Genomic DNA, 144,179 nt, shown 5'->3' with positions numbered 1-144,179 from the left:
GAAGAAGTCCACTTGAATCTGTTGTGACTGAGTCTTCCCTTATTCTGTAACTATAACCCATTATTCCCAGAGTCATTACAGAAGTTAAAGGGTTTAAAACATTTGCAGAATTCCACCATTTACCATCCATTAGACCCCGGTTGACAGAAGGCATGGACCAAAGTTCTGTTCTTTACAAGAATTACCATGTAAATAAATAAATTCTAACTATGAATAAACAATATGACTGTCCACAGATATCTCTACTAGTTAAAACTGTAACCTACTCATAAAATCCCCATTTACACACATATGTAGCTATTCTCAATACATTAACACTTTCAGCCCAGAAATCAGCCAAGAGAATTTTTTTTAACCTGCCTCCAGTGCCAATATATTCTTTCTTAAATATGGAGACTAAACTGTATCCTGTACTCCAGGTGCAGCTCACCAACATCCTGTTCAGTTACAACAAGATTTCACTATGTTTAAACCACAACCCCTAGCAATGAAGGCAAAATTTACATTTGCCTTTTAATTAGTTGCTGTCCCTAGATGCTAACATTTTGTATTTCATGCACATATTCCATCCATGCTACATATTTTTACAGTTTCTCTCCATTTAAATAATAGTATGCCTTTTGGTTCTTCTTACTAACATGTATGATATCACACTTCCCTTTGTTAAACTCCATATGCCAGGTTTTTGCCCACTCACTTAACCTATCTAAACCCCTTCCAGATTCTGTGGGTCTTCATCACAATATGCCCTCCCACGTATTTTTATACTTACAGCAAATTTGGATGCTTTATACTCTGCCCCTCATCCTTCCTCCAATTCACTGCTTTAGATAGTAAATGATTGAGGTCCTAGGACTGATTTTTGTGAGGGTAATCCACTAGTTATATCTTTCCAACCTGAACATGACCCATTTAGCTGAACTCTCTGATTTCTATGTTAAGCAAACCTCAATTCATGCTAATACATTAAACCAAATATCATGACCTCCTTTCTTGGCCAATCATCTTTTAAATGGTGACTTTTCAAATCCCATATGGAAATCAAAATACATCACATCTCCAGCTGTATATTGTATATTGATGGTTCATTTCTTTTTAAGGAGAGAGGTGTAATGATGCTAGGCTTTAAGAAGTGAATTTTAATTTTTTTTGAAGAGAGATTTTAAGGCAGGGCGGACAAACTACCTCGTGAAGGCTCATAAAGTAAACAGCGTTGGATGCCCTGGGTTTTTTTTAAGTTGGAACAATAGAAACAGCCTGGATAGGTGTGGCCTACTCTCACAGAACAGGATTTTTAGCTTTGAGATTCAGCAGCAGTTGCTATTGGAGTCCCAATGGGGTTGAAAGCTGCAGTAAGTGTTTTCTGGCTGTAACCCTCTCTGAGTTTTTGCTTGATATTCTTACTCTTCCATGGATTACATGTGAGATCATCTCTTTCTGACTTTGCCTTTCTGTCATGGGATGTGTTTATGGCATGTTACTATATTGGGGCAGTTAATTAGTAATAGTTACTGTAACTATTATTTTGTTTAGCTTTCCAATAGAGTTAAGGTATTCTAAGTTCTTCTTTCTTTGGTTGTATTTTAACTACCGCGTTTAAATACATTGTGTTTCGGTTAATGTCGAGTAGTTTGACCAGTCACATTTCATCTGGAACACAGCACTTCACATTTGCCTTCAAAATAAGAAAATGTTAGGGTCCAGGCTACCTTCTTCAAATGTTTTGAGGGGATCTGGTCTAGTTCATAACACCTCGTTTCATCAGACTAATTGCTGATGCTGACTTTCGCTGGGTACAGTTCCTAAAGGTGCTGACTTGCACGGTGTTACAACTCACGTCATCTGTCTCTACATTCTGTACATTTAACTATCAGGTTTAATTATGCATAGGGAATAATCCTCTTTACACACCTCTTTATCTCTCTAATCGTTTCTTCACTATTTTTCTTTTCTTTATATAAATGATTGTATTTTGATTTGGAAATATATCACCATTCCTTCACTTCCACTGGGTCGAAGTCCTGGCATTCCCTCCCAATGGGCACACTGGATCTACCTACAGAATGTGGACTGCCATGATTCAAAAAAGCAGCTCACCACCATCTTCTCAGCGATGGGCAATAAATGCTGGCCTGGCAGCGACGTCCATGCCCACGGTTGAATATATAAAAATTCTTTCAGGATCTGAGACTGTTTTCACCTCTTCATTTTAACAGAAAATCCCTTTTAAAGGCAGAGTAAGTGAAAATGGAATGTTTACTCAACAATTTTCTGGAATCACTCAGGGAACAGAGTATCCTCTCCTTGCGATGGAGGTTTCAGTTAAATATTGACTGTGCCAGACAGGAAGTGCTGTTGCATAGAATGTGATCTGAACCAGTCTAATAAACAATTCCAGGAAAAAACCCTGAACACCCTCAAAATCTCCTTGCTCATGTCTACCCTTGTACAATCACTAATGGCATATATAGCACAGGTACAGGCCAGTCAGTTCCTGTTTGGTCCATGCCAGTTCATCTTTCCACACATTGTACTTTACCCTTTCACCTTAACCTTCTGTCCCTTTCTGTCTCAATTGTTTATCCAGTTTGGGCTTAAAGGTATTCATGCTATTCATCTCCAAGGGATCTTGGTTCATAAGGCATATGTTCAAAGTAGCAGGTTATATAAAACTTGAGGGTATTGCAAATCATGAAAAGGTCAATGTAGAACTTGAAATAGACCATGACAAGTTGGTAGAGGAGGCATTAGGTGGCAGATGAAGTTCAATGTACATAAACGTGAGGTGATGCATTTGGTAGAACATGGAGAAGCAATATAAAATAAAGGGTACAACTCTAAACAGGATGCAGGAGCAGAGAATCTAGGGTGCATATGCAGATAAGTAATTCCATCTGGTACAACAGATGGAGACAGCAGTGTATAAAGCACACAACAGTTTAAAGGACATGTCTTTTTTCATCTTCCTGCATTTTTATTGAGGACTAAAATGGGAAAACAAGGCTTTTGAAAAACAAGGATTGTGGGATGGACTTCTGCACTTTTTAAAAGCGAGTTACTGACACACATTGTAGATACCATTTATATTATTATTTGCTCAGCAGTGGAAGAGGTGGAATTGCAAAAGAATTGCATCTCGGGGTGCTGGGACCCTTGTTGTTTGTTATGTCTCATAATGACTTGGTAGAAGATGTGATTGGTAAGCTTGCAGATGACACAGAATGTGTCTGGTGCTGTTGATAGTGATGGTCTCAGGCTCTGAAATTGTTCAGCTGGTAAATTGGGCAGAGCAATGTCAAATGCAATTTATTCCTGATTAGTGTGAGGTGACGCATTTTGGGGGGTCTAATAAAGGGAAGAATATACAGAGTGAATGCCCCTAGAGAGTACTGAGGAACACATGGACCTGGGTGTACAAATCCATAGATGCCTGAGGGTGTCAGCACAGTTAGTCACAGTGATGAAGAAAGCATATGGGACACTTGCCTTCACCAGCTGGGGAACTGAATATCAGAGCAAGGAAGACTTGTTGCAACTTTATTGAGCATTGGTTCGACGACAGATGGAATACTCTGCGCAATTCTGGTCACCACAGAAGGACGTGATTACACTGGAGAAGGTATAGAGGAATTTCACCAGGGTGTTTTCTGGGATGGAAAGTTTCAGTTATGAGGTGAAACTGGATAGGCTGTTTTTTTCTCCCCCAGGAGCAGAGGTTGAGGGGAGGATCTGGTTAAGGTATGCAAAATTATGAGAGGCATTGACAGGGTAGATTGTGAGAATCTCCTCCCATGGCAGCTGTGTCAAAGACCAGAGGGCACAAGCTTAAGGTGAGGATCGAGCAGTTTAGCGGATATCTGAGAAAATATTGTTTCACTCAGAGAGTGGCAGAAATATGAAATGTGCTGCCCGAGAAGGTGGTGGAAGCAGGTACTTTTGTAACTTTAAGAAGCATCTGATAAGCATTTAAAATGACATGGCACAGTAAGCTATGGTAAAAACAATGACTGCAGATGCTGAAAACCAAATACTGGATTAGTGGTGCTGGAAGAGCACAGCAGTTCAGGCAGCATCCAACGAGCAGCGAAATCGACGTTTCGGGCAAAAGCCCTTCCTGATGAAGGGCTTTTGCCCGAAACGTCGATTTCGCTGCTCGTTGGATGCTGCCTGAACTGCTGTGCTCTTCCAGCACCACTAATACAGTAAGCTATGGACCAAGTGCAGATCAACAGGATTAGTACAGTTTGATTTTTGTTGGTCGGCATAGACACGGTGAGCTGAACGGCCTGTTTCTATGCTGTATGACTCTATAAGTTAATCTTCAAAATTTTTAAGAAGGCACAGAAATAAAAAGACACAGTCTCAATAAATATTACATGTGATATCTTCCATGTGCCTATAGAAAACTTTTGGAATCTCATTTGTGTTGACTGTCAAACCCTTTTCCATAATGGCTCTGTTTCTTTTATATACGTTTTCACCTCTCCTCTGTCCCATCTGCTTGGTTCTGAATTGAATTTTATCCCTGACATCTGTATGAGCATACTTTTTGTTCATTATCCTAATTCCTATCTCCTCTTACATATGAAAATCTCTAGATTTCTTTGAACGATCTTTCCTTTTTGAGGGGATATATCTTGATTATAACCAAACCATATCTTCTTTGTAGATAGCTCATTGTTCCAGTCAAGTTTTCCAGTCAATCTGTTGTTCCAAGTCCAACCGGATTCATTCCTCCCATTGACCAATCAGGTTGTACTTTCTACCTGTCATCACCTATCCCCACCTCACCACCCTGCCCCCCCATCCCCCTTTTATCTGCAGCTCCCCCTACACCCACCCCCAGTCCTGAAGAAGGGTCACACCTGAAAAGTTGACTTCTCCACCTCCTGATGCTGCCTGGCTTGCTGTGTTCTTCCAACCTCCTGCTTGTCTATCTTTGGTTCCAGTCTGTCTGGTCCAGCCTTGTTCTTGTTCCATTGTAGCTGACTCTCCTCCTGTCGATTTGCTTTCTCTGGATTGTCTCTTGTGCTTTTCTACCATCACCCTTTATAAAACAATGATCACTGTCCCCTTACTGTTCCCCACTGTCTCCAGATCTCCCTGGCCAACTTCAATCTCAAGAAGAAATTCTCCTGAACACTACAAAGGAACCCTTGCCCTCTTTGCCCTTTACAGTACCACTAATCCCTGTCTCTATTTAGTTAATTAAAGTTATAACTACTCTCTGTTTGCGCCTCTCTATGATTTCCTTGCAGATTTGTTCCTGTATGTTCTAATCACTAGTTTGTGGCCTATGGACTACATTGTAATTGTACTCTTCATATTTCTTAGTTCTAGCCAAATCAATTTTGTCCTTGAACCATCTAAAAAAACCTCTTATTGAAGTACTGCCACCTGTTTCACATTTTCCTTTCTTTCCTGAACACTCTGTAACCAGGGATATTTAACACCCAGTCCTGTCCTTCCTAACACCAGGTCTTTGTTACCACCACAATATTATAATCCCACATGGCAATCTACACCCTGTAATTCACCAGTCTCAATTAGTAAACCTCAGGCATTCATGTACATACTGTGGAACCTTTATTCAGAATGTTTTAACTTCTCCCTTGCTCCAAGTCCATTTATTAGCTTAGCCTTCTCTATTCTTAGTTTAGAGCAGAGTGGTGCTGGAAAAGCACAGCAGATCAGGCAGCATCCAAGGAGCAGGAAAATCGATGTTTCGGGCAAAAGCCCTTCATCAGGAATAGAGGCAGGAAGCCTCCAGGGTCTATTCTTATGTCTTATGTCTCTATTTCTATGTTATTGGTCTCTCCAGTATTTTGTACACCCTGGTATTATTCTGTAATATTCTCTCCTGGTTACTGCAGGATTATTTAAAGCCACCACCAGCAAAACATCCTTCAGAGAAATTAGTCTCTGCTCTGTTCAGATTCACCCTGTCCAGCTTGTACGTCTCACTGAGAGGTAATCCCAGTGTCTCAAGAATCTAAATCCTTCCCTCTTGCACCCTCTTTCTAATCAAAGCCATCTGCTTTACCCTCAAAGGACTCCTGCCCAACCTGCCTGGTTCTCTTGGAGTGTTTGGCAATCACTGATTCACTTTCTGCCTCTATCTTATTGTGTGCCCACCTCTCTGAATGTGTTATTAACATAATTCTCCTATCCAGAGATGCATGACAGTGACTCCAGCCATTGCTCTAGTTCTGAAAGCCAGAGCTCTACCTTCTGCAGCTGGTGACACTTCCTGTACATGTTCATTTAATTCACAAAGATTGGTGCTTCACATGACTGAGCTACCCTGCCATAACTTCATTTAGTTACTTCTGTACAATCTTAGCAAGGAGGTTACGCTAAACTTATTCAAGACATTAGGTGGAACAAGTCAGCTTGAGTCTTGTGTACAGTTGCCATAATTCTGTCCTCTCATTGAAGAGACAACTAGTGATGAAGTTAACCTGAGGGTTACCATGCCTCAGGCAAGGGGTGAGGCTAAGATAGTAGGATCCTCGTGATTAACTCAGCCAGAAACAAGAATTGAACCCACGCTTTTGGTATCACATTGCATCACAAACCAACTGTTCAGCCATCCGAGCTAAGCACTATGAATGCCATATACAGTTTAAGGCACTACACTATTGGAAAGATGTCAACGTATTGGAGAGAGGTCAGAAAAGGTTTACAAAATTGATTTCAGGGATGAGAAATTTCAGCTGGAATGATAGATTGAAGAATTTGAAACTGTTTTCCTCGGAGTGGAGAAGGGTAAGAGGAGATTTGAAAGAAGATTTCAAAATCATGAGAAATCTCACACAGTAGACAGGGAGAAACTGAGCCCACTCAGGAAATGATCAAGAATAAGTGGGCACAGATTTAAAATAATTTACAAAAGCACCAGAGATGGTGTAATAAAAAGTGTGTCATTGGGTCTCAAATGCACTGGATTTGCAGTTTTCAAGAGTGCATTATTTGAATAGAAACAATGTACTGTGTTACAGAGAAAAGGCAGGAAAATGGCATAAATTAGAACATTCACTCAGATAGTCAGAAGATGTACAATGGACTGAATAGCCTCCTTCTGCACCATAATAATCTTGTAAATCTTTGATTCTGTAACCACTCCCTGTGGGACAAACTCCACACTCTCACAATTTTCTGGGTAAAGAACTTCCTCCGAAATTTCCTGTTGGATTTATGAATGGCTATCTGACATTTATGCCTCCTATTTCTGGTTTCTCACACAAGTGGAAACATCTTCTCCATGCTTCCCTCCTATCAAGGTCAGCCTGAGTCTTCTCTTTTTGAGTTTTCACTGGTGCTCTATCTACTCGTGAGACTGGCTGTCCCTTGATCCTATTATACAAGAATTGAAGGAGGCCATGCAGCCCGTCGGCTCTGTTACATAGGAAGAGGAGGTCATTCAGCTAATTAGTTCTGTTGCACAGGAACAAGCGGAAGCCCCTTCAACCCCTTTGATGTTTTAACACAGGAACAGGAGGAGGCCATTTAGTTTCTCTGGAGGTTATTGAAGGGTTTGGGGTTCAAGGTTTGAGAGACCATGGAATAGAGTAATCTGAGGTGTGGAGAAGCTTTGCTGGGTCCAAATGTGACTGCTCCAATGGTAGGCCTTTCCTACCATCAATTAAGTTAGCCTTTTGAAGAATGGCCTCCCTGATAGGCAGTTTGATGCCAGCCCTGCTGTGAGGTGGGGGAAACAGGCAGACCACCCGCTGGATTTAAAGACCCCTCCACCATCAAATCATTCAGTGACAAAGCATTAAACCCAGCTCCTGATAAATCTGTGTAGGACCCCAACCAACCAGTGTCTCTTTTCTGAGGTATGGCTCCCAGAATAGAACAAATATTCCTGGTGGCATGCAATTCAGCACAACTGAAAAATCAGCTTTGTAAACTCCAGCCTTTTCTCATAAAGGCCAACAACTGATTAAGTTTTTAAATTATGTTTTATCTCTGTAAACCTGCCTTTAGAGATTCGGTATTGGATTTATAAAGCTGACTGCTCCTCCACAGCTCCTCACTTCTCACCATGTCAAAGGGGTTCTCCCAACAGGAATGTGTGGCATGGTGGCTCAGTGGTTAGCACTGCTGCCTCACAGTGCCAGGATCCTGGTTCGATTCCAGCCTGGGGCGACTGTCTATGTGGAGTTTGCACATTCTCCCCATGTCTGCGTGGGTTTCCTCCCAGGTGCTCCGGTTTCCTCCCACAGTCCAAAGGTGTGCAGGTCAGGTGAATTGGCTATGCTAAATTGTCAATTGTTCAGGTATATGTGAGTTAGGTGCATTAATCAGAGGTGCATAATAGGGTGGGAAAATGGGTCTGGGTGGGTAACTCTTCAGAGGGTCGGTGTGAACCTGTTGGGCCAAAGGGCCTGTTTCCACACTGTAGGGATTCTATGAGCAGATTTGACTGGAGATTAACCCAAACTGTTTACACCACATTGGCTCCAAAACTCTGTTGGCACAGATGGTCACAGAACTAAGTCCAAATCTGATATTGGAAGCAACTCGCCACATTGTGTGTGAGTTCCTTGTTAATACAAAGCAGGTGAAAATTTATAAGGTTAAATAAGGCTTTGGATGCTGCGTTCCAAAAAAATGCGCGGTGAAGTAGCTTTTGAACCTTTTTGTAGCTTTTAGCTCTCAGAACGTGACAGCAGAATTGCCGACTCCAAGTGGATTTATCCATCATCCCTCTTGCAACAGCTGATCTCGCACTCGCAGCATTGGCCAATTAGTTGCTCAATGTGCCCACTCTTAAACTGCTGCATTGTTGCTTTTGGTCAATTGATAACCTGTCCTGATGAAGCTTTACTCTCAAATGGGAAGCTTGCAGACACTTTGTTATCTGACTGGATGATGCTACAACTGTACAAGGCACCAGTGAGAACACTCTTGAAGTATCGCATGTGGTATTAGTCCCCTCTCTTGTGGAGGGGGTTGTAGTTGCATTGGAGGCAGCTCAGAGAAAATTCGCTTTATCGATTCCAGAGTTGAAGAGTTTGTCTTATGAATTGAGACATTCAGGCCTATAATCTCTGGAGTTTAATAGAATGAGAGTGAAATAACTCCACAGAGGCCTGTAACCCATCACCATGTCACCCTTCACTTACACATGGAGAGACCTTGACACTGATCCAGCTCTCTCAGAGCCAGCACACAGAGTGAACAGAACCTCTGATACGCCTGTTTTTAAAAATTTTTTGTTATTTTTTATTTTTTTGGGTCAGGCAGCAGTGGCGGTGCTGGCGAGGTTCAGGCTCCAGTAGTAGGAGCAGGCCCAAGCTGTAGCAGCAGCAGCAGCAAGCAGTGATAGTAGTAGTTGCCTGTGCAGCTGAGCACAGCTTCAAATAAGCAAAGAAAAGCCAGAAAATGAACAATCACAATCACCAATAAAGAAGAAACAAAACCTTCAAACTAAACTCACCAACAGAATCAGTCTCTTCTTCCCATTAATACAGGGGGGGACAAAAGAGTAGAGCTCTTCACTCACACTGATCCACAGAACAAAGACAATTTACAGCTCAGGAACAGGCCCTTCGGCCCTCCTAGCCTGAGCCAATCCAAATCTACTGTCTAAACCTGTCACCCAATTCCTAAGCATCTGCATCCCTCTGCTCACCATCTACTCATGCATCTGTCCAGATGCATCTTATATGAATCTACCGTGCCTGCCTCTGCCACCTCTGCTGGCAACGCGTTCCAGACGACCATCACCCTCTCTGTGTAGTACTTGCCATGTGTGTCCTCCTTAAACTTTTCACCTCTCACCTTGAAAGCGTGACCTCTCGTTATTGAATCCTTCACCCTGGGAAAAAGCTTAACTCTATCCACCCTGTCTATATCCTTCATGATTTTGTAAACCTCAGTCAGGTTTCCCCTCAATTTCCATTTTTCTAATGAAAATAAACCTAACCTACTCAAACTTTCTTCATAGCTGGCACCTTTCATACAGAAAACATCCTTGTAAACCTTCTCTGCACCCTCTCCAAAGCGTCCACATCCTTTTGGTAATGTGGTGACCAGAACTGTACACAGTATTCTAAATGTGGCTGAACCAAAGTCTTGTACAATTTTAATATACCTGCCAGCTCTTATACTCAATACCCCGTCCAATGAAGGCAAGCATACTATATGCCTTCTTGACCACTCTATCCACCTGTGCAGCAACTTTCGGGGTACAATGGACTTACACTCTCAGATCTCTCTGCTCATCAACATTTCCCAAGGCTCTTCCATTCATTGTATAATTTGCTCTGGAATTAGACTTGCCTAAATGCATCACCTCACATTTGTCTGGATTGAACTCCATCTGCCACTTTTCCGCCCAACTCTCCAGCCTATCTACATTCTCCTGTATTCTTTGACAGGAGCTTATGCCTTCTGCTACTCCACCAATCTTCATGTCATCTGCAAACTTGCTGATCATACCGACAGTGCCCTCTTCCAGATCATTTATGTATATCACAAACAACAGTGGCTCCAGCACTGATCCCTGTGGAACACCACTGGTCACCCTTCTCCATTTCGAGAAACTCCCTTTAACTACTACTCTCTGTTGCTCAACCAGTTCGTTATTCACCTAGCTAGGACACCCTGCACCCCATGTGACTTCACTTTCTCCATTAGTCTACTAGGGGAACTTTATCAAATACCTTACTAAAGTCCATGTATATGACATCAACAGCCCTTCCTTCATCTATCAACTTGATCACTTCCTCAAAGGACTCCATTAAGTCGGTAAGGCACAATCTCCCACGCACAAAACCAAGTTGCCTATCACTGATAAGCCCATTCTTTTCTAAATATAAATAGATCCTATCCCTCAGTATACTCTCCAGCAAATTTTCCCACCACTGACATCAGGATTACTGGTCTGTAGTTGCCTGGACTATCCTCAGAGGCAACTCTCAGAGTGAACAGGAGCTCTCACACTCCTTTTTTTAATTTTTATTTCTTACCCCCCACACTACCACCTAACTGCAGTAGTGCTTATATTTTCCCCAGCACCCATGTTGTGTGTGTGTGCAGGTGTAGGACACAGTGAAGACCAACAAGTGTACAAATCTTTATTCATTTCACATCACCAGGAAGAAAGTGTCAAGTAGTGCCCTTCATCTCAAAGGGCAATGCTGTGTGATCAAAATGTGACGGAGAGGACAGGGGTTAAGTCAAAATAGCATGAGAGGGGGGGGAAAAATAATACACTCCACTCCCTGCAGCACCCACCTCTCCCTGAACAGCTCAAGGGTGTTAGTGGAACACTTTTTTAATATATATTCCTTTGTTTTATACCCCTACACTACCGTCTAACTGCGGAGGCACCTGTTTATTTTTTTTTAAATGTTTTCTCATTTTTTAAAACGAATTCTTTATTCAGTTTCTACCACCAGGAAGAAAGGAAACACCCGAGTGGCCAATGACAGGCAGTGTCCTTCACATCAAAGGCAGTGCTGTGTGATCAAACAGTAAAGGGGAGGGCATGGATTAAATCAAAATAGAGTGGAGGGGGAAATAATGCACTCCACTCCCTGCGGCGCCCACCTCTCCCTGAACAACTCCAGGGTGTTGGTGGACACCACATGCTCCTTCTCCAAGGACACCCGGGCTCTAACGTAACCACGGAAGAGGGGCAGGCAGTCGGCCCTAACGACCCCCTCCACGGCCCGCTGCCTGGACCTGTTGATGGCCAGTTTGGCCAGGCCCAGGAGCAGACCCACGAGGTGGTCTTCGGACCTGCCATCCCTCCTCCGTACCGGGTGCCCGAAGATCAGGAGCGTGGGACTGGAGTGCAACCAAAAGCAGAGGAAGTTTTTCAGAAAATCAAAAAGGGAGTGCAAACGCCCACACCCAATATATACATGGTCCACGGACTCCACAGCGCCACAGAACAAGCAGTTGGGCTGGGAGTCCGTGAACCACCGCAATCTGCGGTTGCAGGGGACTGCTGCGTGCAGCACCCTCCACCCCAGATCCCCGAGAGAAAGGGGGAGGACTCCCGCGTAGAGAGCCCTCCAATGGGGATCCCCACCGCCCGGTGGCAAATGGGCACGCCAAGGCGTGTCTGGACAGTGGATGAGGGAGAAGAGGTGAACGGTGTGCAGCAGCCGTCTATACAGAGCCCTTCTTTTCACATTCTTGAATGAGACAAAATTTAAATTCCAGAGGCGGCTCAGGTTGTGGGGCACAAGCTCCCGCGGGAAGTACGGGACCTTGGGGCCAATGTAAAATTCCATCCAGGCCGGGGTGAGCGCGGACAGGATCCCACCGTACACATGAGCGTCCTCCAACTGGTGCACTACGTCTGGTCCGAGCACCGCCGTTTTAAGGCGTTGGATGGCGGTGGCCACGTACCGGACGTCTACCGCTGCCCTGCTCGCAGGACCGGGTCCGCATCGGGCTGACCGAGGCGTGACTCCAGGTCGAGCATCTCCCTCTCCAACTCCCTGATCCTGGATTTCCGCCTCTTGGTCGACCCCCTCGCGTACTCCTGACAGAAGACACAGATGTGAGCCTTGCCCACGTCCCACCATAGCCTCAGGGAGGGGAAGCTTCCCTGCTTCCTTCTCCAGCCAGCCCAGAAACGATGAAACGAGTCCCGGAACCGCTTGTCCTCCAGCAGCAGGTTGTTAAAGTGCCAGTACTAGGAGCCGAGCCTGGCACTGAACGGAAGGAGTTCCGCCCACACCAGGTGATGGCCCGTGCACGACACCTGCCGCGTGGAGGCCTTCGGAAAACAGGAGGCGTACGCACGTGAAACGTACAGGCGGTCGATTCTGGATGCTCCAACCCCTGGCCTCACGAAGGTGAAGGCGATGGAGTCGGGATGGAGATTCCGCCAATCGTCCACCAGGTCAAAGGACTTGACCAAGTCACCCAGCCAGTGCGGGCACCGCTGTGGTCCCTGCCCTCGGACGCAATTAAAATCTCCCCCGAGGACGACGCACTGGTTCTCATCGATGGAACCGAGATGAGCGGACACTTCTTCAAAGAAGCTCGCTTGCCTCGGCCCGGCCAGGGGAGCGTATACGTTCACCAAGTGAAGCACCGCGACCCCCAGCCGAACCGTCAGGTGAAGCAAACGGCCTGGCACTGGCTCCCTGACCCCCAAGATCTCTGGCTGAAAATGTGGGGCCAACAGGATAGCCACCCCGCCAGATCTGCGGGTGAGGTGACTCATGTAGAACCACCCCCCCCCCCCGCCACTCCAGGAGCCAGGTGGCTTCGTCTCCTGGGGTAGTGTGGGTTTCTTGCAGGAAGCACACCGCATACCTCCCGTCCCGAAGGACCGAGAGGGTCTGGAATCTGCACTGTTACTCCCTGCTGCCGTTGATGTTAAGGCTGGCTATAGTTGTCTCCATGTCGGAAGCGTTGTGCAACCACCACCAGTACAGTTAAAAACCAATATGTACATTTACTGGGAGGACGAGGGAGGGGCACAGAAGTCCCTCGCCCTCACCAGGAGTGCCCCCAGGAAGTTCCTGACTCGCTTTCGCTCTTTGATGTTGAGCCCAGGCGCTTGGCGAGCAGCGTAGGCCGACCAGTAGCTCTTTCAAAAGAGCTCCAGCGGTCGAGCGCCAGTTGGGCTCTATCCCGGCGACCCCGAGTTTCCTCGACAAATTCCCAGAGTTCCTCGAGGAGGATGAGGGGGAGATTGGTGGGGGGCACCTGGGACTCAAATGTCGCTGCAGACAGAGTCCGCGTCATCCCCGGTGTCCGCCACCGATCCCGAACCCTCCGGGAGGTCGCCCTCGGTCATCGACCCCTCCCCCACCGAGAGGATGGGGGCTGGTCCGGCGCCAACTGGCCTCAAACCCCCAGCAACCCCACCCCCAGGGTCACTGGCGGTACCTTCCTCTGCGTACCCCGTCCCAGAATGCCCCGAGTTCGGGTCATCAGGCAGCAGAGGCTCGGGGCCCAGCTCCTCTTCCGACACCGGGACACCTGGCTCCTCGGGGAAAAGATCATCCCCCAGGGCCAAGGCCCCCAGAAAAACAGTCTGGGAGGGAGGAGCGAGGATAACACCTTCCTCCCCTCCACCACTCGGCGACCCAGTAAAGGGTCCTCTGTCGTCGCCCGCACTGCGGCCTTCGTGGTTGTTAAAGTTCCTCTCCCCCCCCCCAGGGGCCAGAGGGGTCAAGGCAGCAGGAGGCCCTGCTGTAGCCTCTGGGGGTTGTGGCAGGTCAGGTCTCGATGCGGGACAGTTGGGGGGCAGCGTTGGCTCGTCCCCTGGAGAGGGGCAGCACCGCCGGCAAGCTGCAGGAGTATCTCTCCCCTCCAAAGGCCAGCACCTCTGCTCTCGAGAGACAGGGGGGGAATTTATGGGCCTTTCCCTCCCCGCCCACCTGAGGCCCCTCCCCCCAGCCTTTCCCAGAATACGGTTGGCTGGGGGAAGGCAGGGGGCGTGGCCAAGGTGGGAAGGGTCAGCCATGTCACTTCTTGCCCCACCCCTTGTTTATCAGGTGACAGCTGCACCTATACTGGGGTAGCCGCTGCCTTAGGCTCGGCTGTCCCAACCCCTTGCTGCAGGCCTCGATGGACATGTTTGAGTGGGGATAGGCCTTTACCTCCAGGCATTTGGTCAGGTGCCTGAAGGGGGTTTGGGTTGCAGCCGGGGTTGGGACAGCCGAGCCTAAGGCAGTGGCTACCCCAGTATAGGTGCAGCTGGGCCCCGTGACCTTCGGGCTCGCCATACTCTGCTGCTGGGTGTTGGGTTAGGCATCTAGCAGCAGCAGTGGTGGAGGATGTGGGGAGAGTCCCAGTCAGTGATGGTGGAGACCGGCCTCAGGGGACAACAGCGGTGGAGGCAGGCCTCAGGCGAATCCCAGGTAGGCCCTCGGTCGCAGTGGTATGGGGCAGACCTGTTGGGGAGGGTTCCCAAGGCAAGTCCCAGGCAGCCCCGAAATTGAGTCCCAGGCAGCGGTGGTGGAGGCAGGCCCCAGGCGGCAGCAGTGGAAGCAGGCCTCTGGCAAGTCCTGGGAAGGCCCTTGGTCGCAGTAGTGGGGGGGCAGACCTGTTGGGGAGGGTCCCCCAAGGCAAGTCCCAGGCAGCCCCAAAATGGAGTCCCAGGCAGCAGCAGTGGAGGTGAGCCTCAGGCAACAGCAGCAGTGGTGGAGGTCCAGGGGAGGGGCCCCAAGGCAAGTCCCAGACAGCAGCAGTGAGGCAGGCCCCAAGCAGCAACAGGGACAGTCCCCTTCAAGGAGGAGAGTCCTTGCACGTACACACACGCACAGTCACACACTGATCCAATTTCTCAATATCAGCAAAACACCCAAGTGGCCAGTCACAACTCCAGGGTGTTGGTGGACACCACGTGCTCCTTCTCCAAGGACACCCGGGCTCTAACGTAACCACGGAAGAGGGGCAGGCAGTCGGCCCTAACGACCCCCTCCACGGCCCGCTGCCTGGACCTGTTGATGGCCAGTTTGGCCAGGCCCAGGAGCAGACCCACGAGGAGGTCCTCGGACCTGCCCTCCCTCCTCCGTACCGGGTGCCCGAAGATCAGGAGCGTGGGACTGAAGTGCAGCCAGAAACAGAGAAGGTTTTCAAGAAAATCAAAAAGGGAGTGCAAACGCCTGCACCCAATATATACATGGTCCACGGACTCCACAGCGCCACAGAACAAGCAGTTGGGCTGGGAGTCCGTGAACCATCGCAATCTGCGGTTGCAGGGGACTGCTGCATGCAGCACCCTCCACCCCAGATAACACTCCTGTTTATCCATGTCAGCTAGTGTTGACTGACTGGGCCAGTTTAACTGTCCCAATCAGGGAACTCCTATTCTATGAGGTCCACCTGACTGACCTCATTACAATCACTACAGAGAGGAGATCTTATTGAAGTATATAAGATGTTGAAAGGGGATTGACAAAGTAGACGTTGAGTAGATGTTTCCTCTTGTGGGTCAATCTAGAACAAGAGATTATAACTTTAGGATAAGGGGTAGCAGATTTAAATCACTGATAAGAAGAAATTACTTCTCTCAAAATGTCATGAATTTATGGAATTCACTACCCCAGAGTGTGGTGGATGCTGGGACATTAAGTAAATTTAAGGAGGAGACAGACAGATTTTAACATAGTCATGGTTGAAAGGGTATGGAGAGCAGGTAGGAAAGCAGAGTTCAGATAACAATGAGATCAGCCATGATCGAATTGAACAGTGGCAGGTTTGAGGGGCTGAATAGCCTACTACTGCTCCTAGTTCTTATGATCTTTCCTATCAGTCAAGCAGGCTCCCACCAACCCCAACCTTCAAGAATTAATAAGCAAAAATTAAATGTTAGCTAGGATGCAAATGTAATGATTTAAGCACTGCTAACAAGTCATTACAGACATTAGAAGAAATTGAGGCTAAACAAGGAAAATAGATAATCCACTTTGGATTTAGCCTTTTGTTTACATCTTGATTGAGGAATCTTTTGCTTGTCTGTGCTGAAAGTCACCTTCTATCAGAAAGAGTCCACAGGTACTAACGAACTCCCTTGCTCCAAGCCCTCACTCACTGTTCCTGCTTGCTGCTGGAAGCCCCATTATACAGATCAGATACTCCAATCCATTCTGTGAGAATCTTCTTATGTCAACCACACCAAAGTGACCAGAGTGAGTGAGCTGGAAAGGCTGAGAACCTCATTATTTTCTCCAAGCATTGGGACATCACTAAAATCCAGTCAATAATTCAGAAAATCTGAGGACAGACAGAGGATAAAGGTGGCCGTACATTAACCCAGAACAGGTGCTAGTGGATTAGGGACTGGTTTTAACCTCCACCTCATTATCCAGTAGATGCTGGTAGGGATTGGACTGAAGTCTCCAGGAATTGCAATTCAATCTCTGGGACACTGCTGTGTTCAACCCAGGAGAAACATCACAGGGAGACTGAAGAAGATTGTATTTCTTTTGGTCTTTTCTTTGAATATTGCTGTTTACCAGATATCGAAATATTGAATAAAAGTAAAATACTGCCTAATGCAGGAGATCTGACAAAGAAATGGGAAATAAAGGCTGTTTGGACAACAGTGAAGTATCATACAATTGGGGCATTAATCTTCTTCCTTTCTAATTGGCACAGGAAGGCAGTATGTCACAAAGATGGATGTGCAGCTGGCTGTTGGCTGGAATATGGGGTAAGTCATGTGAAACCTCCAGGAACACATTGAATCACAGTTGGCAAGACTAGGCATTCAGTTACACTAACTGCATAATTAATTCCTACAAAGTGACCAGATTGTGACAGTGTCTGAGCGTTCTTTCAGACACTGACCTGTCCTCTTGTAACATTTTAATCTGTTCAATCCATTCTCTTCCTTGGGACTGTCATAATTGTGGGATTAATTTGATTGTCTCACTATCTTTCTCCATGTCCTCTCTCTCTTGCTATCAGTCTCTGTCTCACTCAGTCTCTCTTTTTCAAATTCTCTCTCTCTCTCTTATCCCTCTCTCTGTCAGCCTTTCTCTCTTGGTTTCTTTCTCTCTGTTCCTCTTTCTATTCTCTAAGCTTCAAGCCTCTCTCTCTCTTTCTCTCTCTCTCTCACACACCTCCCCAGGTTCTCTACCTACAAAATATTTAAAGGGATAGACAGACTGGGGTCAGTCAAGGTGTTTCCCCTTTTTGGGGAATCTGGAAGCAGGGGGCACAATATAAAAACAACTTCGAGCTGAGATGAGAAGTTTTTTGTACTCAGACAGTGGTGAATTTTTGGAATTCTCTACCACAGAGGAGGTGAAAACTCAGTCTCGTAGAATGCTTCAGGAAGAGATCAGTAGATTTCTGATTACCAATGGTGTACAAGATTATAGCGATGGGGTGATTACAAGAAATTGAAGTGTTCAATCAGCCATGATCAAAGTGGATGGTAGGACAATCTTAATGGACTGAACGGCTTATGCCTGTTCTTATATTTCTACATTCTTTCTTGGTCTCCCTTTCTCTTTCACGCTCTCTTTCTCTCATTCTCTCTCCCTCAGTCTCTCATTCTCTTGGTCTCTCTCTGTCTTTTTCTCAGCTCCCATTTCTCACTCAATCAGTTTCTTGATTTCTCAATCTCTCGGTGTTTCTCTCTCAGTCTCATTTTCTCTTTCGGCCTTATTTACACTCTCTCTCACACACACACTCATTTTCTCAAACACTTTCTAATTTAGTTTCTCTCTTTCTCTCTCCCCCTCAAGTGTGAAAACCTCTTGCAAATTCTTGCTGGTTGCAATGGGTTGACTAAGGGGGAAGACTCGTTCTGTGAGAGGACTGCATTCATGAGGTCACCATTTCATGAGGTTTGGCAATTGCTAGAATCACTGCAGCTGCTGTCAATTCATGGAAAGGAGTTTACGTTTACACTTACTAAAATGTCAGCCTCATTCATTTTACTCTCAACCCTTTATTGCCATTCCTTCAGTGTCATTGGGTCAAAGTCCTGGAACTTCCACCTGAACAGCATTGTGGGTGTACCTACACCCAAGGAGGGAAGTGGTTAAAGAAGGCAACTGACCACCAACCTCTCAAGGGGCAGTTAGGGATGGGCAAGGAAGTGATGCTAAACCCTCATAAAACACTGGTTTTGCCTCAACTGGATTAATGCAACCAGTTCAGGCCTCTCACTTAAAGAAGACAGTGAAAGCATTAAAGAGGGTGTAAAAAGACTCAAGAATCTGAGGATAAGGAACTTCAATTACGAGGTTTGATTGGAGAAGCTGAACCTCTCCTTCTCAGAGAAGAGACAGTTGGTTGAGAGATTTGACTGAAGTATTTGAACTCAGTGGGAGCCTAAGCAGAGTTGTCAGAAGTAAACTGTTCCCATTGGTGAATGAGTGAAGAACAAGGGGGAACTGATTTTAGTAATTGGTAAAAGGAAGAAAATGCAACAGAAAAAAAATTAATTTACACAGATTGATTTTGGACTGGAACGCACTGCCTGTGAGTATAGAGGAAGTAGGTTTAATCAAGACTTTCAAAAGGGAACTAGAGAAAAATATTGCAGATTTAATATCAGGGGAGTGGAATGGAGGAAACTGATCTTTCAGAGAGCCAGCACAGACAGGATGGGCAGATTGGCCTCCTTCTGTGCTGTAACCATTCAATGAAGCTCTGATTCCATAAATGCACTTCTCTACAGGCTGGTATCACATTCCTGGAATCCAATGTCGTTCACAGCTACTGAGAGCACTGCAGAATTCCATCACTGATGGGAAGGTCAAATGACTACTCCTGTACTGAGCTGGTTTGGTATCAGGCAGGAGAGTGATGTGGGGATTATAACTGAGTTCATTGCCCACGGTTTCAAAGTCCTGGCTAAAACTTGGAATTGGTTACAATGAAACCCAAAATTAGCAGCCAGGCCGACACGAAAGCATGCCTATTGAGCATGTACAAGAGTTGGATCTGAGCACAGGTCTGTCTGTAAATACTTTGAGACATTCTCATGAGCATTTAAACTTGTAACTGCATTCTGTGCAAACCTAACAGGATGGGGAGCAAACTGGCAGGGTTTACAAAGTTTACATGTGGCTCATGAACATGTCCAAACAGGTGTGATCCCGTCCAAGGATTCCAGGGAAACATAAAAGGTAGATTCTCCTTCACAACATGTGATGACAATACGTTAAAACTCCTCAAAAAACTAGAACGGACCCAAGAAACTATCACACTAACAATTCCTCAGAAAACTCATCAGAGTCACTTGTGAACAGGCATAGCTCCCCTCCAGAAACTTCAGTTTGTTCTTGCAGAAACCTGGCGTGTTTACAAACATAGTATAAGGATCCCAATAAATTAGCAGCTCTCTTTATAAAATGTGGAATTCCCCACTTCTGACTTGCTCTTATAGCTCCTTTACTTAATGACCAGGCCAGTTCAGTTTCTGGTCAATGGTAACCCCCAGGATTTTGATAATCCCTTTGAATGTCAAGGCTGATTGTTAGCTTCTGTGTTGAAAGTCAGTTGTGTATAGCAGTGTGATGCTGCCCTCTCATGGAATCCCAGTGCACAAACTCCAGCACACACTCTGTTAATAAGGAAGCAACAGTTGACTTCTCACCATTGACTCGAATCTCAGCTGTCTTACTGGTGGCTGCAATCAGGATTTCGACAATCTGATGGGACAATGGGATTTTACAAAAGGACAATACTACAACATGCAGCAACAGATTTTTTTTTATAAGATCAAGAGATACAGAAACAGTGAGATGGATAAACAGAAAACCAATAAATACTGACAGCATCAGTGGAGAAAAAACAGAGGTAAAGTTTCAGGTCTGAGACCTATCATTAGAACTGAAAGCAGTGGGAAATTTGTAATCATACATTTCAGATTGCCAGTATCTGCAGTGTTTTGTGTTTGTTGCAGATAGATAAGTAAATATTATAGATACGTTTATAGAGATAGAATGGGAGAGTAACAGACAGAGATAAAAACATACGGGGTACCAACATTGAGTTTGGTGAAGCATTGAGTACAGAAACAGCCCATTCAGTCCAATGTGCCAATACCTAGGTCCCATATGAGCCTCAAATCAATCGTCTTTATCTCACCCAAATAGCTTAACCTTCTGTTCCTTTCTGGCTCTTTTATTTTTCCAGCTTCACCTTAGAACTGTCAGCAATATTGAATTTTTAACTCTATTTCCTTATTTTTTCCAACTTTGTGCCTAAGATTTTATACCCAGGTACTTTTGAGCCTAAGATGGTGCTGGGAATGGTGACAATGTACATTTTCACTGTACTCCTGTATCCCTGTACTTGTAAATGACAATAAAATCTAATTCTAATTCTAATCTAATTGTAATTCTAATTGCTGATGTTCTCCTCACTGTAACAGTGAGCTCCACACTCTCCTGGTTATGATGTTCATCCTGAATTCCCTATTGGATGACCGGCTTTTTTTGATGACCCCTTCATTCTGGCCTTGTCTCTATGTCTATCCTTACCCCACTTCAATGAATTAGCCCAAGGATGGGATTCAGTCAGGGAACGGGAGCAGAGCCAGCTATACCTGGCAACATTCCCAGCCCCAGGGGAGTTCTAACTTCCAAGCTCCAAGCATGCACTGATCTCAATCTTGAGGCTACTCAATATCTGTGCTTTCATAACCCTCTTTGGTCCAGAACTCCAAGGTCACCTTAGCTGAAAGTATTAATTCCAGATGTATTGATTAAATTCAAGTTCGTTCAGCCACTATCGTGGAATTTGAATCCATATCCCCAGACTACTTGTCTGGGTTTCCAGATTACTAGTTTATTGATATTACCACTAAAGCCCCATTTAATGGGCTCTATCCCATGAACATAGAACATAGAACAGTACAGGCCTTTCGGCCCTCAATGTTGAGTCGAAATTTTATCTTACACCAAGATCAAACTAACCTACATACCCCACATTTTACGATCAGCCATGTGTCTATCCAAGAGTTGCTTAAATGTCCCAATGTATCTGACTCTACTATCACTGCTGCCAGTGCATTCCAGGCACCCACCAAGTTCATCTCTGAAATAGATTGTCAAAAGAGCCCCCTGCTCTTGACATGCCAGTCAAAGTCTCTGTGGAGTTATCTCTCCCTACCAATTGCAAGCCCACCTTCACTGATCAATATAAGCAATGGGACTCCTATTATCCTAGTAGATTATATTTTGGCAACCTCATTATTATATTATTGCCCGAGCCACCCCTTCACCGCGCAAGTTCAATATTGAAATAGGGTGAAATCCTGCAGGATCAGGGTGACACTGATCTGATCATTTCTAGTTATACTCATGAATGGCCCGAAGGCAGTCACTCTTCATCTGAAAATTGCCCAGTCAATCTCACATTAGCCTGGAAAGCTAAGGTATCTCAAAACAGGTGAACCTAGCTATTTCACTCTGCTACTAAACACAAGCAACACAAGTGATGTCCATCACTAATAGGATACTGCCATCAAGCCAAAGGTGTGTTCTGCCCATTATTCAAGTTTGTAATGTGCTATATGAATTTCATTGCTAATGTGATGCGGTATGCACATCCCAAAGAGAGGCAGATCATATCAAAGAGCATGTTCATTTGGTCTTTGCAACAAGCAAAATACTGAATGCACACAGCCAATCTGTGCAATTTCACAACACAGTGTACAACATTAAAACTGACACCATGTTTGGCAACATCTGCTAAATAATCCTGAGTGTTTTACGAATTATGTTGACAGCCAGTTTAAGGGTGGCAAAGTGACTTAACTGTGTGTACTGGAAGTTGTATATATTAATACTCAGGACCCAGTTTTGGCCCCAGAAACAATGTGTACATATTGTTATGATCCCAGCTGATGTTACTACAGGACAAGTCACACTCAAATTGAAAACTGGCTTGATAGATCATATTTCTTTTGTATTTTAACAAGGTAATCTCTCACTGAAACACAAGCATGCAAAGTTGTCAATTCAGTTTTAACAATAAAACAAATTTATTATGCAAAACATGAAGCTCAAATAGAACAAAGTTAACCATTTTTAAGTTCATTTCGAGAGAAAGACGGCCTGGGGTGTATAGTACAACCTCGATTATCTGAAAGAGATAGGCAGAGAGTATTTTGTTTGAATAACTGATAGTTATGTTACACAAATCTAAAGGCTTTGAAAAATATTATTAAAATATAATCTTATTAATCCCAAAATCATCCTTTATATCATTCATACCAGTGAGAAATCTCTTCTTTGCATACCCTATTGGGCTTAAGTTAACTGTTTCTTTAATTCCCAGGCTTGAGAGTCTGATAGCCGCCTCCTCAAATCTTCATACAGCTGAGCTTATACTTTCTCAGCTTCAAATGATCACCTCAGAATTTTAATCAAGCACTTCTAGTCTGAAACTTTTATTAAACTCTTCACACTGAGGTGACTTATTTGTAGCAATTCTAAACTGTCTTCTCTCTTTTTCAGGAGCATGTGCTTTACGTATCCATCTTCAGCCAACAGCCCTGTAGAAACATCAAACTAAAACCAAGGTCTTTTTTTTTATCCCCCAAGTTGTGGGCATTTCCCTCATCAAAAGAAAAAAAAAAGTCAATCATGGATCTTCCAAACTGAAGCCAATATGTACATCTGTTTATTTTGTTCGCTCATAAAGTTCTCCATATAAACAAAAAACCATTACAGTACAGCCTTGATTATCTGAACATTAATTATCTGAATTTCAAATTATCCAAACAAGATCTCAAGGTCCTGTAAAAATGGCATTAGGCAACTCAACCTTCAGTTACCAGTTAAACAACATTATGGTGTGCACTACCAGATAACCGAGGCATGTTCGAATAACTGGCACTCATACATTACCGCTTGTTTATGATCAGATCAGTTATCTGAATGATCAGTTATCCGAATAAGCTAATTCAGTGTGCTGCATACATGATGTGGGAGGTCAGGGACACTGATGGTGTCTCTAGCTCCTATAGCTGTGGAACGTGTGTACACATTCAGCTTCTGAAGGACCATGTTGCAGCACTGAAGAAAGAACTAGATGATCTCAGGCTCATTCGAGAGAACGAGAATTTTCTGGACAGGACCTTCAGCAAGATCATTATACCGAGCATACCAGAAGAGAGAGAAGGGAGATGACAATGAGGAAGGAAGAGATGATTCAAGTACAAGAGACCCTGGGGGAAGTACCTCTCGTGAACAGGTTGAATCTTTTGGAAACTGTCGAGACAGATGACACTGCCAGTCCAAGAGGCGGACAGGTCTGGACTGAAAGGGGCTTCTGCGGCAACAGGTGGGATTTGAGGATGGTGGGTTGCCTTCCTGGTGTCAGGATCCAGGATGTCACCGATAGAGTACAGGGAATCCTCAAGGGTGAAGGTGAAGAGCCAGAGGGGGTGGTGCATGTCGGCACAAATGGCGTTGGGAAGAAGAGGAGGGGCATTCTACAGCGGGTCTTGAGAGAACTCGGAAGAAGGCTGAAAAGCAGGACTTCAGGGTGGACATCTCCAGTTTGCTTCCAGTTCCCTGGGCTGGAGAGGGCAGGAATAGGGAGATAATGGACTTGAATGTGTGGCTGAGGAACTGGTGCAGAAAGCAAGGATTTAAATTCTTCGATCACTGGGGTACGTTATGCGGTAAGGATAAATTATACAAGAGGGATGGGTTGCACATTAATGGGCAGGGCACCAGCATTCTGGCAGGCAGGTTTGCCACTGCAACACAGGTATTTTTAAACTAAGTAGTGGGGGGAGGGGACAAACTGGGAATTTAAGAAGAAAGTTAAAGGGAAAGTGAGAATAAGAGAAGTTAAGAAAGACAACAGAATCAACGGAGCAGAAAACTCAAGAAGGGATCATATTGTATGGTCAAGTGAAATAGGGATTGATAGGAAGGGTGAGGGGAGTACAAATTAAGAATATTATATATGAATGCGTGAAGCATAAGAAATAACGTGGATGAATTTCGGGCTCAGTTGGAAGTTGGCAGGTACAATGTCGTAGGGATAACTGAGACATGGCTTCAAGTGGACAGGGCCTGGGAAATGAATATTCAAGGCTATATGTGTTATCGAAAGGACAGACTGACAGGCAGAGGGGTTGGGGTAGCCCTGTTGGTGAGGAATGATATTCAGTCCCTTGCGAGGGGGGACACAGAATCAGGAGATGTAGAGTCAGTATGGATAGAGCTGAGAAATTCTAAGGGCAGAAAGATCCTAATGGGAGTTACCTACAGGCCCCCAAACAGTAGTCTGGATGTAGGGTGTAAGTTGAATAAGGAGTTGAAATTGGCCTTTGCAAAGGTATTAGTACAGTTGTTATGGGGAATTTCAGCATGCAGTTGGACTGGGAGAATCAGGATGGTACTGGACCCCAAGAAAGGGAGTGTGTGGAGTGTCTCCAAGATGGATTCTTAGAACAGCTTGTGCTGGAGCCTACCAGGGAGAAAGCGATTCTGGATCTGGTGTTGTGCAACGAATCGGATTTGATCAGGGACCTCGAAGTAAAGGAGCCATTAGGAGATAGTGACCATAATATTGTAAGTTTTAACTGCAATTTGAGAAGAAGATGGTAGAATCAGGAGTGTCAGTATTGCAGTTGAACAAAGGGAACTATGGAGCTATGAGAGAAAAGCTGGCCAAAGTTCAATGGTGCAATACCCTCGCAGGGTTGGCAGTGGAACAACAATGACAGGTATTTCTGGATATAATGCAGAAGGTGCAGGATCAGTTCATTTCAAAGAGGAAGAAAGATCCTAAGGGGAGGAAGGGGCAGCCATGGCTATCGAGGGAAGTTAAGGACTGCATAAAGAATAAAAGAGAAGAAGTATAAGATAGCAAAGATGACCAGGAAGCCAGAGGACTGGGACACTTTTAAAGCGCAACAGAGGATAACTAAAAAGGCAATACTCGGAGAAAAATGAGGTACAAAGGCAAACTAGCCAAAAATATAAAGGATGATAGTAAAAGCTTTTTTAGGTATGAGTAAAGAACAAAATAATTAAGACTAAAATTGGGCCCTTGAAGACAGAAACGGGTGAATTTATTATGGGGAGCAAGGAAATGGCAGAAGAGTTGAATAGGTACTTTGAATCTGTCTTCACTGGGGAAGACACCAGCAATCTCCCAGATGTAATAGTGGCTGAAGGACCTAGGGTAATGGATGAACTAAAGGGAATTTATATTCGGCAGCAAATGGTGTTGGATAGACTGTTAGGTCTAAAGGCTGATAAGTCCCTGGGACCTGATGGTCTGCATCCCAAGGTACTTAAGGGGGTGGCTCTAGAAATCGTGGACGCATTGGTACTCATTTTCCAATGTTCTATCAATTCAGGATCAGTTCCTGTGGATTGGAGGGTGGCTAATGTCCCACCTTTCATGAAGGGAGGGAGAGAGAAAACAGGGAACTATAGACCGATTAGCCTGACGTCAGTGGTGGGAAAGATGCTGGAATCAATTATAAAAGATGAAATTATGACTCATTTGGATAGCAGTAACAGCATCAATCAGAATCAGCATGGATTTACGAAGGGGAAATTCCTCCGCAATTTTTTGAGGATTCAACTATGAAGACGGACAAGGGAGAACCAGTGGACGTAGTGTACCTGGGCTTTCAGAAAGCCTTTGGTAAGGTCCCACATAGGAGATTAGTGAGCAAAATTAGGGCACCTGGTATTGGTGGCAAGGTTTTGACTTGGATTGAAAACTGGCTGGCTGACAGGAAGCAAAGAATAGTGATAAATGGGTCCCTTTCAGAATGGCAGAAGGTGACCAGTGGGGTACCACAAGGTTCGGTGCTGGGACTGCAGTTGTTTACAATATACATCAATGATATAGATGAAGACATTAAAAGTAATATTAGCAAATTTGCTGATGACACAAAGCTGGGTGGCAGGGTGAAATATGAGAAGGATGTTATGAGAATACAGGGTGACCTGGACAGGCTAGGTGAGTGGACAGATGCATGGCAGATGCAGTTTAATGTGGGTAAATGTGTGGTTATCCACTTTGGTGGCAAGAATAGGAAGGCAGGTTACTATCTAAATGGAGTCAAGTTAGGTAAAGGGGCAGTACAATGAGATCTAGGTGTTCTTGTACATCAGTCAATGAAAGCAAGCATGCAGGTACAGCAGGCAGTGAAGAAAGCTAATAGCATGCTGGCCTTCATAACAAGAGGAATTGAGTATAGGAGCAAAGACGAGCTTTTGCAGCTGTACAGGTCCCTGATGAGACCACACCAGGAGTACTGTGTGCAATTTTGGTCTCCAAATTTGAGGAAGGACATTCTGACTATTGAGGGAGTGCAGCGTAAGTTCACGTCTATTGTACTCCCCATTTGTCTCACTTGGATAATTGAGGTTGTACTGTACTCCCCAGGACATCTTTGTATTTCAATGGATTTAAAAAGAAATCTCCATGGTTACAAAATAATTAAAAGTTAATCATTTAACCCCTTCTCTTAGAAAATCCATATTCCACTAAATCAAATTTAAAAATCCTAACTAACAAAAAGATCATTTTAAAATACATATAAATCACTCACCCTACCTCACCACAACGGAAGTACAAGAGCACAACCTTCCTGAGAATTGGGTGAAATACTGATAAGTTTCTCATCCCCATTCTCCCACCTTCTTGATCCCCTTTTACAATCAAGAACCTATCTATCTCCGTCTTACACACGTAATGACCAGGCCTCCACAGCCTTCTGTGGAAGTGAATTTCATAGATTCACCACTCTCTGGCTGAAGAAGTTTCTTCTTATCTCCATTTTAAAAAGTCTTCCCTTTATTCTAAGGCTGTGCCCTCGGGTCCTAGTCTCTCCTACCAAGGGAAGCAGCATCCCAACATCCACTTTGTCCAGGCCATTCAGTATTCTGTAACTTTCAACAAGATTCTGCCTCGTCCTTCCAAACTCCATTGAATACAAACCCAGAGTCATGAAATGTTCCTCATATGTTAAGCATTTCATTCTCATGAATCTCCTCTCAACACACTTCAGGGCCAGTACATCCTTCCTGAGATATGGGGCCCAAAACTGTGCGCAATACACCAAATGTGGCCTGACCAAAGCTTTATAGAGCCTCAGAAGTACATCCCTGCTTTTATATTCAAGTCCTCTCAAAATATATGCCATCATTGCACTTGCCTTCCTAACTACTGAGCAAACCTGCAAGTTTACCTTGATAGAATCCTGGACTAGAACTCCCAAGTCTCTTTGCACTTCAGACTTCTGAATTTTCTCCCCATTTAGAAAATAATCCATGCCTCTATTCTTCCTACCAAAGTGCATGGACTCATACTCTCCCATGTTGTAATCCATCTGCCACTTCTTTGTCCACTCTCCTAGCCTTTCCAAATCCCCTTCTGCAACCTTCCTGCCTCTTCAATGTCCTTCTACCTATCTTTGTATCATCAGCAAACTTATCCAGAAGGTCCTCAGTTCCTTCATCTATAACGTTAATGTATGAAATGAAAAGTTGTGGTCCCAACACTGAGCCTTGCAGAACACCAGATGGCTAAGATTGATTAGATTCCCTATAGTGTGGAAACAGGCCTTTCAGCCCAACAAGTTCATACCAACTGTCCGACGAGTAACCCACCCAGACCCATTTCCCTCTGACTGATTCACCTAATACTATTGACAATTTAGCATGGCCAATTCACCTAATCTGCACATCTTTGGTCTGTGGGAGGAAACTGGAGCACCTGGAGGGAACCCATGCAGACACCGGGAGATTGTCTGTGTGGAGTTTGCACAGTCACCCAAGGCAGGAATTGAACTTGGGACCCTGGTGCTGTGAGGCAGCAATGTTAACCACTGACCCACTGTGCTGCCAGTGGCACAGGCCAAGGTGGCAACCTTGGATCAGGGTGGCAAAATTTGGTGCCATGGTGTCGTCTGCCAGTCCCAGGGCAAGAGATTGACTCTCCTTTGCACCATCCTATACTTAATCATTTCCCACTCTGTGATCACAAAATGGCCACCATAATCCCCCTATCTGCTGTGTCCATGACAAATGTCACAAACTACTCAGGGCAGATGAGACTCTCAGTGCTTGTTCCAGTGTGCAACAGCCTTTTAACGATGCCAGGAATGCTAGACCACTCAGGATATCCAAGCAGTGGTGAGTTCTTCTGGCTTCAGTGAGGAATGGAATCTGGCCAGCTTTGGACAAGTGGGGTCCCACAGGGACATGGTCGTGGTTAATGAGGTGAACTTGGACAATTGCATGAAAAAAACACTCACTTGGCTTAACAAAGAGTAACCCTCCTCAAACTCAACTGAAAGCTTGTCTCTTTCCATGTTGTATACCTCAATGGTGGTGGCAATGTCATAAAATGCCGTAAAAACACACCTGGTTTACTAATGCCCTTTAAGGAAAGAAACCTGCCATTCCTAATATGCTGCCTGCATGTGACTCACTAATGCAGTTGCCTTGAATATCACCTCAAAAGCAGTATCAAATGATGGCCTTGCTAGCGATGGAATTAAAGACGAAAAGAAATGTGTAACCCGCGTTTACTTTCTGCTAACTCCAACCAGGACTGGCCCAGGATTTGCAGGCCCCATAAAAGAATGCGCGAAGCGAAGCATTGTGTCAGTGTTCATTTTCAGGTTCTTCAAGTTGGTGACGCTGGTTGCTGTGGGTGGGGAGGTTGTACTGTGCTCGGAACACCTTCTGAGAACCGCCCTAGCGATGAACCAGGAAGCAGGTGAGAGAGTAAACAGGTGAGAAAGAGGGATATTGGGCTTCCTGAAAGGAATACTCCCTTTCTGCAGTCCAACAGACCACACTCACCCGGGGGGGCAGGGAGAAAGAGACTCACCTGGGGGGGAGAGAGAGACAGAGACCCGCCTGAGAGAAGGAGAACGAGACTTACCTGTGGGTGCTCACCTGTCTGCAGCCGGACGTGTTGCTCTGATCATTGGGTCCCCTTCTGTGTGTTGGTGATATTCCTGCCTGAGCTGCTCCCCCTTCACCTGCTCATTGCCGTGTGGGTGGTCTGCTCTCGGTCTCCCGATGGCAGCGTTCCAGGATCCGGGCCACTTCCAGGCGGTGGACCTGAGCAGCGAGACCGGTACCGGAGCTCAGCAGACCGCTGGGCTGGAGCAGACGGTGCTGACTGATGACAGAGAGGGAGCTGCAAGAGAAACCGAGGACAGGCTGGGCCATCAGGCTGAGAAAGACCAGGCAAGCCCAGATCCATCATCTCCTACACCCTTGGACTACAAACTCAGGAAGTTCTTCGTGCTCCGGGTAAATTACTGCCTCGTTACTCTTCTTGATCTACTCTTCCTGAGACACACCACTTCCTTTTCAACATTTGGGAATTTTGTGGGTCCTTAGCAAATCATAGTGGGCAAGAGGGAGAGACAGGTGGTTAAAGGCGGGCAGTATACTTAGATTTAGATTACTTACAGTGCGGAAACAGGCCCTTCGGCCCAACAAGTCCACACCAACCCGCTGAAGCACAACCCACCCATACCTCTACACTAACCCCTTCACCTAACACTACGGGCAATTTAGCATGGACAATTCACCTGACCTGCACATCTTTGGATTGTGGGAGGAAACCGGAGCACCCAGAGGAAACCCACGCAGACACGGGGAGAATGTGCAAACTCCACACAGTTAGTCACCTGAGCTGGGAATTGAACGCCGCTCTCTGGCGCTGTGAGGCAGCAGTGCTAACCACTGTGCCACCCACAAAATAGTTCTGAACTTTGTGGAATTTGGGAACTGGTCTGGACTGGGATCCCAATCTTTAGGTGTCCAGTCACAACTTTCATTTATATAGCGTCTTTAAAATGTCCTGAGATTCCTCACAGGAAAAGCTGTATTAGTGTGCATAAGGAAGCATGTTTTTGGAAAGTCCGAAAGCAGAAAGTGAGAGAAAGACAGACTGGAAGCTGTAGAGAGGGGATTTCAGAGTTTAGAGTTCAGGAAACTGAAGAGATAGTGGAGAATTTATTTTATTGCTGGGATGTCGGTATTGCTGGCTGGGCCAGCATTTATCACCCATCCCTGGTTGTCCTTTAGAAGGTGATAGTGAGCTGTCTTCTTGAATTGCTACAATCCAAGGAGCACCCACACTGCTATTCAGGAGGGAGTCTCAGGATTTTGAACCAGGAACACTGATGAAAAAAAATAATACTTATGCAAGTCCAGATGGTGAGAGACTTGGAGGGGAACTTACAGGTAGTGGCGTTCCCATGGATCTGCTACCCTTGTCCTTCCAAATGGTAGAGGTCATGGGTTTAGAAAGTGCTGTCTGAGAGTGGATTTCTGCAATGCACCTTAGATAGTTTACACACACTGCTGCTATTGAGTGTCAGTGGTGAAGGGATGAAATATTTGTGAATGTGGTGCCAATCACATAGGCCACTGTTAGTAAATCAGAGAGAGCTGAAGGGGCTAGAGTTGGAGGAACACAGAAATCTTGGGCTGTTGTAGAGCTGGAGAATGTTATGTAGGAAAGGGAGAGTGGGACTATGGGTGGGTTTGAAAACAGGTCTATTTATTGTCGTGAAAATGCTGCATTGACTAGAATAGACAAGAGATTAGGTGAGGCCTTTAAAAGTTTGTTGAATCTCTGTGATCTGTTTTTTTCAATTCTGTCCGGTTCTGAATTCACCCCTTCAAAATATGTAATGCACTGATAGAAGAGGAAACAAGTTCTCTGCATCTACCCTGTCAAATGCCTTAAGAATCATATATGTTTCAATGACATGTTCTTATATTCTCCTAAACTCCAGTGAATACAGACCCAATCTACTCAACCTCTTTTTCATAAGAAAATCCCTCCATACCCAGGATCAACCTAATGAAAAGTGTCTTGTTCTGACTCCAATGCCTGTATATCTTCCCTTAGACAAGAGGAACAAGTATTCTGGCTGAATTGAGTGGTCTGATTAGAATGTTGTATAGTTTTAATGAGATCCTGACTTTAGGAATCCATTTCCTTTGAAATAAAGGACACATTCCATTTGCATTCCTTATTATCCATTGAACCTGGATAGACAAGCGGGTGACTGGAAGAACACAGCAAGCCAGGCAGCATGAGGAGGTGGAGAAAAAAATGTTTGAGCTGTAACCCCCCCTTCTTCAGGACTGGGGATGGGGGTAAGGGGAGCTGCAGATAAAGGAAGGGGGGTGGGAGGGCTTTGGGTGGGGAGAGAGTCGGAATGGTGAGTTGGGGATAGGTGAACACAGGTAGAGGATACAACCTGGTTGGCTGATGGGAGGAATAAATCCGGCCGGTAGCTGGAAGGAAGGGTCGATCAGAGGAATGGGAGGGAGGAGGAGGGACTGGGAAGGGAGGTTATTTGAAATTGGAGAACTCAATGTAGAGTCGTCCGGGCTGTAGACTGCCCAGGTGGAAGATGAGTGGTGTTGTTCCTCCACTTTGTGATCTGATTCATTGTGGCAATGGAGGAGGCTGAGGAAGGTCATGTCGGAGAAGAAATGGAAGGGGAATTGAAATGGACAGTGACTGGGAGGTCAGATCAGCCACTGTGGGCCCAGCTGGGATGCTCGGTAAAACGTGCCCTTAGTTTACACCGAAATAGAGAAGACTTGTGCTCCATGCACACTGTCTTCCAAATCTCTCCGCGCGGCAGCTTTCTGCAGTCTTTCTTCATGTAAACAATATCCACTTCTTCTTTTCAGATAACCTTACATTTTCCAAATGATACTTCATCTGGCATGTTTTCATCCACTCGCCTAACCTGTTTTTATCCCCCTGTAGACACTATGCGACATCCTCAGCACTTGCCTTCCACAGACCTGATGGTAATTCATTCACTTTCATCATCTGCAGATGGAAGAGGGGTTTCAGTTCCTGTTGAGAAACTGGAGACAGTGGTATTGTTCTCCTGAAAAGTAGAAAAGATGAAAGGAGATTTAATCGAGCTGAAATACAAGAAGGTGTTTGGTTGAGTAAATAAGGAGAAACTGTCACAAGTGGTGGTAGCACACAGATAATTGGTAAAAGAACCAGAAGTGACAATGAGAAAAAAAAATTATCGACAGCAAGTTGTTATGATCTACAATGCACTCTTCTAAAGAGAAGCAGATTCAATAATAAATTGCATGAGGGAATTAGGGAAATATTTGACACGGAAAATATTTCAGAGCTGCAAGAAGCAAGCAAGGAGAGTGGGAATTACAGAGCACTGTGGCTTATTTCTTTATAAAAACACAATTGAAAAGCAGAGGAGTTATGTTAAACATATTTAGAGAATAATTAGACATTTGGAGTCATGCAGTGTTTTTTTTCCACTTTGTAAAAATGTTGCTGAAGCAGTGGAGAAGGTGTAAATATTTTAAAGGACAATATCTTGGGGAAGATTAAATCTGGATGGCTGAGGGGTGAACTGATACAGATCTTTAAACTACAGAAATGACTTGATAGGGAACATATAGAGAAATTGTTTACACTTTTGCAGTGCCTAAAACTAGAAGTCATTCATAAAAAGAGGGTTTCTATTCATGCAATCAGAAATCCAGGAAAACCTTCTTAATAGGGAGACTGGTGATGATGTGGGAATTGCTTCCACTGGGTGTGGTCAAGGTGAATCATGTCAATGTATTTATAGAGGAGCTAAACAAACAAATGAGGGTGGAAGATATAGAGATACAAACATATGAATATAAGGCCAATCAGCCCCTTCAGCTGGCTCTGCCTTTCAATAAGAACATGACTGAGCTGATTGTAGCCTCAAACTCATATACACTGATTATCTTTCATGCTTTTGCTTAACAGGAACCTATTTATGCCTGCCTTAAAAAATCTCCAGGGATTCTGCTTCCACCATCTTGTCAGGGAGGATTCCACAGACTCAGGATCCTCTCAGAGGAAACAAAAATTACTTCATCTGTTTTAAATGATTGACCTCTGATTTTTAAATAGTGACACCCAATCTAGTTCTAGAGTTACCCATAGGAGAAAACATTCTCACCACATCTACCATGTCATGATCCCTCAGGATTTTATATGTTTTAATCAGTCACCCCTTCGCCTTCTAAACTCTAGAGGATATAAGTCTAGCCTGTCCATTGTTTACTCATAAGACACTCCATCCATTCCAAATACTGGTCTGTAAACCCCAACTGCGATGCCTCCAATGCATTTACACCTTTCCCTAAATAAGGTGACCAGTATTATGCGTAGTAGTCCAGATGCAGTCTCACCTTACATGGTAAAGCTGAAGCATAACTCTCTACTTTAATATTCAATTCATCTCACTGAGTGCGGAGATCACCTCATTGTCAATTTGGGTATTTGGATTTAAAACTAGCCAGTAGAGCAGATATAGAGTCAGGACTCTGAACCAATTGCTGATTTCCTGACTGGACTTTTAAAACCTGGCCCCATTTCACTTTCATAAAGTTATTTTTATCCTGTCAAATTATTATATGGTTTTTCCAAGAGTATTGTTTCAACTTCTTTCATAAAGAGTTTCAGCATTTTCCTGATAATTGGCCTCTAGTTTTATTCTCTCTCTTTCTAAATAGTGGTGTTATATTTGCTAATTTTTAATCCACTGAGCCCATTCTACAGCCAGGGAATTCTGGAAGGTCAATACATGCACTAATGTCTGTAACTAACCAGCTCTTTTAAAAGATTAGGATATACAGCATTGTTTTAATTCCATTAATTTCTTCCATACCTTTTTTATTAACATAATTAACTTTCTCACACACCAGATCATTGCTTCCCATATTATTCTTTGTGTCTTTAACTGGAAAGACAGCCACAAACTATCTGCCATTTCCTATTTCTAGTTATAACTTTTCCTCCTTCTGCCTCTAATGGGCACAAGTTTGGTTTTGTAGCTGTCATCCTGTCAAACTATTCAATCTGTTGCTTCTTGATTTATTTTCTCATAGAGTCATACAGCATGGAAACAGACCCTTCGGTCCCTGCCAACCATGTTCCTAAACTAAACTAGTACCCACCTGGCCTGCACTTGGCTCATATCCATCTAAGCCTGTCCTATTCATGAACTTATCCAAATGTTTTTTAAACGTTGTAACTGTACCTGCATCTATCATTTTCTCTGGCAGTATATTCCTGTACAAACAACTCTCTGTGTAAAACAGTGGTCTTTTTAAAACTTTTCTCCTCTCACCTTAAAAATGTGCTTGGGAAAAGACCCTTGTCTTTCACCTCATGATGTTATAAATCTCTATAAGTCACCCCTCAACTTCCTATGCTACAGTGAAAGAAGTCTCAACCTATCCAGTTGATCTTTATAACTCACGCCTTCCATTCCTGGCAATATCCTTGTAAATCTTTTCTGGACCCTCTCCAATTTAATAATGTCCTTCCTATAGCATGGCGACAGAACTATACACAGTACTGTAGAAGTGGTCTCACCATTTTCCTGTACAACCTCAACATGACATCCCAACTCCTATACTCAATAAGTCTAAGCAATGAAGGCAAGTGTGCTAGCACCTTCCTAACCACCCTGTCCACATGTGACACAAATTTCAAAGAATTATGTACGTGAACCCCCAGATTTCTCTGTTCTACAACACTACCCAGGAAGCGAAAGTGAGGACTGCAGATGCTGGAGATCAGAGACAAGATTAGACTGGTGCTGGAAAAGCACAGCAGGTCAGGCAGCATCTGAGGAGCAGGAAAATCGATATTTCGGGCAGGAGTCCTTCATCAGGAATGATAAAGGCCTCCTGCCTGAAACGTCAATTTTCCTGCTCCTTGGCTGCTACCTGACCTGCTGTGCTTTTCCAGCACCACTCTGATCAACACTACCCAGGACCCTACCACTAATTGTATCAATCCTGTCCTTGTTTGTTTTACAAAAATACAACACCACGCATTTATCCAAATTAAACTCCATTTGCCACTCCACAGTCCATTGATCCAATTGATCAAGATCTATTTGTAATCCTAGATAACCTTCTTCACTATCCAGTATGCTATCAATTCTGGTGTCATCTGCAAACTTACTATCCATGTTTCCTAAATTCTCATCCAAATCGTTTGTATAAATCACAAAACAAAAGTGAACCCAGCACTGATCCCTGTGGAACACCTCTGGTCACATTTTGAACTTTCCATCTGTGTCAATATTTGCTTCTCCTTTGCTCATTTTTAATTTCTCATCCTCACAAACCCACTTTGCAGGTTTACTAAGCTTCTTGGTAACATTGCAGGACACCTTTTAATTTAATAACAATATTCTTTTGTTGGGTGTTGGCATCACTGTCTCAGCCTGGACTTATTTCCCATTCCTAATTGCCCCAAAGAATTGAAATTTGTCCTTAACTTCCCGCAGTAGCCATGAATTGGTTACTTTTTCTGTGGAGTTTTTATTTCTTAAAGGAACATCAATTCATTGAGCATTATGAAATATATCTTTAAGGGCATGCTGTTTTCAAAGGGGTACGTGAGCTCAGCTTGCTGGATGCCGTGTTTGTCGTGCCAACAGTGTGGGTTCAACTCCTGCACTGACTGCAGTTGCCATGATGGACTTTCCTTGTCAACCTCTCCCCTTGCCTGAAGCAGGGGCACCTCAGGTTAAGCCACCACCATTTGTCTCTTGATTTGAAGTTGAATCCTGAGTAAAGGTACAATTGGAACTCAGTGTTCATGTGAAGAATATTTATTGAGTCAAGGAGTGGAGCACTGTCAGAATCACAGTTACAGTCCAGATTCTGCGTGACTCTAAAACGTATTGGCAAATCTCATTTTAGCCTTTTTCTGTCCAAAGGAAACAGTCCCAAACTCTCCAATCTCTCCTCAAACTCAAGTTTCTCATCCCTAGAACTAGTGTATTCATGTCCTTCCTCTCTACATATCCTCAGAAGGGTACTGCCTGGTGTGCAGAAATGTAAATATTGAAACCTTGGTTTAATTTGATGTCAATGCGTAAAATAACAATAAAACAGAGGGAACAGAAACAGAAAGTTTAGAGATATTGAGTTGTTTAGATATATGATTAAGTAACACTGGGGAGCAACAGGAATATCTTACAAGACTGTGAAACTATGGAAATCATCAACAGAATTCGTGATTGATAGACTGTGTCGAATTTTAGGAAACAGAAGTTTGAAGAAGATGGGAATATTAGGGATTAAGGACTGTATGATTTTTAATTTTTTATTCACATGTACGACATAGGTGTCATTGCTGGCCAGCATTCATTGTCCGTTCCTTTTTGCCTTTGAGAAAGCAATGGTGTGCTGCCCCTTGAACAGCTTCATTTCATGTGCTGTAGGTAGACCTACAAGGTCCTGAGCGAGGGAGTTCTGGGATTTTGACCCCACAGTAGTGAAGAAATGATGATACATTTCCAAGTCAATGGTATTGGCTTGAAAGGCAACTTGCAAGAGGTTGTGTTCCCACGTATCTCCCATGTCTTTCTGGATGTGGTCAAGGGTTTCAAAGGTGCTAATTAATGTTCTTTGATTTGATTTATTATTTGCACATGCACCTAGGTACACTGAAACGTTTTGTTTTGTGTGCATTACAGGCAGATTATACCATACAAATTGCATGAAGGTAATAGAACAGAGCAAGGAATACAATATTATAGCTGCAGAGAAGGTGCACAGAGAGCGAGATAAACATCAAATTTAAAATATGAGTAGTCCATTCAGAAGTCGAAAAAAAGCAGGAAAGAATCTGTTCTTGAATATACTTGTATATGTGTTTTAGCTTTTGTATCTTCTGTCCAATGAAAGAGATTGGAAGAGATTATAACCAGGGTGGGAGGGGTCTATAATTATGTTGGCTGTCTTCCCAAGGCAGCGAGACATATATCAATGGGTGGAAGGTTGGTTTGCGCAATAGGCTGGGCTGTGTTCACAACTCTGTAGTTCTTCCGGTCCTGGGAAGGGCAGTTGTCATACCAAGCCTTGATGCATCCGGGTAGAATGCTTTCTATGGTACATCTGTAAAAATTGGTGACAGTTTTTATGGACATGCTGAATTTCCTTAGCCTTCTGAGGAACTGGAGGCATTGTTGTGCTAACTTGACTGTTGCATCAGTGAGAGTGGACCAGGACAGACTGTTGGTGATTATCACTCCTGTGATGAATGAGAAGATGGGATGAGGATAGTGTTCATGTGGTTGGGTCACTGAGTTAGCTACAATTGAATCACAGAAACACAAAATCGTTATAGTGCACATGTAAGCAATTTGGCCTATCGTGCCTGCAACAACACTTCAAATAAGAATCATTACCTAGTGCCAATATTTTACTTTTACCCCATACTCTTTCACACCATTCCTATCCAAATGGTCATCCAGTGCTAAATTGGAGTTGAGGGGTTCTGTTGGCCTGATTACTGCCTTGTGATTCCCACAGTGATGGTGATGTGTTGTGTGCAGTCTACACCACAAAATGCTCACTATTGAAATACCCCCCAACAATTACTGGGCAGTGAAATCTATATGGGTGTTAGGCCCTCTAGATTAACACTGTGCTTTCAGTTCATCCAAGCTTTTGGACAGAATCTTGTTGAGATGTTGGGTCTCTCATCTACTGGGTAGGGAGATGGGGAGAGAGCTACAGTGCCTCTTCCAGGGAAGATCTACAGAATGTCAAGCCAATGATGAGGCCACTAGAAGGTTTTCCCCTCAAATTAGATCCGAGAGACAGAAATCCCACTGAGTGAGAACTAACAACCAATTAGAGCCTGGAAACTCTTGTGTCAAAAGTGCCGTGGAGGAGGCTGTGGCTACTGCTGGACGTGTAGCCACAAAGTCCCAGAATTTCAGGTGACCCAGGGCATTGGCCTTCATTGCAAGAGAATTGGAGTTCAGAAGCAGACATGTCTTACTGTTGTCCTACAGGGCATTGGTAGATCACAGCTGGAGTATTGTGTGTGGTTTCGGTCTCCTGACCTAACAAAGGGTATACTTGCCATAGCAGAAGGGCAACAGAAGTTCACTAGGCTGATGCTGGGATCTGTCCTTTGGGGAGAGAATTGTTTGACTGGGCCTGTGTTCCCAAGAGTTCAGGAAGATGAGAGGGGATCTGATAGAAATGTATAAAGTTCTAACAGGGTTAAGCAGTCTAGGTGCAGAGAGGATGGTTTCTCTGTTTGAGGAATGTAGAACCAGGGGATATTGTGTCAGGATTAGGTGAGGTGGGAGTGGGGGCAATGGGGAAACCATTTAGGACTAAGACAAAGAAATGAAATCTTCACTCAAAGGGTAATGAACCTTTGAAATTCTGTTCTGTAAGAGGGCGTGAAGGCCAAGTCACTGAATATGTACAACTATGAGATAGATAAATATCTAGATTTTATAGGCATCAAGGAATATGGGTGAATGTGGTATTGAGATATAAGATCAGTCATAAAGACATACAGCTTGGAAACAGACCCTTCAGTCCAACTCATTTATGTCAACCAGCTTTCCCAAACTAAACTAGTCCCATTTGCCTGCGTTTGGCTCAGATCCTTCTAAACCTTTCTTATTCACGTACCCGTCTAATTGTCTTTAAAATGTTGTAACTGTACCTGCCTCTACCACTTCCTCTGGAAGCTCATTCCACATAGGAACCACCCTCTGTGTGAAAAGATTATCCCTCAGGTCCCTTTTAAATCTTTCTCCTCTCATCTTAAAATTATGCCCTCTAGTTTTGAACTCCCCTAACTCAGAGAAAAGATCTTTGCTGTTCACTTTACCTATGCCTCTCATGATTTTATAAATCTGTATAATGTTCTCTCAACTTCCTATACTTGGATGCTGCCTGAACTGCTGTGCTCTTCCAGCACCACTAATCCAGAATCCAATGAATAAAGACCCAGCCTACCCAGCCTCTCCTTATAACTCAAACCGTCCAGTCCCAGTAAGATCCTTGTAAACCTTTTCTGAACTCTCTCCAATTTAATAATATCTTTCCTATAGCAGGGCAGCTGGAATTGTACACAGTACTCCAAAAACGGCCTTACCAATATCCTGTACAATCGCAACATGACGTCTCAACTCCGATACTCAATGGTCCATGATCTTATTGAATGGTTGAGCAGGTTTGAAGGGCTGAATAGCCTACTATTACTCCTAGTTTCTATGTTTCTATTTAACAAATGTAAGCAATGTGGGCTTTAGGGGTTCTTGGATTGGGGGTTATAGGTGTCAGAAGCAAAGGTAAAGGGGCTGGCTTCAAGTGGCTATCCCCACCCAATGTCCAGACCTTCGATCCAGCATTGATTGCTATTGATCAAGGACTCTTGAGGAAACAAACTGGCTGCAGGGTGATATCTATTGGCAGTGGCACACAGTGACAGGCCTGTCTGCAGCTGGCTTAGTCTGAGGCCCTTAACAGGTCCTCAATTGGCCATGAGTCAGGTTATAGTGGCCTACCTGCCTAGAATGTAACTCTGACGAAGGTTAGAAGACCATGCTGGCTGCCACTCCTTTATTAAATGTCCTTCCCATCTCCAAGTTCACCATCTCCTTTGACTGGAAAATATCAGACCTCACTTCTGGCACTCTCCTGGGCTACTAGTCAAAGACCAGGAGCAGATAAGATATTGTACTGGACACAGTCATGGTGTGGAAAGACACCATTCAACCCATTGAGTCTGCACCAACCCTCTGAGAAGCATTCCACCCCAGGCCCAACCTCCCACCCTCTACCAGTAATCCTGCATTTCCCATAGCTAACTCACCTATCCTGCACATCCCTGGACACTACTGGACAACTTAGCATTGCCAATCCACCTAGCCTCACATCTTTGGACTGTGGGAGGAAATTGGAGCACCCGGAGGAAACCCACACAGACACCGGGAGAATGTGCAAATTGTCACATAGACAGCCACTCAAGGCTGGATTTGAAGCTGGGTCCCTGGCATTTGGAGGTAGCAGTACTAACCACTGTGCCATCCCTCAATCATTCATCAAAGACAGCCAAGACCCGGGAGAGATTAGTCACACATTTTATCTCGGCGAATAAAGGAGTTAGAATCAGACATGGAACATTCAGTCTAACAAGTCTTCAACTCTACTTTTCTGTCCCGTCTCCGTATCACTTGGTTCCTTGAAAGACCAAACATCTGTTCATCTTAAACTTAAACGGAGCATCCACAACACTGCAGGGTAAATAATTCCAAAAATTCAGAACCTCTGAGTGAAGAAATATCTCTTCATCTTGATCCTAAATGATCTGCCCCCAACCCCCATCCTCTTATCCTAGACAGTGACCTTGTGTTCTAGAACATTCAGGCAGCGGGGAGCAACCTCCTAGTGTCCACCCACTCGAGCCCCTTGTGTGTTTCAATGTAATCATTCTCCTGGTCTCCAAAGTATAAAGAATGTTTGTGGGATCTGCTGGTGTACCTACTAGTTGCTGTGAATGTCTGAGTGATATAAATGGCAATCATGCTCCAGGTATGTGAACAAGGACAGTAAATTTCAGCTGGCAGATACTCGTCCATGTGTACTTCCTTGGATGAATGGATTATTAATCTCAATTCTTATTTTAATGTCCCCACAGCCAGGAACATTTGACCAAGCATTGACAGATATCAAAGCACAGATTAATCAGCAAGAAGATGGAACTTTACAAAGTACCTGGCTTCTGACTGAGTAAGTGTGAATACTTCATCTCCCTCTTTGGAAATGCTTTATCTTGACAATTACAATTAGGAAGTCATTCTTAACAAAGCAATGCTGCTTTAATGGTGTGACAGGTAGATGTCAGAACTGTTTCGTCCTGACTCTGAGTGCATAGATTAAAAGTAATATGTGTTGTGTTTCTGGCTGGCCAGCACTTATTGCCTATCTCTTATTGCCCTAGCGAAGATGATACTGAGCTACCCTCTTGAACAACCGAAGAACAGTGGGGAGTAGGGACACTATCAGTGCTGGCAGGAAGGGAGATACAAGATTTTGACCCAGTGACACTGAAGGAGCGATTGCATATTTCCAAGTCAGAATGCTGCATGGTGGTGTTCCCATGTGTCTTCTGCCTTTGTCCTTTTCTATGGAAGTGGTTGTAGGTTTGGAAGGTGCTCTCTGAAAAGCTTGGGTGAACCTCTTCTGCAGTGCATCTTGTAGATGGTACACTGTGCTGCTACTGAGTGTCTGTGGTGGAGGGAGTGAAGGTTTGTGGATATGGGGCCAGTCAGTGAGCTGGGTGATGTCAAGTGTTTTTGAGCTGCACCATCCAGCCGTGTGGGGAGTATTCCATCTCCCAACCTGATGTGTGCCATGAAAATGGTGGACAGGCTTTAGGCAGTCAAGCTGTGAGGTACTTGCTGCAATATTCCTAGCATCTGAACTGCTCTTATATGGCTAGTCTAGTTCAGTTTCAGTTTTCAAAACCCCAGTATGTTGATAGTGGGGAATTCAGCGATGGCAATGCCATTGAATATCAAGGGGTGATGGTTAGATTCTCTGTTATTGGAGATGGCCCTTGTTTGGCATTTCTGTGGTATGAATAAGACTCGACATCTGTCAGTCAACACTTAGATATTAACCAGGTCTTGCTGTATTTAGACATGGACTGCTTCAGTATCTGAGGAGTAATGAATGGTGCAGATCATTGTAAAATTGTCAGCAAATGTCTTTACTTCTGACCTTATAATAGTAGAAATGTCATTGATGAAGCAGCTGAAGATGATTTGTTCTATGACGCTACCCTGAGGAATTCCTCCTGTGATGTCCTGGGATTCAGATTATTGACCTCCAACAACTACACTTTGTACTCACTACTATTAAAAGGTACTGTTACTTTGCGAATCCATATCCCACAGAGAATGAGCATGTGGGGATACATAGGTATTTTTCTAGTTGGCAATCAGTGGCTAGTGATGTGTTTCAGGGACAAGTGTTGCAAGCACAATTGTTTACAATTTACGTGGATGACTTAGAGGTGAGGACCAAGTGTAGTGTGTCAAAGATCGTAGATGACATATCTTAGTGAGAGTGGTAGAGCAAAGTGTGCAAAGGACATAAAATCTACAGAGAGATATGGATAGGTTAAGTGACTGGGCAAGGGTCTGGCAGATGGAGTACAATGTTGGTAAATGTGAGGTCATCCATTTTGATAGGAATAACAGTAAAATGGACTATTACTTAAACACTGAAAAATTGCATCAAGCTGCTGTGCAGAGGGAGCTGGATGTCTTTGTGCATGAATCACAAAAAGTTGATTTGCAGGTGCAGCAGGTAATAAAGGCAAATGGAATATTGTCCTTGATTGCATCACTGATGGAGTTCTAAAGCAGGTTATGCTGCAGCTATATAAGGTGCTGGTGTGACCAGGCCTTGAGTACTGTGCATACTTTTGATCTTCCTACTTGAGAATGAATGTACTAGCCCTGGAGGGGGTGCAGAGGAGATTCATTAGGTTGATTCCGAAGTAGACTGGAACTATACCCATTGGAATTTAGAAGAATGAGGGTGGAATCTCATAGAAATATACAAAATTATGAAGGGAATAGATAAGATAGAAGCAGGGAGGTTGTTTCCACTGACAGGTGAAGCTAGAACTAGAGGGCATAGCCTCAAAATAAGGGGGAGCAGACTTTGGACTGAGTTGAGGAGGAACTTCTTCACCCAAAGGGTTGTGAATCTGTGGAATTCCGTGCCTAATGAAGCAGTTGAGGCTACCTCGTTGAATTTTTTTAAGCAAAGGTAGACAGGTTTTTGAACAGGAAAGGAATTAAGGATTATGGTGAGCAGGCAGATAACTGAAGCTGAGACCTCAAAAAGATCAGCCATGATCTTATCGAATGGTGGAGCAGGCTCGAGGGGCTTACTCCTGCTCCCAGTTCTTAGATTCTTGTGCAACAAAACCAGTCACTCAAAGTAAACATGCAGGTACAGCAGGCGATGAAGAATACAAGTAGTTTGTTGGCCTTTATAATGAGAAGATTTTAGTACAGGAACAGAGACATTTTGCTGCAATTGTATAGGGCCTTGGTGAGACCACATGTAGAGCATTGTGTGGAAGGATATTCCAGCTATGGAGGGAGATCAATGAAGGTTTACCAGACTGATTCTTGGGATAATAGGACTGACATTTGAAGAGTTTCACTGAAATGTAGAAGAATGAAGGGGTGATATCATAGAAATCTACAAGACACTAACAGGAGTGGACAGGGTAAGTACAAAAGGATGACTGAAGCATCTAGAACCAGGCATCACGCTGTAAGGAAACAGGATAGGACACTTAGGACTGAGATAAGGATAAATTTCTTCACCCGGAGAGTGGTGGGCCTGTGGAATTCTCTGCCATAGATAGTGATTGGGACCAAAATATGTTTTCAAGCATAAGATAGACATAATTTTAGGACTAAAGGGATTGAAGGATATGATGCAAAAATGGGAACAGGGAACTATTAGCATAATCAGGCATGATCATGTTGAGTGATCTACTCCTGTACTATTTTCTATGTTTATGTTTCTAAGCCAGTGACAGTCTATGTGTGTGGAATCCATATCCGAAAGAGAATCAATATACTCAAGTGAGTGTCAATGTGTGTGGATCCTTGCCCCAGTGAAAGTCAGTATGTGTGGAATCTGTATGTCACTGAGAGTCGGTCTGTATGGAAACTCTACTCCAGTGAGAGTCAATATGTGTGGAATCTGTATCTGTCAGGATCAATGTGTGGAACCCATACCTCAGTGAGAGTCTCTGTTGATCCTCTGTTAAACGTACTCTAACATGTGTGTGTGTGTATGTATAATGTCTACCCCAGTGAGAGTCAGTCTCTTTGAAACATGTATCTCAATGAGAGTCAGTTTGTATAGATCCTGTTACCCAATGAGGGACAGAAGGTGTGGAACCTGCATGTCAATGAAATTCCATACGCTACTGAGACTAAGTGTGGAATCTGGAATCTGTACCCTAATGACACTAAGCATGTGTGAAACCCATACACGAGTGAACATCAGAATGTGTGGAACCTGAATCTCAGTGGGATTCTGTACTTACAAATCCGTATTCCAATGAGAATCACTGTGTGTGTGGAATAGTAAGGTCAGTGATTTAAAGAGAATTAGAGGAAGTACAACTAAAGTTGATATGACAACTGAAAGTAAAATTGTTTGCAAGTTGTTTGCAAATTGATTGCAGGTTGCCTGACTTTCTCTATTTCTGCAGGTTTAGAAACCTTTATCCTTAAATTGAACTGAACTCCTTGGAAATAAAAATATACAATGAAAATTATGTTCCTTAGTAACAAGAGTTTGGATTGTGTTTGGTTTACAATCTTCAATTAATTTATCATTGATTCTGATGTACAATTTGGATTGTGGTGTGTCTGACTGAAAACCTTTTTTTTATATGACTTCTCTTTTTCATTTCTGGGGATAGGCAGTCCATCAATGTTCACTGCAAACCCACTCACACCTTGACTGCACTTCCTCATATCCTACTTCCTGAAAGAATTCTCTTCTATTCCCCCAGTTTCTATCCATCTCGGTCACATCTGCTGCGATGAGGCTGCAAGGGAGATACACCAGAATGGTTCTGGGATGAGGGCTTTTAGTGACATGGTTAGATTGGAGGAGCTGGGAGTATTTTCCATGAAGCAAAAAAGATTGAGGGAGATTTGATCAAGAGGTGATGACAGCTTTAGATAAGGTAAAGGGAGAAGAGCTGTTCCGATTCACTCATGATTGAAGGACAGGGACTCAGGTAGGAATACTGGAAGAGGATGAAGCCATTTGGCCCATTGAGCCTACTCCATCATTCAATAAAATCATGGCTGATCTGGTTGTGCCTTCAACCCAACATATTTACCCAACCCCACCCATAACCCTTGACTCCATTGTCTATTAAAAATTACCTATTTCAAACTTGAGTAAATGCAATGAATGAATTTTCACTATCTTCTGGAGAAGAGAATGCCACAACCCCTCTTAGACAAGAAAGGTTTTCTCATGGCTGGTATGAAGCTTATTCATGAACTGTCCTGCTTAGGTTTAGCCCTCTCCCACAAGAGGAAACATCCTCCAGGTTTCCATCCTACCCCACCACCTCGGGATCTTGTGTGTTTCAATAAGATCATCACTCATTGTTCTAAATTCCAAAAGATACAAGGTCCAACTTGTTCAACCTTTCCCTGTGAGATAACCCTTCATCCAAGGAATGGGACATGCAAACCTTCTCAGAGCTGATTTTAATGCAATTATTATTTCTTTGAAATAAAACATCCAAACTCTCTACAGTGTGCCAGATGTCATCTCACAAATGCCCTCTATAGCTTCAGTAAAAGTCTCTTACTTCCTTATTCCACTCCACTTGCAATAAACAACAACATCCTGTTTGCCTTCCTACTCACTTGCTGCACCTACATACTAATACTTTGTAATTCATATACCTCAGAGTTCTGCAACCTCTTTCCATTTAAATAATATGCTGCTTTTCTATTCTTCCTATCAAATTGAACAACCTCATGTTTTGCCACATTATACTCCATCCGAGAAGTGTTTATCCACTCACTTAATCTGTCTGTATGCCTTTACAGCCTCTCCACCTCCTTTTCACAACTTCACTTCCAAACTATCCTTATGCTGATAGCAAATATAGCTCTCATACATTCAAATGATGGATATGACTTGAAAGTAGTTGAGGGCCCAGCACTGGTTCCTGTGGCTCTCCCCTAGTTACAGCTTGCTAACCTGATGTGAGGCTCTGAGTAAGCATACAGGGGAATATGCGACAGTGTTTTTTCTACAGCATGTGGTAATGAGCTAGAACTTGTTGCCCACATGGGGAATGGAAACAAAGACAATCAATGATTTCTAAAGGAAGTTGCAAAGGTACTTTAGGGAAATACAAGGAGAGCGAAGAGAACTGGGGCTAACAGCACTGCTATACAGAAGGCCTGCAGGGAGGCAGTGGGCTGAATGGCCTCTGTATATGTCATAACAACTGTCTGCCTCTATTGCTATCCAATCTCAGATCATCCCTTTTGTTTTTGCCTTGATTTTCAGAATCTCGTCCTTGTTTACAAATTCTTTCATAGCCTCACCCCTCCCAATCCCTGTAATCCCCAGCTCCACAATCTCGCTATCTCGGAGTTGCGTGATTCCTGGCCTCTTGAGAATCCTCAATTTTAATTGTTTCAGCATCAGCAGCTGTGGTCTTCAGCCACATGAGTCTTGAAATCTGGAGTTCCCTTTCTCACTTTCTGTCTTGCTGCCTTTAAGAAAGCTCCTTAAGACTATCTGTTTTGGTCATCTGCACAAATACTACCTACCGTATCTCAGTGTCCAATTCTGATTCATAACGCTCTTGTACAGTACCTTGAAACAGTATTATATTAAGGGGACTTTGTAAATATCAATTCCTTTTGCCCTCTCCTCATTTCCCTGCCTCTGTACTTGCTTAGACTCTGTTACATTTATGATTTTTTTTCCAATGCCAATGAAGATATTAGATCTGAAATGTCAACTCTGTATCTCTCTCCACAGACATTGGTTATTCCCACTTCATTGGCTTGTTTCTCAGGTTTCCAGTATCAGCAGGAACCTACCTTTGTAAGCCTGGTAGATTGGGCAGTGTGGGTTGCTGTATTCTGCGGGAGGTGCTGAAGTTGCCTTTTTGGTCTCATTGCAGAATCGATCATTGGAACAATGAGAAGGAACGGATTGTTCTGATTTGTGAGAAGACCCTGCTCATCTGCAAGTATGATTTCATGGTTCTCACGTATCAGTACTGTCGACGGGTGCCACTCAATTACATCGACAGAATCTATTATGGAGAATACTCTTTCCCTGAGCGATCCATCAGCAGGTACCAATTTTCCCCAGATCTTCTCTTACTTTTTCAGATCTTTTCTGACTATCTCCACAGTAAATGTCACATAATGTTTTCATTTCCATTTCCAAACAACTGGGGTAAGATTTGAACTGTTGCCTCTGAACGATTAGTCGATGCTGCCGGACACTATTTCAAAAACATGACCATTCCCACGCCTATCACCCCTCTGAGTGAGAGAGAGTGGTCTTCTTGTAAATACAAATTCCCGCCAAATCTCCTGCAAAATGAAAGAAGGAATTACTTTTATGTAGCTCCTTTCTCATCCTCAGGATGTCACATAGCCAATAGAGAGCCTTTGAAGTGTTCGAGCTGTCATAATGTAGGAATAGTAACAGCATTTATTTACAGCAAGCTACAACCAACATCACAAAGGAACAGATTGTTTTATTCCAAAGATATGAAAGGATAAAAATTAGTGAAGATAATGTTGGGAATTTCTATGATCTTTCAGTCCTGTTGTGGGAAGTCTTAAATCATCTAAGAGGGTCTTCGTTTAACACCACACCAGACAGACAGCACGACTTAGTGTGACGGTCCCTCAGTCCTGACCCTCTGACAGTGCAGCACTCCCTTAGTACAGACCCTCCAACAATGCAGCACTCCTTCAGTACTGACCCTCTGACAGTGAAACATTCCCTCAGTGCTGACCCTCTGACAATGAAACACTCCCTCAGTACGGACCCTCTGACAGTGAAACATTCCCTCAGTATTGACCCTTTGACAGTGCAGCACTCCCTCAGTACTGACCCTCTGACAATGAAACACTCCCTCAGTACGGACCCTCTGACAGTGAAACATTCCCTCAGTACGGACACTCTGACAGTGAAACATTCCCTCAGTACTGACCCTCTGACAGTGCAGCACTCCCTTAGTACTGACAGTACTGTGCCATCTGATGCCATGCATGAGAGGAATAATACCGTCCAGTCAAAAAAGTGCTAATACCAATTGAACTTGAGTGATATTTGTCCCCAGTTTGGAATATAATGAAGTTTATTTTGACTGCAATGTTACTATCAAGTTCGAAAATACTATGTCAGCAGAGGCAGTTTGCAGTAACTCCATGTCATTGAAACCTGTATCACTTGAGGGAAAAATACTTCCCATACTGTTCTGTGACTTTTCCACTGGGTCTTGGACCTTGGTTGTTCACTATAGGAACAGAAAGATTTGAAAAAATGCTAATCAAGCCTTTGCTACCTGAGAAGTTATTACATGCTAATTGTTTTCTGTCAATTCAGAAAATTTGATCAAAAATGTCTGTTTCTGAAGAGTTCTTGTTCTTTGCCCAGCCAGCTGGGGGCGCCATCGGCCAACTCTTAGAGCCTTGCTACTGTTTGTTTTATGTCTTCAGTGTGGTCATGAGGCAATGCGTCAATGGATAAGTCAGCACAGGGACCACCTATTTAACCCACAGTGAAGGATAGATGTCAGAAACATCTTGCACTGTGGAAGTGTAACCATAATTTGCAGCTTAACCCTGGCCTCACACCCCACTCCTCCATCTTTTCCCTCCACTCAGACTTTCTCTCTCTCTCTCTCTCTCTCTCTCTCTTTTTCTCTATCTCCCTCTCCCCCACCCCCACCCACTCCCCCATCTCTCTCTTTCCCACTGTCTTGCCATCATTGCAAATTGGTCCAGTCCATGTTGTATAATACCTTGAATGTGTGAAAGTTTTTAAATTGTTTTTATGGTTCTTCATGAGCAAACCCTGCTCTCTCTGTCGAACTCCAGTGTTAGTGTTTCTGGTTTTGTCTAAGTGCCAATTTTTAATTTGGTTCAGTGGACATTGTCAGAAAACCACTCCAGGTGTCCTGTTGTATTTCTTCACCTCCCACGCCCTCAGTCTGTCGAACTCCAGTCCAATGTAGCGTATCTGACCCACCCAAACTTACATCAGCAACTGATGATGAATTCCTAACAGTGACACTTTCCTAAAAATCCTCTGAATAGATTCAGTCAGGCATACTCAATACAAACCTTGTTTTTCTTTTGGCAAGAGAAACATGGAAGCAGGAAGGTGAAGAGAGAGAATGCAAGCATTTCTACTCCTTCAGATTCCCACACTGTCTCCAATTCAATCCAGGTACTTAAACAACACCCCCATCTTCTAACTCTCATCGTGTAATCCATGCTCCAATCCTAGTCCCATCTCCACCTTCTAACTTCTACACCCATTCTCCCCCACCAATGATTTTCCACCCCTCCCTTCAAATCCGATCCCTCCACGAATTTTTCATGCCATTTAATGTATATTGATCAAATTATGGGACCAAACCCATTGGGTATTAAGCAACAAGGAGATGTCGTAATGTTACTGGCCACAGGCTGGTGTTTATACTCAGTAATACATGGGCCAGAATAAATACCATGATTGACAGTTGTAGAAGTTAATTGGATTTGGAATCCACTTGGTTCGATTGTATTGTCTGCAGTTTCTGCAGGAGGTCCCAATCAGTCTGAATCCAACTGTACATTCAGATAAAAGGGGCTCCTGCACCTGGCTGGCTGGAATCGATGCAGTTGGAACTTCAGCTCAGTGAAGGCTGGGCTTGTGCAAGAGAGTGCTTGATGTGAATGCTGGCCCAGGAGGATGGGGATGGATCCTGGGTCTCCCCCTGAATAATGTAGTCCCTGGTATTGACAGCCACCTTCTCATCCCTAATCGTCCCAATCACCCAGACTCCCGACATTGCAGGGGTCACTGAGTCATGGAATTGTTACAATGCTAAAGGAGGCAGTTCAAGCCACCATATCAACTGCAGCTCTCCATATGAAAATCATGTGTCATTCTTGCACTATTCCATGCCCTTGTAGATTGTTCCTATTTAAATAATCGTTCAATGTTCTCATGAATGCCGTAATTGAACCCACCTCCACCACATGTCCAGGCATACCTTTACTTGGTATGTGAAACATTTTCTTTCTCACAATACTCTTGTTCCCTGTGCCCATCACTTTAAAATTATGCCGTCTGTTTCTTGTTCCTTTTATGAGTAGGAACACTTTCTCCATATCTATTCTGTCCAGCCAGCTCATGGTTTTGAAAATTTTGCTGAAATTTCCTCTCAGTCATCTTCTCTCCAAGGTGAACAGTCTCAACTTCCTCAATCTATCCTCATAGCTGAAGTTTCTCATTCCTGCAACCATCCTTTTAAATCACTTCAGCACTTATCCAATACATTCACATCTCTCCTATAATGTGACGCCCACAAATTGAACTGCAGTTGAGGTCTTCAGTATCACTTCCTTGCTTTTGTACTCAATCCCATTACCATAGAACCTCGATTATCCAAATGAGATGGGTGGAGAATATTTTGTTTGGATAACTGATCATTCGGATAATTGATCTGATCATAAACAAGTGATAATTTATGAATGTCGGTTATCTGAATTTTCTCGGTTATTTGGTAATGCACGCCATACTGCCGTTTAACTGATAACTGATCTATCGTAAAGTAAACAAGCTGTAATTTGAGTGGCAGTTATCGAACATTTCTCAGTTATGCTGAGATGCCCAATGCCATTTTTAGGGACACTGAGATCTTGTTCAGAGAACCCAAAATTCGGATAATTGATGTTCCGATAATCGAGGTTATACTGTATTATTAAAGCTGAGAACATCTTATGTTTTACAAGCTGCTTTTTCTACCTTTCCTGCTATTTTCAGTGACCTGCGCACATATACACTCAAGTCCTTCTTGCTCATGTACTCTCTCTAGTATTGCACCATCATCTTAATTGTTTTTCAACGTTTTTTCAATCAAAGTGCATCACCTCACGTTTCTCTGTATTAAACCACCATTTATCCACCCACTCCACCAACTGTTCAATGTTCTTTTAGAATACCACACTACTGTCCTCAGTATTTACTATTCTTCCAAGTTTCGTGACATCTGCAAACTTGGAAATTGTCCCCTGCATAGCAAGATTCAAACCATTATTATATATCAGGAAAAGGAATGATGACAATACTCACCCTTGGGGAGCTCTGCTACAAATTTTCTTTCAGCCCAACAAATATCCATTGACCATTACTCTCTGTTACCTATCACTCTGTATCCATATTGCTATTGTCCATTTTACACCATGATCTATAACCTTCCCCATAAGTCTCATGTGTGGCATTATATCAAGTGCCTTCCAGAAATCTATGTGTATTACATCAATAGTGTTTCCCTTGTTTGGTTCTTTTCCCGAAGTTGCACATACAAGATGCAATTCGCGCACACCACCTTCTGCAAACAGTTAAAGTTTATTAAAGCCTATACAAGCTAGGTGACCCCTTTGACCCTCTTCAGAGGTGTGTAAAGTCAAGTCAAGGAGGCCCCGAACAAAGAAAACACATCCCCTTTATACAGGGCAGTTGGTAATGCTCACAGATACGCTGACCACTCCTTCCCACGTGCCCATTCCCCCATAACTGCATGTTACCACGTGTACAATGGTAGATGAGATCATCCTCAGAAATTATGTAAATGCCCCAATCCTGGGGAATCATTATGCAAGCAATTTCCTGACTCATTTCCAAGACAGTTTAGGTGTGATATGTCCTAGTTTCGGGGGATGGCTATGAAAGCATTTCTGAATGGAAGGGGTTAAATGATAGTTTAATTTGATAATAGTAAGGGAGTAGTAGCAAATGACTGTCTAAATGGAGTGGGAGTCTTCTGCTTTCCTGCATGAATGTGGTCCCCACCCACCACCAGAATGTTCGGTCAGTGCAGTTTAACTCTTTAATAATACATTAATGTCGAAAGAGATAGTCCAATTCAACCTTTCAATATTACATTCTATCCTTTTATCATTCCATGATAACTCCCTCAATGACACTACCAGTTTTCAGTGGAATTTTCCTGCCAGTACTTAAGCACGTTATTGACACACAACATGCAATGATTATAACAACAGAAATTACTAGTCCATGCAGTAAATAGAATTTGCAGGATCCTTCTGTGTGGAAAAGATTCACCAGTAAAGTTCTTAGTGACTACTCCACCCCCTCCAAGTTGAGTGGAAATGAGTCAGTTATCCAAAATATCCTTCAGTAACGTCAACCCTGAAAACAAAATCCAGTCTGTCCTTCTGCATCACTCCATGGAGAAATCTGAATTCTTAGATCAGGATAGTTAACTACTGAACCAAGCTGACGAGACTTCCATCCTTCCAGAGATGCTTCAGGTGGAGGATACCAGCACATCTGATAATGCAGTGCAGCAGCTGGATGGGTGAATGCAGCATCCTTTGCTGCTTCTTCTCCCGGATTCTTGCTAAATGTAACAAAGCCAACTAGCTGTTGTGATGTTAGCTTGATCAGTGAGCCTTCATGTCCCTTAAATGATTGAAAGACAAGGTAAAGCTCATGTGGTTTAATGTCACAGGAAGGCCACTGACAAAAAGCATACAGAACCTCCTCTTCACCGTTGTTCACTTCTTCACTTTTCATGGTCATGACTGGGGAGCTAATTGAATCCATTGGATCAGGTTGTGGAAGGGAGGGCGGTGGTCTGAAGGTGTGCTTTACCTGTGAATGGAGAAACTCAAGAGATAATATTAGCTGTTGGAAGTATCTTTGCATTTCCTCTCTCATTCTTTCCTTGCCAAGGTGGTTATCAGTATGAAGACAGTTACACATTTAGCTACACTAAATTGTGTCTGCCTATTGCAACATTCTCAGTCATCTTGATGTCTGTTACTCTGTTCACAGTTTATGACATTATCAAGTTTTATATGATCCATAAACTTCTAAATTGTACTGCCTAAACAATTCAGTCAATTATAAACAACAATCAATAGGCCTGAAATCAAACCCTCAGGGGACCCCATTCAGGTTATTCAAAAATTATTTTCCTTTAACAAATTAATACTTGGCTAATGTGAAAGCTGTCAGGAGAAGTATTTCAAAAATCTGGAACAACAAAAAAACAAAGTGTTTTCTGTATTATAGCCAGTTATAGACAGTTTCAGTTCAGATTTAAATTTCAAATATGGATGGGAATCAAATGCAGAATATATTAAAGTATGTTCTCCAAATGAAACTTTCCAAATAAAACAGTCAGAATTCCAGTGGCAACTTTGGTAGAGATCAACACTTTTTAAATTTGCAATGTGAAGAGGACAAGTGAAATCTTAACAATAATTGAAAGAACTGAAACAGTTCAGCCTTAAGTTCTAATATTCTCTAAAATCTTGAAACTCTCCAACCAAGGGAAACAGCCTCCCTCCATCTAATCTGCTCAGCCCTGTTAGGGGTTTACATGTTTCAATCAGATTCCTTCTTATTCTTCTCAGCTCCAGTGAATACAGACTAGAAATGCCAGAGAGATGGAGTTGATTATCAATTCAGACATCATCTCATTGAATATTGGGGAAGACTTGATGTGTTGAAATGGCGTACTTCTGCTCCAGTGTCTTACAGTCTTATCATATCAGTTCTTATTCTTCTGCCATTTCTTTGCTCCCCATTATAAATTCTCTTGTTTCTAACCATAAGAGACCTACATTTGTATCTACTAATATTTTTCTCTTCACATTTTTATAAAAACTCTTTTAGTCAGTTGCCTGCAATTTTACTCAAATACTCTATTTTCCCATCTCAATCAAAGTCTTTGTCACTGCTTGCTGAATTTTTAAATGCTCCCAATCCTTAGGCTTGCAATTTTTTTCTGGCAATTTTCTATGTTTCTTCCTTGGATTGAATACTATCCCAAATTTATTTTGTGAGCCACATTTGAGCCAATTACTTTGTTTATTATTGTGCAGGAGTTAGTCATTGTTGTAATTCATGCATACAGTCTATAAATAGTAGCATTGCCTATACATTATCAACCGTTTCAGTAAGGTCCTCCAATCCATTCTTGCCAATTTGTATCTCATACCCTCATTATTCCCTTTATTTAGATTTAGGATCTTCATTTTAATTTGACTACTTCACTGTTAATGAAGAATTTTATCATATGATTGCTGTTTCCTAAGGAACCCTGCATAACAAGATTGCTAAATAATCCTCTCAAGTTGTACAATACCCAGATTAGAATATCATTTCTCTTGTTGGTTCCTCAATATATTAGTCTAAAAACCATCATGTACGCACTCCAGGAAATCTTTCTCCACAATATCATTGCTTTGTAAATTGATATTTAAATTAAATTAACCTTTGATTGCAGTTGCATCCTTTTTGCATGCATCTCTAATTTCTTCAATTTCTTAATTTCCTTACGTCTCCATTTCTGTTTGGGGGTTGTAGAAAATCCCACATAATGTTTTCTGCTCCTTATTGTTTCTAATCACCACTCATACAAGTTTCACATCATGATTTTCTGAGCCAATATCCCTTCTCAGGATTGCATTAATGTCAGTTTTTGCAAACAATGCTGCTCCAACTTATTTCCCTTTTAACATGTCCTCCGTAAATAATGAATACCCATGGGTGTTCAGTTCTCATCCTTGGTCATCCTGCAACCAAGAATGTAAGTACAACTAACTCATAACCATTTATATCTATTTGCACTGCTAATTCATCTACACTATTGCAAATGCTCTAAGCATTAAGACGCAATGTCTTTAGGTTTATCCTTATACCCCTATTAGTCACTTTAGCTTTATTTTGCATTCCAGCCCCATTTATTTTTCTTCCATGCATTTTTTCTGCCTTACAATTTTGCTTCTTGCTTTTCTGTTTTCTGAGTTTTATCCCTGTTTCTCCCTCCTCTGACCCTTTTATCTGTTTCCCATTCCCCCACCATTCTAGTTTAAACCCTCCCTGACAGAACTAACTAAGCCCCCCTTAACCTGAAGGCATTAGCCCTAGTCCTGCCCAGACGCAACTTGTCCTGCTCGTACTAGTCCCACATTCTCTAGAATCAGTCCCAATGTCTCAGGAATTAGAAACTCTTTTTTTTACACTATTTCTTCAGCCAAGTGTTTATTTGCTGTATGATATTATTTTTACACTCACTAGTATGAGGCACTGGTATTAATCCTGAGATTACTACCTCCTTTTCAACATGCATCCTAACTCCATATATTCTGTTTTGTAGGACCTCATCCTCCTTTGAAAACCTATGTGGCTGGTACTAATGTGTACGATGACCACTAGCTGTTAGCCTGCCTTATCAGAATGCTCTGCCACCATTCTGACTCCTCTTTGATCCATGCACCAGGGAGGCAACCTACCATCCTGAAGTTAAAAATCACGCAACACCAGGGTGTGATTTTTAACTGTGTACACCCTAGTCCAATACCAGCATTTACATATCATGACTACCATCCTGAAGTCATCTGTGGCCACAGGACTGCCTGTGTGTTCCACTTACTATTGAATCCCCTTTCACTATAGTGCCTGCTGGTCCTCCTCCTCCCCTCTTGTGTAGCAGTGCCACCCATGGTACCTTGGACCTCACTCTCAGTGCTATCCCCTGAGAAGTCGTTTCTTAACTGTTGCCAGGGGCACAGTCAAAAGGTCCTGCTGCACTATCTGCCTTGCATTACACTGCTTGGTTGTCCCCCATTCCCTGTCTGATTTGATTTGATTTATTTTTGTCTCATGTACCTAGATACAATGAAAAGTTTTGTTTTTCATGCAGTACAAGCAGATCATACCATACAAAGTGCATTAGGGGAATAGAGCAGACCGAAGACTACAATGTTACGGCTGCAGAAAAGGTGCACAGAGAGCGAGATCAATGTTAGACTTAAAATTTGATTGGTTCATTCAGAATTCTAATAACTGCGGTGTAGAAGCTGTTCTTGAATCTGTTGATATGTGTGTTTAAGCTTTTGTATCTTCTGCCTGACCTAAGAGGTTGGAAGAGAGTATAACCTGGGTGGGAGAGATCTATGATTGTGTTGATTGATTTACTGAAGCAGCAGAAAGTATAGATGGAGTCAGTGGATGGAAGGTTGGCTTGTGTGATTTACTGGGCTGTGTTCTCTGTAGTTTCTTATACTACGGATAGAGCAGTTGCCATACAAAGCTGTGATGCAGCTGAATGAATGCTTTCCATGGTGTATCTATAAAATCGGTAAGGTTCTTTACAGACATGCCGAATTTACTTCGTCTCCTGAGGAAATAGAGTCTTTGTTGTGCTTTCTTGACCGTAGCATCAACGTGAGTGGGCCAGGACAGATTGTTGGTGGTCATCACTCCCAGGAACTTGACCGTCTTGAGACCATCTCCACCTCTGCACCTTTGGTGTATATGGGGCCTTCCCTCCACCTTGCTTCCTGAAGTTAATGACCAGCTCTTTTGTTTATCCAGTATTGAGGGAGAGATTTTATCTTGATACCATGCCATCAAGCACTCTATTTCTTTCCTATATTCTGTCTCATCATTGTTTGAGATCTGCCCTCCAATGGAGTTGTCATCAGCAAACTTGTAAATGGAGTTAGGATGACATTTGGCCACACAGTCATGAATATATAGGGCAATAGTGAGGACTGCAGACGCTGGAAAGTCACAGTCGATAAAGTGTGGAAATGTAAAAAACACAGCAGGTTGAGCAGCATCATAGCAGGAGAGTCAATGCATAGGGAGTTTAGTAAAAGCCTGACTCTGCCTGTTCAGTCTCTACCTATGATATGGCCATCTCACTGTACATGGCAATCTCAGTATTGCAGATGCTCCATAGTAACAGCATTCACTGCTCCAGATCTGAAATATGGTTAGCCAATAGCTACAGCCAGACACATCTCCTCCATACATGGTCACCAGGCAAACTGGATAAGTCCATGGCTTCCCAATCACACAGGAGGGTGTGAGCTCTGCTGCCATCACTTAACCAGTTTAGGCTGTTAGCTACACTATTTATTTCACTCCCACTGCTATGCAGAGTCCTTATTTTAAGTATCCAGAGACCTTAATTTAAGTCTTATCTTTACTTCCTTTCATTACTTTCATTAGTTTACTAGATTGGCCTAACTTACTCAGTTAAATCCAAGTATAACAACTTGGCTATAAGTATATGCTTTTCTAATTTCCATCGATTTGTAGACAGTTCCTAACAGCAGTTTGTTACCAACCAATAAATTTATGGTTTGCTATTTGCCAAAATGCCTTGTTTTTCCACTCAGTTTGAAACTCAGTGGTAGCTGCTCCCTTCCTCCCACTACCTCTCTGACTCCCATGTTACCAGGACTCCAGTCTGCCTCGAGGAGCAGCCTCCAAGCAAATCCTTTCAGTCAAGATTGGACCGGATCCCCTGCAGTCTCCCTGTGATGTTGGTTTGAAATGATGTTGTGAGAGGCTGATTGAAGTCTGGACTAAACTGGAGAACAGGAATGGAGCTGTCTCATTGAAGGAAGATGCTGTAGACTGCATCACTGCTGATGTCTGAACCATGAGCTCAATCCATGTAAATAAGGAGTGGAAATGTTAATAGGAAAATTTAAGTTGGAAGAGGCTTGAGACGAGTTTGAACAAGTTGTGAGCACCAGGTGTTTGCAGCATTCAGTTCAGTGTTTCACTGATATTATCTGGCTGGCTCCAGACACCAAACAATTCCTGACACCTTCAGCTGCCTTCAAAAGAAATGGGAAGGAAACTTTTCCTGAGGAGCAAAAAAAATCACTTCATTACTGAAATACTAAATCTTTCAGAACTTATACCAGCTTTGAGTTTTCTTTAGTGACAACAGGAGGACATACGTTAACATAAGACCAAACAGTCTCATACACACACAGACATATACAGAGACACAGATACAGTGACACACAAACACTGACAGACAGTCTCACACACGCACACACACACATATAGGCATAGGCAATCACACATAATCATAGACACAGGCGCACATGGAAAAATACAATCACACAGAGACGGGCACAAAGTCACTCAGAAACGCTCACACACACGCACATCCTTGCCAGTTCGTGATATCTCTAGCTAGTGAACAGCCAATTTGCTTCACTTCCCATGATGTCAACAAACAGTTGGAAGCATTGGATACTGCAAAAGCTGTGGGCCCTGATAGCATTATAGAAATAATTTTGAAGGGGCGGCATGGTGGCTCAGCAGTTAGCACTGCTGCGTCGTAGTGCCAGGGACCCGGGTTCGATTCCCACCTCAGGTGACTGTCTGTCTGTGTAGAGTTTGCATATCCTCCCCCTGTCTGCAAGGGTTTCCTCTGGGTGCTCTGGTTTCCTCCCACAATCCAATGATGTGCTGGCCAGGTGAATTGGCCATGATAAATTGACCACAGTGTTAGGTGCATTAGTCATGGGAAAACATTGGGTGGGTTGCTCTTCAGAGAATCAGTGTGGACTTGTTGTACCAAAGGGCCTGTTTCCATACTGTAGGGAATCTAATACTTGTGCTCCAGGACTGGCCGGTCCCCTAGTCAAGCTGTTCCAGTACAGTGCTAACACTGACATCCATCCACCAACACAAAAAATTGTCCAAGTATTTTGGATGCACAAAAAGTAGAAAAAACCCAACTCAGTCAAGTACCACCCCATCAGTCTAAATCAATAATCAATAGAGTGATGGAAGGTATTACCAACAGTGCTATCAAGCAGCACCTGCTAAGCAATAACCTGATCATTAATGTTCAATTTGGGATCCACCAAATGCAATCAGTTCCTGACCTCATTACAACCTCGGTCCAAGCATAGACAGAGGAGGTGAATTCCAGACATGAGGTGGCAGTAACTGCTCTTGACATAAAAGTCACATTTGACCGAAAGTGACATCAAGGAGCTCTTGGAAAACTGGGAATCTTTTGGGAATCTGGGGAAAACTTTTCACAGATTGGGGTCATACCTGTCACAAATAAAAGATGGCTGTAATTGTTGGAGATCTGTTACCTCAGCTGAAGCACCTCTCTGCGGGAATTCCTCAGGGTAGTGTCCTAGGCCCAACCATCTTCAACTTCTTCATTAATGGCCTTTCCTTCTTCATAAGGTCAGAAGTGGAGATGTTTGTTGATGATTGCATAATGTTCAGCACCATTTGCCCCTCCTTCGATATTGAAGCAGTCCATGTTCAAATGCATCAAGATCTGGACAATATCCAGTTTAGGCTAACATTAACACCACACAAATATCACACAACGACCATCCCCAACAAGGGAAAATCTAACCATTGCTCCTTTATGTTCAATGTCATTACTGTCATTGAACACCTCACTATTAATATTCTGGGGGTCACTCCATTGAGCAGAAACTGATTTGGATTAAGCATATAAATGCTTTAGTTCCAAGTACAGGTCAGAGTTTACGAATTCCATTGTGAATAACTCACCTGCTGACTCCTCAAAGCCTGTCCATCATCTACAAGGGACAAATCAGGCGTGTGAGGAATACTCTCACTTACCTGGATGAGTGCAGCTCCAACAACGTTAAAGAAGCTTGAAGTCAAACAGGATAAAGCAGCCTGCTTGATTGGCTCCCTCTTAAATACCTTCAACATTCAATCCCTCTACCACTGATACACAGCAGCAATAGTGTGTCCCATCCTAACGTGAATCCCAGAAATGTATTAATGCTCCTTTGATAACACCTTCCAAATCCATGACAAGCACTATCTAAAAGAGCAACAGCAATGAATATATGGAACACTGCCATCTGCAAGTACCCTTCCAATCCTTACCATCCTGAATTGGAAATATAAGACCATAGAGGCAGAAATTAGGCCATTCAGCCCATTGAGTTTGTTCTGCCATTCAATCATGGCTGATAGGTTTTTCGACCTATTTTCCCATTTTCATCCCATAACCTTTGATCCACTTGGCAATCAAGAACTTGTCCATCTCTCTCTCTGTTTTAAATATACTCAATAATATTAATTACTTAATGTTTCACACACACATTTGACACCCCTCCCCACTCCAGCCTCTCACCCTCACAACGTGCAGACCTCCAGAGGAAAGGCTGAGGCACTTGGGGCTGTTCTCATTGGAGAAAAGAAGGTTTAGGGGAGATTTGATAGAGGTGTACAAGATGATTAGGGGTTTAGATAGGGTTGACAGTGAGAACCTTTTTCCGCGTATGGAGTCAGCTGTTACTAGGGGACACAGCTTTAAATTAAGGGGAGGTTGGTATAGGACAGATGTTAGGGGTAGATTCTTTACTCAGCGGGTTGTGAGTTCATGGAATGCCCTGCCAGTATCAGTGGTGGACTCTCCCTCTTTATGGTCATTCAAGCGGGCATTGGATAAGCATATGGAGGTTATTGGGCTAGTGTAGGTTAGGTAGGCTTCGGTCGGCGCAACATCGAGGGCCGAAGGGCCTGTACTGCGCTGTATTTTTCTATGTTCTATGTTCTATATTCCCTCTGCTCCAATCCCAACCTCACCATCAAACCAGCGGATAAAGGGGATGCAGTGGTAGTTTAGCGCACTGACCTCTTCACCGCTGAAGCCAGTCGCCAATGCGAAGACACCTCCTCCTACCGCCCCCTTGATCATGACCCCACCCCCCATCACCAAACCATCATCTCCCAGACCATACAGAACCTCATCACCTCAGGAGATCTCCCATCCACAGCTTCCATCCTCGTAGTCCAGGAACCCCACACTGCCCAATTCTACCTCCTTCCCAAGATCCACAAGCCTGACCACCCTGGCCAACCCATTGTATCAGCCTGCTCCTGCCCCACTGAACTCATATACACCTACCTTGACACTGTCGAACTCCCGTAGTCCAGGAACTCCCCACATACATTCGAGACACCACCCATGTCCTCCACCTCCTCCAAGACCTCCATTTCCCCGGCCCCCGATGCCTCATCTTCACCATGGACATCCAATCCCTCTACACCTCCATCCGCCAAGACCAGGGCCTCCAAGCCCTCGGTTTCTTCCTCTCCCGACGTCCCTAACAGTATCCTTCCATTGGCACTCTCATTCGTTTGGCTGAACTGGTTATCACCCGCAACAATTTCTCCTTCAAATCCTCTCACTTCCTCCAGACCAAAGGGGTAGCCATGGGCACCCGTATGGGCCCCAGCTATGCCTGTCTCTTTGTCGGCTATGTAGAGCAGTCCATCTTCCGGCACCACTCCCCAGCTCTTCCTCCGCTACATTGATGACCGCATCGGTGCCACCTCGTGCTCCCGCGAGGAGGTTGAGCAGTTCATCAACTTCATCAACACATTCCACCTTGACCTTAAATTCACCTGGACCATCTCTGACACCTCCCTCCCCTTCCTGGACCACTCCATCTCTATTAATGAAGACCGATTTGACACTGACATTTTTTTACAAACCTGACTCCCACAGCTACCTGGATTACACCTCTTCCCACCCTACCTCCTGCAAAAATGCCATCCCGTATTCTCAATTCTTCTGCCTCTGCTGTATCTGCTCCCAGGAGGACCAGTTCCACCACAGAACACACCAGATGTCCTCCTTCTTTAGAGACTGCAATTTCCCTTCCCACGTGGTTGAAAATGCCCTCCAACGCATCTCAATCACATCCCGCACCTCCGCCCTCAGACCCCACCCCTCCAACCGTAACAAGGGCCTGGTCCTCACTTTCCACCCTACCAACCTTCGCATTAACCGCATCATCCTCCGACACTTCTGCCGCCTCCAAACGGACCCCAGCACCAGGGATATATTTCCCTTCCCAGCCATATCCGCTTTCTGCAAAGACCTTTCCCTCCGTGACTACCTGGTCAGGTCTACGCCCCCCCCAACAACCCACCGTCCATTCCTGGCACCTTCCCCTGCCACCGCAGGAATTGCAAAACCTGGGCCCACACCTCCTCCCTCACCTCCATCCAAGGCCCTAAAGGAGCCTTCCACATTCATCAACGTTTCACCTGCGCATCCACCAATGTCATTTATTGTATTCGTTGCTGACGATGCAATCTTCTCTACACTGGGAGACTGGACGCCTCCTAGCAGAGCACTTCAGGGAACATCTCCAGGACACCCGCACCAATCAACCACACCGCCCTGTGGCCCAACATGTCAACTCCCCCTCCCACTCTGCTGAGGACATGCAAGTCGTGGACCTCCTCCATCGCTGCTCCCTCACCACCAGACGCCTGGAGGAAGAACACCTCATCTTCCGCCTCTGAACACTTCAACCCCAGGACATCAATGTGGACTTCACCAGTTTCCTCATTTCCCCTCCCCCCACCTCACCCCAGCTCCAACCTTCCAGCTCAGCACTGTCCTCATGACCTGTCTACCTGCCAATCTCCCTTCCCATCTATCCGCTTCACCCTCCTCTCTGACCTATCATCTCCATCCCACCCCCATTCACCTATTGTACTCTTTGCTACCTTCTCCCCAGCCCCCTCCTCCCTCCCATGTATCCCTCCACCCTGGGGGCTTCCTGCCTTTATTCCTGTTGAAGGGCTTTTGCCCGAAACGTCGATTTTCCTGCTCCTCAGATGCTGCCTGACCCGCTGTGCTTCTCCAGCACCACTCTAATCTAAACCCTGTTTTCCATACTTGTTCTTTTTGATTTTGGATATGAAGACACTCACAAATATTTTTAAAATATCTCTAAAACCTCCTTATTCATCAAACTACTTTTATCTGTATCTGTCTCTAATGTTTACTTGCACACCTCTCCTTTTACAAATGAATAAAAACTCACACAATCTGATTTTGTATTTTGGGTTAGATTTTGTTCACTTTTTTTTCTCTTTACTAATATCCTGCTTATCCTTTGGCAGTTTCTGAATTCTCGCGTTTACCTCTCTCGGTCCAGGCTGAATTGAACTTTTCTTTCAATCCAATAGTGTTGTTTTGATTTTTCTGTGAAGAACCTCTGCCTGATATCACTGCTGAACAGCCTGGCTTTGGATTTAAACATCTGGTCCCTCTCCACTGGAAGAAATCATTTCTATCAATTCTGTTGGATCCTTTAGTTGATGTAAAACCCTTGATTTGATCATCCCTTCACCGTTTGCACACAAGAGAAAACAAGTGAAGCCTTTGTAATAGAGCCTCATGATTAAATCTTTTCAGCCCCAGTATCTTTCATTGTTTTTATTCTTTCATAGAAAGTGGGAACCATGGCTAGGTGACAATTATTTTCATCTGCCCACTCCAGCAACTTGTCAATGACATGGAATCATAAAATCCCTGCAGTGTGCAAGCAGTTCAGTACATTGAGTCCACACCAACTCTCTGAAGAGCATCCCACCCAAACCCCTAGCTCCCCTACCCTATCCCTGTAACCCTGCATTTCCCATGGCTAAAATCTACCTCACCTGCACATCTTTGGACTGCGAAAAGAAACCAGAGCACCCAGATGAAAGCCATGCAGACATATTTTATTTGCTTTAACTTTTCTCAAAAGTCTGTTGTATGAAACAAGCACCTTTAAAAGTCATTGTTTACCACACCAGCAGAGTTACCCTCTTTTTGTTACCTCATCAAAACTCTCCAACGAGTTAGGTAAACATAATTTCCACATTGGAAATCCATTCCGATCTTCCAAATTAATTAACACTTCCCTCCACGTGACTAATAATTCTATCCCGAATAATTGTTTCTAGAGGTTTCTCCATCAAGTTAAACTGACTGGTCACTAATTGCTGAGCTTAATCTTACAATTTTTTTCTGAACGGGGCCTTGATATTACAATTCTTTTGTATTCAGTCATGTTGCCAGGGTTAAGGGAAGAATGAAAGATTGTAACTAGTGTCCCTGCAGTTTCCATTCTCACCTCCTCAAAATCATCTGGTCCTAGTACTGAACAATTAAAGTACTTCCTCCCTCTCAATTTTGAGCGTTTCTAGTGACTGGGATTCCTCCTTTGTCACAATGGCCTGGATAGCATCTACTGCCTTGGTAAAGTTAAATGCAAAATATTGATTTAATGTCTCAGCCATTCCTCTTGCCTGGATGTGTAAATCCCCCTTTTTCCTCCCTAGATGACTCTATTCCTTTTACTATTTATGTGCACATAAAGGATTTCCTTTAATATTAGTTGCTGGTCTATTATTAAGATAACTTTTTGCTTCTTTTATTTGCTTTCTCACCTCTCTCTCAAGTTTATGTATTCATCTAGGTTCTCAATTTTAATTTCTACCTGATCCCCTCCCATATGCACACTTTTCTTTCCTTTACCTTACTTTCTACCTCCTCTACCATTCAGCTTGCTCTGGATTTGTTTGCCATACCATTCCATTTTGAGGGAATAGACCTTGACTGGACCTGAACAAGGTGGCCCATTGTTTAGCCACCTATTTTCCCATCAGCCATGGATTCCAATGTGTCTGGCCCAGTCTGTTCTTGTAATATTGAAGTCTGCTCTCCACCAGTTAATTATTCTTACCCTGCATTGTCCTTAGTCTTTTTCTGTAACATCCTCCACCTTGTTATGCGATGATTGCTGTGCCCTAAATGGTTCTCCATTACAACTTGATCTACTTGGCCCACCTCATTTCTAAGAAAAAACCTTTCTTGTTGGATTGAATACATACTGCTGTAGAAGATTCTCCTGAATACAATCTAGAAATACTCGCCTTTCATTGGACATCACACTACCACTACCCTACTCTACTTGGGTATTAAATTCCCTTTTTCTAACTACCTTACAATGATAGTGTTGCTCTGTAACTTCTCTGCAAGTTTGTTACTCCCCTTACTAAGTGGTCCATAGACTGCAAAGGCATTGTAATTGCACCATTTTTTGTTCCTTAGATTTAGCCAAATATTAAAACAAGGAAGTAAAAAATGTAAGCAAAGAGGTTTTAAAGAGCTTCTTGACGATGGAGAACAGGCAAAGAAATGGTGGAGAAAATTCCAGAGGTTGGGGTACAGACAGCCAAATGCATGGCTGACAATAATAAGGCAACAAATGTGCACAGGACCAAAATTAGGGGAGCACAGAGTTATGGCGCATGAGTCACAAAATGTTAGAATGCAGTTAAAACACTTAATAAAGAAGAGTAATGGGATTTTTAAAACTTTATTATGACATAGACTGACCATAAAGTAAGGGCGTTACCTGCAGTTAAACAGGATATTGTTGAGTTTACATCTCAAAGTCCTGTGTGCAATTCTGGTGTCCTATGTTAAGGAATAATGAGGTCTTATGAGAGAGGTTCAGTCGGTTGGGACTGTACTCATTAGAGTTTGGAAGAATGAGAAGCGACCTTATTGAAACATGCAAGATTCTTAGGAGGCTTGACAGGGTAGATGCTGAGAGTTACTTCCCCTTGTGGGAGAGTCTTGGAAATGAGGGCATAAGCTCAGAGAAAGGGGTCACCCATTTAAGACAGAGGATTTTTTTTCTCTCATAAGGTTGTGAGATTTTGGCACACTCTGTCTGAAAAGGTGGTGGAGGCAGGGATTCTTGTTCAGCAGAGCTTATTGAGAGTAAATGGGAATTTGGAATTCAAATCAAAAACAGATCAGCAATGAAATTATTGAACAATGGAGCAGGCTCAAGGGGCTGAATAGTCTACGTCTGCACCTAATTTGTATGTTTGAATGAGTTCTTACAGTGTTGTAGTAATGGTGGAGGTTAGACATCTCAATCAATTGTCTTTTATGAAGAAAATGCAAAGCTCTTGCATTAGGGTTTTCATGATTATTGATCGTCTCAAAGTCCTTTACAGCCAAGGAAGTCCTTTTTGAAGTGTAATCACACTGTCATGTAAAAACACAGCAAACAACTTGCACAAAAAAGACTTCTGCAAATAACAGGTGATAATAATCAGATTATCTATTTTTTTGGTCACATCTGTTCAGAAATAAGTATTTGCCAGCAAATACCTCCCCGCTATTGAACATATTGTATGAAACACAAAACCTTTGACATTGCTGCATTGCCTAAGTACTATATTGGAATATCAATTGAGACTTTTGTGCTGAACCGTGGAGTGTCGCTTGAGCTAAAGGAGGGGGGAGTGACAGTGACATGGGCGAGGGACAAGGAAGGATTTGAGGAAGTGGTCAGAGGCTGTACAGGTCGCTTTGGCTGAATTTCATATCATCACTTCCCAAATCTAGGTGCAGCTCTTTCAAAGGATGAGCACTAACAATAACACACCGTTTTGTACAGAAATATCCTTTAAACAAGCACTCACTTGGTTTGAGGAAGTTACTATCTGAGTAGACAACATTATGCAATCTGTGGAGCAGTCCAATTCACTTCTTGGCCAACAGTAACATATCAGACCTTCTGAGCTAAGACCCGAACTGGTACTGATTGATCCTGCAGCACTGGAGTGGCCCAGGACTGTCTCTCCCTGTCTTCTTCTGCCCCAGATTGTAATCTGATTGCAATCGTGTTCAATGCAAATGACTCAAAATCATAGCTAGTGGTGAAAACAGGCAGAGAAAATATCACATTTCATTGAGAGAGAGAAATAATCATACTGAGACAGAGGGAGATGGTTACAAGACATAGATGGATAGGAGAAAGTGAGGACTGCAGATGCTGGAGATCAGAGTTGAGTAAAGCACAGCAGGTCATGGGCAGTATCTGAGAATCAACTTTTCATGGATAAGCCCTTCATCAGGAAAGATGGAGGGATGAAGAGAGAGCGACAGAGGCAGAGAGGTACAGAGAGGAGAAGGCATAAAGAGAGAGGGACAGAAATAGACTGGCTACGGTAGTAATGAAGTCAATTTATTCTTGAATAGTGAACCTGTGCCAGAGCTGTAAGTGGAATTTTCAAAGCACTCCTGTTAAAGGAAAGCTTGTCTGAACTGGCTGTTGGATCTAATCCCAACTTTTGGAACTTTGTGGTTTTGTTTGCTGGCTGTTAGAACAGTATAGAGAACAGAGAATTCCACCACCCTCAATGAGTAGCTACAGCTTATCACTGAGGCCCATTAACCCTCTGTGATCCAATGTGTAGATATTTACATGTGAAAACCCCTTGGAATATCAACACCTAAACTGCAACCCCCAGCACCCAACCAGGACCTTCAGATATTGACAAAAACCTGAAAACCCACCACAGACAGACTGTGAATATGAATACACTGTCCGAACTTTTATCCCAGGTGATGACGTCGTGATAACCTTTCCTTCAACAACGTAAACTATATTTAAATAGTGGTCCCATATGTTTCAGAGGAACTTCAGGACCAGGAAACTAAATGCAGAGCCACAAATAGCTGTTTAGAGTTGGGGGCACTCAGGAGAATGGAATTACAGGAACACAGAAAAAGGACAAAGTCAACAGATACATGGAACACCACCTCCTGAAGTTTCCCTCCAAGCCACTCACCATTCTGACTTGGAAATAGTTCTCTACTCCTTCACTGTCTCTGGGTTAAAATCCTGGAGCTCCACCCCTAATGGCATTGTGGGTGTTGGTAACCCCTGTAGTTCAAGAAAGTAGCTCACCACCACCACCACCTGAAGGAGCAACTAGGGGTGGGCAATTAACTCTGGCCCAGCCTGTAATTTCCATATCCCCTTACATCAACTATCACCATCCAATCCATCGGAATTGTTCCAGAGTCCACAGAATCTTCAAGAGTGATGACCATGTATCTACTGTTTGGAAGGGCCACTTCCTTAAGTACTCTGGAACGTAGATGATCAGGGCCTGGGAATTTTTTGTCCTTAAATTCCATCAATTTCCCCAACACTATAAGTCTACTAATGCTGATTTCCTTCTGTTCCTCTCTATCACTAGATCTTGAGCTCCCCATCATTTTTGGGATGTTTTTAATGCACCTTTTAGTGAAGATGGAATCAGAATATCATTTTAACTGGTTTGCAATCTCTTTGTTCCATGTTATAATTCCCCTTGTTTCCAGCTGTAAGGGAAATATATTTCTCTTCACTAGCTTTTTCCCTTCATATACCTATAGAAGTTTTCACAATCAGTTTGGATGTTGCCAAAGGCTTACGTCGAACTATTTTTTTCCCCACTTTTAATCGATCCTTTGTCTTCCTTTGCTGAAATCTAGTCTTTTCCAAACTCTCAGCTTTTCTAGTTTTTTGTTTAGATTAGATTCCCTACAGTGTGGAAACAGGCCATTTGGTGGAACAAGTCCACACCAACCCTCTGAAGAGTAACCAACCAGACCTATTCCCCTACATTTACCCCTGACTGATGCACCTAACCTATATATTTCTGAACACTATGGGCAATTTAGGATGGCCAATTCATCTGATCTGCACATCTTTGGATTGTGGGAGGAAGCCGGAGCACCCAGAGGATACCCACATAGAAACAGGGAGAATGTGCAAACTCCACACAGTCAGGTGACCCGAGGCTGAAATCGAACCCAGGTCCCTAGAATTGTGAGGCAGTAGTGCTAATCACTGAGCCACCAATGTTTGGTCAATTTGTATGCCCCTACCTTTGATCTAATGCTACTCTAGTTTCGCTTGTTAGTCATGGTTGGACTATCATTCATATTTAATTTTGTGCCAGAAAAGAATCAAAATTGTTGCAGTTCCTCCATGTTTTCTTTAAATGTTTCCCATTGCCTGTCCACTGACATTCCTTTGAGTAACGTTCCCCAGTTTATCATCGCCAGCTTGCACCTCACGCCATTGAGGTTTCCTTTATTTAGATTCAGGAGCCTCCTCAAAATCAATTCTGTCATTATCCATCTTAATGAAGAATTCTATTATATTGTGGTCATTATAAGGGGAGAGGAGTAAACAGTTAGCGGGAATGGAGCCGAGAGAGGGAGAACAGCAGTTGGGCAGATAAAAGAATGGGTAAAGATCAGCCTGGGAGAATCAATAGCTGTGAATGGGAGAATCTTGAGGCTGTTTTTGTTAGAGTGAAGAAGGTTGAGAGGTGATTAATTGAGACATATATGATAATCAGAGGGTTAGGAAGTTCTGGACAGTGAGAACCTTTTTTCTCGGCTGGTGATGGCTAGCACAAGGGGACATAGCTTTAAATTGAGGGGGGATAGATATAGGACAGGTATCAGAGGTAGTTTCTTTATTCAGAGAATAGTGGGGGCTTGGAACACACTGCCTACAACAGTAGTAGACTCACCAACCTTATGGGCATTTAAATGGTTGCTGGACAAACATATAGATGAAAATGGAATAGTGTAGGATAGATAGGCTCCAGATTGGTTTCACAGGTCGGCGCAACAGTGGGGGCCGAAGGGTCTGTACTGCACTGTATTGTTCTATGTTCTAATACAAAGGGGCAAATATTAGTGGTAGTCCACAGGGTTGAGAAAGTTTTAAAAACAAACAATGACAACCAAAAAAGTAACAAAGAGGGAGAAAAACTTTGAGGGCAAACTTGGAAGGTAACATCAGGACAGGCAGCAAGAGTTTCTTTACATGAAAAGGAAGAGAGAAGTCACAGTGAACATGGGCCCCTTAAAGGATGGGCTCAGGAAATAACAATGGACAACCAAGAAATGGCAGTGGGCTTGATTAGATACTTTGATTAGGTCAGTCTTCACAGTAGAAGAGACTAATAACATTCAAAAATTTCTAAATAATCAAGGGGAAAAAGGAGGAGAGAAAATAAATACAATCACTTTCACTAGAAAAAAATGGGGCTAAGTAAATCCCCTGGACCAAATGGGACCCATCCTCAGATATTGAAGGAAGTAGCTACAGAGATTGTAGATGTCCTTGTAGTTATTTTGCAGCAAACCTTAGATTCTGCAAAAGTCCTAGAGGTTTGGACTACAACTCATGTCAACACCTTTACTTAAAAATTGAAGGAGACGAAGGAAAGGTATCCGTCAGCCAGTTGCTGAATGTCTGTTATTGGGAAATGTTAAAGTCTAATATAAAGAATGTAATAGCATTTACAAATACATAGTATGATCAGGCACAGTCAACGTGGCTGCATGAAGGGGAAATCATGCCTGATAAATTTTGCTTGCGTCCTTTGTGTAAGTAACAAGCCAAATAAATAAATGGGAAACAGTAGATATGACATATTTGGATTGTTGGAAGGCATTTGATAAGGTGCCACATATAAGATTACTTCATAAGCTAAGCGCCCATGGCGTTGGAGATAATATGTTAGCATGACTAGAGATTTGGCTAGTTAATCAAAGACAGAGAGTTGGGATGGGAGGGCATTTTCAGGATGGCAACCTGAATCTCATGGAGTGCCACAAGGATCAGTACTGGGGATACAATTATTTGCAAAATATATTCATTATTTGGATAAAGAAAGTAAATGCACTAGAGCCAAATTTGCACATGACACAGAAATAGGTGGGAAGGTAACTGGTAAGGATGGCACAAAATGTCTGCAGAGAACTAGAGGCAAGTTATGTGAGTGGGCAAAAAAACGCGGCAGGTGGAACTGAATGTGGGAAAATGCGAGATTATACACATTGGCAAGAAGCGTAGAGAAAGTGCATATTATTTAAACAGAGAAAGACTGCAGAAAGCTACAGCACAAAGGGATTTGAGAGTTCTTGACTATGAATCCGAAAAAGCCTGCATCCAATTTCAATGGGAAATTGGAAAGGCAAATTGGCCTTTTATTTCAAAGGGAATTGCGTATAAAAGTAAGGACCTCTGCTAAAGCTAAATAAGGCTCTAATCAGACCCTAAATGGAATACCATGAAAACCTTTGGGCCCTTTATCTATGGAAATATATACTAGCATTGGAGGTACATTAAGTTGACACCTGATATCAAGAGACTGTTGAATGAGGAAAGGTTGAATAGATTGGGTATATATCCATTTGAATAAAGAAGAATGAGAGGTGATCTTATTGAAATACATAAGATTCTTTGAGGACTTGACACAGTAGAGGCAGAGAGGGTGTTTCCCCTTTTGGAGTGCCTAGCACCAGATGGCACAATCTTAGAATAAGGGCTCACACACTTCAAACAGAGATGAGAAGGTATTTCGTCTCTTAGAAGGTCATGAATCTGTGGAATTAATTACTATAGAGAACTGTTAAGGCTGGGTCATCTAAATATATTCCAGGCTGAGAAAGACAGATGTTTAATCAGTTAGGGAATCAAGGGATATGGGGAAAAGGCAAGAAGTGGAAATGAGGATTATCAGATCAGCCACAACCTCATTGAATGGTGGAACAGACTTAACAGACTGAATTGCCTACTTCTGCTCCTATGCTTTATGGTCTTTTTGTCTAACATACACCCAAACACCACAAGCCCTTGTATTGTGCTGTAATCTTTGTTGTGGCAAGTTATCACGTCTTCACGAAATTTAGGTACACAACACCTGCAGATTTTTCTTTATTCACATTGCTTTTTACTTCCTCAAATCACTCTAATAATCTAATCAAACATAATTTTCCTTTCACTAAACCATGTTGACTCTGCCTGATTGCATGGTGAATCTCTAAGTCTCTGCTGTAGCCTCATTAATAATAAATTCTCGAGCATTTTTCTCTCTCTGATAGATGCTATCTAATTGATCCATGGATTCTTGTTTTCCATCTCTTCCTGGCCTGAATTTAGGGATTACCTGTCAATCTGATGGGATCCTTCCAGAATGTAGAGAATTTTTGAAAAGTAAACTCAAAGCAGTCATTTCTTTTAAAACCTCAGGCTTAAGTTAATCAGGATGTAGGGTTTGGACAGTAATTGACTCTAATAATTTTATTGGCAGTTTTTCCTGGTGAATGTAATTATTTAATGTTATCATCCTTTTACCCCATGATTCAGAATTATTTTGTGAATGTTATGTGTACCCTCTATATTGAAGGCAGACACAATATCTGTTCAATTCATCCACAATTTTCTTATTTTCCATTATTAATTCCATAGACACACTCTCCAGAAGATCAATGCTTCTTTTTCTTTCTATTTTTCTGTCATAGCTGTACAAACTCTTACTTTCTCTTTTTATATTTCTAGCCAGTATTTCGTAATTTCTCATTCTTTATTAGTCTTTGAGTCTTTTTTTAAAGATTCTATCCAATTCTCTGACTTGCCACTTACTGTGGAATTCTACCTAGCTATAACTTTGATACTATCTTTACCTGCCTGTCATTATTTGGGTTGGGTCTTTGTGTGACGATGACCAGGCAGCAACTCGTTCCAAAGCTTTCAGCAAATATTAGGATGGGTACGAAGTGCAAACTTTGATGGCATACCCACATCTAAACAACATGCTACTTTAAGGGAAGTTGGTGGCATATTGGTAATGTTACTAGATTAGTAATCTTAACCCCTCGGTTAAAGTTCTGGGGATATGAGTTCAACCCCACCAACGCAAATGGTGAATTTTATTTCTATTTTAAAAGATCAAGAATAAAAAGCTAATCCATCTCATTTACCGGTCTCCATTTTGTGAAGGAAGTCCACTATCCTTACATGGCCTGGCCTACATGTGACACTGCATGCACAGCAATTACCCTCTGTCCATTTAACAGATAGGCAATAAACACAAAACAAAAAAACGGAGTGAACTGTGGATGCTGGAAATCAGAAACAAAAACAGAAATTTCTTGAAAAACTCAACAGGTCTGGCAGCATCAGTGGAGAGAAGGCAGGATTAACACTTCAAGTCCAGTGATCCGTTCTGAGGAAGGGTCACATCTCAAAAGTACATTTGCAGGGGAAAGAAATACAGTTACAGTTCGGTGGTGGAGGCCTGTGACTCTCGGTGTGTCACAAGGATCGGTGCTGGGTCCACTGCGTTTCGTAATTTTCATAAATGACTTGGATGTGAACTTGTGCAGTGTGCTTAGTAAGTTTGCAGATGACACCAAAATTGGTGGAGTAGTGGACTGCGAAGAAGTACAATGGGACCTTGATCAGAGGGGCCATTGGGCTGAGAAGATGGCGTTTAATTTAGATAAATGTGAGGTGCTGCATTTTGGAAAAACAGATCAGGGCAGGACTTATACACCTAATGTTTGGATCCTCGGGAGTGTTACTGAACAAAGAGACCTTGGAGTGCAGGTTCATAGTTCTCTGAAATAAGAGTCACAGGTAGACAGGATAGTGAAGAAGACATTTGGTATGCTTTCCTTTATTGATCAGTGTATTGAGTACAGGAGTTGGGAGGTCATGTTGCAATTGTACACAACATTGGTTTGGTGACTTTTGGCATACTGCATGCAATTCTGGTCTCCCTACTTTAGGAAGGATACTGTGAAACTTGAAAAGGATCAGAAACATTTTACAAGGATGTTGTCAGGGTTGGAGGGTTTAGTCTATAGGGAGAGGCGGAATAAGCTGGGGCTATTTTCTCTGGAGTGTCGGAGGCTGAGGGGTGACCTTATAGGGGTTTATAAGCTTATGAGAGGCATGGAAAGGGTGAATAAAGAAGGATTTTTCCCTGGAGTGGGCAAGTCTAAAACTAGAGGCCATAGGTTTACGGCAAGATGGGAAAGATTTAAATGGGACCTAAGGGGCAACATATTCATGCAGAAGGTGGTGCATGATTGGAATTAGCTGCCAGAGGAAATGGTGGAGACCGGTACAATAGCATCATTTAAAAGGCATCTGGATGGGTTTATGAATAGGAAGGGTTTGGAAGGATAAGAGCCAAATGCTGGCAAATGGGATTAGATTGATTTAGGATATCTGGTCAGCATGGACGAGTTGGACCAAAGTGTTTCCATGCTGTATATCTTTATGACTCTCTGTCAGTGCAGCACTCCCTCAGTACTGACCCTCTGACCGTGCAGCACTCCTTCAGTCCTGACCTTCTAATAGTGCAGTGCTCTCTCTGTTCTGAAGCATTAGACTGTACTTCCTGTTACGTGATAATTTAACCATTGTTTCCCATTTGTTATTACTCCTGTTGTACTGCTGCTTCTTAATTTTCACAGTTGCTGAGGCCGTCCAAGTAGAACCAAAGTGCACTGTCGGAGTTGCCAACTTCAGATGAGATGGTAAACTGAGACCCTGTCTGGTCTCTCTCAGGTGGTGTAAAATGCCAAGGGAAGTAGAATTTTTCACAAAGCTCCTGCCTGTTTTTGCATTCTCCCACTGACATAAGGATAAAAGGTTGCCTTGTCTTTACATATTGTTGCTGTGCAAAATCTCTGCATGAAACGAGGGCTTCAATTTTCTAAGTAATTACTTGGTTGTAAATTGCTTTGGGTGTCCCTGAGGCTGTGACATTTACTGCATAATTATTGCAAGTTGGTATCTTTAGTGATTCTGAAGTTCAGTTCGCAGCCACTTTATCAACTTGTGCAGAACTGGGAAAACCCTCATGATGGCGCTGGTGTCCTGTAAAATTTCTCTGTGCTCAGTCGTTCTTCCCTGAGACATTGTGTGGTCTTAACAGTGTCATCTCCTCAAGCTGTTAATTGATTTGATGTGGTCACATTAACTGGAATCAAATCCTTTCTGATGTTGTGTTTTGATCAGCCCATTGATATGAACATTTACTAACAGTACAACTTACATTAACTAGTGCTAGAACATATAGGAACTGGTAAATATGTGTCTGGATGGTATCCATAAGATTATAAGAAATAGGGATAGAAGAAGGCCATTTGGTTTCTCCCCTTGACTATGCTTCTCTTTTGAGCTGACATTTTTCACGTTCACTTTCTTGCCCTATTCCCAGCTCTTGATTCCCCTACTGACCCAGAATCTGTCTTTACTTTATCTTGCGATAAAATTCCCTGGTAACACATTGGAGTTACTGCTCTGAGGACATTGGGTCTGACAAATGTCCGAGTTCATCCCAGGCGTGGGAGACAGGGTTTCGAACGGTTACACCAGCTACAGGATTGACTAAATAGCAAAATCAGTCAAGCCCAGCCTCTTGTATTGAGCTCGCTGCAGGGAGCAGAAACTGAAATGTTCAGTAGTTGCGGAGCTAATTCTTCCCTGAATGCAAGTGCAGGATAACTGGGGGCTTAGGGACAAGAGCTTGGAAGGAGCTCCATGATGTGTGTCTGCCGTACTGGGTGGTGCAGTGACTCACTGCAGTGCATTATCTGTGCTTTCTTTCAAAAAGAAGTCATTGTCAAAGTGAAGCTTCCCCTGGGCTTGCTGCACATTCCACAATCATTATGCAAACCGTGCCAGAATGGATTATTCAAAAAGATAATATTCAGCACATGAATCACACAATGCAATGAGGCAAAAGGCAACCACAGAATCAAATCTACACCTGGAGTGGGTGCAAGTTCAGCAGAAAAAAAAAATTGCCTGGTCTTTTAGTGATAATATTTTGGTGAGAAAAATGCTTTAAAAAAAGCAAATTCCAAAGCAGGGCTTCACTGGAAGGGAATCTTGTACTGAGATCAGTTAAACGAGCTGTTGATTTTTAGGAAGCTGGTGTGTCCAAAGATAAAGGGTGTCAGAATTTTATTCAGCCTGCTAATTAGAAAGAGGGAATCTGAGGCAGGATGGGAATTGATTGATGCTGTTTACAGTTCTCATGGCTATTCCAACATTTCTTCTTCATAGCATCCTGCTCCATTCTGCTAAACTGTTGCCCACATTTTCCAGCTCAGTAAGAAAACCTTATCCTGAACACGGCACCTCCACCCAGTGAAAAGAATATTCCGTCCACGCAATAACTGTTTAGATGTCCATTGACTGTGAAATGAGAAGCTAACTACCACTTCATTCAATCCCAATCAAATTTTAGAGTTTACAGCACAGGAAGACACCCTTCCGCCCCTGTGTCCACGGTAGTCATCAAACACGTGGCCAGTAGGTTTGTATGTTATGGTATTTCAAGTATTCATCTAAATACTTATTGAATATTCTGAGGATTCCCATCTCTACCAACCGTTTCAGGCAGTGAGTTCCAATCCCATTACCGTCTTTAACAGATCTCCACTCTGTCTTCTGTCCTCTAAGGAAAACGACGCTAGCTACTCTTGTCGCTCTTCATACCTGAATTGCTCCAGCTCAGGCAGCACCCTGGTTAATCTCGTCTGCACTTTCTCTGGTGCAATCACAACTTTCCAACAGTAGGGGAATCAGAACTGCACCGATTACTCCAGCTGTGGCCTAACGAACCTCTTGTATGGTTCCATCATAACCTCCCTGCTCTTGTATTCAGTGTTTCAACATGTTGTCTTTTTAACCATCTTATCACCTGTCCTGTTGTCTTCTAGGATCTACGGACATGTCTACCAGGGTCACCCTGATCATCTATTTCCTTGGGTCCTACCATTCAGTATGTGCTCCCTTGTTAGTCCTCCAAAAAGGCAACACCCACACTTTTCAGGAATAAATCCTATTTGCAACCGATAAGCCCATCTATATAGAACATAGAACAATACGGCGCAGAACAGGCCCTTCGACCCTCGATGTTGCGCCGACCTGTGAAGTATTCTCAGCTCGTCCCCCTACACTATCCCAAAATCATCCATGTGCTTGTCTAAGGATTGTTTAAATCTCCCTAATGTGGCTGAGTTGACTACATTAGCAGATAGGGCATTCCACACCCTTACCACTCTCTGCGTATCATCCTGTGGTCCAACACTTTCCTTTTCATGATTTACCATGTCACCAATTTTCATGTAATCTATGAACTTACTGATGGAACCTCCTACATTTGTATCTGGATCATCAATGCACACAACAAACAGCAAGGGATCAACACGAAACCTTGGGTCCGCCACTGGACCCAGATTTCCAGTCACAAAAATACCCTTCAACCATCGCCCTCTGCTTCCTGTTACTCTGCTAATTCTGAATCCAAATATCCTGCCTTCTGTAGAATGTTTCCCAATTTGAACGTGTGCTGGAGTGCTGAACAACCAATGAATTACTTGATGAAACATAGTTACTGTGGCAGTGTCAGGAACATGGTAGCCAGTTGGTGCAGAGCAAGAACCCACAAACAGCAATGTGAGAATGGGCAGATACTCTGTTTTAATGGTGTTGATTGAGTGATAAACACTGATCAAATCCTGGCCAGGGCAGTCCTACTATTCTTTCCTTCAAACTTATGTGATGGGCTCTTATCTCTGCCACTCCCCACCCCCACCCCCAAAGATTTTATTTTGTTACCCCATATGCATTCTCAGCTCAGAGGCTTGAGGGAGGTAAGGAACAATCTGAGGGAAGTGAGGAGGTGAGGAATTTAAAGAGGAGCCTAAAGAAGGGGCGGAGAAGACTAGAGAGGTGAGGAATTTGAAGAGAGATCTGAGGGAGGTGAGGAAGAGTCTGAGGGACCTGAGGAGAAATCTCGGAAGTTGAGGAATTTGAGGAAGAATCTAAGGAAGGTAAGGAGGTATCCTTTGTGAATGCTTTACGAGCTTCAAAAGACCCAGATCCACTCATATCTGCAGAGGGCTGTCTTCACATTTTGACTGACAGCTTTAAGATGTTATTAAAGAATTATCTGTCTCTGGTTTGAACATAGAACATAGAACAGTACAGCACAGTTCAGGCCCTTCAGCCCTCGATGTTGTGCCAACCTTTATCCTACTCTAAGATCAATCTAACCTACATACCCTTCATTTACTATCATCCATGTGCCTATCCAAGTGTTGCTTCAATGTCATTAATGTATCTGACTCTATTACCACTGCTGGCAGTGCATTCCATGCACCCATCATTCCCTGTGTAAAGAACTTACCTCCGACATCTCCCCTAAACCTTCCTTCAGTCACTTTAAAATTATACCCGCTCATGATAGCCAATTCTGCCCTTGGAAAAAGTCTTTGGCTATCCACTCTATCTGTGCCTCTCATCCTCTTGTACACCTCTATCGGACTGTAATTGAATGGTCTCCTTTTGCTATTGGTGTCCTAGGAGGTCACACTGGATTCCTGGTAGTTCAGCTGTAAGTGTTTAAATGTATGGGTGTAGACTGGATGTGAGTACTTTGGTAAGAGTCTAGTTAAATGGGCTTGGTAAACGATGTTGTTCATGACTGGCGGGATGAATGCAGCAGCTGCCGTTGACTCGTCGATTGCCTGAAGCCATGAAGAATTGTAGATGCATAGCGGAGTATCTGACACTGTGCCAGCATTAGCTCTCCTCATTGTGTTGAGGATTAGTCTGTGTTCAGTTCCACAGCAAGGTAGCTACTCCCGTAATCAGCTGTTCTGGGGGCATTTTCCCACTTGTGAGGGCTCAGTGAATAAACCCTGTTGGGAGGAATGTGAAGCAACTGAATCAACAAATGGATTTGCCTCTTTGACTTATTTCCCAGGTTGGATTGTTTCAGAGTTGGGCTGGGAAAGTTATTGTACGCTGCTCTTGTATATAAACATCTCCACCCAGTATTTAATTGCTCAGATTTATGTGTACGCTTTCACATCAATCTCTCACACACACCTGCTCCCGGCACTATCCCATTTGTGTTTTCTCTAAAGGTTGAGGTGATCACCAGTAAGGCGATTACAAACCTCCACATTTCCAAAAATTCCCATTTCAGTTTCAAAACCACCTCACCTCCCAGTTCGATCTGAGGCAGGCTGTTTGACATTGAACAGGGATCAGAGCAGTAATTTTACCTCAAATCCCCGCGTTGCCAAGATCACTTTCAGAGGGCCTCCACTGGGAAGGTGACCACAAATGGCAGACACACCCAGAGCAAGTGGCTTCAGAACAAAAGTAGGTTTTAAAGGTATGAGCACAGATTACATTCATGAGGCCCATATACTCTTGATCCACAGGGTTGGGGGGGTGACATTTCTGATCAATGCAGGGACCATGCAGAGAAATCATATCCTGTAAACACTATACTGCCTTTAAAATTCCACAAAGCCTAATCCCACTCCCCATCTCACTCCCCACACTGTCTCATATCCTACCCAGTCTAACTGTCCTTTCCCCCTCAATCCCCACAGCCTCTAATATCCCACCCAGTCTAATCCCAATTATGCCTCACTTCCTGTTGCCTTTTGGATCTACCCTTTCTGTCCCTTGCTCCTGCACCCTCTAAAATTCCACCCAGTTCAATCCCAATCTCCCCGTCATTCCCTGTACCCTTTAATGTCCCTCCCAGTCTAATTTCATTCTGTCCTTCACTCCCTGCGCCCTTTAAACACCTTTAAGATCACATCAACTCACTCCATTTTATTTTATTGTCAAGGTGTGTCCCCTTAGTTACTAACCCTCCTGCCACTAGAAACAGTTTCTCCTCAATTCCTCTGTCAAAAATCCTCATTGTTTATAGAATTCTATAAAATCTTCCCGTAAGCTTCTGTGCTGTCATGGGAAACACGTCCAGCTTCTCCAGATTATGAAATTATTTGCTGTAATTGTTTTTAATGCCTTAATGTTTGGGAATGGGGTAAAATGATTTGTTTTTGAGCTGTAATGTGATACCTAACCATCAGAGCAAGGAAATGGAATACCACACCCGGGTGACGCGTGCTGTGAGCTGAGAGCTTTGTGTTTCGTTTGCCTGGAGCTTTTAGTGATACAAAGATTGAAATCACATTTCACTGTGTTTATGCAACACCCACCTTTCTGTGAGGGTCATTAATGGTTTCAAATGTTGCCGAGCGTCGTACCACAACAATCTTTTACAATTGGGGGCCCCCACCTCACTGGCCTGATCAGGTGTAGAAAAGTTAATCTTCTTCCATTTCTTTTGAAAAGCGTTTGCAGTCCTGAATCCAAATTGAGCAGCAAAAACCCCACGACTACTTTTTTAGCTTAACTCAGCTCAGAGGCTAGGGAGGAGCCAAGTAGCTCCTACATCAACTCTGGCATAATGGCGGTGCTAAGAGATATCAGCACTTTCTCTTTTTATATGAGGAGTTCGCTGAATGTTTCAGGATAGTTTATGAAAAGCAGGCTATATACCACAATGAGCAATGAGTATTGTGCAATGAGACAGAATTAATGAATGATCTCAGAATTAAGGTACTGGAACCTCAGCTTTTAAATATTTATATAATCGCAACATTTAAAAGGTGAAAGTGAGGACTGCAGATGCTGGAGATCAGAGTTGAGAGTGTGGTGCTGGAAAAACACAACAGTTTAGCAGCTTATGCCCAAAACATCGATTCTCCTGCTCCTCGGATGCTGCCTGACCTGCTGTGCTTTTCCAGCAACATACTCTCAATCCTAACATTTAAAAAGATATCTAGATAGGTGCACAAATAGAGAGGATTTGGAGGGATATGGGCAAAATACTGGCAAATGGGACTGAATTAATGGAGGATATCTGGTCAGCATGCTCAAGTTGGACTGAATGGTCTGTTTTGTGCTGTACAAATCTATGACTCTGTGACTTAGATGAAGGGATAGAAGGTACACGATTGCTAAATTTGATTAGATTACTTACAGTGTGGAAACAGGCCCTTCAGCCCAACAAGTCCACACCGACCCGCTGAAGCGCAACCCACCCAGACCCATTCCCCTACACCTAACACTATGGGCAATTTAACATGGCCAATTCACCTAACCTGCAAATTTTTGGATTGTGGGAGGAAACCGGAGCACCCGGAGGAAACCCCGGAGGAAACCCACACAGACACGGGGAGAATGCACAATCTCCACACAGAGAGTTGCCTGAGGCAGGAATTGAACCCGGGTCTCTGGTGCTGTGAGGCAGCTGTGTTAACTACTGTGCCACCGTGCCACCCATATTTGCTGATGACAACAAAGATGGATAAGAAAGTATGTTGTGAAGAGCACACAAGGATGGTACAACAATGTGTAAATAGATTAATTGAGTAAGCAAGGATCTTGAAAATGAAGAGACTCAATTTAGTAGGGAGAACATGGAGAATTGATTTAAAACAAAGGAGCTGAATGACTTGGTTATAGATGATTTTGAAACACAATTCAATAAATTAACTAGATTAGCTAGCAACAGCCCCTGAAAGAAATCAGAACTTAAGCAAAAGCTTAGCAAATTAAGTGAAACTTTTTTTGTGGAGAGAGTATGTACTTTCCAGCATGGAGGGGACCTGGGTCTCCAACTGCATAAGTCATTAAAGATGACAAGACAGATGGAGAGTATGGTTAATAGAGTTTTGTTCAGCTTATTTATAGAGCTGGGCTTTATTAATAGGATCATGGAGTACAAGAGCAAGGAGGTCATGTTGATTTTGTGTAAGATATTAGTTCAGCTCAACACAGTGTACAAGTCTAGGTGTTTAGCTTTAGAATAGGATATGAAGGCAATATCAGGAGTGCAGAAAAGATTGATGACAATTGTTCCAGTGATGAGCAATATCAGTTATGAAAATAGATTGGAGAAGGACTGTTTTTCTCGAAGCAAAAGCTCTGAGGAGTTTTGAAATATTCAAAAATCATGAGGGGTCTGGACAATTGGGAGAAACTGTAATTACTCTTGAACAGATGAGGAACAACAGGGCACAGATTTAAAATAATTTTAAATTGGTGCAGAGACAAGATGAGGAAAAGCTTTTTTACAAGAGTGTGGCTCAGGTCTGGAATACCTTGTTAGAGAGTGTGGTGGAAGCAAGTTCTATTGGGACTTTCAGGCAGGAATGAGATGGTTATTTGAATTATGGAGAGAAGGCAGGAGAATGACACCAGGTGAGATAGACATTCCATGGTGGGCTGAATGGCCTCTGTCTATACTGTAATGATCCTGTAATTTATAAACAGCTTTTAGAATCATGTTCTTCCCACACTATCTCATATCTTCATCTTGTGTTTTTAACATTAGAGATTCTCTTTATACTTAGGTACCTTGTGCAGTGCTCTACAATTACTTGACTGGAATTCAAACAAAAGATTGTTTTCTATAAATCAGAGGTGTGTAGGTCTCTATGGAAACTAGTACACACCAAAGTAACTTGTAGTTGAGGTAATGAGCTGTGTCTGTGCAACTTGTATAGCTGGTCTCAAGTGGCTCTATTCATCACTATCCAAAAACTCAAAAGATGTTTATTTTATTATTTTGTGGGAGGTGGGTGTCAGTGTCAAGGCCTTTATTCGTTGCCCATTCCTCAATGCTCTTGTCCAATGTGACCAATGTGACAATTGATCATAGTTTCACCATTGGTCAATATCACTGAGACTAGATTTCAATTCCAGATTTATGAAGTGAATTTAAATGCCGCCAGAGGCTGTGGCACGTGCCCCCAGAGTATTAGCTTGGATTAGAGGTTCATAAAATCACAAGGGGCATGGACAGGGTGAATAGCCAAGGTCTTTTCCCCAGGGTAAGGAAGTCCAAAACTAGAAGGTACAGGTTTAAGGTGAGTTGGAAAGAGATAAAAGGGACTTAAGAGGCAACCTTTTTACACTGAGGGCAGTGCATGTATGGAATGAGCTGCCAAAGGAAGTGGTGGAGACAGGTACGATAGCAATATTTAAAAGGCATCTGGATAAGTACAGGAATAGGAAGGATTTAGAGGGATATGGGCCAAATGCTGCCAAATGGGACTAGATTTATTTAGGATACCTGGTTGGCATGGACATATCAGTCTGAAGGGTCTTTTTCTGTGCTGGACATCTCTATGATTCTGGATTACGGCTCTTCTGATCCTTACAGTATGTCAGCCCCCATGTGTGAAGCTGCCTGAAAGGGTGCTGGTAGCTGTTTCAAAAGGAATTGGATAAATACTTGCAAAATAATCTCCTCCTTTTGGTGGATCACCATGGGAGCAGCCATCATTCCTCACTCATCCTCTTTGCTTTGAGCAGCAGTGTCGTTACAGAGAGTAATCAGGAGGGACCTGTGTTGGGAAACATTGGAGCTGGTAGACTGCTCTATTTCCTTTCCCTATGCCATTGTTGATATGTGGGTATCAGTAAAACTAATGAAACATACAACCTTCATTAGAGTCATAGAGATGTACAGCATGGAAACAGACCCTTCGGTCCAACCCGTCCATGCCAACCAGATATCCCAACCCAATCTAGTCCCACCTGCCAGCACCTGGCCCATATCCCTCCAAACCCTTCCTATTCATATACCCATCCAAATGCCTCTTAAATGTTGCAATTGTACCAGCCTCCACCACATCCTCTGGCAGCTCATTCCATACACGTACCATCCTCTGCGTGAAAAAGTTGCCCCTTAGGTCTCTTTTATATCTTTCCCCTCTCATCCTAAACCTATGCCCTCTAGTTCTGGACTTCCCGACCCCAGGGAAAAGACTTTGCCTATTTATCCTATCCATGCCCCTCATAATTTTGTAAACCTCTATAAGGTCACCCCTCAGCCTCCGACGCTCCAGGGAAAACAGCCCCAGCCTGTTCAGCCTCTCCCTGTAGCTCAGATCCTCTAACCCTGGCAACATTCTTGTAAATCTTTTCTGAACCATTTCAAGTTTCACAACATCTTTCCGATAGGAAGGAGACCAGAATTGCACACAATATTCCAACAGTGGCCTAACTAATGTCCTGTACAGCTGCAACATGACCTCCCAACTCCTGTACTCAATACTCTGACCAATAAAGGAAAGCATACCAAACGCCTTCTTCACTATCCTATCTACCTGCGACTCCACTTTCAAGAGCTATGAGCATGCACTCCAAGGTCCCTTTGTTCAGCAACACTCCCTAGGATCTTACCATTAAGTGTATAAGTCATTGTTATCAATTCTGGGACCATTCAGAGATACAAGCTGAAACAGCAGCAACTCTCATTCTCCGTACCGCTACCACCCTTTTTCTTCTTACCCCAAACCCTCCTCCCTCGGCATGACAGCACGGTGGCTCAGTGGATAGCACAGCTACCTCACAGCGCCAGAGACCTGAGTTCGATTCTAGCCTCGGGTGACTGTCGGTATGGAGCTTGCACATTCTCCCCGTGTCTGCGTGGGTTTCCTCCGGGTGCTCTGGTTTCCTCCCACAATCCAAAGATGTGCAGGTTAGGTGAATTGCCCATAGTGTTCAGAGATGTGTAGGTTAGATGCATTAGTCAGGAGTAAACATATGGTAGGGAAATGGGTCTGGGTGGGTTACTCTTTGGAGGGTCGGTATGGACTTGTTGGGCCGAAGGGCCTCTTTCCACACTGTAAGGATTCTAATTGTAATTCTCTCAGCCTTGCAACAGACTCATTACCAACCCCATTCCCTCACATCTCCTCCCTTTTCCCACCTCCTCATTTCCTAAGATGCTCACATTCCCTCCCACTCCCCTTCTCTTCCCATTGACTCACTTGCCCAACCCCATCACTCCTGCCCCTTCGCATCTCACTCCCTGTTTGCTGCTTTCTCTCCTTGTCTGCTCACATTGCTCACTGGACCACCATTCCACCTCTTTATTGTTTGTTTGTTTAAAGGATGTGACCATCAGATCCTTTAAAAAAAAATAAAAGAAATCTTATTCCACTGTCATTGCACCTTGCCTCCATGGATACCACGTGAGGAATCAGTCAGGCAGTTTATTGAGATTTATATGAATCATTTCCAGTCAGTGATTAATGCGGAGCTCAAGCCAGTGAGCCCAGGTGAAAGCCACATATTTTAGCAGCATGTTGAGACCGATTCCATCCCCCATTCTTGTTTTGAGTTGGTTCTATCGCTCATTTCTGCTAAATGATAATACAGGGTTTTGTACACGGTTGTAGAGATGTTGAGTTAGGAAGTGGGTGTCCCCTGGAGTTAGAAACATATCCTAATGATTGTTTCACTTCACTCAGACAGACAGCCAATAGAACAGCAGGAATCCTAGTTGAAGCCCAAGATGAGGACTATTGACAAATTTGCGGAAAAATGTCAACCTGATTAATGAGGTGAATATATTACTGCTGTGTACTGAGGGGATCGTTGACACTCATCCAAACTCCCAACTGAATTCAGACCTGTCCAAAGATCATTCGGTACAGCAGTCCCACCACATCCCCTCTCTCAATCCCATCTCAGCCCTTATGTCGATCCCATTCACTCCTTCTCTCAATCCTATTATACCCCGTTAAAAATCACACAACACCAGGTTATAGTCCAACAGGTTTAATTGGAAGCACACTAGCTTTCGGAGTGCCTCTCCTTCATCAGGTGATAGTGGAGGGCTCAATCCTAACACGGAATTTATAGCAAAAACTTTCATGAAAGAACTGAAACAGATGAAAGGTTTAATAGACAATCAATTTTTCAATGTATAATTTCAGTTATATTACACTGTAAATTTTTGCTATAAATTCTGTGTGTTAGGATTGAGCCCTCCACTATCACCTGATGAAGGAACGTCACTCCGAAAGCTAGTGTGCTTCCAATTAAACCTATTGGACTATAACCTGGTGTTGTGTGATTTTTAACTTTGTACACCCCAGTCCAACACCGGCATCTCCAAATCATGACTATTATACCCCAGTCTCAATCCCATCTCAGCCCATCTGTCTATCCCATTCACTCCCTCAGTTCCATTCACCCACTCTCTCAATCCCATTCACTCCCTCCCTCCATCACATTCACTCTCTCCATCTCTCCCTCAATTCTGTTCACTCTCTCCCTCTCTCAATCCCATTCACTCCCTCCTTCCCTCAATCCCATTCACTCCTTCCCTCCCTCAATCCCATTCACTTCTTCCCTTTCTCAATCCCATTGACTCCCTTCCTCCCTCAATCCCATACCTTTCCTCCCTCCTTCTCTCAATCCTAATCACACTCTCTCTCCCTCAATCCCATTCACTCACTCACTCTCTCAATCCCATTCACTCTCTCCTCTCTCAATCCCATTCACCTCCTCCCTCTCTTAATCCCATTCACCTCCTCCCTCTCTCAATCCCATTCACTCCTTCTCTCAATCCTATTATACCCCAGTCTCAATCCCATCTCAGCCCATCTGTTTATCCCATTCACTCCCTCAGTTCCATTCACCCACTCTCTCAATCCCATTCTCTCCCTCCTTCCCTCAATCCCATTCACTCCTTCCCTCCCTCAATCCCATTCACTTCTTCCCTCTCTCAATTCCATTGACTCCCTCCCTCCCTCAATCCCATACCTTTCCTCCCTTCTTCTCTCAATCCTAATCACACTCTCTCTCCCTCAATCCCATTTACTCACTCACTCTCTCAATCCCATTCACTCTCTCCTCTCTCAATCCCATTCACCTCCTTCCTCTCTTAATCCCATTCACACTCTTCCCCTCTCATTCCCATTCACTCCCTCAATCCCATTCACTCCCTCTCTCCCTCAATCCCATTCACTCTCTCCCTCCCTCAACCCAAATCACTCCCTCCCTCAACCCCATTCACTCTCTCAATCCCATTCACTCCACCACTCCCTCAATCCCATTCACTCCCTCAATCCCATTCACTCCGTCCCTCCCTCAATCCCATTCTCTCTCTCGCTCCCACAATCCAAATCACTCCCTTCCTCAATCCCATTCACTCCCTCCCTCAACCCCATTCACTCCCTCAATCCCATTCACTCCACACTCTTTCAATCCAATCACTCCCTCCCTCCCTCAATCCCATTCACTCCCTCCCTCTGTCAATCCCATTCACCCCCCTCTTCCTCAATCCCATTCACTCCCTCCCTCAATCCCATTCACTCCCTCAATCCCATTCACTCCCTCCCTCTCTCAATCCCAATCACTCCCTCCCTCAATCCCATTCACACCTTCTCTTCCTCAATCCCATTCACTCCCTCCCTCCCTCAATCCCATTCACTCCCTCCCTAATTCCAATTCACTCTCTCCCTTCCTAATTCCAATTCACTCTCTCCCTCTCTCAATCCCATTCAGTCCCTCTCTCAATCCCATTCACTCTCTCCATCCCTCAATCCCATTGACTCCCTCCCTCTCTCAATCCCATTCATTCTCTCACTCCCTAATTCCAATTCACTTCCTCCCTCTCTCAATCCCATTCACTCCCTCCTTCTGTCAACCCCATTCACTCTCTCCTTCCTTCAATCCCATTCACTCCGTCCCTCTGTCAATTCCATTCATTTTCTCCCTCCCTCAATCCCATTCAAGTTCTCCATCAATGCCATCTCACTTCTCTCGCAATCCCATTCAGCCTCTCAGTCAGTCCCTGATTCTTGAGTACCACCTTCCCTTCCCTCAGTCCCTCACCCCACACATACCCCAGAGAGAGTATCAATTTGCTTCCTTTGCTTCTGAATTTCACTTCCAAAAGCTCTGTCTCTACATTTTCAACTCTGTCTCTCTTAAACCGGCAGAAAACATTTCTAACTATTGACCTGTTGTAAACGGTAATCTCAGAGGGAAGAGTCACTCATTTCCATACAGAGATTTAGTGGAATATTTTCTCTCAGAGACTAGTGGATCTGTGGAATTGTTTACCCCAGAGGGCTGTCGAAGCTAGGTCATTAAACATATTCAGGTTTGAGAGAGACAGAGTTTTAATCTGAAAGGAAAGGGGCTAAATGTAGGAAAGTTAAATTGAGGATTATTGGAGCAGCCATCATCCCATGAATCATAAAGTCACACAGCACAGAAACAGACTCTCGGTCCAAAGATTTTCCCAAACTAAATCCGTCCCATTTGCTTGCATTTGGCCCATATTGTTCTAAATCTTGCTTACTTATGTGCCAATCCAAATGTCTTTTAAATGTTGCAACTGTACCTGCCACTTCCACTCCATCTGACAGTTCATTCCACATACGAACCACCCTGTTGTGAAAAGGTTGCCCATCAAGTCCCTTTTAAATCTTTCTCCTCCCACATTAAAATATGCCCCCTAGTTTTGAACTCCTGCACCCTAGGGAAAAGACTTTTGCTATTCATCTTGTCCATGGCCCTCATGAATTTATAAACCTCTATAAAGTCATCCCTCAACCCCCTACACTCCAGTGAAAGAACTCTCAGCCTATCCAGCCTGTCCTTATAACTCAAGCATTTGATTCTTGGCAACATCCTGGTAAATCTTTTCTGAACTCTCTCCAATTTACTAATATCCTTCCTGTAGCAGGGCATCCCGAACCGTACACAATACACCAAAAATGACCTCACCTTTGTCCTGTACAATTTCAACATGATGTCCCAACTCTTGTACTCAATGGTCTGAGCAAAGACAGCATGTGTGCTAAACAGCTTCTTAACCACCCTGTTTGCCTGAACTGTGCACCTGAACCTTTAGGTCTCTGTTCTACAACATTACCCAGGGTCCTACCATTAACTAAATAAGTCCTGCCCTTGTTTGTTTTGTCAAAACATAATACCTCACGTTTATCCAAATTAAACTCAATGCCACTCTTCAGTCCATTGGCCCAATTGGTCAAAACACTCTTTGTAATCTTAGATAACCTTCTTCACTGTCAATTTTACTACCAGTTCTGTTGTCATTCACAAACTTACTAACCATGCCTCCTAAATTCTCAATGATTGGTGGGGCAGGCTCGATTAGCTGAACGGCTTACTTCTGCTCCTACATCTTTTGGTTCCGAAGAGGTGAATGTTTTTGCAACATTAGCTCCATCCACTCTACTGATGTCACACAAAGCCTGCAGGTGGAGACAATGAGTTCTACTGGAGCATTCAGAGGGAGCTGATCTATCTCTATCAACTCCAAAATGCTGTAATGTTGCTGATTTAAAACTTGACAAGACTTTAATAAAATTTATCAAAACATTGAGGAGAGACATTTAAAAATATACAACTTCCTGGAGATTTAAGGTTGGAGCCAGGCCATGCACAACACAAGATTGGACTTAGAATAGAACATAGAACATTACATTCTGGATTAGTGGTGCTGGAAGAGCACAGCAGTTCAGGCAGCATCCAAGGAGCTTCGAAATTGACATTTCAGGCAAAAGCCCTTCAAGATTCCTGATGAAGGGCTTTTGCCCGAAACGTCGATTTCGAAGCTCCTTGGATGCTGCCTGAACTGCTGTGCTCTTCCAGCACCACTAATCCAGAATCTGGTTTCCAGCATCTGCAGTCATTGTTTTACCTCATAGAACATTACAGCACAGTACAGGCCCTTTGGCCCTCAATGTTGTGCCAATCTGTGAAACCTATCTGAACCCATTTAACCTATACTATTCCATTCTCGTCCATATGCCTATCCAATGATGATTTAAATGCCCTTACAGTTGGCAAGTCTACTACTGTTGCAGGCAGTGGGTTTCAGTAAAGAACCTACCTCTGACATCTATCCTATATCTATCACCCCTCAATTTAAAGCTATGTCCCCTTGTGCTAGCTAATGCCATCCAAGGAAAAAGGTTCTCACTGTCCAACCTATCTAACCCTCTGAGCATCTTATATGTCTCAATTAAGTCGCTTCGACCTTCTTCTCTCTAATGAAAACAACCTAAAGTCTCTCAGCCTTTCCTTGTAAGACCTTCCCTCCATACCAGGCAACATCCTAGTAAATCTCTTTTGAACCCTTTCCAAAGCTTCCACATCCTTCCTATAATGCGGTGACCAGAACTGTAGACAATACTCCAAGTGTGGCCGCACCATAGTTCCGAAACTCAATCCCTCTACCAACAAAAACGAACACACCGTATGCCTCATTAAAAACCCTATCAACCTGGATAGCAACTTTCAAGGACCTATGTATCTGGACACTGAGATCTCTCTGCTCATCTACACTACCAAGAATCTTACCATCAGCCCAGTACTCTGCATACCTGTTTCTCCTTCCAATGTGAATCACCTCACACTTATCTGCATTAAACTCCATTTGCCACCTCTCAGCCCAGCTCTGCAGCTTATCTATGTCTCTCTGTAACCTACAACATCCTTCATCACTATCCACAACTCTACCGACCTTAGTGTCATCAGCAAATGTACTAACCCATCCTTCTATGCTCTCATCCAGGTCATTTATATGAATGACAAACAACAATGGACCCGAAACAATTCCCACTAGTAGTGAACTCCACAATGAATATTTCCCATCAACCACTTTCAGCTAGCCAATTTCTGATCCAAACCACTAAATCACCCTCAATCCCATGCCTCCGTATTTGTGCAATAGCCTACCGCGTGGAACTTTACCAAACGTCTTACTGAAATCCATATACACCACATCAACCGCTTTACCCTCACCCACCTGTTTGGTCACCTTCTCAAAGAACTCAATAAGGTTTATGAGGCAACAGTTCCTAAGATACAGACTTGCCTCAAAATCAAACACTAAGTGTAAAAGTAACACATAGTTACAAAGCTGCAGAGAAAGAGGTTACACATGCAAAGAGCTCAATATGGTAAAGTAATCGCCCTTAGAAAAGAAACCCAGGCATCATCAGTGAAATAGGTGATCCCAGCAATGCAGTTTTGGTAAAATTTGTTTGTGTCTATCGATGTCTTATTAAATTTGAGCTTGATACAAGTGCCAAGATGATTATTCAATCAGACTAGTCACTATAACTTAAGAATTCTGGATTCGTGGTGCTGGAAGAGCACAGCGGTTCAGGCAGCATCCAAGGAGCTTCGATGCTGCCTGAACTGCTGTGCTCTTCCAGCACCACTAATCCAGAATCTGGTTTCCAGCATCTGCAGTCATTGTTTTTACCTTTATAACTTAAGAAGCAGATGCTGCAGTCTGCAGTCTACAGAGATGAGACTGTATGATGGAGATGGAATAATTGTCAAGACCACAGGAATGCTTCGTTATTCTGTAACATAAGAAGCATAAGGGGGTTGAACATTTACACATCGCTTGCAATTCATTAACTGCTCAGTCCGCACGCCTATCCTTTGTTTCAACTTCCTCAGGAGAGCAGAAAGTGTTCGACCACCTCCCAGAGGGCAACCCGTCCAAAAACAAGCCGTCGTCAACCAGTCAAGATTTCATTGGGTTTTCTTGACTCACAGTAGAACCCAATAAGAAGAAAGAATCTTATGAGATTACCTGTATAAAAGAAACATTTAATTGCAGCTGAAAAGGAACAGTGGCCAGTAAACCAAAAGAAGCTCAACCGAGTTTGCATAGAGCAAAGCAGTGACCAAGTCTGTGCTACCATTTATTGGTGTGGTGCTGAAGGGTGGCCAGACCAAATCTGCCTTGAGTGACTGAGAACACATTCATTTGAGAACCAGCATTGCACAATCAGGGATGATTTAGTACTTTTTGACAATACACTAGTTATTCCAGTTTCCCTTTGGGATGATGTATTAGAAAGGAGACTCTGGAAACACTTGGGCATTGCCAAGCATACAGACAGAGGTGGTATAGCAGCCAGAGATTTCTCAAAACAGACTGAAAGTTTGATATCTCATTGTGCAATCAGCAATTATATTGGATTATCAAGTCTGAAAGACACTCCTGTCATCTACGATGAAGCAAAGCTTCAGCAAAACTAGTGACAGGAAGCCAATACTGAGAACAGAAATGAGCAGCAACTTCTACTTTCGTCAATCTTTGGTGGGAAGCTGGCACTTGGACCTTGGGAGGGGTGTGTGCCAGCCTGCTCACCCACTCCCACACCCCTCCCCACTGCACCCTGTCCACTCATCCCCACACAACTTGCCACTGCCCCCTGCCTACCCACTCCCACACCCCTCCCCGCTGCCCGCTGCCTACCCACTCCGACACCCCTCCCCCCAACCCCTGCCCACCCACTCCCACTCCCCTCCCCACTGCCCCCAGCCTACCCACTCCCACACCCCTCCCCGCTGCCCCCTGCCTACCCACTCCCACACCCCTCCCCCCAACCCCTGCCCACCCACTCCCACTCCCCTCCCCACTGCCCCCAGCCTACCCATTCCAACACCCCTCCCCCGCCCCCGCCCCCTGCCCATCCACTCCCACAACCCTCCCCACTGCCCCCGCCTATCCACTCCCACACCCCTCCCCAATGCCCTCTGCCTACCCACTCCCACAAACCTTCCCACTGTCCCCTGCCTACTCACGTCCACACCCTTCCCCACTGCCAGCCTGCCTACCCACTCCCAGACCCCTCCCCAATGTCCCCTGTCTACCCACTCCCACACCCATCCCCACTGTCCCCTGCCTACCCACTTCCACACCCCTCCCCACTGGCCCCTGCCCACCCACTCCCACATCCCTCCCCACTGACCCCTGCCCACCCACTCCCACACCCACACCCCTCCCCACTGCCAGCCTGCCGACCCACTCCCACACCCCTCCCCACTGCCAGCCTGCCCACCCACTCCCACACACCTACCCACTGGCCCTTGCCTAACCACTCCCACACCCTCCCCACTGCCCCCTGCCCACCCACTCCCACACCTCTCCCAACTGCCCCCTGCCTACCCACTCCCACATGCCTCCCAACTGCCCCCTGCCTACCCACTCCCACACCTCTCCCCACTACCCCCTGCCTATCCACTCCCACATGCCTCCCAACTGCCCCCTGCCCACCCACTCCCAAACCCATCCCCACTGCCCCCTGCCCACCCACTCCCACACCCCTCCCCACTGCCCCCTGCCTACCCACTCCGACACCTCTTCCCACTACCCCCCGCCTACCCACTCCCACACCTCTCCCCACTACCCCCGCCTACCCACTCCCACACACCTCCCCACTACCCCCTGCCTACCCACTCCCACATGCCTCCCAACTGCCCCCTGCCCACCCACTCCCAAACCCATCCCCTCTGCCCCCTCCCCACCCACCCCTACACCCCTCCCCACTGACCCCTACACCCCTCCCCACTGACCCCTACCTACCCACTCCCTCACCCTCCCCACTGCCCCCTGCCTACCCACTCCCACACCCCTCCTCACTGCCACCTGCCTACCCACTCCCACACCCCTCCTCACCGCCACCTGCCTACCCACTCTCTCACCCCTCCCCACTGCCTACCCACTCCCACACCCCTCCCCGCCCCCTGCCTATCCTCTCCCACACTTGGGATGGTGGATAAAGCAGTAAAACGATCAGGGAGGCGATGGTCTAGTGGTATGATTGCTGGAGTGTTCATCTAGAACCTCGGTAACGTTCTGCGAACCCAAATGCGAGCCCTGCCACAGCAGATAGTGGAAGTTGAATTCAACAAATATTTGGAATTAAGAATCTAATGACTGCTAGAAATCCATTGACAAATGTCGGAAAACCTGTCTAGTTCACTAATGCCCTTTTGGGAAGGAAATCTGCCATCCTTACCTGGTCTGGCCTCTCGGTCATTCAGGACCCACAGCAATGTGGTGGATTCTCGACTGCCCTCTGGGCATTTAGGGATGGGCAATAAATGCTGCCTAGCCCACTAGGCCCTCATCCCCTGAATGAATACAGAAAAATCTAGATTATCTTAGAGTCAGGAAAGTCCCAGATAACATCCTGATGAGGTTTGTTTAAGTTGAGGATGTATGAACTCAGGCATATGAAAGCTCCATATAAAGGCTATCAGATTTTCTAGATTGGGAGTTGAAGTCATAGTTAAAATAAACCTATTGTGGCATTAGAGAAAGAGATTCTTCTCTAATGTGAGGGGGGGGGCGGGTTTTTGACAACATGTAATGGAATGTTTTAGGATAATGTTTCTTCCATGTATTTCAAAATATCTGAAGTCATATTATATGTAAAAATTTTTGTCTATTTGAATTTATCTCCACTTCCTTTGCTGAATAAGCTTCTGTTTCATTGTTAAAACTAAATCTGCAATATTGCATGTTTATGTTTAAGTGAGAGACACTCTCATTAAAAGGCAGCATGGTGGCTCAGTGGTTAGCACTGCTGCCTCACAGCGCCAGGGACCCAGGTCAATTCCAACCTCGGGTGCATGTCTGTGTGGAGGTTTGTACAATCTCCCCATGTCTATGTGGGTTTCCTCTGATTTCCTCCCACAATCCAAAGATGTGTAAGTTAAGTGAATTGGCCATGCTAAATTGTCCATAGTGTTTGATGCATTAGTGAGAGGGAAATGGGACTGGGTGGGTTGGTCTGGACTTGTTGGGTCAAAGGGTCTGTTTCCACACTGTAGAGAATCTAATCTGTAAAGAAATAGAACAAAAATCTATAGATGCTAGAAATTTGAAACAAAACAGAAATTGCTAGAGAAACTCAAGAGGTTTGGCAGCATCTGTGGAGCACGAGGAAAAGAGTTAATATGTTGAATGCTTAATCATTTAGAACTGGTAGCATCGAGGAAATAGTGTCATTTATCTTAAGGACAGGAGGGTGGGGGAGGCTAGGAGTGAGCCAGTGAGTGAAGACGGAGCTCAGAAAGAGAGGGAAAGGTAAGAGTTAGGCAGACAACGGGATTTTTGATGGTAAGCCAAGAAAGAAGAAAGGTTTAGTAGGTGATAACGGGGATGTCAGTGGGAAAAAAGGGTCAGCTGTGCTGAAAGTGACACATTATGACAGTGTAGGTGTGGATAAAAGATATAGAGTCAAAGAATCCCTATAGTGCAGAACAAGGCTATTTGGCCCATCAAGTCTGCACTGACTCTCTGAAGAGTATCCCACCCAGACCCACCCCTGCCACCTCATCCCCATAATGACATGGAAAGAGGTGTTCAGGCTTTAAAATAATTGAACTCCATGTTGATACCTGAAGGCAGCAAGATTCCCAGGCGGAAGATGAGGTGGGTCTCCCTCCAGCTTGCATTAAGCCTCACTAGATCACCTCAGCAGGCCTGAGTCAGAAAGATTGGGCATGGGAACCCATAGTGTAAGGAAGTGGCAGGTATCTGGAAGCTCTGGTTAATTTTTGCAGACTGAATGTAGAGGTTCGCAAAGTGGCCTATGATCTATCAGGCCAGATTTCAGTCTGGGATCTGAATTGTCGAATAGTAACATGAGGTGAATTCCCAAGAGTGTAACTGAGTGCTCTCTGCAGAATGGAATGATTCATTAATTGCTGGCTCATTTCCCGCACTGCTGTTTGTTTCTACAGGAGAGAAGGAAAGGGAGTTCGTATTCACTGGGATAAGCTGCGAGAGGCTTCCTTCCTATCCCGTTGGAACCCTTGGAGCACTGAAATTCCATATACAACCTTTGCTGAACATCCAGCCATCAATGCCACTGAGAGATTCACCAGCCTTTGTCAGGTAACAGTGGACTTGGAAGTGTAAGTAGGAGCAAGTGTAAGCCATTCAGCCCCTTAAGCTTGAAGGTGTTCTATCTCATTTTTAGGATTGAAGACAGCCAGTGTGAGCTTGTATCTACAAAGAGCCCAAGACCATCTAGTGTCTGTTCATTGGCTTTAGGAATGAGTGCACACATTGGCTGCTGTAATACTAAGCACAACAGTTAAGGGTATACTCACAGTCACTTGTCCCCAGCTCAACACCCTAGACTGCCCCTGGTTACTTGGTTACCTGGTTAGATGTTCAGAAGGTGCATGTGCACCTGTCTATGGTGTCCAAATTCTCACTTTGTAAAAACTGGCCACCCTCGTTTGCCTCTGCTCTGCCCTAAACCTCTCACTTCTAAAGCCTTGTATCCATTTAAACTGTTGCCATTTAGTGTGTAACCTCTCCTATATTTTAAATGTATCACCTCATATTTCTCCCAGAAAGTTTCATCCATTGGTCTGTTGCCCTCCCTGTGATCTCCTGCAATCACATGCAGTTCTCCACACTGTTTATCTCACTGTTATTTTGATCTTAACCATGTACCAAACAAGAGTTGTGTTCCTCAGCTTGAATCGTGCTGTTTCTAATACAGTTGACCAACAATAGGCTTTCAAAACTGTCACCTCAATAACAGCCAAACCTTGATACCAATTCTTTACCTGTTAGTCACTGTCGGTTCCCACAACTTAAACATTTCCCTCAGGCAGATAAACTTTAATGAAATGATGGTGCTTAATCTGTCTAATGTCTTTCTTGGCGTAGAGTCACTGAACCGGATTTGGTTCTCACAGCATGAAAAGAACTGGCGCACTTTCCTTCAGTTCAGGCAATGCCCCGGGTCATTAGTGCTTCAACAACGAGCTCTGTGTGTGTGAATCGGTTCCAATTAAAGACAGTCACACCTCAACTTCAGACAGATCTGCTGAAAGCAATTCTTAATTCACCCTCTTTCCCCAAATTGTGGATCTTCCCCCTCCCTCAGTTAGTGCTGCAGTCCCCTCACATCTCAGCAATAATTACAGGAGAAGCTCAGCATGCAGCTGGTAACACAGGCTCTTTCTTTCTTTCTACTTCTTCACTCTTGGGATGTGGGTGTTGCAGACTTTTATTGCCCATCCTTAAATTTGCCAGAGGCAACAGAGTGGCCTGCTCTGCCAATTCAGAGGGCAGCTAATAGTTAACCACACTGCAGAGGTTTGGGATACACATTACATTTTAACCTGTTCTTATAGCCTGATGGGTGGAGCTTCTCACATAATGTTAGTTAACCCTTTCAAGTGCAAGACTTATGTTCCAGCCTTAGACAATATAGCACTCCCTGAGTACGTACTCTGTCAGTACAGCACTCCCTCAGTACTGACTCTCTGTCAGTACAGCACTCCCTCAGTACTGACTCTCTGTCAGTACAGCTGTCCCTCAGTACTGACTCTCTGTCAGTACAGCTGTCCCTCAGTACTGACTCTCTGTCAGTACAGCACTCCCTCAGTACTGACTCTCTGTCAGTACAGCACTCCCTCAGTACTGACTCTCTGTCAGTACAGCACTCCCTCAGTACTGACTCTCTGTCAGTGCAGCTGTCCCTCAGTACTGAGCGAAAGTGAGGTCTGCAGATGCTGGAGATCAGAGTCTAGAGTGTGGTGCTGGAAAAGCACAACAGGTCAGGCAGCATCCAAGGTGCAGGAAAATCAATGTTTCGGGCAGGAATCCTTCATCAGGAGCCCTCATCAGCCCTTCCTCATTCCTGATGAAAGGCTCCTGCCTGAAACGTCGATTTTCCTGCTCCTCAGTTACTGCCTAATCTGCTGTGCTTTTCCAGCACCACTCTAATCTTGACTCCCTCAGTACTGTCACCCTGTCAAACCTTCTCAGGACTCACTGTCACCCTGTCAGTGCAGCACTCCCTCAGTATAGACCCTTTGACAGTGCAACACTCCCTCAGTACGGACCCTCTGACAGTGCAGCACTCCCTCAGTACTGACCCTCTGACAGTGCAGCACTCCCTCAGTACTGACCCTCTGACAGAGCAGCACTCCCTCAGTACTGACCCTCTGACAGAGCAGCATTCCCTCAGTTCTGACCCTCTGACAGAGCAGCACTCCCTCAGTACTGACCCTCTGACAGAGCAGCACTCCCTTAGTACTGCCACCCTGACAGTGCAGGACACCCTCAGTACTGCCACTCCCACAGTGCAGCACTGCCTCAGTTCTGACCCTCTGACAGTGCAGCACTCCCTCAGTACTGACCCTCTGACAGTGCAGCACTCCCTCAGTACTGACCCTCTGACAGTGCAGCACTCCCTCAGTACAGACCCTCTGACAGAGCAGTACTGCCTCAGTACTGACCCTCTGACAGTGCAGCACTCCCTCATCACTGACACTCCAACAGTACAGAACTCCCTCAGTACTGCCACTCTCACAGTGCAGCACTGCCTAGTTCTGACCCTCTGACAGTGCAGCACTCCCTCATCACTGACCCTCCAACAGTACAGAACTCCCTCAGTACTGCCACTCTCACAGTGCAGCACTGCCTCAGTTCTGACCCTCTGACAGTGCAGCACTCCCTCAGTACTGACCCTCTGACAGTGCAGCACTCCCTCATCACTGACACTCCAACAGTACAGAACTCCCTCAGTACTGCCACTCTCACAGTGCAGCACTGCCTAGTTCTGACCCTCTGACAGTGCAGCACTCCCTCATCACTGACCCTCCAACAGTACAGAACTCCCTCAGTACTGCCACTCTCACAGTGCAGCACTGCCTCAGTTCTGACCCTCTGACAGTGCAGCACTCCCTCAGTACTGACCCTCTGACAGTGCAGCACTCCCTCATCACTGACACTCCAACAGTACAGAACTCCCTCAGTACTGCCACTCTCACAGTGCAGCACTGCCTAGTTCTGACCCTCTGACAGTGCAGCACTCCCTCATCACTGACCCTCCAACAGTACAGAACTCCCTCAGTACTGCCACTCTCACAGTGCAGCACTGCCTCAGTTCTGACCCTCTGACAGTGCAGCACTCCCTCAGTACTGACCCTCTGACAGTGCAGCACTCCCTCATCACTGACACTCCAACAGTACAGAACTCCCTCAGTACTGCCACTCTCACAGTGCAGCACTGCCTAGTTCTGACCCTCTGACAGTGCAGCACTCCCTCAGCACTGACCCTCCAACAGTACAGAACTCCCTCAGTACTGCGACTCTCACAGTGCAGCACTGCCTCAGTTCTGACCCTCTGACAGTGCAGCACTCCCTCAGTACTGACCCTCTGACAGTGCAGCACTCCCTCAGTACTGATCTTCTGACAGTGCAGCACTCCCTCAGCACTGACCCTCCAACAGTACAGAACTCCCTCAGTACTGACCCTCTGACAGTGCAGCACTCCCTCAGTACAGACCCTCTGACAGTGCAACACTCTCGGTACTCCCACCCTGACAGTGCCACACTCAGTACCGACCCTCCAATAGTGCAGCACTCCCTCAGTACTGACCCTCTGACAGTGCAGCACTCCCTTAATACCCTCTGACAGTGGAACATTCCCTCAGTATTGACCCTCTGACATGCAGCACTCCCTCAGTATTGACCCTCTGACAGTGCAGCACTCCCTCAGTACTGACCTTCTGATAGTGCAGCACTCCCTTTGTACTAACCCTCAGTGTGACACTTCTCTGGAGTAAGGATAGTCTTTGCTGCTGGCCTAGTAGCTGCATCAAGAGTAAACAATCAAATCTGTCATTAAGTGGGAAAAATGCCAAGTATTTCATAATGTTGATGTTCGGTCAGTAACCTGATCAAAGGGCGTATTCTTTGGAAGAAAATTATTACTGGCAAAAGATTAGGTTTGTTTGTTTGGGATGAAAAAGATGCGTGTGTCATGTATATGTAATGAACACTTCACTCCAATTCTTGTCGTTTGTCTTGTGTTTGCCAAACTCTGGTTGGTGAATATACACTTTTAATTTGAGTTGAACAGAAATGAGAAGTGACTGAATTGGGTTGGGATTGAATAGCATGGGTCTGGGCTGGGATGAATCTGAGTTTGTGGACTGACCATGGTGCTCGTTCACTGTTAAAGTGAGAATTCCACTGCATTCAGTGAAGCGGGGTCTTTTTGGGAGTGCATCCTCACTGAGATTTCCCTGCTTGGAAATTCTTGAAGGCTAGACATTGTCAACATCTCTGTCTACTGACTGAAACAAATCAGGAGTATGTTGGCTGGTGACTTCTGCACAACATCTCACACTCAGCCTGGCTTTTCATGGTACAACCTAGTGCTTTCCTGCTGGGGTTCAGTCTTGGTAAAGCTTTGCATAAATGGCATTCTTGGTGAACTTTGTCCATGAGTATTCTGGATCAGTGGATAGATTGTCAAGTATTTTCATTCATCCAGAGAATGTGGGAGACAGCTACTTAACCAGCATTTACCGTCAATCCTTAAATGCCCTTTGAGAGGGTAGTAATGAATCCTCTTCACGAAACATTGCAATTGTTCTAATTTTGATACAACTGAATGACTAGCTGGGTCATTTAGAGGGTGTCTGAGAGTCGACCACATTGATGGCTCTCGAGTTACTTGTAAACCAGACCAGGTAAGAACAGCAGATTTCTGTCCCTAATGGACTTTGTGGAAGCTGAAGGACTTTTACAAGAATGCAGGTATATTAGATATATTCAAGAGGGAGCCGGACCTGGCCCTTGTGGCTAAAGGGATCAAGGGGTATGGAGATAAAGCAGGAGAGGGATATTGAGATTGTATGACCAGCCATGATCATATTGAATGTGGGGCAGAGCCGAGAGGCCTACTTCTGCACCTATTTTCGATGTTTCTCTGTCTCTATTTCTTCACTTAATTTAATTTCAATGTCACAGCTACTGTGGTAGGATTTGTACTCCTACCTCTGGATAATTGGTCCAGATCTCTCGATTCACAATCCAGTAATGGAACCATTAATGTAACAAAACAGAGTGTGTTGGAAATACTCAGCAGGTCTGGCAGCATCTGTAGAGAGAGAAGCAGAGTTAACATGTCAGCTCAGTGATTTTTCATTTGAAATAACCTCATCACCAGATTACTGTACCATATATTCAATATCTGGTCTCAGTGGACTTTTGTACATGGATCTTTGCAATAATTTGATGTCCCAATCTACTTCTTTTACAGCTCGAAAATTTCAAAATACAGCTGTCTCAGGCTGTCCAAAAAGCCTACCAAGTGGATCCAGTTCCTGGGAGGGCAAATGGAGCGCTGATATTGAATCATTCAATCGCCATTGATTCATACATGGGGGTGATGTCTGTCATCAGCAATCAGAACAGGCTGGGCTATTCACTGGCTCGGGGCTCTGTGGGCTTCTAGCCTGACTGCACCACTGGCCTGTTGTGATTCCCTAAACAAATGGTTTCCTTTAGGTCTCTTGCGATTGCTTTCTCATTATTAAAACTTGTTGAGATTTTGCAGATCACATATCAGTCCCTAATTCTACAGATATCATGGCCCATTTTGAAACAACATTAAATCTATTGAGTTTCATACATAAAGTGAGTACTGAATCTGTCAAATGTCACAATTCTACAAACAAGAGTAGACTGAGAATATTAGACATTGCTTGCACTGGCTGAAAGTAGTAACATAAAAGCTGAGATAACATTTAATAACAACATGCATTGAGATTTATTGTTCCACAAGATGTTATCCCTGGGTGTATTAGTACCAAGACATTTCCAAAAAGATATTGTTAAAACAATGCACTAATGTATGGTACATAACATTTATGAGTGTTTTATGACATCACCAATTAGGCTTTCTCTGTCATTTTATATTGTTGTTAACTTTGACTAATAAATGTTATTCTGGACAATGATTTAATAAAGAAGGCTGCAATCTTGTCTGTGTGCTTCACTTTGTCACAGACTGAGACCTAACACCCACTACATTTTCAACCCAGAGTACAATGACTTATCAGCCATTCCTGTGGCAGCTACAGTTCACATTCAGTGTCCAGTATCATCTCTCCTCCTCAGGTCATGTACTGGGTCTCTAGTCATAGTTAATGGTCAGTGCATTGTGCTGGCTGGTGAAAATCCCCATTGAGAGGCTATGGGACATCAGAGATAGATGTTAACAAACAGGCCATTGAACTGGCTGTTTCTAACAACACAAAGAGTAACACTGAGGATCCAATTATCAGAAGTTTCCATTTTAACCCTGAATTATCATTGTTCTTGGCAGGTTTAGATCACATGCACATTTCTCTAAAGATCCCCTGAATGCCAAGCTGTCCAGATAATTTAAGCTGAGATGTCTGTGCAGTCAATATTGGCATTCTCACCTCAGATTCAGAAGGTAATGGAATCAAATCCCATTCCAGAGAAATCAGCAAGAAATCTAGACTCAGACATTCAGAATTATGTTAAAAGGAAAGAAATGCATTTCTGGATGTCTCAAACTACCTTTCAACCAATGCAGTACATTTAACAGTAGATGTTTTATTTGCATGTTGTAAACACAGAGGTTCAGTATAACCTATACACTGTCTGTTGCAACCAATTTCCTTAATCATCAGTTTTTATGGAATACTGTCCCATTGAAGGGCAATTTTCAAGAGACCAGGCATTTTTCAAGTCAAAAAATGACAGTCTTTGGCACCTGCGCCAATTTCTGCTGTAGACTGAGCAATGATCTGATCAGGATAGCCATCGCCTTGCAGGATAGCTTGGATGTGCCCTGTTTCTGTATCAAATTTTCATGTTTCATGTTACTGCTATAGAGTGACTACACAAGTGGTATTCACCACGACCAGGATACTGCCACCAATCCATTTTACCTACCACACAAGGAACAATGCTGTGTGTGAATTTCAGTGTCAGTGCAATGTCAAGTCCAGTCTGAACACTGGCTGATGGAAACGACATGTTCCTTCGGTTCTTCATAGTGATCAGTTCAGTAATCTCATACAATTGTCTCGGAGACATAGTTTGCTTAGGAAATATAATCTTGAGATGTTGCTTCAATCACTTTTTTATATCAACAAATAGATTTCAAACGGAACTGAGAGGGAGGGTTAGCTTTTCAGAAATGGGAAATATCAACTGGGCAGCGGGTTCGTAACAGACTTCATCCAGTGAACCAGATAAAACAAGAACTTCTCTAAGTCAGTTATTGTTCAAGGCAGCTCCAGCAGGGACTAACCCTAACATAAGCAGTTATCACTAGCACCAGGTAATCTGAAATATAATCATTTTTGTAACAAACCTCTGCAGAAACATTAACCCTCCCTATCTCTATAACCGCCTCCAGCCTTTACAATCCTCCTCTATCTCTGTAACTTCCCTATCTCTCTAATCTCCTCTAGCCCCTACAACCCTTTGTACCTCTGTAACTACCACCACCTACTCTATCTCTGTAACCTCTTCAAGTCTGTATAGCCCTCTTTAACATTGTAATATCCTCCACACTCTATAACATACTCCATCTCTGTAGCTTCCTCCAACACGACACCATCCTTCACTCTGTAACATCCCGCAGCCCCTATAACAATCCCTATCTTTGTAACCTCTTCCAACACGGACAACATTTCTTTTCTCTGTAATCTGCTCCAATCCCACAGTCCTCCTTATCTCTGTGACCTCCCCAAGCACCTACAACCCTCCTATCTTTGTAATTTCCTCCAGCCTTTATAACAGTTGCTCTAAAACCTCTTCCAGACCCTGCAATCCTTTCTACCTAGTAAGCTCCTGCAACCCTCCCTATAGTTTGAAAGTTTTCCAGCCCCTACACCCTCACTATCTCCTGAAGTCTCCCCTTTCTCTGGGTTTTGACTACGTAAAAACAATGACTGCAGATGCTGGAAACCAGATTTTGGATTAGTGGTGCTGGAAGAGCACAGCAGTTCAGGCAGCATCGGAGGAGCAGCAAAATCGACGTTTCGGGCAAAAGCCCTTCATCAGGAATAAAGGCCGAGAGCCTGAAGTGGGGATAGATAAGCTAGAGGAGAGTGGGGGTGGGGAGAGAGTGGCATGGAGTACAATGGGTGAGTGGGGGAGGGGATAAAGGTGATAGGTCAGGGAGGAGGGTGGAGTGGATAGGTGGAAAAGGAGATAGGCAGGACAAGTCCGGACAAGTCATGGGGACAGTTACTGAGCTGGAAGTTTGGAACTAGGATGAGCTGGGGGAAGGGGAAATGAGGAAACTGTTGAAGTCCACATTGATGCCCTGGGGTTGAAGTGTTCCGAGGCGGAAGATGAAGCATTCTTCCTCCAGGCGTCTGGTGGTGAGGGAGTGGCGGTGAAGGAGGCCCAGGACCTCCATGTCCTCGGCAGAGTGGGAGGGGGAGTTGAAATGTTGGGCCACGGGGCGGTGTGGTTGATTGGTGCGGGTGTCCCGGAGATGTTCCCTAAAGTGCTCTGCTCGGAGGCGCCCAGTCTCCCCAATGTAGAGGAGACCACATCGGGAGCAACGGATGCAATAAATGATATTGGTGGATGTGCAAGTAAATCTTTGATGGACGTGGAAGGCTCCTTTAGGGCCTTGGATGGAGGTGAGGGAGGAGGTGTGGGCACAGGTTTTGCAGTTCCTGTGGTGGCAGGGGTAGGTGCCAGGATGGGATGGTGGGTTGTAGGGGCGCGTGGACCTGACCAGGTAGACACGGAGGGAATGGTTTTTGCGGAAGGCGGAAAGGTGTGGGAAGGGAAATATATCCCTGGTGGTGGGGTCTTTTTGGAGGTGGCGGAAATGTCGGCGGATGATTTGGTTTATGCAAAGGTTGGTAGGGTGGAAGTTGAGCACCAGGGGCGTTCTGTCCTTGTTACGGTTGGAGGGGTGGAGACTGAGGGCGGAGGTACGGGATGTTGACGAGATGCGTTGGAGGGCATCTTTAACCACGTGGGAAGGGAAATTGCGGTCTCTAAAGAAGGAGGCCATCTGGTGTGTTCTGTGATGGAACTGGTCCTCCTAGGAGCAGATACGGCGGAGGCGGAGGAATTGGGAATACAGGATGGCATTTTTGCAAGAGGTAGGGTGGGAAGAGGTGTAATCCGGGTAGCTGTGGGAGTCGGTGGGTTTGTAAAAAATGACAATGTCAAGTCGGTCATCATTAATGGAGATGGAGAGGTCCAGGAAGGGGAGGGAAGTGTCAGAGATAGTCCAGGTAAATTTAAGATCAGGGTGGAATGTGTTGGTGAAGTTGATGATTTGCTCAACCTCCTCACGGGAGCATGAGGTGGCGCCAATGCAGTCATCAATGTAGCGGAGGAAGAGGTGGGGAGTGGTGCCGGTGTAATTACGGAAGATCGACTGCTCTACGTAGCCAACAAAGAAACAGGCAGAGCTGGGGCCCATACATGTGCCCATGGCTACCCCTTTGGTCTGGAGGAAGTGGGAGGATTCGAAGGAGAAATTGTTAAGGGTGAGGACCAGTTTGGCCAAACGAATGAGAGTGTCGGTGGAAGGGTACTGTTGGGGATGTCTGGAGAGGAAAAAACGGAGGACTTGTAGGCCCTGGTCATGGCGGATGGAGGTGTAGAGGGATTGGATATCCATGGTGAAGATGAGGCGTTGGGGGCCAGGGAAACGGAAGTCTTGGAGGAGATGGAGGGCGTGGGTGGTGTCTCGAACGTATGTGGGGAGTTCCTGGACTAGGGGGGATAGGACAGTATCGAGGTAGGTAGAGATGAGTTCAGTGGGGCAGGAGCATGCTGAGACAATTGGTCGGCCAGGGTGGTCAGGCTTGTAGATCTTGGGAAGGAGGTAGAACCAGGCAGTGCGGGGTTCCCAGACTATGAAGTTGGAAGCTGTGGGTGGGAGATCTCCTGAGGTGATGAGGTTCTGTATGGTCTAGGAGATGAGGGCATCAATGTGGACTTCAACAGTTTCCTCATTTCCCCTTCCCCCACCTCACCCTAGTTCCAAACTTTCAGCTCAGCACTGTCCCCATGACTTGTCCTACCTGCCCATTGTCTTTTCCATCTATCCACTCCACCTTCCTCCCTGACCTATCACTTTCATCCCCTCCCCCACTCACCCATTGTACTCTATGCTACTTTCCCCCCACCCCCACCCTCCTCTAGCTTATCCCTCCACACTTCAGGCTCTCTGCCTTTATTCCTGATGAAGGGCTTTTGCCCGAAACGTCGATTTTGCTGCTCCTCCGATGCTGCCTGAACTGCTGTGCTCTTCCAGCACCACTAATCCAAAATCTGGGTATTGACTCCCTCATTTCCCCTTCCCCCCATTTGTGAGTTTAAAGAACCTGTGGAATGCTTTATCACAGAGGGCTATAAATGCTGGGTTTTTAAATATATCCAGAGTTGAGGTTATTATTTTTAGGTCAATTCATAAATTATAAAAAAGACCATGAGATAGGCCTCTAGAACTTAAACCAGGACCAATTTATGATGCGTTTTTACAGATACGCAGTCAGACCTCGACTGACCGAAAGCTCCCACTATGGGTCACCTGATCCATGCTCTTAAAGGGGCAGCACACTCCCAACACATAACACCACTATCCCTTTATTTCAAAAACTCCCATTAATGAATATATATTCAACTATAAATATTATACAGGCATTGTAGTCAACATGTGTACATAGTCAGGAAGTCATAAAAAATGGAAAACATGTGCGAATGATCACTCCCCCACTCCTCATGCAATCTATTGCTACCATAGTCCACATGATTAATCTATCAGGGGGTGGGTGTTTCTAGAAGACCATCTGCTAGCCTCAGGACCCTTTTCTGACGTGGTCTCCCAGACTTCCAAATGCTTCTACCATTCAGCAGATTGTCCCTCTCTGATTGGCTGACGTTGTCCATGTGACACTGAAGTTATTACTTTCCTGGGTATGACAAACCCTGGCTCAGACACACGACTTTGTAAGGACTACACATTCCACCTGGCCCAGCTTTAAATTTTGAGGGGCACCTCCTATTGGTGAGGTGACCAGCTGCTCTGTGTGTCTCCTCTGGACCAGTGTATCCCTGGTCTTGCACTGTATACAACAATGGTCCTATTTGAGCCACCACCATTGCTGGAACCCATTTTTTTCTGTGATAGATAATTTCTAGCCAAGATTCTGGCTATATGACTTCTGGTTTCTCCTTTTTGGAACACTGTTGACCTTGAGGTTCCCATCCTTCTGGCCTCTGTCCCTGTTAATTTCTCCCTACCATCTCTCTGGTCTCTTCTGGCCACAGTTAGTCAAACATGGTCCTCAGTTAGTGGTTGAACATAAAAGATCCTGATGAGCACTGGGTCATTATGTATGACATGTTCCTGTTCGGGCGGAGGATCTTCCTGAGTCACCATCCTAGTGAACCCTTTCCTCGTGAGGCTTTTAAGGCCTGCTTCAAATTTTGTACCAATCTCTCCCCCGGCTGTCTGTTGCAGGTTGATGCGGAGCTTATCTGACTGTGATTTTCCAGGTACTCCCCGAACTCTTTTGCTACAAACTGTAAACTAATGTCACACACAACTTGTTTGAGGTTCCCGAACCTGGCAAATATTTCATCCAGTTGGTGCATATTTGCTTCTGCTGGTAGTGATTTCATAACCACCACCTTGGGCAATTGAAGTGGGTACCCATGACCACAAGTAGCATCCATCTACCAGTCCCACAGAATCAACGTGGATCTGCTGCCACAGTGATTGAGGCTATTCCCATGGGTGAAGGGGCAATAGCAGCAACACCTTCTTACAAATGCACAGGATTCACATAACCCCCAACCCCGCATTCTGGGAGTCTACCGTTACCCAGCAAAAGTAGCTCCTGACTATTTCTTCCATTCACACCAGGGCGGAGTGCCCTTGGGGCACTTGTTCTAGCACCTTCCCACTTAGGGGGGGAGGAATAACAATGCTCATTCCCAACAGTCAACCCCTCACAGTTCTGGACAACTCCCACCTCCTGGACAGGTATGGGGGGATTTCTGGGCAGTTTCCATGACTGACCTTGCCGCTCAGGACGAAGTCCACCATTTGGCTCCAAACCAGCTCATTGCATGTAATGTTCCATACCTGATCTGCTGACCTTGCCTTCCTGAGAAAAGTACACAATTTCCAGCTTCCAGTCAGGAATGCAGGGATTGTAATGATGTCAGCCAGGTGGATCTCAGAGAATGAGGTTCTTTTTTTTCTATACACCTAAGTGGCCAGTGACAAGCACTGCCCTTCACATCAAAGGGCAATGCTGTGTGATCAAAACAGTGAAGGGGAGGGTAGGGATTAAATCAAAATAGAGTTGGAGGGGGAAATAATGCACTCCACTCCCTGCGGCGCCCACCTCTCCCTGAACAACTCCAGGGTGTTGGTGGACACTGCGTGCTCCTTGTCCAAGGACACCCGGGCTCTAACGTAACCCCGGAAGAGGGGCAGGCAGTCGGTCCTAACGACCCCCTCCACGGCCCGCTGCCTGGACCTGTTGATGGCCAGTTTGACCAGGCCCAGGAGCAGACCCACGAGGAGGTCTTCGGACCTGCCCTCCCTCCTCCGTACCGGGTGCCCGAAGATCCAGAGCGTGGGACTGAAGTGCAACCAAAAGCAGAGGAGAAGGTTTTTAAGAAAATAAAACAGGGAGTGCAAACGCCCACGCCCAATATATACATGGTCCACGGACTCCACAGCACCACAGAACAAGCAGTTGGGCTGGGAGTCTTTGAACCACCGCAATCTGCGGTTGCAGGGGACTGCTGCGTGCATCACCCTCCACCCCAGATCCCCGAGAGAAAGGGGGAGGACTCCCGCGTAGAGAGCCCTCCACTAGGGATCCCCACCGCCCAGTGGCAAATGGGCACGCCAAGGCGTGAATAAGAGGTTCTTCACTGGGGCTGTTAATCTGGTCCAATCAGGAAAGCCCTGGCTGACTGATAGAAACAGGAGATTCAGAGTCCCCTCAGTTTAGGGGACTGACTCTGTGCTGTAGTCAATGTGTTACTGTTGGTTGTGATGGCTCTCTTTTTGAAAGGAAAGGAAAGGAAAGGAGTCACAAACCAACTAGTTCCCATGGCATCTTGGTGGAATCCTCTCAATTTACAATGTTTTGCTAACCTCTTTAAAGTGGACACAGATTGGGTAATGGATTATCTTTCTTGTTGAACCTGTTTATTAAAATGGAAATGTTCCATGATCACCAGTGACTTTGGTGCAGGGTGACTTTCCAATACTTCACATAATTCTTTATTGCTCTTCTCCACTGGTTACAAAACTTTTGCTCCCAATGGTGCTCAAGAAAACCAAAGCCTTTAAGTCTTCAGCTACTTTGTTTGCCTTGAAATAATTGTTAAAATGTTCAGTGTACAGAATCTAGCTTTCTGCCTCTTTGTCAAACAGTCTGCTTATTCCAAGCTGGCTCTTTGTTTTCTCAATGGTGGAAATTTTTCTTGCCACTTGACTCTCAGTAGTCAGTAGCCGGTGGCCACTTGCAGCCTGAGTCCACTCAGTGAACATTTCTCCGTAATGATTTTGATAAGCTTCCAGGTGAATTTACCTCTTTTCAGCCATTAGTCCCAGCCTCAGTCCCTTTACATCTGCCACTTGTGCTCAACTCCCCGGTGAGTACTCTTCATCCCCACCATCGGCTGTAGCCCGAATTCCCTCCCTCTTCCCCCACCCCGTGACCATTTCCCTCAATGTTTTGGTCTGTCTCCCAGCAAGTCTAAACACTACCTCCTCAACCCTGCATTGTTTCCAGGTTCTCGGTGACATTCTGTCTCCTCCATCCCTTCCGAAAATGGCAGGAGTGGGCCGCGTTATAATGTTTACATCAATTCATAAATTATGAAAAACCGTGCAGCAGACCTATAGAAACTGAACCAGGAACAACACATCTTTACAGCTGCACAGACATTCCAAAAGTGGCCAGTGACAGTAATAAATATGTATCAAGGTATAAGTGCCTGGCTGTGAGGATGAGGTTGTAGCTTTCCGGATTGTTCTGAAGTTTCTGGATGTTTAATCACCAGGACACAGTTGCCCGCTAGTCAGAGTCAAAACAAAGGGCATTCAGGAAAACAAGCTTCATTCACAATATTTAAATATTTCATGAAATATTCCAGGGTGCAATGGATTTATCAGACATTGGTTCGGCCCTTTTGGAGTACTGTGTGCAATTCTGGTCTCCCTGCTATAAGAAAGATGTTGTGAAACTAAAAAGTGTTCAGAAAAAATTTACAAGGATGTTGCTGGGGTTGGAGGATTTGAATTATGGGGAGAGGCAAAATAGGCTGGGTTATTTTCCCTGGAGTGTCGGAGGCTGAGGGCTGACCTTATAGAGGTTTATTAAATTATGAGGGGCATGGATAAGGTGAATAGACAATGTCTTGAGCCCAGCATGGGTGAGTCCAAAACAAGAGGACATAGGTTTAAGGTGAGAGGCAAAAGATACAAAAGGGACCTAATGGGCAATTTTTTTCAAGCAGAAGGTGGTGCCTATTTGGAATGAGCTTCCAGAGGAAGTGGTGGAGGCTCGTACGATTACAATATTTAAAAGGCATCTGGATGGGTATATGAATAGAAAGGGTTTAGAGGCATATGGGCCAAATGCTGGCACAGGGGAGTCAATTTATATAGGATATCTGGTCAGCATGGATGAGTTGGACCAAAGGGTTTGTTTCCATGCTGTACATCTCTATGGTTCCATGACACACAGTCAAGAAATTCTTAATGAGGTAACAAATTAATTCTTTTTCTAATTAATATGAATAAGCTTGGCACAGTGATTATAAATCCATCAGACGGTCAATGGTGAAGGCAATGTCATGTAACAATGGCCAGCAAAAGTTTGAATTCCCGATTTCAAGTAAAAACAGGATCTTGTGCAATATGACATCCGACCCCTGCAATTAATTGTCTATAAACATTAACTGTCCTGGTCGATACATGTATGTCGGGGGTGATGCCAGAGAAAGATACAGGACAACTGGATTCAAAATCAAGTGCGAGTTAGTGGTGTCAAGCAAAAGGAGCAGGAAGTATTTAAATACAGGGGTAAAAACAATGACTGCAGATGCTGGAAATCAGATTCTGGATTAGTGGTGCTGGAAGAGCACAGCAGTTCAGGCAGCATCCAAGGAGCAGCGAAATCGACGTTTCGGGCAAAAGCCCTTCATCAGGAATAGTATTTAAACACAGCCAATCTCCAACACACACAGCAAGAAATGGATTTAATGGTGAACAAACCAGAGAGCAGTGAGTTTCCTGCAATCAGTGCAGGCAAACCAAACGCAAGCTGAGTCACTTCCCCTCGGGGCTCAGATACATCACTTACGTTAATCAAAAGAACCTAAAAGCTTTCTTGGGAAACAATTATAATTATCAGACAAATTCACGTCAAAAGGGTCTCATTGTCGGTGTGCTCAGGTATGATACCACATGAACTAAAAAAGCTTTGGACCCATTTCATTCATTTCGCCTGTAGCCATCATAAATTTTGCAAATGTCACATCAAAATTTCAGGTGAAAAGCTGGATGAGCAGGTGGCAAAGGTTGAATTCCAACTGGAAGAGGTTAGTTTGTTGGTGGCGGCACACCTGGCAACCAGTGTTTGCTTATTTTTTTCACAGTGAAGCCAAGCCTGCGAGCTGCCATGTATAGTTGTAAATGTTCTGTGATGAAGTGATTTACCTTTGCCTTCTTTCTTTAGGTGGGGCTGGCAACTGCACATAAATTCAGAATGACTTTAAACAAGGTGTGACTGAACTCTTAATGGTGAGCAGCAGTGCGGTCTGGGACTTGGTTGCTTGATGTCTGATTTTTCCAAATGTTTTGCTATAACCTACATTGTTCATGGCCAGGGAAGATCCTTCCCCTCATTTTTAATGTTTGAAAATTGCAACAGCCCCTTGTTGAGAACCAAGAGAGCAGCTGGGGAGGTTCCAGGGAATGTTGATAATACCAGCATTGATAATTATTTTTTTAAAAGCTATGCAGTCAAACGTAACCCTTGGTTTAATCCAATTGTTTACTCTGCCACTTCGCATTACAGGTTTTGACATTGCTGAGATATGCACTTAAATAGTATTTTGTTATGATCCCAGACCCAGCCAAAAGATCATGGAATATAAGACATTTCATGGGTGGCAGGGTGGCTCAGTGGTTAGCACTGCTGTCTCACAGCACCAGGGGCCCAGGTTCAATTCCAGCCTTGGGCAACAGTCTGTGTGGAGTTTGCACATTCTCCCCATGTCTGTGTGGGTTTCCTCCCACAGTCCAAAGATGTGCAGGTCAGGTGAGTTAGCCATGCTAAATTGCCCACAGTGGTAGGTGCATTAGTCAGAGGGAAGTGGGTCTGGGTGGGTTAATCTTCGGAGGGTCGGTGTGGACTTGTTGGGCCTAAGGGCCTGTTTCCACATTGTAGGGAATCTAATCTAAGACATAGGAGTGGAATTCGGCCAGTCAGCCCATCAAATCAGCTCTGCCATTCAATCATAGCAGATATGTTTCTTGCTCCGATTCTCCTGCCTTTTCCCCATAACCTTTGACCCCCTGACCATGGATTTTAAATTACAATTCTGGATGAGATTACTAAATTATGTTATGTTCTCTTTAAGGACTGGTAAACTTTACTTTTAAAATAGACAAAGTGAGATCCAGAGGATTTATTAAGAAGGTAAAGCCACAAGATTTTCACCAAACAATGATAAGTTTTACTTTACAATACTAGAACTACAAACTACAATACACATGTAACTTACATTCTAACACCCCTAATTAAGATGAGGCTAATTTTGTTAATGGTCTGTGATCAACATATGCACATCACATAGCAAATACAACCAAGTTAGATGCCATGGATTTCTCAGCAACTCCACACTGATGTTACTGACATGTTGGGTCATCAAATCTCATTAAACTTCATAAGGGAGTCAAATCCTTCATGTTTACAGATCTTGCCTTGGAACCCCTTTCAAGATGTGTCCCATCATGAAATGACTCAATGCGTTTTCCTATTCTGGTTGGATATCCTCTGTCCTTTGTTCACAATACCCTGATAACTGCACTCCAGCACCACCCAGCTAGCTTCACCAAGCTCCTGTATTTCTCCCTGTACTTCCATCTTGTCCAGCTATGTCAAACAGACACTACTTGTGCATTTTGAATGCTCACTCCCAGCTGCACTGACGTGTTAATGGTACCCAGCTTCTTGGGGGTTGTCACAACTTCATAAGCCTTTACCACAACACCTAGCTACATAATAACATGTAAAACTTGGCCTGAGTTGGAACAGGACAGAGATTTCCAACTGCTATTCAGATTTAACTCACTGTTCACTACAGAGCTTCTGTAACCTTCTACACAATGCATCTAAAGATCACACCTTCAAACATGGAGTGCACTTTCTGCCTCTCTCACAACTTATTGGCCTTTAATGACCGTCTATAAACTATCACGCACCATAGGATAGCACAACAAAAATCAAGCCATGCCATTCTTAGAGTCAGCCCAAAAGTTAAAAATTTCATCAATGTATGCATGATAACTAAGTTATCTCTGGATGGACTTAGGTTAACGGAGAAAATGAACCAGGTTCCTGCACTTAACAACAATGACTATTTATTACATATTTTAAATTTGTAAGCACAAGTGAACAGTCATGGACTTGCATCAAAAGACCAGAAGTAGGACATTTGATCCATCAATGACCATTTTTCCATTCACTTTCCTGCCTTATCGTCATAACTTTTGATTCCCTTAATGATTAGAAATTAAATTTGTCTATCTCAACCTTGAATGAGCAATCTCTGCAGTCCTCTGTGGTAAAGAGTTTCAAAGATTAACCACCGTCTGAGAGAAGACATTTATCCTCGTCTCTGTCTTAAGTAGGTAACCAGATTACATCCTGTACTCATAGACTCTCCAACAAGGAGAAGTAACCTCTCTGAATCTACCCTGTGAAGTCCCTGAGAAACATGTATGTTTCAATAAGTTATCTTTCATTCTCCTAAACCTTAATGTGTACAAGCCCAACCCACCCAACCTCTCTTCATAAGAAAAATTCCTCCGTACCTAAGATCGATCTCGTGAACCAACTTTGGCCAGCCTCCAGTGCCAGGTAAGAGAGACGATTCACAATCTTTCAATAAGCTATTCACAATATTTCAGCCTTGGTCTATGCAGTACCTTTTACAGTTTTGGCAAGACCTCCCTATTTTTGTACTCCATTTCTTTTGAAATAAAGCCTAACGTTTCATTTGCCCCTCCCTATTATTCGCTGAACTCGAACTTTGTTTTTTTTGTGATTCATACATGAGGACTGCCAAATCTCTCTGTTTTGAAGTTTTCTGCAGTCGTTTCCCATTTAAATAACATTAAGCCAAACTTTCTACCCAAAGTTCATAACCTCACATTTTCACACATAACATTCCACCTGCCAAGGTTTTGTCCTCTCAATTAACCTGTCAATATCACTCTGTAGATTCTTTCTGTCATCCTTCCTAGTTGACTTCCCAACTATTTTTGTGTCATCCACAAACTTGGCAATATGGCTCTATTGGTGAAAACTCTAGCATCATTCTAAAACAGTCAGTGTGGAGAGAAAAAACAAACTGGGAATTATGGTTCAAATGTACCAAATGAATGCATGTAACTTTCAGTTCTCTGTACAGAATCTAATTGATTCATCTATTTGAGGAACTAATACTAATGGTGAACTCCAGCTGCTTTGACTAGATACAATCAAATGATTTTCTAGGATGTATTGAATCTCTGTTCTCACCTCAGGTTGTGTGCCTGGGCTCAACCATCAGGATGCTGTTTTCCCAATCCAGACTCTCCTTCATCCTCACCATGTCGAGCTAATGTTTCTCAAACACAACATTCTAATGAGGAACTAGAGACATCCTTGTAGACCGGTCAATGAAGAATAAGTGTTTGTTCATCAAACAATGGCACTGCCCAGATATTGTAATGAAGCAGTGCAAACAGCACAATACATTCCTATGGCACCACATACAGGAATTTGGAAAACGCAGATGTTGTCAAAGAGCTGTTTTATACAGCCAGGATTTCATAAACATTTGGTGCAGTTTTGTAGAATGTGTGCCCCTTAGTAGTGGGCAAACCTCAGCTATAGTGAAACCAGCATATTTGATACCCAGTTTTTGAAGTGTCATTTAGTCATGTGTTATGAGGTTGGAACCATTATCAAAAATGAAAGCAGGACATCAGTCTCTGCTTTATATTTATGGATGTGATCTATAAGCTATTCCTTTAAGAGCAATAATAGCTAGGGTAGTGGTGGAAAGGTAAACTGAGGTTTTTATTCTTCATAGATAATAATTTGAGACACAATTTGATCAGGCTGCGAACTTTATGTCTGAAGTTTTCCAGGAAAGCATTAATGACTTGGGGGGTGGGTGCCAGTGACATTGGGATGGTTTAGTCCTGCTGCGGGATGATGAGTCAGAAAATGAGAAATAGGTCGGTGCTTTTTGAAGAAATTAAACTAATAGCAGCTTCAGGACTCACAAAATGAATTGTGTTTGGACAGCCTCCAATACTGGTAAATCTTTCACGGGGTAAGGGGGCCAGAGCTGTTCACGATATTTCAACCTTGGGGGAGAAAAAGGCTTTGAGATTATTGGTAGGTCTTCAACAATCCCTTAACAAACATTGTACATGGTTAGAGAAATGCCTACAACATTAGCTAATTGGTCTAAGGATGGGTGACTTATCATCGATCACAAAGATCCTCTGCTTGCTAACAACAATGTGATTGCCTCCCAGCTAGCTGGACAACTTGGTACTGTGAACAGATCGGAAGAAGCTATCAGATATACAGTCAAAGAGTTATAGAGATGTACAGCATAGTAATAGACTGCTTGGTCCAACTAATCCATGCTGACCAGATCACCAAAACCAACCAAGTTCCATTTGTTAGCACTTGGCCCATATTCCTCTAAACCCTTCCTGTTCATATATCCACCTAGAAACCTTTTAACTGTTGTAGTTGTATCAGCCCCCAACACTTCCTCTGGCATCTCATTCCATACACGCACCACCCTCTACATGAAATAGGTCCCTTTTAAACATTTCCCCTCTCACCCTAAACCTATGCTCTCCAGTTCTGGACTCCCCGACCCCAGGGAAAAGATCTTGTCTATTTATCCTATCCATACCCCTCATGATTTTATAAACCTCTATAAGGTCACCTCTCAGCCTCCAACACTCCAGGGAAAACAGCCCCCTCTTCCTGTAGCTCAACTCCTCCAACCTTGGCAATATCCTTGTAAATCTTTTCTGAACCCTTTCAAGTTTCACAACATCCTTCCGATAGGAAGGAGAACAGAATTGCACACAATATTCCATAAAGGGCCTAACCAATGTCATATACATCTGCAACATGATGTCCCAACTCCTATACTCTGACCAATAAAGGAAAGCATACCAAATGCCTTCTTCACTATCCCATCTACCTGCGACTCCACTATCAAGGAACTATGAACCTGCAGCACTCTTTGTTCAGCAACACTCCCCAGGACTTTACCATTAAGTGTATAAGTCCTGCTCTGATTTGCCTTTTCAAAATGCAGCACCTCACATTTATCTAAATTAAACTCCACCTGCTACTGCTCAGCCCACTGCTTGAGATCCCACTGTAATCAGGTAACTTTCTTTGCAGTCTACTACAATTCCAATTTTGATGTCATCCACAAACTTACTAACTATACTTCCTATGTTCATATCCAAATCATTGCTATAAATGACAAAAAATAGTGGACCTAGAACTGATTCTCATAGCATACGATTGGTCACAGGCCTCCAGTTCAAAAGGCAACCCAATACCACCATCCTCTGTCTTCTACCTTCGAGCCAGTTCTATATCCAAATGGCTAGTTCTCCCTGTATTCCATGTGACCTAATCTTGCTAACCAGTCTCCCATGAGGAACCTTGTCAAACCCCTTACTGATCTGCATACAGATCATGTCCACCATTCTGCTTTCATTAGTCCTTTTCGTTACTTCTTCAAAAAACTGAAACAAGTTTGTGAGACATGATTTCCCATGCACAAAGCCATGTTGACTACCCCTAACCAATCCTTGCCTTTCCAAATACATGTAAATTCAGTCACTCAGGATTCCCTCCAATGACCTGCCCACTGCCAATGTCAGGCTCACCGGTTTATAGTTCCCTGGCTTTACCTTACCACCTTTCTTAAATAGTGGTACCATATTAGCCAACCTCCAGTCTTCCAGTACCTCCTCTGTGACTATTGATGATCCAAATAGCTCAGAAATGGGCCCAGCAATCAGTTCCCTAGCTTCCCACAGAGTTCTGGGGTACACATAATCAAGTCCTGAGGATATATCTAACTTTACACATTTTAAGACATCCAGCACCTCCTCCTCTGTAATATGAATATTTTTCAAGATGTCACCATCTATTTCCCCACATTCTGTATCTTCCATGTCCTTCTCCACAGTGAACACTGATGCAAAGTACTCATTTAGTATCTATCCTATCTCCTGCGGCTCCACACAAAGGCCATCTTGCTGATCTTTGAGGGGTCCTCTTCTCTCCCTAGTTACCCTTTTGTCTTTAATGATTTTATAAAATCCCTTAGGATTTTCCTTAACCCAATTTGCCAAAGCTATCTCATGTCCCCTTTTTGCCCTCCTGATTTCCCTCTTAAGGATACTCCTACTGCCTTTATACTCTGAAGATTCACTGGAACTCTGCTGTCTATACCTGACATATGCTTCCTTCTTTTTCTTGACCAAAACCTCAATTTCTCTAGTTATCCTGCATTCCCTACACCTACCAGTCTTGCCTTTCACCCTAACAGGAATATACTGTCTCAGGACTCTTATTGTCTCATTTTTGAAGACATCTCATTTTACAGCTGTCCCTTTACCTGCGAACATCCGCCCCCAGTCAACTTTTGAAAGTTCTTGCTTAATACCGTCAAAATTGGCCTTTCTCCAATTTAGAACTACAACTTTCAGATCTGGTCTATCCTTTTCCATCACCATTTTAAAACTATGAGAATTACAGTCGCTGACCCCAAAGTCCTTCCCCACTGACACCTCAGTTGCCCTACCTTATTTCCAAGGAAAAGGTCAAGTTTTGCACTTTCTCTAGAAGATACATCCACATTCTGAATCAGAAAACTTTGTGTAGATATCTGCATGCTCAGAGCTGTCTCTGTTCTCTGCAGGACAAGCCACTTTGATTGGGAAGTTAGCCTGTTCATGTTTCCTTGTACAGTTTCTGTAAACTATGATTTTTAGTTAAGAAATCAGAGACCTTCATAAGAACCAGTCACCCTGTACCTCTTGTGAACAAGTGAAATCACCTGGAGAATGAAAATCGATCAGTTCTAGAATTGTCTTAGTAAATCCTGAGAACAGGGACCACGGAACCAATTTCATTATCTAACCTTTGGCCCCCAACAAACAGGCTTTTCTTAACTGTCAGTGCCTTTTTTATGTGGGTAGAGGAGGAGTTTAATACATGTGCTCAAGCTCTAATTAGTAGAGTGTTGACTGTTTATAATTGTTTACCTATAGCTAGAATGTATTTATTTGTCATGAACAGCAATTCTTAAGTACTGGTCCATGCTTTCCATGAACCTTTGTCTAAATAACAGGTAAATTGGGGAATTGTGCTTCTTAACATCCTTAACATTTGTGTTTGATTGTTCACACATTATCCTAGTGAGGTGTAACAAGGAGCACTGGAAGTGAAGGAGGGTTGATAATGACGGGAACTATGCTGGTAGAAGGTCAGTTATAAGGGAGATTTGCGCTGCTAGAGGGTAAGCAATGCTGCACTGTTGAGGTCAGTACTGAGGGAGTGCTCTGTTGTTGGAAGGCCAATACTGAGGGAGTTCTGCATTGTTGGAGGGTCAGTACTGAGTGAGTGCTCTGTTGTTAGAGGGCCAATACTGAGGGAATGCTGCATTGTCGGAGGTTCAACACTGAAGGAGTTCTGCAGGGTCAGTACTGAGGGAGTGCTGCATTCTTGGAGGGTCAGTACAGATGGAGTGCTGCATTGTTGGAGGTTCAATGCTGAGGAAGTTCTGCATTGTTGGAGGGTCAGTACTGAGAGTGCTGCACTGTTGCAAGGTCAGTTCTGAGGGAGTTTTACAATACTAGAGGTGCTGTTTCCCAAATTGTGTTGAATGGAAGCCCTTTTACTAACTGCAGTGGAATGAATGTTCTCACAGCCACTGTTTAACTGTTCTCATCAACGTTTATCCTTTAAACAAAGAAACTATTCATCCAACTCAGATACTCTTTACGGAGTCAATCTTTGCACCAAATCTCTCATTCTGATGAGGGGGATTTCTTAGATTCTAAATGAAAACCAATAAGATTCTGACAGGAGGAGATGAGGTGCACATAGTGTGGATGTTCCCAATGATCAGGGAGTCAAGAAGCAAGGGTCGCTGAGATGAATAGAAATTTCTTCAACTAGAGAATGTCGAGTCTTTGAAATTCTCTGCCACAGAAAGTGGTTGAGGCCAAAACATTATACATCTTCAAGAAGAAGTTAGATATAATTCTTAGGGCTAAAAGGATCAAAGGGTATGGGAAGAAAACAGGAAAATATATTGAGTTGGATGATCAGCCATGATCATATTGAATAGTGGAACAGGCTCAAAACATTGAGTGATCTGGTGTTGCTCCAAGTACTATGTTTCTGATTAAGCAAGGTATTAAACGTTTGCACTTCAGAAGTTTCTGTCGTACTTTCAGGTAGCCTGATGACGATTGAGGTAAATGCATGGTCAGCGTTTGCTGGTTTGGTTCTTGTCTGAATACTTGGAGCAAAATGCAGCCTGCAGTGGGTTGGTTGGTTATACTGTGTGCAAACGATATCTCACAGAGCAGAAAGCTTCAAGGGGGTCGTTCTCACCCTCAGCAGCGTCAGTCTGGAGTGTGACCCTTGGCCTCGGCACAGAATGAAAATGAAAGATTTTGGGATGCCACTCAGCATTCAGTGGCGTCTGCTGTTCCTTGTTGATCCTGGACAATTCCAAAGCCTCCTGAATGAAGGTGTGTGCGTGTGTGTGTGTGCGCGCGCGCAAGTGAGAGAGATAGAGAGAGTGAGCGAATGAATGACAATGATGATATTTAGCGGTGGGATTGAGTCCAACTCAAAGTTTGGAAGTTCACAAAGGCTAATGTTTCAGACTGAAGTCCATTTGAAACATTACACAGGATATAAACATAAGCTGCTGCAATATCAGGAGAACAGAGCTGGCAGACTGATAACAATGAGCTAATTATTTGAGAGGCACTGTCCCAGAGCAGAGATACTCTAGATTACGCTGCTAATGATGTTGCCACTACACTGTTTTCCACAGGAGTGAGATCAAGACAGGTGTGGAGAGAAAACCAGTTAGCCTTACAATGAACACCAGTGGGAAATGAATCCCTCAAATCAGACCCAACCCATTTTATATCAATATCTGTATTCAGAAATGCTCATTTATCGCCACTCTCAATTCGAAGGCAAGATTTGCCTTCTCTACAAAAGATGGCAATTCACTCGAGCAAAGCAACAAAGAGGCTTTCAGATTTCAATACTGCCTGTTCTGTGCTCTGAACACCTGGCACGGTGGCTCAGTGGTTAGCACTGCTGCCTCACAGCACCAGGGTCCCAGATTCGCTTCCAGCCTTGGGCAACTGTCTGTACACTCTTACCCATGTCTGTGTGGGTTTCCTCCGGGTGCTCCAGCTTCCTCCCACAGTCCAAAGATGTGCAAGTCAGGTGAATTGGCCATGCTAAGTTGCCCATAGTGCTCGATGCATTAGTCAGAGGGAAGTGGGTCTGGATGGGTTACTCTTCGGAGGTCGGTGTGGACTGGTTGGGCCGAATAGCCTGTTTCCACACTGTAGGGAATCTAATCTAATCTAATAACCATTTCCACTTACAAATAACACACATACTGCTCTGTCTTATCCTGGATAGAATAAAATGGCGCTCCAGTATGACCAGTACCTTCAGTTTCAAAGTGTACTGGGCTGAATCTTAGTGGGGTCTGAGTGATATGGACTATACTGAGATGCATGGCAGCATCAGGTAAGAAGTCTGGTGAGGCTGATCTCAGAATCAGCATCCATTTTTAACGCTTTTGACAAGTGCCATGTTGCGATTCTTGCTAGGCATTATCAAGTTGCCAATTAATGGCAGTTACTGCTTATTAAATGTCTCATTAAGGCCATATTCCACCTAATTTGTATTCAGCTTCCTATCATACTAAAAGTGCCAAACATGCTCAGTATCAGAAAATCTTGACATAGAAATCAGAGCGGAAACCCACGCAGACATGGGGAGAATGTACAAACTCCACACAGACAGTTGCCCAAGGCTGGAAGCGAATCTGGGACCCTGGTGCTGTGAGGCAGCAGTGCCAACCACTGAGCCACTGTGCCAGGTGTTCAGAGAAAACAGCTTACTCTGAAGAAACATCATGTTGTAAATGGCATTCAGGGCACAGTCCACAGCTACCAGCTGCACACATCTCCCAGCCATGGCCATTTGTATCCAGCATTCGCCAACTCTTCATGACCATCATGGCACTTCCCTGATAGATATCTAGGCTGTGCAGGGGTAACAGAGTTACACTGCAGGCTGCACCAGCAACTAGCTTTGAAAGGGCGTTACAACCCAGTTGAAGAATTGGTCCAAACTGCATTTCATGACGTTGTTTGCTTGCTCTGTTAGTGTTCACTCCCTTATGACAGTTGGAGCTTTGCTGTAGTCAGTATGGGGACATGTGGTGAGTTACTGTTCAGCCCCTCCTTTCTCATTGTCACCTCTCAACCTCTGTCTCACTCTCAGAACAAACATGACTCCACACCCCACCCCTCTCCCCCACCGGAGGAAGGTTTCTCCTCAGGCCTCGCTGATAGCTCAGGAACTGGAGGACAAGAAAAGCCAGGTGAATGAGACATCATGGAGAGGACAGTGTAACAAAATGAAATATCCTTCAAAGCAAAATGAAAGGCCTCATTCCTCCAGGCTTTCCTAAACTTGCAGCCTCAGAGTCGCTGAAATGGTGAATGGCGGGATTGTCATTCATGCAAACGCAAAGAATAAGCTTCTAAGTGTCAATTAATGCTTTCCAATGAATACTAAGGAAGGGGGTACACACTAAATTGTTCCAATCTCAGGAATAACCTTGGAAGTGAGTCGATGAAAATCCTGGAGAAATTCTGGCTGCATTCACATTTTATTCTTCTTTCCTCATCCCTGGATGAAGAATTGAATTGAATTGAACTTATTGTCACGTGTACTGAGGCACAGTGAAAAGCTTTGTGCCAACTACAAGGAATGCCATCTGATAAAGACTGCACCTTCACAGGTAACACTACTTGACTCTGAGCACTTGTACCTATGCTCACTCGGGGTTGATAGCTTACTCCATGCCAGGCAACTTTCTTTTCTCATAGTCATTCATATTACAAGGGTGTTGCTGGTTGTCCCTAGTTGGCCTTGAGGAGGTGCTGGTGGGCTGCCTTCTTGAACTGCTATGGTCCATGTGCTACAGGTCGACCCCCAGTGCTGTTAGGGAGGGGATTTCAGGATTTTGATCCAGCAGCAATAAAGTAACAGCAATGTATTTTCCAAGTCAGGGTTGTTAGTGGCTTGGAGAGGAAATTGCAGATATAATGGCCAAAGGGCAGTGTGGGACCTTAAGAGCCTGAAATGTTCAGCACAGAAGCAGATCCTTCAGTCTAGCTCATCCATGCCAATCAGATACCCTAAATTAATCTAGTCCCATTTGCCAACACTTGGCCCATATCCATCTAAACCCTTCCTATTCATGCACCCATCCAGATGCCTTTTAAATGTTGTAATTATACCTTCCTCCACCACTTCTTCTGACAGTTCATTCCATACACGTAACACCCTCTGCATGAAAAAGTTGCCCCTTGGGTGTCTTTTAAATCTTTTCCCTCTCACCTTAAACCTATACCCTCTAAGTCTGAACTCCCCTACATTGGGAAAAGACCTCACTCTATCCATGCCCCTCATGATTTTATAAACTTCTCTAAGATCACCCCTCAGCCTCCAACACTGCAGAGAAAATAGCCTCCGCCTATTCAGTCTGTCCCTTTAGATCAAACCCTCCAAACATCACAACATCCTTGTAAATCTTTTCTGAGCCCTTTCAAGTTTCACAACATCTTTTCTGAAGCAGAGGGAACGGATTTGAACACAGTATTCCAAAAGGGGCTTAACCAATGTCCTGTAAGCCGCAACATGATTTGTCAAATCCTATACTCATTGCACAGACCAATAAAGGCAAGTGTACCAAACACCTTCTTCACTAATTGTGCTGTAACGCACACCTGTTTCAGAGAGTTTGTTTTTATCATGAGTTTCCAGTAATCTTTGGCATCAGATATTAATCTATCATTAACTGAAATTCAACAGATGCAGTGTGATACAGTATGCTTATCAGTATGCATCAGTGGTTTTCAATTCTGTGGAGTATCATTTCACTTTACTATATTCTCTGATAGGGAACTTATGCTGGCATTATCATAGTATATCAAATGTGGTCAGGTAAAGCAACACTAGTGATATTTGAATATGTCTGGCAAATTCCTTAATTCCCCAGGCAGCTACAAGTCCAGTTCATTTTCTTCAATGATTTATATACACTCTTCTGGAGACAGATACACCTTGGTTTTCAAATTAGTTTGTGTTGGAAAGAACAAATGAGATGTTTTCTTCTCCAGAGTGGTGGGGCGAATCAGACATTTTCAGGACTGAAAGCAATTGATTCTTGTTTGGGAAAGTGAAAAGAATGATTTCCCTGGAGGAGACCAATGCTGAGAGGTTCTAGCCACCAAGAAACGGTTTGGATTCCCTGTTTCTCGAAAAGCAAAAGCTGAGGGAATGACCTATGTGGAATGTTTAAAGTTAGGAAGAACTTTGAAATGATAGAATTAGAGATATTTTTGCTCACGGAAGAGACCACAACCAGGGGGCATAGTTACTTACAGACCAGGAATTCAGGAGAAACACTTTTCCCCAGACAATGCCTCCCACGGGAAATGGTTGATGTGCATATTGACAATACATAGAAGGGTAAGCGTATAAACAAGGAACAGAAGTCTACTCCTACTGCATGCCCAGCTCCCTGAACTCTGCAGAGCTGTAACCAGATTTAGGAGATACATGCTTCAAACTTGACTGACAACACCCATCGGAATATAATCCCAAAAGTGCTGCATCAGATTACATAGCTATCAGCTACGTGAGGGAACAGACCAGTGGCGCACTGGAGATATGCTTCCAGTGCCTGGACAGCTCAAGATGCCCCCTAGAGGTTGCACCATGCCATTTCTCCAGAGCAATCCTGCACAACATTGATGACGCGGTCCAGAGAGAAGACAGGTGCTGAACCTTGACTAACATTTCTATAGTTGAACTAAGATTTGAAACTTCACACTGTACTTTCTCATCTATTCACTTGCAAACATATGCACTCTACCCATGTCATTCAGGGGCTGGAAAAATTCTTTAGAGTTCCAAACTCTCGCAACCTTCTGAGAGAAAAGGAATTCTCTTCATCTCTGCCCTGAAAGGGTGAAGCCTATTTTTACAACAGTACCCCCTTTTCTAGACTCCTCTAATGCATCCTTCCTTAAATAAGCAGTCCAAAACTGCTCACAGCATTCAAAATGTGGTCTCACCAATACTTTGAATAGCTGACCCATAACATTCTAACTTTTATGTTCAACTCCTCTTACAATAAAACATAGAACATAGAACAATACAGCACAAGAACAGGTCTTTCAGCCATTGTGTCTGTGCAAACCCTGATACCATTCTAAACTAATCCCATCTGTCTGCATATGGTCTGTATCCATATATTCCCTGCTTGTTCATGTGCCATAAAAGGACTGCATTCCATTGGCAATATTAATTACTTGCTGTATTTCCATACCAACCTTTTCCCACATATGATTCTGGAACACATACATTTCTGCACTTAAATTTTACAATTGTTCTTAAATAATGCTGTGCTTTTTACATCCTGTGAAAAACTTCAATATTTACACACATTATTCTCCATCAGCCAGATTTTTGCCCACTCTCTTGAAAGCAGGAATCTCCATAGTTCCAGAGGACCTTAGGCTGCTCTGTCATGAGAGAGGTGACTGGTGATGCGTATAAACCGAGGGTCACCGTGACTCAGATAAGAGACAATATTGTGAAGGCAGGGCTTTCATGATGATCTCAGCCAGTACAGGAATTGAACCTGTGCTGTTGGGATTCACCCTGCATCCCAACCCAGTCAAGTAGTTAACCTGCACACACATAACCAATCCAGATGCAAATCATTTTGTATTTCGTTATGTTTGATTTACAACATAGTTTACTATTTATTATTGTATTATGTGCAAAGTTATCAACCGTGTCTTCTAGTCCCTCATTTAAGTCATTGATAAACATTTGTAAGAAGTTGAGGCTCTAGCATAGGCCCCTGCAAGATCTCACTGATCACGTCCTACCAAACAGAAGAAGACCTGTTTGTGAATATATTGCTAGCCAATCCTCTATCCATGTTGCTATATTAACCTCGACATGTGTTTCTACTTTGCACAACAATCATTTACGTGACACCTTGTTGAACACCTGAGTACAGTGCATCAGTGGACTCCCCTTTACCCGCAGTACAAAGAACACAAGAATTAGGAGCAGGGGGAGGTCATTCTCAAGTCTGTTCTCCCATTCCATAAGATCATAGCTGCTCTGATTATGACCTCAGCTCAACCTTCCTCGCTCTCCCCACAGCTCTTGACCCTCTTGAATGATGGAATAAATTCATTCAAAATGCAGATTGGCTAAATTGGTGCAAGGAAGTAATGTGGGATCTGAAATATAATAGTGGCTCAGTGGTTAGCACTGCTAGGGTTTGATTGCACCATCAAACTATTTATGTGGAGTATGAACTTTCTCCCCATGTATGCTTGAATTTCCTCCAAGTACTCAGGTTTTCTCCCATATTCCAAAGATCTGCAGGTTGAGGAGATTTGCTATGCTAAATTGCCAGAAGTGTCCAGGGATGTGCAGGCAAGGTGGGTTAGCCACAGGGAAAGTAGAGTTAGGTCGGGTAGTGGGTCTGGGTGGGATGCTCTTTGAAACGTTGGTGTGGATTCAATAGGCTGAATGGCCTGCTTCCACACTGTTGGGATTCTATGAATACTTACATTCCAAGATGGGTGAAGTGTGTATTCGCTTGGAAAGAATGGCTGCCTTTGGGCCTTCGGTTGTCATGTCTTTTCACTGTTAGTGGCTGTCCTTACTTCAGGCAGAACCTTTCCAAATTTATGGAAACAGATTCGGAGGAGGGAATGGGAGATAATTTAGAAATCCCTGCTCAGCAATTGCAGCTAGCCAATGCGGTCCATTTAAAGGAAAGTTGGGGGCACATTTAAGGCCACATGGATTTTTCTACCAATTGTTAAATTGGAGTCTCCTGGCTTAATGGAGGCAGCTTCCTGGAGAAAGGCCTGAGTGGACCAGCTGAACCTTCTTATCGCTGCCCCAGAATGGAGCTACCGGGGGAGGGTACTATGGCCATAGCAATAAGCCACCCTGCAGCGAGAAGCAGACTGTGTTTCAGACAGAACTGCTGCCTTCACTGTCACAGCCTTGCCATTGAATGTGGAATTCCTGGAGACCTTCAGTCTTTAAGGGTCTGACAAGCTTACAGCAGCCCCAGTGCTTCCCTGGCCACACACACATACATACACACACACAGTGTGGGCTGCTGGCCTCCCTTGCAGTGAACTGCCCTGTCCTGACACTCTGTTGCAAATTAAACAGCAAATATTGAATTTGTGTGATTAGTAAAATTGCTGATTGTGATCCAGCTCCTTGAGTTTCACACCTACAGATTTTCAATTTTAATAGATGAAATAGAGAGAGATGTGAAACAAACAGTTGATATCTTCCTGGATGTACATTATCACAAAAAGATCCACCTCCGTGTTGGAGACTGACCACAGTGGTCACTCAGCTGCTACATTGCATCATGAGAGTCATGAGCACGTTCAGTGGGGATCCAAATGGAGATTAATCTTTTATCATCCATTATTCTTATACTTTATGGTGGAAATGAGAGCCTGTGGTATAGTTAAGAAAAAGCACAAACTATTGGATTTAGTGATAAATAGATAGACAGTTTGTAGGTGTGTCAGATACCTGTGATTAAAGCAAGTGAATGGCTGGCAGGTGGTAGCAGAACAAATTCACATGTATTCAAATAAAAATCCAAACTTTGCAAGTTTAAACATGCTTAAGGTATTTCCAAGGAACCTGGATCAAAATTGCATCGTTTGTTCTCTTGAATTTAATTTCCTGGCAATGAAGTGACAGGATGATTGAGGTGTGGATAATGGTAGCACACAGTGTATTTGTTCCTGTTTTCACTGTCATAAGCTCCTCCTATCCCATTTAAAGTTGTCTTCTGCAAACTCCCAGGACCTGTGCTGCTACCTAAAGACTCACCTGACAGGGGCCATGTGCCTCAACCTGGAAGACATGGGAGAAACAATGGCAACTTAACCCTCCCCCCCTCCCTCCACCCAACCCCATCCCCATCAGACTCTCTGTCGAAGGCCAACTTTGATATGAGCTTTCGTGTCTTCAGCTGCTGTACAGTGAGTCAAATGAAAAACCAATTCTTGGGTCTGCACTTCAAGGCTTCGCAATAAAAAGTTAAAGTCTACACTGTGTCTAAGCTGTTGGGTGATCTGGACAGATTTTAATTCTAGATTTTGCATTAGTGTTTTTTTGAGATGATATAAATGTAGGCTGCTGCACCAGGCCATGAGCGTGAGGCTACAGCAGCGAAACAATGGCAAAATATTCAGGGCAAAACTGATTAAACTCTATAATTGAAAATGACAAATGACATTTTTCATTGATAGGCCAGGATTGTGAGAGTCAGCAAGGTGTTTGTCCCTGAAAGGGGGCATCATTTCGATGCCTGGTTCTGTTCTCACCTGTTTACTGCACAGACCAGGGTACACTCAAATTCGGGTGAGTGGGAGCTGGTTATCTCCCTTGCTAAATGTTGCCTCTGCACTGATTGTGGCACCTTCATCACTAGGTGCTTAAGAGCAGAGACAGCTCAGGCAGCAGTTTGTGGTATTTCACCGTCTTGGAGACTAAGTGTACTGGATGACAAAGCAGTGGGTTAAGGCAATTCTATTCATTGTATCACTCCCATTCACCAACTCACCTGAACATTGTGTTCAACGATATTGGGACAATCCATGAACCAAGCACAGGCCCAATGTTGTGGCAGTAAGGAAGGCAGGATGGATGAAATGAAATGTAGAATGCAAATAGAATTCCTTTCACAAGTTAAATTCTCAAATTGTCATCTTGCTCATTGAATCTAACAATGCCCACAGGTAGTGAGCATGCATGTTGCAGTGACTCAGCATTCGAAATAGGGTTTAATCATCTCTTTGCTTGCTCATTATTATCTCTGAGTCTAAAAACCACACTAATTTTAAATTCTTCCATGGTCTTGCCTGATCCCTATCTCTGGAACCTTCTCTTATCCTACAACCCTCTGAGCATTCTGAGTACCCTCCCGTCCTAGCCCCCTGTGAACCTGCCTGCTCCCTTCACTCCATCAATGACACTCCATGTCATCAGCTACCTCATCCTTAAAATGTAGAATTTCTTCCTGAAATCTCTTGGCCTCTCCCTTTTCCTTTATGATCCTTCTCAAAATTTACACTTTTGATTAAAGTTCTCAGTTACCCATTCTAACATCTGTCAGGTAACGTTACAGCGAAGTGTTTTGTCGGCTATTTACATGTAAGTTATTGTTGAGTTGAGGTAACGATAAACAGTGGCTCACTTGTCGCACACTCAGCTCTAACTTAGAAGATCACAGGTTTGGTTCGCACCCAACAAACCTCAGCAGATAATTCAGGCCATCAGCTCAAAGTATTGAGGGAGGACTGCATTGTCATTGTCACAGACTGTTGAACTGGATAGTTAACGCAATGTGTAAAAGTGAAGTGATAAAACACCTTGTGGAAGTTAAAATTTGTGCAGCTCGTAAATGGAACCAATTTATCGGAACATAGGGACAGGAATAGCCATTCAGCCCTTTGAGTCTGCTCAGCCATTTAATATAATCATGGCTGATTGAACACATCAATGCTTTTTACCCACATGGTTTCCAAGACCCTTTGCACCTCTAGTAACCAGAAATCTATCAACCTTTACTTTAAACATACTCAAAGAATGAGCTTCCACAGTTGTGGTCAAGAATTTCAAAGATTCACAAATCTCTGAGTAAAAATATTTCTCCTCATCTCGATTAGAAATAGTATCCTCTGTTAATTTTAATTTATGATCTGTGGTTTTAGACTCCCCAGCCATTCTTGTCCATCCCTCATTGCCCTGAAGAAGGTGGTGGTGAGCTTCCTCCTTGAATTATTGCAGTCCGTTTGATGCAGATAGACCCACAATGCTGTTAGGATGAGAGTTTCAGGATTTTGATCCAGTGACAGTGAAGGCAGTGAAGTGATATATTTCCAGGTCAGGATGGTGAGTGGCTTGGAGGGAACCGGCAAGTGGCAGTATTCCCATGTCTCTGCTGCTGTTATCCTTCTAGATCGTGGTAGTTGTCAGGTTGCAAGGTGCTAGGTAAAAACAATGACTGCAGATGCTGGAAACCAGATTCTGGATTAGTGGTGCTGGAAGAGCACAGCAGTTCAGGCAGCATCCAAGGAGCAGTAAAATCGACGTTTCGGGCAAAAGCCCTTCATCAGGAATAAAGGCAGAGAGCCTGAAGCGTGGAGAGATAAGCGAGAGGAGGGTGGGGGTGGGGAGACAGTAGCATGGAGTACAATAGGTGAGTGGGGGAGGGGATGAAGGTGATAGGTCAGGGAGGAGGGTGGAGTGGATAGGTGGAAAAGAAGATAGGCAGGTAGGACAAGTCATGGGGACAGTGCTGAGCTGGAAGTTTGGAACTAGGGTGAGGTGGGGGGCAGGGAAATGAAGTCCACATTGATGCCCTGGGGTTGAAGTGTTCCGAGGCGGAAGATGAGGCGTTCTTCCTCCAGGCGTCTGGTGGTGAGGGAGCGGCAGTGAAGGAGGCTCAGGACCTCCATGTCCTCAACAGAGTGGGAGGGGCAGTTGAAATGTTGGGCCACAGGGCGGTGTGGTTGATTGGTGCGGGTGTCCTGGAGAGGTTCCCCTGAAGCGCTCTGCTAGGAGGCGTCCAGTCTCCCCAATGTAGAGGAGACCGCATCGGGAGCAACGGATGCAAGGTGCTGTCTGAGGAGCCTCAGTGGATTTCTGCAATGTAACTTGTAAATGGTAAACACCAATTCTACTGAACATCAGTAGGTGGAGGGACTTAATATCAGTCTCTTGGTTCTTCCTTGCCATGTTTTAAAAACATCCCAATCCTTAGATTTTACTTTTGGTAACTTCTTATATCTCTTTTTTTAAACATATGGAATCCTGATCTTCCTTTTCTAGTCATAGCTCACTGACCATTTTGAGTTTTTGCATTTGAAGAAATGTATAGTTGCTGTTAAAGATTATGTATTGCCTTTGTATATTCATGCCTGTGTGTGTGTGTGTGTGTGCTTTTTAACCTGCCTCAACTATTGTGTCTCATGCCTTCCTAACCTCCCTTATTCAAATGATGTAGTCTTGCTTCAGAAAGAACTATCTCACTTTCAAAGACAATGTAGAATTCTATTATAATGGGGTCACTCATCACTGAAGGCACTTTTATAACAAGGTCATTAATTAGCCTTTTTTAATTGCATAATACTCCATTTAAAATTGTATGTCCTCTATTTGGCTCCTCAAAATTCTCCTATAGAAAACCATCCCTAACACACTCTATAAACTCAAACTTCACAGCTTTAGTTCTCACGGGGTTTTCCCAGTCTATTTGCAGATTAGAGTCGCCCATGGTTGCCAGCTTTTCTCATCTATTTGACGGTTCACAAATAACTCCAACTGATGTCTGCTGCCTCTTGCTGTTTCTTATTTCTACCCAAACAGAATCGATGTATTGTTCTTGCAATCTGAGATCCTCCCTAACTAATGTACTGATCCTTTCCTCATTATCATTTTGTCTCCTTTTCCTTTTTGTCAGTTCTTCCTAAACATTGAAAGTCCTTGAATATTCAGTTCCCAGTCCTGGTCACCATGTAACCACGCTTCTGAAATGGTGATTAGATCATACTCATGTCTTTTTATTTGTCCCGTTAGATGATCTATGTTGTGGCTAATGCTGTGTAGATACATGCAGAACACCCTTAATCTTATATTTTTGGCACCATTCTGCTTTTGAAGCAAACTCAATGCTCGGCTTTGCTTCTTATCTCTTCTAGTCTTCCCAGCATTTTATTTTTTGGTTTAGATTAGATTACCTACAGTGTGAAAACAGACTCTTCGGCCCAACAAGTCCACACCGACCTCCGAAGAGCAACCCACCCAGACCCATTCCCTTGCTTTTACCCCTGACTAATGCACCTAACACTTTGGGAAATTTAGCATGGCCAATTCACCTAACTTGCACATCTTTGGGCTATGGGAGGAAACCGGAGCACCCGGGGGAAATCCATGCAGACATGGGGAGAACGTACAAACTCAACTCAGACAGATCTTGTTGACTTCTTTACCACCTTTCAATTTGGGTTACTCAGCAGCACTAGCAAATTTCCTATGAGGATAACAGTGTCAGTTATGTTTAGAGAAAGCCCGTACAGCTTGTACAAGTCCCATCTGCCTCAAAAATGGTCCCAATGTCTCAGAAATCTGATGCCCTCCCTCCTACAACAGTTCTCCAGCCACGTGTTCAATTGATCAAGCCTCCTGTTCTTCTACACATCAGTGTGAAGCAATGAGAGTAATAACTAGATTACTATTTTTGAGGTCCTGCTTTCTAATTTCATTCCTAACTCCCTGACATCTGCCTTCGGAAGCTTATCTCTTTTCTTCATGATTTTGTTGGTACCAAGGTGGATCATGATTTTGGCTTGATTCTCCTCTCTCAAAAGATTTTCCTGCAGCTGGTCCATCACATCCATGACTTTGACACCAGGGAGGTAACACACCATCCTGGAACCATATTTACTGCCACTGAAATGCCTGTCTGATCCCCTGATGATGGAGTCTCAGTAACTATTACCCTTCCAATCTTTGTCCTCCTCCCCTACATACCTGATGCACTCTTAGTGACATGAGCTTGGATCTGACTGTGCTCCCTGAGGAACAATTACCCTTACCTGTTTCCGAAACAGAATATTGATGATCATGCACATTAGACTCAGGGACTCCTGCAGTACCTGCCGAGTTTTCTTAGACTGCCTAGTTGTCACCCATTCCCTCTCTGCCCATATACTTTTAATGTGCAGTGTGACCACCTCACTATACACATAGCCCACCCTCTCAAAGAGGCACAACTGTGGCTCTAGACCTCAGTCAAGTTCTGAAACTTGGGTCTCCTGCTTCACTCACCAGGCATCCTTCAAAGTCAAATCTTCTTTTGTCTACTAGAAATCTGAGTCAGACCTACCAGCCATTACAGCTTTTGACTGAAGTTACTCATGACAACCAGCATTCCCAAAGCATTCACTCTATCTTTGCTTGACATCTATTAGTGATCTATTAAAGTCAATGCCCCTGAAATGAGACCACTCACCTCTCAAACCACATTGATTGCAAACGTGTATTTGCCTGTAAAGTGGTCAGCAGCATAAAACTGAAATTGTCAGAAATCAATTATGAAGCTAAAACTAAAAGCACCAAAACAATTCCTCAGCTTAGAAGTGAACAAGGGAGAAAGAGTTTAAGAATTGATCATGAAGCCTCAGACATTTGTGTAAGTGTCAGCTGCCAGCATGAAGTGTGTGATAGTTCACTACTGGCAAATCACTGCAATGGTCATTTTAATGTTATTAGTAATAGATATTTTAGTTGTTCTAACGTCATGTGGGATTTTTGTTCTGTTATTATAGTCCTTCCTCCTTCGCTTCCCCTCTTGTTTCACCCACTCCCCGTTTTTCTTCCCCCACCGCTTCTGTCCACCTCACCCTGCTCCTCTCGCCTCCTCTTTCCGTCTTCCTCTAGGTACTCTTTTCAGCTTCTTTCCTCTTTTCACTTTCCTCCCCTTTGCCAGACCTTCTCTCAACCCCTCTACCCATCTCTCACTGTCACTCTTTCTAATCTCTCTTCCACCACATTCTTCTCCACCTCTCTCATACCCTCCCTTTCCCCTCTGCACCTCAATGTCTCTCCTCTCTCCACCATCTCTTCGCATCCTCCCTCTTTACTGAACACCTCCTCTCCACACTCCCATCCTCCCTCCCCATTCTCCCCCTCTCTCCCCATCCTCCCTTTCTACTCTCCATCCCCTTCTCTCCCCCAAATGCCTCCTTTCTCCTTTGCTCTGCTTCCCCTCCTCCATGGTCCCTACTCTCTGCTCCCCACCATAACCAGCTTACCCTGTTTTTAGTTCTGCCACATCCAACTCTGCCCTTCCCCAGATCTCCACCACTGCCAGTTTACACATGCACCACAGAGCTCAGTGCTATTTGAGGCAGCAAGTTGCTGCTTGTTCCCAGAAATGCTTTGCTGCAAAGTCCATCCAAAGGCTGAGGTATCCCCTGAGTAAAAGGTGAGGAGCAGCTTGCATCCTGTCTCCCCACACCTGTTGGCAGGTTGCATGTAATGTGGTCAAGGATCTAAATAGCACCTGGAGGCCAAACTGCAAAAAGGCCATTGAACGTCTTGCAGAACGAGGCCCAGATGTCACTGTTACCCTTTGGCGCTGACAGTGTCAGCAGTATCGATCCATGCCCTCTTCACCATCTTTGGCATCTGTCTTCATCTGGTCTGCCAAAATTATGCTTCTCCTGTCCCTGAGGTCAACGAGAATGTGAAAGTCCGAAGCTTGGGACCGGTGTGTCTGTGCTCAGCTGGTTGCTGCATGACTCTGATATTCCAGCACTGCAGTTCAGTGAGCACACAGGTCAGTACGTGCATCTGCTTGATACCAAGTATAACATCAGCTGGGCATGTTTATGTGATGTGAGAGGCTAGTGAGTTCTGGAGACCTCACAAATGAAATGTGTGAAAACATGATTTATGTTCAAATATCCAGGCCAGGATAGAATGTGTTTGTGTCTGCACAATATTATTGGTGGATAAATTTTTTGGAGGTGTTCTCTTCATTGCAACTATGTCAAATTAGAAATGCCCCAGGAATCACAAAGAATCATAGAATCATAACAGAACAGAAAGAGGCCATTCAGCCCATTATGTCTGCAATGACTGTCCAAATGATCATCTCAGATAATGGGATTCTCCTCCTTACTCCCTGTAATCTCCTCATTCTTTCTTCCCAAATAACAAGTCTTATTCCTTCTTGAATGCTTCAATTGAACCTTCCTCCACCACATCCAGATCCCAACCACTCACAGCAGGAAAAGGATACTCCACAAATTTAAATCTGTGCCCTCACTTTCTGCTAATGAGTGGAACATTTTCTCCCTGTCCATTCTGTACAGAGTGCTCATGATTTTGAAAACATTGGTCACATGTCCTCTCAACGTTCTCTTCTCCATGGAAAGCAGTCCCAGATTGTCCAATCTACCTTCACAATTGAAATTTCTCATCCATGGAAGCATTCTTGCACACTCTCTTCAATGAATTTCACATCCTTCTCATAATATGATGTCCAGAACTGGATACAATATTCCAGCTAGTGTCTAACAAGTACAAATACAGCACCATTTCCTTGCTCTTGTACTCTATGACATTTTTAATAAAGCCCAGGATACTGTATGCTTAATTATATATCTCTCAACCTTTCCCACCACCTTCAATAACTTATAGACATATACATCCAGTTCTCTCTGCTCTTACATTCCCTTAAGAGTGTTATGATCGAGCTGCTGTTATTACTGGACAAGACAGATCCCAGATTGAAATATGGCTTGACAGATCATAGTTTGCTTTGTTTTGGTTTTAGTAAGTTAGTCTTTCACTGAAACATAAACATGCAATGATGCAGACTTGGTATTAACACTAAAACTGATATTTATTTCACACAAGAAATGATAATGAAATCAAACAAACACAATTTATTTAAATATAAAAGATGATTAGAGATTTAGAAATACACAGAATGATATAAGCCTATTAATCCCAAAGCCACTCCTTTACAGATCCCAAAACATGAGGAGTTCTCTGAAGTACTCCTCATGCAATACTCCAAAGCACTCCTTGTACAGTTCTCACATCAGAGAGGAATTGCTTTCTGTAAGGTCTCACTGAGTTTAATTTAACTGTGACTTCAACTTTAGGAAATCCTTTTCCTGGATGCTGAACAAACATCCGTCAACAAATGATCCCTGTTACCTTTCACTTACCCCTGCTCTCACTGTCCCCTTTATTCCATGAGCTCTATCTTTGCTCACAATTCTGCACACAGCACTGTATCAAACACCTTCTGGAAATCCATGTACATCACATCGACCTTCTTTGTTGATCACATTGATCTTCTCTGTTGTCACATTGATCTTCTCTGTTGATCACATCGACCTTCTCTGTTGATCACATTGACCTTCTCTGTTGATCACATTGATCTTCTCTGTTGATCACATTGATCTTCTCTGTTGATCACATCGACCTTCTCTGTTGATCACATTGATCTTCTCTGTTGTCACATTGATCTTCTCTGTTGTCACATTGATCTTCTCTGTTGATCACATCGACCTTCTCTGTTGATCACATTGATCTTCTCTGTTGATCACATTGATCTTCTCTGTTGATCACATTGATCTTCTCTGTTGATCACATCGACCTTCTCTGTTGATCACATTGATCTTCTCTGTTGATCACATTGATCTTCTCTGTTGATCACATTGATCTTCTCTGTTGATCACATCGACCTTCTCTGTTGATCACATTGATCTTCTCTGTTGATCACATTGATCTTCTCTGTTGATCACATTGATCTTCTCTGTTGATCACATCAAAAAACATCAGCAACTTAGTTAAGCATGATCTTTCTTAAGAAATTCATATTGGCTCTCATTACGTAACATACATTGTCAATGTCGGTGGCTTCATAGGGGATAGGTGGTCAGACTGGGCATTTGTGCAGATTGGCCCCTAAACTGAGAAGCTATGGTCAATAGCAGCATTCAGTTGCAGCTGGACATGACAGAGCAGACAGAGAATGAACACAGAGATGGATTGAATCATCAGAATGGGAACTCTGAGACCAAAGAGTAAAGGCTCACACTACCTGCAGAAGTTTGACTATATCATAAGGGTTCCATAATGTGGGGCCATCTTTCCTTGCAATATTCATACACAAGACAGAAATGAGAGGGAATGTATGGAGATTGATACTCACACTGAGAGCTTCAGGGAAAACATTTCAACAACCTCAATAACTTTTGTTACCAATTGAGGGTGACTTGTCAATTTTCCAAACCAATAGCGGGTGGGGTGATCATTTCAATCAGCCTGCTTCAGAATCTGCTCCTTTCCATCTCCACCTTGGGTCTGCTGGAAGGTCTGGGGAGTGCTGGGAGCAGACTTACCTCCTTATCTGCCAAAGCAAGATCCACGGCAGACTGGGATGGAGGATCCAACCCAATGCCCTTGGGAAAATCCAGTGGTGGTTAAAGTGTTAAATGCTTTGATAATGCTACTTTTACAAAGGTGTACAGTGGACTGTTGTCTGCCTCACATGGAGCTGTTTGACAAATTTCCCACACACGCCCATTTCCTCTCTTTCTCTGAAACCTGTTCTCAATGTGCAACAATAGAATCATTATTATTTATTGTAAAGTTCAGCTGGCCTCAGCAACAGGTTAATAGACCCTATGATCACTTCTGTCAATTTGTCTGAAACTTTGTGTAATCTCAGCATGTTTATTGTCTGAGGTGAATGGCAGAGTGAGGAGTGCACACTGACCCTGGGCCCTGACATGTGAGCAGTATATGATGTGTATGATGAACTTAAATTATAATGAAGATTCCTGACTGAAGAATAAAAGACTTGCATATTTAAAAATTCATTCTGGAACTGTGGGCATTGCTGGCCACGGACCATCATTTCACCCAACCTCTAGTGATGGAGCTGAGCCTTCATTTTCAACCATTATTCAAAGACTGTTACAACTGAGTGTCTTGTTTGGCCGATTCAAAGAACAGTCAAGAGTTAACACATTGCAGTGGCTGTGGAGTCACATTAGTTCAGAATTGGAGATTTCCTTCCCTAAAGAACTAAATGTTTCCAAATTATTTCATGATCACCATTACTGAGACTGTTCTGTTACTCCTGCTTTATTTAATGGAATTTATACTTTCCAAATGCAGCAGTAAGAGTTGAATTTAAAACTCTGGATTATTAATTCTGGCCTCTCATCCAGTTACATGACTGTGAACCTTCCTGAACTCTGAACTCTGAACTCATGTGTTAGCTTGCTCAACATATGGAACAATGATCTGATGAGGATGGTCATTATCCTCCAAGATAGCTTTGATGTACTTGATTTCTGTGACAGCCTTGCAAAGGTGAGCCAATAGAGAGATTGAACTGTTTAGGCCTATGAATTTTAGAAGAATGTGAGGAGATCAAATTGAGGTATTCAAGATAATAAACAGTATGGATAAAATAGACGTAGAGTGGATGCTTCCTCTTGTGTGGTATTCTAGCAGCAGATCACAGTCTTAGGATATTTAAACTTAAAACAGAATTGAGGAGAAACTACTTCTCCCAAACAGTTGTGAATGTGTTGAATTCACGACCCCAAAGTCCAGTGGATGCTGAGACAGTGAGTAACTTTAACAAAAAATTAGATAGATTTTTAATTGGCAATTTGTTGAAGGGTTATGGGGAGAAGACAAGAAAGTGGGGGTGAGGAGCATATCAGCCATGAGCAAATCATGGACCAGCCAAGATGGCTAAATGGCGTTCCTATATTTTATGATTTTATGAACTTATGAGCCATTGTTCCCTTTTTATAGACAATGCCTGGTCTATGACTCCAGAAAGTCAAAACATCCCAGACAGTTGAAGAACAGATTAGGAAGGTGTTTCATGCTGTTACTATGCAGTACCAAGTGGTATTTTCACTAATAGATGCTACCACAAACTGAATAACACAGTCTCTAAGTTTCAGTGCCAGTGCTGTATATATCACTGATTGGCTGATCCAATCAGAAAGCATGTCTCTTGACTTGATTGTAATAGGTGAAGTAACTCAATATATAGATGTTTGCAAAAAAAATGTCCACTTTCAAACATGATTGTGCAGCACATGCTAAACAATTCTGAGTGGTTAATAGCCACTGATCATCCAACTCAATAGCCTGTTCTGCTTTTCCCCCTTTCCTTTGATCCCTTTAGCCCCAGGTCATACAGCCACAGACTCGGAGAGATTGACAGCACAGAAAAAGGCTCTTTGGCCTATTGCATCCATGCCAGGCAAAAAGAAAACCACCAAAACATTCTAATCCAATTTCCAGCATTTGGCCCATTCCCTTGTATTCTGTCGCATTGCAAATGGACAACTGAATACTTCTTCAGTGTGATGATGGTTTTTGTCTCCACTATCCTGACAAACAGTGAGTTCTAAATTCCCACCCCTCAAAGATTAAAAAAAAAGATTTTCCTTACATCTCCTCTACACTTACTACCCTTCACCTTAAATCTGTGGTCTCGGTCATTGATCCCTCCATCAAGGGGGATAGTTTCTTCCTGTCTTCCCCCTCTATGCTGGGTAATAATTTTATACATCTCAATCATGTTCCCTCTCAATCTCTTCTATTCTAAGGAAAATAACCATAAATCTGTCCAATCTCTCCTCATAACTGAAACTCTTCAGCCCAAGTAATGTTCTGGTAATCAAAGTTTGGGAGAAGATTTGTAACTCGGGTGCTCGTTGTTGTGGTTCTGTTCGCCGAGCTGGGAATTTGTCTTGCAAACGTTTCGTCCCCTGTCTAGGTGACATCCTCAGTGCTTAGGAGCCTCCTGTGAAGCGCTTCTGTACTGTTTCCTCCGGCATTTATAGTGGCCTGTCTCTGCCGTTTCCGGTTGTCAGTTCCAGCTGTCCGCTGTAGTGGCCGGTATATTGGGTCCAGGTCGATGTGTTTGTTGATAGAGTCTGTGGATGAGTGCCATGCCTCTAGGAATTCCCTGGCTGTTCTCTGTTTGGCTTGCCCTATAATGGTAGTGTTGTTCCAGTCGAATTCATGTTGCTTGTCATCTGTGTGTGTGGTAAGTTATCCTTAGTAGCCACAAACACAAACGACAAGCAACATGAATTCGACTGGGACAACACTACCATTATAGGGCAAGCCAAACAGAGAACAGCCAGGGAATTCCTAGAGGCATGGCACTCATCCACAGACTCTATCAACAAACACATCGACCTGGACCCAATATACCGGCCACTACAGCGGACAGCTGGAACTGACAACCAGAAGCGGCAGAGACAGGCCACTATAAATGCCGGAGGAAACAGTACAGAAGCGCTTCACAGGAGGCTCCCAAGCACTGAGGATATCACCTAGACAGGGGACGAAACGTTTGCAAAACAAATTCCCAGCTCGGCGAACAGAACCACAACAATGTTCTGGTAAATCTCCTCTGCACCCTCTCCAATGCTATCATATCCCTCCTATAATGTGGACTCTAAAACTGTACACAATACTCTAGCTGCAGCCTAACTGATGTTTTGAACGCTCTGCTCTTAATCTCTATGCCTCAACTCATAAAGGCAAGTATACCGCATTTTCTCCACAATTATAAATTGTTGTGATTATTTGAAATTTGGCATTCTTGTGCTTGTCCTGATGAATGTATGATAAAAACTTTCAATGAAGTGCCTTTGTCCTCAGCAAGACTCTAATTCAGTCATATCAACTGAAGACCTAACTGTGAACTCTGAAAGAACAGGACTTGTGTGTATCGAATCCTGGTCAATAAAAGAATTCCAGGACCAGGGACATTTTATTTTGGTTTCCTAAGCCGCAGGATGCCCCGTGGATGACGCCCAGTCTGAAAGGCCATGAACTACATCTATTTATGGAACGGGCCTGACTCCACCCAAATTGTTGAGAAGTTTGAACTGCTTACCCCTGGCATGCAGGAAGGAGTGCTGTTGGCTTGTACATAAGGGATAGTTCCTGTCGGAATGTGCGAGGCTGAGTTTCAGCAACAGCCTTCTGTGACCAGCCCCAAGGCTACATTGCGTTAGTTGAGCTCTTCCAAATTCAGCAGCAATTTACTCATTACAACAGGCCTCTGCATTCCTGCGATAGGCAGAGGAACATGTATGAGTGGGGCTTTCCTCTGTTAAATAGACACAGGGAGTGCTAAATGTCCTTCCAAGAATTTAATTGCAATCTCACAATACCAAAGGTAGAGCAGAAATCTCCAATCACCATTCAACAACATTGTGATGGCGTTAGTGAAATAAACCCCTTTCCTGAGGCAGTAAGATTCATTGTCTGTGTTCAACCCAACTGGAACACTTCCAGTAGATAAGATGAAGAAAATATATCAATTGGAAAGCTGATGTGGTTTACAAGTCAGAGGCGACATTTGCTTTAAACTCAGCTCCCTGCCCAGACTGAAATGAAGGTTACTGTACCATGAATTGGAGGAGCCGGTGTTGGACTGGGGTGTACAAAGTTAAAAATCACACAACATCAGGTTATAGTGCAACAGGTTTATTTGGAAGCACTAGCTTTTGGAGCGCTGCTCCTTCATCAGGTGATTGTAGAGAATCACCTGATCAAGGAGCAGTGCTCTGAAAGCTAGTGCTTCCAAATAAACCTGTTGGACTATAATCTGGTGTTGTGTGATTTTTAACTTACTGTACCATGAACAAGCAAATTGTGAGGCTTTCAGTTTGGCTGCACTTTGTAAATGACACACCTTGCAGACGTTGCACCCACTGCAGAGATTACCAAGAACTGAATTCATATTTTTGTTTTAATAGCTGCACCCCGAAGGAAGGCAGAGGATTCAACCTCACAGAGATCCCAACAGCTTCTCTTTGTCTGGATTTGCTGTGGAAAGTATGCCTCCCACTTCCATGTGATTGATCCTCTGTGATTTAGAGTACACAAATCATTTCAGTGAAAAGCTGTCATCAGTGTAAATTCATTTGGTCCAAAAAACCTGCAAACACACCTCCATAAATTAAAGACCAAAATTTGAGCTTTATCACAACCATCTTAATTTTTCAAAGCAAAAAGTCAATCAAGCTTCAAAAGTGGTGAGGAGTCATCATTTTACCTTCTCTTAGGTTTGAAAATGACGAATTCTGGCAGCAAGGTAAATGTGAGATGGAAGACGTCCTTTATTATTCCACCCAGTCTAATCCTCCTCTCCCGGTCACTGTGTGTATTCTTTGACATCCCAGCCAGGCTCATTCCTGAACGTTTTAATAACGGATCCCAATCTCTACCTCGTTCCCTGCACACTTTAATATCCTGCCAGTCTTATCTACTGCCCTCCCTCACTGCCCTGATAAACTATTCTGTTTTAGGTTGCCTTTCACAAGCCACTATCATATTTTGTTTTAAAAATGACTTATGCACTGGAAATTTCCATTTCATGAGTAATTCCTTTTTCTTTAAATGACCTGAAATATGTAGATTAGATTAGATTACTTACAGTGTGGAAACAGGCCCTTCGGCCCAACCAGTCCACACCGCCCCACTGAAGCGCAACCCACCCATACCCCTATATTTACCCCTTACCTGCACATCTTTGGACTGTGGGAGGAAACCGGAGCACTCGGAGGAAACCCACGCAGACACGAGGAGAATGTGCAAACTCCACACAGTCAGTCACCTGAGGTGGGAATTGAACGTGGGTCTCTGGCACTGTGAGGCAGCAGTGCTAACCACTGTGCCACCGTGCCGCCCCAATTCTTCATCTATTCTGCACCTTGCCATTGATGATTTTTCCTTTGTATTAAAGGAAGTGCTGCTGTATATTGTTGAGAAATAGAATGAACTTTCGCATTGAGGACCATTGCTGAGCCTGAAAGAGAGAGAGAATGAAGTCTTATTGAGTTGGTTCAGATACAGATACAGATACTGAGATGAAACAGCGCCAGGGATGCAGGTTTGATTCCACTCTCAGATTACAGCCCGCGTGTAATTTGCACATTCTCCCCGTGTCTGCGTAGCTTTCCTGCCACAACCCGAAGATGTGCAAGTTATTTGGGTTGGCCATGCAAATTGCCTATAGTGTTCAGGGATATGTATGCTAGGTGGATTAGCCATGGGGAATACAGAGATACAGTGAGACTAGGTGGGATGTTCTTCAGAAGGTTGATGTGGACCTGATGGGCCAAATGGCCTGCTTCCACACTATAAGAATTCTAAGACTAGTTTCGACACCATTTGGCTTAGAGCCTGACAGGAAGATGTCAATAACGAGATGCCTTCCCACTTCCCAAATATTGAGACAGGCAATTCTGTCTACACTGCAACCTATAGATTCCCCAGAATCCCCTACACTGGGATGGCAGGCGTCAAGGCCTGGGAAATCCCTGGCCCACATAGTTCTATTCTTTGTGTTGGAGATGGACATTGCCTGGCACTTGTGTGGCTTGAATGTTAATTGTTTCATGTCAGTCTGAGACTGGATGTTGTCCAGAGCTTGATGCTTAATGAACCACACTGTTTCAGTATCTGAGGAGTCATAAATGGTGCTGAAAACAATGCAATCTTCAGTGAACAACCCCACTTCTGACCTTATGATGAAGCTAAGGTCATTGGTGAAGCAGCTAAACTACTCTGAGGAACTCTTGCAGAGATGTCCTGGAACTGAGATGATTGACCCCAACACCACAGCCATCTTCCCTTGTGCCTGGTACAACTTTAACTAGTGGACAGTTTTCTCCCCGATACCCACTACATTCAATTTTGCTAGGGCTGCTTGATGCCATATTCAGTCAAACTTATAGAAGTTCATAAAATCATGAGGGGCATAGATAAGATGAATAGCCAAGGTCTTTTTCCTGGAGTAGGGAAGTCCAAAACTAGAGGGCATAGGTTTAAGATGAGAGGGAAAGATTTAAAAGGAACTTGAGGGCAATTTTTTTACACAGACAGTGATGCGTGCATGGAATATGCTGCCAGAGGAAGTAGTAGAGGCGCATACAATTACATTTAAAAGACATTTGGACAAGTACATGGATCGGAAAGGTTTGGAAGAATATGGGCCAAACACAGGAAAATGGGGCTAGTTCAGTTTAGGATATCTGGTCAGCATGGACAAATTGGACCGAAGAGTCGGTTTCCATGCTGTATGACTCTATGACATTATAAATAATAGCCTTGAAATCAAGAGTTGTCACTCACACTTCAACTATGGAATTTAACTCATTGGTTCATGTTAGAATCAAGACTTTAATGAGATCTGGAACAGTGTAGCCCTGATGGAACCCAACCCTAATGTCAACAAGCAGTTTATTCCTTTGCAAGTACTGCTTAACAGCACCATGGATGAGACTGTCCATCATTTTGCTAATCATCATGAGTAGACTGATCAGGAAGTATTTAGTTGGGTTGGAATTGCTCTGCCTTTTGTGTACAGGACATACTGGGGCAATTTGCCAGATTGTAGTTGCACTGGAATAGTTTGGAACAACGATCCCAAGTATTCAATACTATTGTTGGAATGTTGTCAGGACTCATGGCCTTTGTAACATCCAGTGCCTCCAGCAATTTCTTCAAATCATATGGAGGGAAATGAATTGGCTGAAGACTGGCATCGGCGATCCTGGAGACCCCCTGGGATGGGCCAGTGGGTGAAGGTTGTTGTGAATGCTTCAGCCTTATCTTTTCCTCAGATGTGTTTGACTCCCTCATCATTGAAAATTGAGCTATTTGTGAAGCCTCCTCCTCCTCCAATGATTTGTTTAATTATTCACAATCATTCACAAGTGGGTGTGGCAATGTTTCTTCAGCATTTTCTGTTCTAATTTTAGATTTCTATCATGTGCAGTATTTTGTTGTTAGTTGCAGGATTGCTTAGCTCCCTCTATCACTTGCTGCTTAAGCTGTTTGAAACACAAGTAGTTCAAAGTCTGCCATATTTAACATGGTGACAGAGCCACGCAATATGATGAAGGGCATCTTCAATGTGAAGATGGGACTTTGTCTCCACAAATCTACGTTGGCATCCCTCCTATCAATGCTGCCATGGACAGATGTATGTGCAGTAACTGGCTAGGTGAGATTGAGATCAAGTATGTTCTTCCCTCTTATTGGTTTCTTTACCAGCTGCTACAGGCCAAATCTAGCAGCAACATCATTTAGGACTCAACTAGCTCAATTTGTAATGGCGCTACTTAAGCACTCTCAATGATGGAAATCTCTGTTGCAGAATGCATTCTGAGTTGTTGCTACCTCCAGTGGTGTTCAACATGGAGGAGAACTGATTCATCATCCAGAGCAGTAGGGAGCAGTGCTGTAATTTGCCATCAGCAGGAAGTTTCCTTGCCCATAAATGCTCTGATACAATGAGACTTCTCAGTGCCTGTAGTCGATGTTAAACACTCCCAGGATAATTCCTTCCTGATTTTATGCCACTGTATCAACAAATCTGGTGGATATGTTCCACTGGTGGGACAGTACATAGCTGGGGATGGGGATGGCAGACATTGTCTATAAGGTGCAGTCTTGTGAGTATGGCCATGTCAGGTTGTTTCTTCAATAGACTGTAAGAGAGCTCTGTGAATTTTAGCACAAGCCTGCTTTGGTAGAAGGAGGGTGATATAGGATTGGTACTGCAGAGTTTACTGTTATCATTTCTGGTGCCAAGGATGATACCAGGTGGTCCATTCAGTTTCATTCCACATTTCTTGGACACACATAATGAGGCATTGATTTGACCATCTGGAAATCTGCGTGACTCTATTTCACTGGGGAACTCTTCCCTCACTTTATGCCGAGTCTTTTCTGCTTTTCATGGGATTGTGTGTCACTGGCTAATACAGTATTTGTTGCCCATTCCTAATTGCCCAGATTGACAGTTAAAAGTCAGCCATATTGCTGCGGGTCTGGAGTCAAATATAGGCATGCCCGGGTAAGGGTGGCAGTTTTTTTCCCCTTTGGGCACTTTTTACTGTGGAAAAGGATATGGAAGATATAGACTGTCGGAAAATAGATGGTGACATCTTGCAAAGTGTCCATATTACAGAGGAGGAAGTTCTGGATGTCTTGAAACGGGTAAAGGTGGATAAATCCCCAGGACCTGATCAGGTGTACCTGAGAACTCTGTGGGAAGCTAGAGATTCCTGGGCCTCTTGCTGAGATATTTGTATCATCGATAGTCACAGGTGAGGTGCCGGAAGACTGGAGGTTGGCA

General features: G+C 43.8%; 1 protein-coding gene across 2 annotated transcripts; it reads left to right on the top strand.

Moving 5' to 3' along the window:
- Window positions 1-29,132: 29,132 nt before the first annotated feature.
- On the top strand, window positions 29,133-100,685 carry LOC140478802 (tumor protein p63-regulated gene 1-like protein). Of its 2 annotated transcripts, none has more exons than XM_072572190.1 (5): window positions 29,133-29,714; window positions 40,939-41,030; window positions 47,017-47,193; window positions 94,622-94,775; window positions 99,961-100,685. In XM_072572190.1, the coding sequence occupies exons 1-5, from the start codon at window positions 29,478-29,480 to the stop codon at window positions 100,153-100,155; spliced, it is 855 nt and encodes a 284-aa protein (XP_072428291.1). In that variant the 5' UTR covers window positions 29,133-29,477; the 3' UTR covers window positions 100,156-100,685. The 2 variants fall into 2 exon arrangements, with proteins under 2 accessions (XP_072428291.1, XP_072428292.1); XM_072572191.1 differs by having other exon boundaries at window positions 94,622-94,795.
- The last annotated feature ends 43,494 nt before the right edge of the window (window positions 100,686-144,179 follow it).

This window comes from Chiloscyllium punctatum, chromosome 6, assembly GCF_047496795.1.
Source record: "Chiloscyllium punctatum isolate Juve2018m chromosome 6, sChiPun1.3, whole genome shotgun sequence".
Classification (NCBI taxonomy): Eukaryota; Metazoa; Chordata; class Chondrichthyes; order Orectolobiformes; family Hemiscylliidae; genus Chiloscyllium; species Chiloscyllium punctatum.
The sequence above is the reverse complement of the archived record's forward strand: the minus strand, read 5'-3'. Positions and strand labels throughout refer to the sequence as shown.

Excerpts from the sequence above, each read along its gene's own strand:
- LOC140478802 (XM_072572190.1), top strand. The coding sequence starts at position 29,478 with ATGGCAGCGTTCCAGGATCCGGGCCACTTCCAGGCGGTGGACCTGAGC. Across the intron at positions 29,715-40,938 it reads GGAAGTTCTTCGTGCTCCGG|CCAGGAACATTTGACCAAGC; the intron begins GTAAATTACTGC and ends ATGTCCCCACAG. Across the intron at positions 41,031-47,016 it reads AGTACCTGGCTTCTGACTGA|AATCGATCATTGGAACAATG; the intron begins GTAAGTGTGAAT and ends GTCTCATTGCAG.